The sequence below is a fragment of the Neopsephotus bourkii genome, unplaced genomic scaffold (genome assembly GCF_033783945.1).
Source record: "Neopsephotus bourkii isolate Nb327-2 ecotype Australia unplaced genomic scaffold, CSIRO-AGI_Nbou_v1 NB_1825, whole genome shotgun sequence".
NCBI lineage: Eukaryota > Metazoa > Chordata > Aves > Psittaciformes > Psittacidae > Neopsephotus > Neopsephotus bourkii.
In genome coordinates, this window is record NW_026902298.1 from 5212343 (window position 1) to 5356521 (window position 144179).

A 144179-nucleotide genomic window follows, 5' to 3' on the forward strand; every position below is an offset into this window, starting at 1 on the left:
TATATATAAAATGTCTCAAGGCAGTAATTCAGAGCTTCTAAGTGGTGTGGGCAGGTCAATTAGTTTCAGAGTACTGAACAGCACCAAACTTTTGACAACATTCCCATCTGTTCCCTTCTATTTTATTTTACTTGAATAAGTAGGCCATAAACCTCTGGGATTGATCACATCCCTCTGGAATATTAATTGAGAGATATGCTTGTGCTCAGCACCAAGCCCCATAGTGCTGCATTAACTTAATTTCCAAGTGCTTTAAACAGAAATTAGCTGATCCAGGAGCTCTTCCAAGTTCCTATGCCCAAAGGTGCCCTGGCCATATTAATCTTTTTAGGAATACCAGAAGACATGCCCATTCTTCAGCCCACTTAACCTAAACACCACATTGATTTCAACTTCCATTGAGGAGCAGTGGTGAAGCGGTGAACACAGGCACATTATGCCTCTTTAGGGATAGAACAGGGAAGGAACGTAGACTGCTGGATAAGGGTACAACCTTCTACTGTGCTCATTTCCAAATTTAGGTTCCCTATATACTACAGGGAAGAGCTGGGCATTTCAGAATGGTATTAACAGCACGCAACATGCTGATGGCAACTTGTCAGGCACCTGGGTTTGACTTGACAATGTGGCAGACTACCCCACTCAGAGTATCATTAAGTCATAGAATCATAGAATAGTTAGGGTTGGAAAGGACCTTAAGATCATCAAGTTCCAACCCCCCTTGCCATGGGCAGGGACACCTCACTCTAAACCATATTACCCAAGGCCTCGTCCAACCTGGCCTTGAACACTGCCAGGGATGGAGCATTCACAACCTCCCTGGGCAACCTATTCCAGTGCCTCACCACCCTAACAGGAAAGAATTTCCTCCTTATAGCCAATCTAAACTTCCCCTGTTTAAGTTTTAACCCATTACCCCTTGTCCTACCACTACAGTCCCTAATGAAGAGTCCCTCCCCAGCATCCCTATATGCCCCCTTCAGATACTGGAAGGCTGCTATGAGGTCTTAGGATAGTATAAAGCAGGAGACAGGACTAATATTACAAATACTGCCCTTTCATCTAATATACGTCTGGTCATTTGAAGACTTTTTGTCTCATCGGATTCTAAAGCACACTACTGCTGTGTTACTGGTGCATTGCTCTTTGCACCCAGCAATTCTGCTTTCCATCTAGGGGTCTTGTGCAAGATTTCCTAGTGCAATGGGCTCTGCAGTCAAAGTCTAGTATCTGGAATTATATTAGGTTTTGTCTGCATCAGCAGGAGCAGTCCTGTTGAGAATGGGCTGTCCATGCTAAACGTAGAATGAGCACAACACAAGTAGAGAATTACATCTTAAACATCTCTTAAGCGTCTCCCTAGCCAGCACCTGAGCAAGGGTTCTGAGGGTAAGAACCTGTGCAGAGCTCAGGAGGTGACCTCAGCATTCAAAGTTGCTTTGCACATGTCCCTAAAGGTACATCCTCCATCTAAATGAGATGCCTGAACTGAATGGAGATGCTCTTCCCAAAACCATACGGTGGAGATTTTAAAACGTGAAAAAAGGACTCCATCAAAGACAAGTGTGTACAAAGGCACAGGATTGTCCTCAAACTGCCAGCTGGGGTGACCTGCAGTCTTTGGGGTTGTACCTCCATGAAATGCATAGAAGCACAGAGATGTGTGGCAGTCAACCTGCCTCCACTGGGGTATGTATTTCTAAGTTTTTATAGCCTTTAAGAGTGCTGGGTATTAGTCTGCAACATTACTTTAAATAAATCGCTTAAAATAATGGCTTTTACGTTTTGTTTCCTCCCTTGCGTTTGCCTGGCTGGTGCTGCCCACCATGGCATGCGCACGGTGGAAGGCGGCATGGCACAGCCGCGGCAAACCAGTATTGAAATCATCGCTTTAACGCACTCTGTAGGAAATTAACAGCAACACGGGGTTGCAGGGTACCCAACACAAGCAGGCAGCGAGGGGGAAGGAATTAACACGTGCGTGTGAGGCTCCTGAACTGAGACGGGAGCGTTGAAGGGCCGCGACCAACAGCGGCCGCCTCCGGGGAGGGCCGGGCCAGGCCGCGCTGTGGCGGGACTTCGGCCGGCGGGGCGGGTACTACCGGGAGCGGCGCGTCCGGAGCGGGCCGGCAGCGATGTGGACGTCGCTCAGGACCGACACGGAGCCGGCCGGGCCCAGGGCAGCCGGCGGCCGCTGCAGGGTTGTCGTGCTGAGCGCAGCGGCGGGGCTCTTCCTCATCGGGTTCCTCATCGGTACAGTGCAGACGAACCCTCCTCCGGACCGGGGTCTCACCCGGCCATGGAAGGAGGTGGCGCGGAGCCGGGCAGAGGAAGGGCCGGGTCGGGGGAAGGAGCGGGCGGGTTGCAGCCCTGGGGCTTTGTGCCTGGGGTGCCCGAGGTGAGGCTGTGTTCGGCCGCTGACACCTCCTTTCCCGGCCTCCACACCAGCAATCACCGACCCCTTCTGGGGTTCCAGCTCCTGCGCAGGAGAACGGGTCTGTGCCTGTATGACAGGTAGAAGAGGCGTTATGTAGTAAAGAGGAGACAGAAGACAGGACCCTCAACCCTTCTGCTTGAAACCGCACCAGCCCAAACCAGAAAGGCCCTATGTGGGGCTGGAGGAGTGGGTGAAATAATGTCCCACCTCCTCGTCTGCCCAACAGGCAGATCTATGGGCTGCTGCTACGAGAGATTTTCCCGCCGTGCCTTCCCTTTGGGTCACAGATGGATCAGGTTCAGTTGGGGGAAGAAGGAAAACAAAAGAGCCACTTGTATTTTGAAATGCCCTTTGGTATGTATTTGGGATTCGTGCCATCGGAAGCAGTGACTGAATTCCCTTCTCTTGTGTAAAGAGCCTTTGCTGTGCCAGGGACCAGTGCATCGTTGGGTGCCAGGGGGTTATGTTCTCTGCTCCCCACCAGTTCTCATTCACATTCACAACTGCTGCTGAACGTGTCCAGTCTCTACCTTAAAGATAAAAACAGATGTGAGAAACACTTTCTATCCAGGTGTTCCTCGTGTCACTTACTCTGGTAATGCCTATACAGTAAGGGAACGATTCCAGAATGAGAGCCACACAGACCAGAGAGTGAGAAAGGAGTTACAAGACATCTCTTCCTTAGAAAGGGTGTCTGTGTTTCTGTGCATTTTTTGTAAAACCTTATTACTGCTGTGAATGATACGACTGACAGCATTATGTTCTGGTGCTAAAGGAAGATAGATGTCTCCCTAGCATCTACCATAAAATAACTGATGCATAAATATAATCTAATATTTTATTTCCCTCAATATCTACCTAGGTAAATAAGTTCTCTTACTGTGTGGGAGACTAGCACTGCCATCGGCTGTGCACCAGGCATTAGGTTTTGGCTGTTTGTCTGAGCTAAGATAAAGTCAGTTGTAAAATGCACAGTGAAAATCTTTGGGTGGTACCAAAGAGAAATGGTGTGTGTCATGGGAATATTGCTCTGGTCATTTTACTGTTGTATTTTGGTGTGTTGTACAGGCTGGTTTGCAAAACCTGCGGAAAAGAAGACCCCTGTGAGTCCTCATGAGCACATGAAGGCGGCATTTATGGCTGAAATGAAAGCTGAAAACATCAAGCAGTTTCTTTAGTAAGCAATGTGTGCACTAATCAGTGTGAAGAAGAAAACAAAGTAATTCAACCAGGAGCCAGTCCAATGCTGCCACCAGGCAGAGGATGCTGTGCAGGTTCTCAGCTGTAGGTTTCATGTTATGTGTCCCAGTGAGCTGTGATTGACAAACAGTCCATATTAGCTCCTCTCACACACAGTGTTTTTGTTGGAAACACTTGAGGAGTTGTCAGTAATCTCAGTACTTACAGTAATTAAAAACTGGCCAAGCTCTTGCTCAGCATTTAGTGAATGATTGTACACTTACGCAGAGGTTCAGCCTACAAAAATGTTTATCTTACATTTGTTTTTGTGTGGAAATCACTCACTTCAAATTGGGCTGTAAGAGTGAACTTGAACAGGGAGGGATTAAGTGGAAAATAGTGGACTACACCAGTGTAAAAGAGAAGAAAATCATAGTGTTTGAGCCTTTAGTTCTTCCTACAGCTTAGGCCTTAATACCTTTTTGATACTCTCCCTTCATGCTTTGTCATGCTGTGACCAAATTTATGTGTTGCCTGTCACGATTTCGACCTTATACTCGATTTGTGCTCGCTTTCATGAAGAAAGATATGTTTCCACGCTCTCTCCCTCTGCACGGTGAATAGCTAGAACAGACACAGTTGACACCAGGTAGACATCTGATAGTACAATAGACTGGTCATAATAAATCTAATAGTCTAAAGCTTTAGAGTCTTTTTTAAGACTATGGTTTTCCCAGTATGTTTTTATTTCATCTGCCCTTTAAATTACATAATTTTAAATATATTCTGTTTCTTTTATTGAATCCTAGAAGCAAAGTTGTTAACATTTGTTCCTGAAAAGTCGAACAATTGAAGATGACAGTGTAGATAATGACTCAATTTCTGTAACTTAGAAGCTTTAACTATGAGGAAGCTGATGTACTATTTGCTTATTTTAGGTATCTTTTAAACAGTTGGGATTTTTTCTTGTAGGATAGTGTAATACTTGTTAAAAACACGTATTTATTCTAGTCCGTAATAGACAAGGAATCATAGATTATTGATAGAAATGTACTTTCTGTGTAAAGAAGATGTTACCGTATCAGTTGTTTTAGGAGTAATCGACGGCTTTGGGTTTGCCTTAAATCCCAGACTGATTACTTAGCATAATGTTGTACCTTGCTACAAAAATTACTAAAACCGTTTTGGTTTATAAGATTGTAGCAATCCCACTGATTTCATTTTAAGTGCACTTGCCACAAACTATTGCAGATAAATGAGGTGGAAAGTACGTTCTCTTTACTACATAACAGTCATGCCTTGGACTATATGAAAAATTAAAAGTGAACGCTTGGGATTTATTTTTTTTTACGGTCTTTTAACCTGTGTTTTGGCTTCTAAAAAGTTAAACATCTCTGTCAAAGGCCTGGTTTCTGCCTTCTAAACTCCCTGCCTCTATGCCAGCAGGAAGCATTGCACCTCATTTACTGTCGTGCAGCCAGGTCTGTGGTAAAACGCTGCACATATTTAGTCACTGCTCAGAAATACCAGTACAGGCAGTCAACAGGTTAGAAGAGGAAATGAAGAAAACCAATATTCCGTTAAATGGGAATATAATGCAGGGGTATGTTGTTTCATAAGTCAAATTTTAATGAAAACGTAAGACTTGAACATTCCTAACTCTTACAGAAATTGGCCATTGGCTCTAACAATAACACATAACTCCTCTTAGTTCAGTATGTCTTCAGATGATGGTACTGTCACTGTAACAGGGACTTTTAGTAGTGTTGGTACTAGATTTTGGATTATCAGAAGAACATGGTTTTATCTGGCAGCACTTGGCTGCTAAGGACTTTGGGTTTGGTTTGGAAAGGAAGCTGAGAGGTGACCTCATTGCTCTCTACAGCTTCCTTAGGAGGAAGATGCTGATCTCTTCTTTGTATCCAGTGAGGGGACACATGGGGATGGTTCAAATCTTCACTAGGGGAGGTTCAGACTAGACATTAGGAAGCATTCTTTTCATGAGAGGGTGGTCACACCCTGGAACAGGCTTCCTAAAGAGGTCTTTGATACCCCAGGCCTGTCAGTGTTTAAGAGGCAATAGAACAATGCCCCTACGAATATACTTTAACTTTTGGTCAGTGCTGAATTGCTCAGGCAGTTGAATTAGATGATCATTGTAGGTCCCTTCCAACTGAAATTATTCTATGCTACTCCACTCTACTCCTGTTCTGTTCTGTTCCATCCCATCTCACCCTACTCCAAGCCTAGCCTACCCTATATCCTATCCTAAGTGTATAGTACTTTCCCATTGCTTTGTTTGGTGGCTTTGTTCTCACTCAAACTCGAGAATTAATTTGTTTTCCCAATCTTGTATGCCTTCCTTTTCAAAGATCCAATCACTATCACTAACACCAGCTGGTGTGGCACATGCTTCTGTGGCATGTTGATGGCAGTCATATGACAGGATGAGGACATCATGATAACAGCTTTATTCAGCTGGAATTCCTGCAGCTCACATCAATACTGTGCTTTCTCAATGGTCTAGGCAATCTTTTTTTCAGACAATGGGTTGCTTACTGTTTATGGTGTTTTTCACTGTTTGTTATTCATGCTGCATGACTTTTAAGTCACAAGCTGATGAGTCTTTCTGTTCTATCTTTCTAAGCCACTGTGAACTTTCTCTTATTTGCCAACAAGACACACTCAGAGTGAACTTTTAAATAAATCAGTATTTGTGTCAAGGTTAATTAAAATAGTGGGATCCAAGGAGAATATCCGCTTCATTAAATATCATAGAATAATAGAATACAAGTTGGAAGAGACCTCAAGGATCATCTGGTCCATCCCTTCTTGGCAAAGCATGACCTAGACTAGATGGCCCAGCGCCCTGTCCAACCAAACCTTAGAAGTGTCCGGGGTTGGGGAATTCAGTGATTCTCTGAGGATATTATTGCAACAGCTGGAAGTTCTCATTGGGAAAAAATTTTCTTTTGCATCCAGCCAGAATTTCCCCAGGAGTAACTTGTGCATATTACCCCTCATAAAAAGAGAGTCTCCATCTTCTTTGTAGCCACCCTTTAAATACTGGAACATGGTGATAAGGTCTCCCCTGAGCCTTCTTTTTTTCTAGGCTGAACAAGCCCACCTCTCTCAGCCTTTCCCCATATGGCTTCCCAGTCCTTGAATCATCTTCATGGTCTTTCTCTGGACCCTCTCCAGCCTGTCTACATCGTTTTTGGATTGCAGGGACCAAAACTGAGCACAAAAGTAGGGATCAGAGTAATGATGCACCTTTCTAAATTGAATACAAAATTATACTCAATCCTTTTATCACTTAACAGGGAAGGTCATTCTCATTATGCATTTCAGTGATTGGCCTAAGGTCACTCAGAAGACAAGGAATAAAGCAAGCACAAGACCCCAGCTCTGATGTACTCACTTCGCTCTTGCTAAGCCACACTGCAGGGAAAATACAAACACCTGTGGTAGCTCAGGACAGACTGAAACATTTTACCTCAACTTATGTATGGGACAGGCAGAAGCATTTATGCAGTCCTGGTTTAGCAGAGGCACATCTGGTCATCTCTAGAGGGTTTATTTCCAGCTAGGCTAAGAGGAGTTCTGATTATGAGCTGCAGTGCCTGATCCTGACTCATTGCTTCCTTTTCTCTAGCAATTTTACACAAGTTCCTCACCTAGCAGGAACAAAGGAGAACTTTCATCTGGCACAGCAAATCCAAGCTGAGTGGAAGGAGTTTGGTTTGGATTCTGTTCAGCTCGTACATTATGATGTCTTGCTCTCTTATCCTGATGACACTAAGCCCAACTACATCTCAATAATTGATGAGCATGGAAATGAGGTACAGAAAACAGCAGTATTTGCAAGTAGAGGACAAAATCACCTTCATACATCTGGGAAGACTGGGAGGGAAAGCTATCCACTGCACTCCTGGTGGTGGTGGGCCTAATTTGGAGTGCACAGAAGTCAGGGGCTCCACTTTGCTTTTATATTTTTATCTTTGTTTCATAATGTATGTGCTAGAAATAGTAATAATTGCCCTGATTCATATAGCATACTGACATATTGGGATTAAAGGAGAATTATATAAGAGAATTGCTTTATGTAACTCAGTTGTTTTAAAATTACTCTGTTATTTAATAAGAGGAAAGCAGCCATGGTCACCATCATTATTTTCATTGATTCATTACACAGTATTGGCGATTTTGCTGATTTCAGTTTCTTGGAGATTAGAGTTTAGGCCTTGAGATGTACTACGCCAAGTAACATCAGCTCATTACACAGCAGCTCTCGTGTGTGTAAAAGCTCCAGGGATTAGCAGAATACAAGTGTGTTTTACCGTTATGATCTAACCTGCTCTGTCTGCTGTGCTAAGACCAAATAAGGGACCCTGTGTTTATTTCAGCAGGATTCTATGTGAAAAGTGAGATGGGATTTTCAGGATCACACACTGAACCTGCATACTGAAAAAGATGCCCAGTAAAGTTTTGGCCGCTACTCATTTAAAGTTGTAATGAGTTCTAGAGTCCTTTAAACTGCAAATGCATGTAAAATGTGCCTGAACAGACAGTAGTTCATTTTCCATGTTGCTTGGTTTACTTTGTTTTCTTCTTTTCCACTAGATTTTCAACACATCATTATCTGAGCCTCCCCCTCCAGGATATGAGGATGTTAGAGATGTGGTGCCACCCTACAGTGCATTTTCAGCCCAAGGAATGCCTGAGGTAACATAGTAGAATAGTAATAGAAACAGAAATAGAAATGGACAGAGAAGTAGAAGCACGAACAGAAGCAGAAATAGAAATAGAGACAGAAACAGAAATAATAGAAAAGATGGAATACCATAGTGTAGTGTAGTGTAGTGTAGCACAGCATAGCAGACAGTAGCATGCAGCGACACAGAATGATGTAAAATGCCTGGGCCTGACATACCACCAGTAGGAAAGATGTGCTAGCTCTGATGTTCTTGGGAGTTTTGCAGTGGAGCAGTGTTCAAATTGAGCAGTCATAGATACATGTTTAGTTGTTTTCTCTAGTTTGAGTCAGAACTGGATTTTATTTTTACCTTTTCCTTAAAAAAAATGGCAATAAATCTTTATTGTTGTCAGCTACTATAGTCTTATCCAGGTATTTCTGTGACTATGCACCATTGCTTCCCATCTTAGTGAACAAATACGACTGTTACTTTTACATAATCAAATGAACAGTCTAATTTTCAAAATGCTGCCTGCCCAAAGCTCATGCTGACAGGTGTAAACTGCACAGTGAATAGTATGCTTGAAAATGGCTTTTGCTGGTATTTCTAGCTGCTGGTAAAAGTGTTGCTGTGATGGGAGCTTAACAATAATCCTTTCTATCTTGTACAGATAGTACCACCTATTGGAGTCCTGTATTTACTGGTTTGTTAATAGTCTGTGCAAGTCCAATAAAGGTATTCTATATTCATAGGTATCCTGTATTCGTTTGCCTAGAAACTCGAAGGCAGCTGGAGAACCAGGCAGGTAGTCTGTACCCTATGATATGTGAGCTTTGAGTGTTTTAAGAATTGCAGTGGGAATTTTGGAACATAATAAGTAAGTTCTGACTTTGTATTGTAACATAATATTCCCAAAGAAAGACAGAATAACCTCACTGCTTTATTTGATTTGGGGAGAACTACATAAGTGATGGGATATGGGAAACAATAAGTTTTATGAAGCTGCAGCTTCCTTCTTCAGAAAATTATTTTAATTAAATATAAGAACTTTGTTTCTGAAAACGAAGCCAAACCAACCCCAACACCTAGAAGACAGATTTTCTTTTCAAAATATGATGCTTTTGTTCGTCTACATTATACTTGGACAAAAGCTTCAGGTACCTAGCTAGCGGTTTTAGCAGTGACACTCTTTAGTGTTACCAGAGAGTTGTTACTCACAAACAGTGGGCAGTTGTCTGCACCTGTACTGCAAACAGCATGCAAGCAGCTCAGCAGTGGAAACACTGTGTGTTCAGGGCTCTTTTGAGTTCTTCCAGCCCTGTTTACACGTTTTGTGTTAAAAAACTTTCTATTAAGTACTAGAACTAACCTGTCGAGAGAGATGTCTGGGACTTGCCAAGTGCAATCATCAGTCAGAGGTTCTCTTTCTGCTCTTTTTTTTTTTTTTTTTAACCTATTTCTGTATAAAGCCCCAATTTCAACGAAGAGAAAAGGCTGTAAAGTAGAGAAAGGCTGTAGTCTCACAAGTAGGCCACCTTCCCGGAAAGTGGGAGAAATGGTTAAAGTTCTTCATACTAAGAAAAGCCAGGAAGGCAGCTTGCACGTTTTCTGGGTGAGTGCTACGATCGGGGGGTTGAAATAAAGTTCAGTACTGCTGAACTGTTACATTTTCCTGAAGCTGCTTTTTAGAAACAAGTGAAAGTGTTTTGAAGGTTAAATAATGTCAGAGTGAGATAGCAGCTACTTGCCTGCTAGAGTGAGACCCTGCAGAGATTCAGATGTAGTTCCCACTCATTTCTAGGTTCTCTATATGGAAGATCAAATATATCCTCAGCTGTTATACAGATAGATAGTCAGAAAAAAGTATGTTTCTTCTGTATGGTGTATTTTAACTAAATGCTAATAGAAGATGGATGAAAAAAGTTAAGTTTTGAGAAAAAAACTTCTTTTAACAGAAATACTTAGCAGAAATCCAGAAAAGTAGCAAAGTCGCATTCTGTCAGACAGCAAGTAGTAGTTTGGAACATTAGTGTTATAAATGATGGTAAAATTCTGCTCTTCACATCCTTTTTAATTGACTGCAGAAGCACTCCCATCTAGTTAATGATGGTCACAAGTCAGAGGTGTGCTTGAGACCTCTAACAATGCTAAAAGAGCACAGATGAGACATTTGATGAGTCCACACTACATTCTCAAAGCTTGTATTACGGTAGAAAACTGTTGCAATGTTCTAATGAGAAATTTATCACATTGATGTAGTTCTTAGTCCTGTTAATCAAAGTTGAAGAATTTTCAGAGGCGCTAAAATAATTTAATGAAGTAAGCCTGTTTTACTATGCAATATATCAAGTATTGCCAGAATCTTCAAATAAATACCTTTTAATGTGGTTTCAGAAATCTAAATTATTATGAATTATTCTGCAACACTGGGGAAAAGGCTATGAATGCAGATTATATACTTTATATCAGATTTAGTTATGAGAGGCTTCTGCTAAAGATCACAACAGTTCTTTTCTTAATGTGATGGCATCTACTTAATCAAAGACATCATTTAAAAGCCCTGTGAAGTGTGAACAGGTATTCACCATAAAATGTTACTTTCATGTTAACTTGCTTTGCATGTCATTGTAGAACAAGGGCCCTGAATGTGGAAACCCTGCTGGTTGCTATCAATAGTTATAATTATTGTTCTGCGGTTATAAAAGGCAAACTACTGAAATGGACATTTTTTGTATTTGTCCTAAAAATACAGCAACCTACAAATGTAGGTATTCTGTACAAGGTATTCTAAAGAAATTACGTTAAAATGAAGGATGGAATTCTGCTTTTGCTTAATATAAATAGATTGGAAGAGCTCTTGACTTTGGTCAAGATTTCACTCAGAGTAAAAACTACTCCAAAAATTCAGAAAAGCCTCCCTAAGAATAGTCCTTGTTTATGAATTATTCTCTGAATAGAGAGGAGCTTCTTACTAGGTGTGAAACTGTTTGCCTTATTTAAATATAAACCTCTTTATTTAATGAATTTATCCTGAGTTCTTTTTGCTTAATTTAAAAAGAAATTGCAGCTGAGCAAATTAGTGATGAAACCAGTACAGTCAAAATGATTGTACCACAGTTTTATCAGGACATAGTGCATGCTGTTATGTGAGACCAGCTGAATGTCTAGTAAGCAATTTTTATCAATACGAGAGATCAAACTTTATATTTTTTGAAGTTAAATTTAGGATCTCTCTGGAGGTGTATGGTAATATGGAGAAAGGCACTAAGGAAGAGTTTCCTGCGTCCTAATTTTGGTCTAGATGTCTAGTTTAGGCATCTTCCCTAAATCAGTCTTTGAGGCTTTTTATAAGCATTTACTGTAAAATAGTCTTTTACATATAATCAATGCGAGTTATATCTAGAGGGCCTAAAATAAGTACTTAAAGCAGGTTTTGGATTAATTCCCCTGGAAAGGGTGAGTTCTCAGAGAACTTCCCAGCTCTTCAGTGGCTATGAAGTGCACTACAGTACCTTCTTAGACAATGCACACAACTTTAGGTAGCTGACATGAGGGAAGATGACTCCTGCAGCAAATATTGAATAACATGGTTCAAATACAATAATGAAGATTATTTTATTCATATGCAAGATGTATGTATTTTCACAGTCAACCACCTTTATCTTATGCTGTATTGAGTAAGAATAAAGTCCTAAGAATCTCATAGGATATTCACATCATTCAGTCTACTCATAAAATACAGATGATATTTACTGTGGAGCTAGGGTCCAAAATACCCCCAGCTGTCTGAAACTGACTACAGCTGAAGCAGACTAAGAAAAGTAAATGCCGTATTCTGAGCACTTACTCTAAGTTTCTGATTCAGAAGTCACACTTGACATTCTCCATTGTGGACACAGTTTGGCAGCTTTGGGTGATAGAAGTCTAAATTCGTTAGAAGTCACTTGCCTACCATTGTCACACAATCAAAAAAGTATTCATACTGGAACCAGTCCCAGAGCTCATTGTTCCCAGCTTGTTCTCTTACTAGATCACACGCTGCTTGTGGCAGCTCACTGACATTCTTGTTTCAAATTCTGCCTCTTTTTTCAGGGTGAGTTAGTGTATGTGAATTATGGCCGCACCGAGGACTTCTTTAAGCTAGAGCGTGAGATGGGAATTAACTGTACAGGAAAGATTGTCATTGCCAGATATGGGAAGATCTTCAGAGGAAATAAGGTAATGTGTCTGTACAAAATTGTTACCTGTGCAGTTCTTCAGTCGTTTTCAGGAGACTGAAATACCTGACCTAAACTGTTTTGGAGATTTTTGTGTGAGTCCTCGTAGAGCTGCGTTCAAAGATGTTCTTTAGTAGAAGATATAACATCTATATTTGCTAAGTATATAACACGTTTATAGGAGAAAAGTAAATAAGTTGGAAAACGTATTGTTATATCCATGTTCATACTATAAATTCTTTCAAAATATTACTCATGTTCAGCTGTGCTTTGAGATGCCTGTGCTGTGTTTCTTTGTAATGATTTATGTACACCAGGCAGAGACTATAACTATAGGGACATTATTCTAAATTCTGTATTTTTTTATTAAATGTGCCCATCATATAAATATTTTTAAATAATGGATTTCTGTAGATATCCATGGTCTAACAGGAAAGGACATAATCATGTGCATACTTCAGGCATACACTCAAGTTATTTCTGTAGTAGGGATATAAGGAAACAGTCTATTTTAAGTGTGTTTGACTCTTGTACAAAAATTAGTTTGACCCTAATTTGGGCAGGACTGTAATTTCTACTTGTGAGTTACCAAAGGGTATCAAACACTGAATCTCCTTGCTGGACTGTTATATCATGTCATAGAATCATAGAATGATTAGGGTTGGACAGGACCTTAAGATCATCTAGTTCTATCCTCCCTGCCTTGGGCAGAGATGCCTTACACTAGACCATGTTGCTGGACCACTTCTTTGGGCAAACTGCTCCAGTGCTTCACCACCCTCACAGTAAAGAACTTTCTTATATCCAACCTGAACTTCTGTTTAAAACCATTACTCCTTGTCCTACTGCTATATTCCCCAATGAAGAGTACCTCTCTAGCATCCTTACATGCTGTGACTCATCTGTGAACTATGAAGTGCCTAACTTACTTACTGGTTTACATACATACATTTTCTACCAGTGAAAAGTGACATATAACTCATATTCTAATAATAATATTTTCAGTAAACTATTTACTGCTCTTAAAGATACCATCTAAATGGAAAAGACTTGAAGAAGGTGTTGCTGTCTATGAATCTTTCCTTAAAAGGAAATACAAACACCTCAGAGTTACTAATATCTAAAGGGGCAGTTGTCCTGAATTTTGGAAACCACATGCCCTCTTTGGCACAAGAGGATGACATGTTTATTGTTGTAATAGTATTTCTAATGATTTTTTATATACTGAGGAATTTCGAAGCCTGTATAAAATCTGTAGAACTGTCATTCTCTGACTTCCTAATAGTATGCAAGAATAGGATAGTAGATGAAGGCAAGTACTGTATTTCCTAAAAAAGCTGTGATATTTTTGGATTAAAGTACCCAAATTTAAAACTGTTGAGGATTAGTTGTCAGTCACTATACGTCACCATCACACCTAGTAGCAAAACAGATTGGGATGTCAGAATGTCATATATATGTTCTCTCATTCTCTACCAACTACTGGTTTTAAAGATGAAAACAGTGTGCAGGTCAGGCCTTCTGCCATAATAAGCATAAGATGCACACTCTTTGGAGTTAGTCTTGTTCACAACCAAAGACAGTTTCAATAGTAATAATCTCCCTGTGTACTCTGTACACTGAGATACATTCAGGAGATCATTAAGGTAAATAATGTAAACAACAAGTATGACTAATTTAAAGGTAAGGTTGCACTGATGTGATACAGGTTTTTTTTCCATCCATGATGTGTACATCTCAAAAGCTAGTTGAGTGTATTGATCTGGATGACCTGATACAAACTGAGTTTATATAGTAATAATTCTGAAGAATGTGTTCCTTGCCACTCCAGATATCTCCTAACTAGAAAACCTCTTACTTTCATATGGAACCTGATATCTGCATATATATATTCAGGAAAATTTATGATATGAGACAGTTACGGGCCATTTACTTAGCCTAAGCCCTGTAAAAGCCCCTGAAAAATGATTGTAATTTATAATAATTTCTTTTGCCCTCCCTGAACTCTGGTGTCAAGCTATAAAGGACTGAATAGGGACCGGAGATGTACTTTGCAGGTGAAGAATGCTGAATTGGCAGGTGCCAAGGGAGTTATTCTGTACTCTGACCCTGCTGACTACTGCGCCCCAGGAATAGATCCCTATCCAAATGGCTGGAACCTTCCAGGTGGAGGAGCCCAACGTGGAAATATATTAAACCTGAATGGGGCAGGGGATCCTCTGACACCAGGTTATCCTGCAAAAGGTGAGTGATGCTAGAGAAGTCGTGTTCTTAGGGTCTGGTTTCAGGAAAGGGAGGAGAAAGGTAGTGGGGATTGCAAGTGTTACCCTTGCAACAAAATGCGTATTTTCTTGATCCTTCTGCTGCTCAGAAGAGGCAGATTTGGGCTTCGCATCAGCAGGCCACTTCTGTAAATGATGCAGGAGAGAAAGTGAGGGAGATGTTAAGAGAGCCACAGTGCAGTGCTGGGCTGCTTAACTTCACAAACATATCAAAATTAGCCCAGAGATCATGACACAAGTATTCAACAGCTGAAGTCATAGTCCTTTCCTTCTGCTTTTCATCAGTAAGTCAGCAAGGAGTCAGCTTGCACAGCCCACCAGTTTATTTGCAACACTGAGATCTTTCATGCCAGGACTCATGTCATATGGTTGCTGCTGCGGCCGGTTCTAAATGCATGACTGCAGACAGAATTGGAGAACCTTCGTTAGTGTCTCTCGGAAAACATGGTGCTAAAGCATAAAGAATGAAATAACTGAAGAAATGTCAGCCTGAATTTGGGGGAAGTGAGATGATTATCCCTGACTCCAGTGTTAGGACTGTGCTGTGAACTGTACAGAACCCTTCTGAGAGTTGTAAATATGAAAATATCTGTTTTTTTTGTTTTCAGAATACACCTACCGGTTAGACAAAGCCAGTGGTATAGGTCTCCCAAAAATTCCAGTTCATCCCATTGGCTATGATGATGCTGAGACACTACTGCGGTAAGTGTATGGGAATAAGAGACATGAGGAATTTTAAGGAGCTTTTTGAAAGTTGTGAGAGTACTTGAAAAGAAAGGGGAAAGACTTTGGTGCTGTGCTTCTACTGTAGCTGTTGAAATAGTATTATGTTTGTCATTCGGTTCTCTGTAGGAGGTAAACATGTTGTCTACTACTACATACCAGGCACATGGAGAGTGATCTGGAAGGGGTCATTTGTTATGTCATGACCAGTCAAGTATACTGAAGATATAAAACACCTCTCAGTTTGAATAAAGGCAAAAAATTTTGAGGGTGGTGTGATACCTGTCTTGTGAAAAAGACCACAAATGAAGTGTCAGTCATTTGTCCAGAGAAATACTTGCATGTTTGATGGGACAGTATCTGTACTGTCCTCTGTTAAATGAAGGTGTGTGCTTTCTCTCATCAGGTGTATTACATTGCATAAAAATTAAATGATGCTAGTAAACTAATACAAGGAAACTGAGGAAACTCTGGAGTATTATAGGGGATTTAATAGACATCTGTGTTTAAGTGCAGCTACTAAACTTGCAAGAAGACAGGCTACCAGTTTGCCGGAGGACAGCGTTAAAATTCATAATTACCTTAACAAATAAAATATGTTCTGTGAAAAAACTAAGATTGCCAACTTGAGTTGGCAAGTGTATCTGTCCTGGGTTCGGCTGTAACAGTTATTTTTCTCATTCTTTGTAGCTGGTGCAGTGCTGTGTTTTCCAGTTTAGTCTTGAGAACAATGCTGACAACACACCAATGTTTTAGTTGTTGCTAAGTAGTGCTTACTCTGATCAAGGGCTTTTCAGTCTCATGCTCTGCCAGTGAGGAGTGGTACAAGAAGCTGGAAGGAAGCAGAGACAGGACACCTGCCCCAGACTAGCCAAAGGAGTATTCCATACCACAGCACGTCATGTCCAGTGTATTACCTGGGGAGAGTTACCCAGAAGGAACAGATCAGTGCTTGGGTCGGGATGGGTGTTAGTCAGTGGGTGGGGAGCAGTTTTATTGTGCATCACTTGTCTCTTTTAGGCTTTATTGCTCTCTTTTTCTTATTATTGTTATTTTTGTTGTTATTAGTTCTTATCATTATTGTTGTTACATGCTGAAGTGTTCTGTGGAATAAAGCTTGACCGAAATACTCATTTACAGTAATGGACATGCTTTCATTTATAATAAATATATTTTGCCTAATGAGAAACAGAACACCCAGCATACTTTAAAATATTTTTAAACGTTTCTCACAAGTTCATGTCAAAAATATAAATCCTTTAGAACAGGTGAATAAGTACAGGCGATAGAAAGCCACTGAATTACTGCATTTCCAGTTGTGTTAAATGAGAAAAAAAGTCTCAACTTTGACAATGGAACAAGAAAAGGTGACTTGGACTGATCGTATTTTTCCAGTTTCAGACAACATGTCAGCTTTGTCTATGCTACCAGATTAAACAGTGCTCAGGGACAGGCACTGGCCAACTGCCTGTGTTGTTAAACTGTCAAAATGGTCCAAGTTACTCCCTGCTAATTCATATGCAAATGAAGCTCAAGGCGGTAGAAAGTTCCAGGGACCATTTACAAGTGGCAGTTTGTATGCAAAACTAACACTGTTTTCCAGGGTAGCTCTAGACTATTCCAAGCTGATCTCAGTGCTCAGTACTATTCCTCTATGTTAATTTACTAGTATTGATGTAGCTGAAAACATAGATTATTCTCCTATGGAAGCTTGTAGCATAAGACCATCACCGTGGACTCTGGGTGCGTGGGACCTAATAAAGTGCAGCTGATGGTTCCTCATTTGTCTCTGATGTTATTGTAAGATGTCTGAAACTAATAATGATTTTTTTTTTCGTAATAGTAATATGGGAGGATATGCACCACCACATAGTAGCTGGAAAGGAAATCTGAATGTATCTTACAACGTTGGTCCTGGTTTCACAGCAAATTACTCTACAAGGTCAGTTTTGTTTCCTAAGGAAAGTGTGCTTGGGATCAGGAAAAACAAGTTGAGCAATAGAATCTAACTAAAGGTAGAGCAGTCAGGGTTGTTTTGTCTGATCATGTCTGATTATGACCATTTCCTGGGCTGAAATGCACTCAATGCAAAGCCTCAATAGACTGATGTCTCGATTGGATGGATATGACAGAATTGCTTTAATTTTCAGCTAGGCTTGAACTAGTTGCCGACACTGTGCCCTTGTGGCCAAGAAGGCCAATGGCATCCTGGGGTGTATTAGAAGGGGGGTGGTTAGTAGGTCGAGAGAGGTCCTCCTTCCCCTCTACTCTGCCCTGGTGAGACCGCATCTGGAATATTGTGTCCAGTTCTGGGCCCCTCAGTTCAAGAAGGACAGGGACCTGCTGGAGAGAGTCCAGCGCAGGGCAACTAAGATGATTAAGGGAGTGGAGCATCTCCCTTATGAGGAAAGACTGAGGGAGCTGGGTCTCTATAGTTTGGAGAAGAGGAGATTGAGGGGTGACCTTATTAGTGTATATTAACATATAAAGGGGGAGTGTCACGAGGATGGAGCCAGGCTCTTCTCAGTGGCAAACAATGAAAGGACAAGGGGTAATGGGTACAAATTGGAGCATAAGAGGTTCCACTTAAACCTGAGAAGAAACTTCTTCTCAGTGAGGGTGACGGAACACTGGAACAGGCTGCCCAGGGAGGTTGTGGAATCTCCTTCTTTGGAGACATTCAAAACCCGCCTGGACACGTTCCTGTGTAACCTTATCTAGGTGTTCCTGCTCCGGCAGCGGGATTGGACTAGATGATCTTTTGAGGTCCCTTCCAATCTCTAACATACTGTGATACTGTGATACTGTGAAAAGCCTTTGACAAACCATTTGATGAGACAGATTATTTTTTTGAGAGCTACATTTGTTTGTTGTCCTTTTTAATTCATGTGAATCCAGATTCTGGCCTTACCTATTGCCTTACCTATATATTGCCTTATGTAAAGAGTATTAACCTAGAAGTCAAGTTTTGCAGAAAAAAAAGCTTTACCTACAATGTAATTTTTGTATTGCTTCATATTGTTCTAAAACTGATCCAGTAATTATAGTTTAGGACTAAAGCCATGTGTTTCAATATTGGCTGAGCTATTGTACTGACTTCATATGAATTGTTTGATCTTTTCCCTATGTCTTAGTTATACCACATGAAAAAACCTTTCTGAAAAATACACAAAGACCCTTGAGGATTAATTGTTGCACCTTCAGTCGTGCTGCACATAAGCAAAGTTTCTTGATGCAACTCAGTTTGTCTGATTTTCTGCTGACTAAGGTGCCACATCAGTATTGACTGTGCTGGAGTCAGTTTTGATTTACACCAGCCTCTATACGATTAGAACGATATACCTTTATAACGTTAGGTGGTTTTCATTTCTCATTCACTCTTCCACATTTAAAAACTAGAGGCTAACAAAATATCTTTGCTTTGGAGTTCTGAGCCTGTTACCCATATAAATCTTGGCATGAGTACGTAGCTTGCAAGGGCTAAGTGCTGTTCTGAATTGCACAAGTATAAATCCAGGAAAAAAAAAAATAGGCTGAAATGTTTTCAGATTTACTTTGGCTTAATGGAGGGTAAAATGCTCCCATTACAATTTATATTGTATACTTTTGAAAGATGTTGGGATGTTTTGTGGTCTAATCTGGTGGATTTCCTCTTTGGGATTTTTTTTCCTAATACACTAGAAAGGTGAAAATGCACATTCATAGCAACAGTGAAATAAGAAGGATTTACAATGTGATCGGTATCATCAGAGGCACAGTGGAACCAGGTAAAGTCATTTGTCATCAGTGTAATGTGAGCGTGCGGTGACCTTTACATGCACTTTATAGTTACAAGGGAGAAATGAGGAATATAGTTTTCTCTGAAATATTGCACTACATGATCACTGGTGTTGAAATATTTATTGCACCAGCTTTCATATGGTTCAGGGTGTGTCAGCAGTTTCACTGTAAGTGCTGATTTTAAGGGAGAGTCATAACCAAGACAAGTATTTGTCCTCAGGCAAGTGATTTTGCAATTGAAAGAATATTCCTAAGTGATATTCTTCCCTACTAACAGGGGTTTTGCATTCCATCTGAAGACATCATATCTACCACTATTGGCTTTTTGTCTGTCTTGCTCTCTTGTAACCAGTGGGATTTTACACTCTAAATACAGATATGTAGACATCCTAGGATGATGATAACAGGACTTCCCTGTTGCCTGAAACACAACTGTTAACCATATTATAGTTGCACAGAGATCTAGTCTGATATTAATAATCACATCATTGTCATGATTTGGACCACCCTTTTTATGACTGACTATAGATACATTCAGATAAATTCTGCATTCAGCACACCTAAATGTTGTGAGTTGGCGTGCTGTACAAATAAAATTAGTGGATCAGCTTTAACCATGAAACATGCTGTTGTAAAATATGGACAGATGCTTCTATCTTTAGGGGAAAGTTGCAATATTTCTAATAATGTAAGTAACGTTATGGAATTTAAGAGTGTTTAAGTCTTATGGAATCAAGTTACTGTGACAAATTCTTTAGCACTGGCTGAAAGTGCAGAAAAATATCTTTGGAGATTTAAAAGATTTAACGTTTTTTGCCTTTCTATCGTGTATTTTATAAACTATTATGCTTTGCTGCCTGATACCTACATGGAAAATTAGAAATTACTTCAAATTAACATCTCTATGGCAGGAAAAAAGGTTTTCTAAGTAAACCTCCATAATGAATTTCTCCAGACAGATATGTCATCCTGGGAGGCCACCGTGACTCGTGGGTATTTGGTGGCATTGATCCTCAGAGTGGGGCAGCTGTGGTTCACGAGATTGTGAGGAGCTTTGGAAAACTGAAAAGGAAAGGTAATGTAATGAAAGAGTAAAGCACACCAAAGCCATTACTGTTAGCAGTGCCCGTTGGTTTCTCTGGGATTTAAGCATATGCTTAAAATTAAACACGTGTATCTTACTGATCTCTCAAGTAAGCATGCTGCTCTGCAGCTGTTAACTAGTTCCAGTTACAACCTTAGTATATGTGAGGTACCTCTACTCAAGAGAAAGTACACCTACACTTAAGGGAAAACAAACACAAAATGAAGTTTTTGAAGATACTGAAGTAAATAAGACATTTAGGTACACGTGATTACTTTGTGCTTGAGGCTGGTCAGATTGGATGTTTCAGTGGTCCTGTACAATTGATACCATGGTAGACTAATCAGGGCTGCATCAGGGCAACATTGAGAGCCTTCTCAGTAGTTGACTGTAGTTTGGAGACAGACCCAAGAATAAATAAAGTATCAGTGTAATCGTAGAATCACAGAATCACAGAGGGCTTTGGGTTAGAAGGGACCTTAAATCTCATCTGTTTCCAGCCCTTACACACACACAGGCAGGGACACCTTCCACTGGTCCAGGTTGCTCCAAGCCCCATCCAACCTGGCCTTGAACACTGCCAGGGATGGGGCAGCCACGGCTTCTCTGGGCAACCTGTGCCAGCACCTCAGCACCCTCATTGTGAAGGATTTCTTCCAAACAGCCAATCTAAATCTACTACCTTTCAGTTTAAAGCCATTCCCCTTTGTCCTGTCCATATGTTCCCTTATCAGAAGTCCTTCTCCAAATTTCTTGTCATCCCATTTAGGCACTGGAAGCTGCTCGAAGGCAGCTTTTTCTTCTTCAGGCTGAGCAACCAAAGCTCCCTCAGCCTGTCTTCAGAGCAGAGGTGCTGCAGACCTCTGAGCATCTTCATGGCATCCTCTGGATTCGCTCAAGCAGGTCCATGTACTTCTTTCGTTGGGGGCCTCAGAACTGAAAGCAGGACTGCAGGTGGGGTCTCATTAGAGTGGAGTAGAGGAAATGAATCACCTCCCTCAACCTGCTTCTCATGCTCCTTTTGATGCAGCCCAGAGTATGATTGGCTTTCTGGCATGCAGAGAAAGAGCTATGCATAGTAGGAGGTAATGGTTAAAAATACCTCATGCCTAGTTACATTAGAATAGGAACAAATGTCAACTGTTCCAAGTTTCTTCTGCTGTCAGAGCAAATGCTGTCTCCCTATATGACATCCCATGGAAAGAAACTCTAACATAACTCAATTGCAGTGCTTAGAGGAGCTTTCTTTTCTTACCCATTATACTTAAAACCTACTGAGATTTAGTTTTCGTTCCATTCCCCCCTGATTATTGGGTATCAGGGGTGTCAGGGGAAACTGATAAAGGGGGAGCAAAAGATGAAAGAGTTCCAGTAGCCTCAGAGAAAACTTTGGGCAGAGATATAGAGGTAGGCAGCTCCATTTGACCTGAGTTTAAACCGAATGGAGAACTCAAAGTGAAAGATCTTTGTTTTGAAGCCAAAGTTACAGGGAATTCCTTAGCTTTTGAAATATGGCATTAGGGAGACAGAAATTGAGTAATAGATACAAAGACATGCCAATATACAATGTGTACTAAATTGAAAGGAGCAAAAGGAGTGGAAAATCTTTCTTTCAAGAATTTGTGGACAAGCACAATATTTTTCCTTGTTCAGAGGTTTAAATTTTAGAACATTTTCTTGCAGTTACAACTGAGAGAAGACAAAGAATACATTATTTGGCACAATACTGAAGCAGAAGTAAGGTTGCTAAAAAATTAGAATCATAAGATTAGGTTAGTGAACAAGTTGGTGTTAAAATTCTTTAAACACCCTTCTTTCCCCACAGATCAGGATAAAATATGAGTTCCTCCCCCCCAAATTACCTTTGTTTTCAAGTTAGTTGCCATATAACAAGCAGTCTTTATTTCTGTAATACAGTTTTCATGGTCTTTTATTGCAGGGTGGAGGCCAAGGAGAACAGTGATATTTGCAAGCTGGGATGCAGAGGAATTTGGCTTGTTCGGATCGACAGAATGGGCTGAGGTAAACCAATAGTGTGCAAAGAGGAATGTGCACAGTGTCAGATGTTGGAGAAATCCATACTAGAAGGCAGCACTTCTCCCCTCCCTCCTTTCTTCCTTCCCTCTCTTTTTCTGTCTCTTCCTCTGTCTCCAAGTCTTAAGTTTCCTTTTCAACTAGTATATGAATATATGGCTCTTTTCAGTATATTGTTTCTTTCCCTGAAATAGCTGTTACTTCTGTGGACACGAAAATTGTGCTGAGGAAAAAAAGTTCATCAGCATTTTCTTCTTTTCCTTCCCATAGGAGAATGCCAAAGTATTGCAAGCACGGGGAGTGGCTTATATCAATGCAGATTCCTCCATCGAAGGTACCTAGTTTTTAGTTGTCTTCTGCAGGAATAGTGATGGTATGTACAGATGACTGGGAGGCGTTTTAGCCTGGAGATAGATCCAGAAGAGCTTAAATGTGATAATACTTTTGCACTAGTTTGAGAGTAGATATGGCAGGAAACTGTGACCCAGGACCATAAAGTACCCTTCAGATACTCCTGTCACTTCAGGGAGGAAGTCCATTACAGTAGCTACACTATTTGGGAAGCCATGGGAAGGGACAAGAAGTGTTGTACCCATGCTCAGCAGTTCTATGGCAACTCTTTAAAGTCAGCTTCTTGTCTTATAATGTGTGTAATACACATAGGGACAAAGAAAAGCTCTCAAGGGTTGTTTCAAAAGCTGGGCTGTAATTTGTCCTAACCAATACAAATGCATTGAGAAGATCACAGGAGAACTCTTCTACAGGTAGAATCAGTTTATTCCTTATAGAGAATGTAGCTCTCTAGTCCCTTTCTTATTCACAAATAATGGCATGAGGTTTCAGCTGAGTAAAACTTGCTTCAAACCCCCTGCCATGGGCAGGATCACCTTCCATTAGCCAAATTTCTCAAAGCGCTGTCTAGCCTGGCCTTGAACAGTTCCAGCGAATAAACAAATATATTTGAATATATATACCCCTTTGAATAGAAATATCTTTGAATAAATAGTTTTTCCCTTTTTCAGGAAACTACACACTGCGAGTGGATTGCACACCACTGATGTACAGACTGGTGTACAGTCTGACTAAAGAGGTAATACCACTTGTAAGTTTTAGCCAGCATGGTCTGTGCTCACGTTCTGATGGAGCTCTGTGTATAACATGATGTCAGATGTTTCCTCCTTTTCTGACTGCAGCACCCCTTTTAAGTCAATAACCAAGTAACAGGAGCCTTTTCCCAGGAGTGGCAAAGGGATTTCAAGCTTATACCCTTACATTATTCAGGATTAGGTGATTTTTCCACTCCCCCTGTGAAGGTATTCCTTATAAGAACAAAAGAATAAAAGAAAGTCATGAGCTAGAGGACAGAATCATGGAATCATAGAATAGTTAGGGTTGGAAAGGACCTTAAGATCAGCAAGTTCCAACCACCCTGCCATGGGCAGGGACACCTCGCTCTAAACCATATCACCCAAGGCCTCATCCAACCTGTCCTTGAACACTGCCAGGGATGGAGCATTCACAACCTCCCTGGGCAACCTATTCCAGTGCCTCACCACCCTAACAGGAAAGAATTTCCTCCTTATACCCAATCTAAACTTCCCCTGTGTAAGTTTTAACCCATTACCCCTTGTCCTATCACTACAGTCCCTAATGAAGAGTCCCTCCCCAGCATCCCTATAGGCCCCCTTCAGATACTGGAAGACAAATCTGAACCTGGCTGCCCTGTGATGGTGGGTGGGTGCCCACCCCCTTTAGGCAGGGGAAGATTTAGGCTTGTTCTAGTGTTGTTTTTAGCATGATGTGACAGTTTTGCTCAGTGTGCTCAGCTTCATTGTCCACTGTTCAACATTCACTGACTCTGACCATGATGCTCCCACACATATTTTTGTGGTAAACAAATTTAAAAGGTAGGGACTTTTCTCAGGAAATAGCTTCACCATCTTATATGTCAGATGTTCCTTGCTTTGAGAGTGGTTCTTACAGCACCAAGGCTTTTTATCCTTTTTTTTCCTTCTGTTCATTCTGTATTAAAAAATGAACATTTACTTAGTCTTCTTTGTGTATGTTTTATATACATATGTAATGTACCTTCAACTACTGTGTAAATTATATGAATCTGCTGTATATATTCAGTCATTTGTCTTTTCCAGGATTGATAATTTGTTATCTTCTGGAAGGTGGCATTAGACTGGTACAAAAGTAAAGGAAATGTAGTAATTCAGTATAATCATTTTCTGGCAACTGACAGACAAGAAATAAACTTTAACTCTGTTAAATTTATTAAATACAAAAAATAAAAGAGAAATGTTTCTATCCTGAACTGTAGAAAAGCCGATCGCCTTCAGTTCCCATGCTGAGTGCAGGTGTTCAGAACAGTCACAAAATCAGGTCAGCAGAATCTCAGTTTGACACCAAAAGCCATCCTTAAAATGTTGACCTAAATACTAGTAAACACAGTTGTGTAACCCTTTCTGGAGCTGGGAAGCAGCAACAAGGGCTGATGAATGCATTTTGGTAGCTGATGTCTGAAGAGAATGCTGATCAGGAAGCAGGTCCTGTGTCATCGCATCCAAAATTAATCTGTGGCAAAAAGGCTTAACACTATTAACTCTGTACTATGAACAATTAACTTCATGACCAAAAACCTCAAATGTGTTAGTTTTATTTTGATTTCTATTGTGGAATTCTTAGATAGTAGGTAGAGATATTAATAGTAGAATAAATATTAATAAACTTTAATGGATTATGAATTATAGATAATAGATATTAATAAACTTTAATGGATTGTAGATAATAAAACTTTAGCAGCCCACTTTTATAAATACCCACAGTGTTTAAACTGCTCAGTAATCTGCAAGGTAGTCAGAGTGATAGGAATGAACTTTAGGACAATCATTATTTGTATACCTCTGTAGCAGCTATGATGCCATAAACACCCAGTGCACTTTACCCTTCTAAGATTTCTCCTGCATCCATGAAAATAATTTTTGTGAACCAAATCAAGGAACAGTTTTGGGTTAAGCCAAGACAAAACTGAAATTTCCTGCCACTGTGAACGAAAGTTTTGGCTTTGTGAGGGATTTCTGTGTTGAATATTGAAATTAAATTGCTTAAAGTCTCATAAAGAAATTGTCAGGTTGCAGGTATTGACTAAATGTTTTACTTTCACTGTGGTTTTTTCCATCTAAAATGTCCTATTTTCAGCAAATAAACTATGATATGCATTTGAAATATTAAAGTGCAAGTGCAGAAATGTTAAAGGACTTACGAACATGACTTATTCATTGCCCTAAGCCATAGGCTTTATGTGATGACAGCTTGTATATTTGTTTCTTGGTAACATTTAAAATTGTACCCTTTGTCTTTTTTTACCCCACATTTCTCTAGATACCAAGTCCTGATGAGGGGTTTGAAGGAAAATCTCTTTATGAGAGCTGGTATAAAAAAAATCCATCAAGAGAATATAAGGAGGTCCCCAGGTCAGTGGCAAAAGAATATACCAGAAGTTATAGCTTGCAGAGTTGGGTTTTATAGAAACATCCACTTGAAAGACTGAGCACCTGAAAGAAATGGTGTGATTGTCAGCTGGTATAAATTTCAGAGTTTTATTGATTGTAGCTGGTATACTTGTACAACAGGTTTGTGAACCTTTGTAGCACTACTGTTTTATATAAAAAAAGTGTTCCTGTGGTTTGTAGACTTTTAGACAGATAAGGGTAGTACACAGAAGCCAGCAGCTTCTGCACAAGGTGCTGACACAGCAGCTTTCCATCACACTTAATTCCAGTCTCCTGGAAGGCCGCTGAGTTTGGGTGGCTGGGGACGATGCCAAGCAGGAATTTACAACACTGTCTTTCAGATTTACCAGAGTTTATCTATGGAATCTCAAAGACTGATTGTATTCCGTGGAGCCACGCTGGTGCTGTTGTGAACTGTCTGAGCTGGGAGTTTGGGAAAATAGAAGTCAGCTCAATGATTCAGTGCAGTGAGTTAAACTCTCCTCTTGAGAGTTTAATTTCTCTGCCCCTGAGAGTGATGACTCTGCTTCTCCGAGGATGCAGTTGATGAGGTGCATATAACATAGGGGGTCACAGGCAATTACTGATATATTGACAGAAAGAGTGTACTAGGAAAGACTGCCTAATGACTGCCACTGTAGGATAAATAATTGCCACAGTACTTGGAAGCAAGCTAAAATACTTTAAGTATTGTCACTCAAGGCATTTTCCTCTTTCTCGTTAACAGAATAAATAAACTGGGCTCTGGCAATGACTTTGAAGTCTTCTTTCAACGTCTGGGCATTGCTTCAGGCAGAGCACGTTACAGTAAAAATTGGGTAAGCCCGTGTCTTTGTAATGTTGTCTCCCTGTTACTGCCTGAATAATATCACCTGTAACTGAGCCACTTATACTGTCAGCTTTTTTGAATAGTTCAGTTTAGTGTATGAGAGTGGAGTTCCAGTTCATTACGAGAACTTTATGTGCCTCTGCAATGCAAATATTTGATGAATAGGAACGGTCAGCATGGTGTCAGTCAGAGAGAATGAACTTTCCTCAGGGTAAATGGGTATGCTCAAACTTACCTGATGAAGGCTTAGGAGTGGCTTATGATGACTTTTGACTGATTGGTAATTACTTATGAAGCTTTGAATTCAAAATGATTCATGTTTTATGGAAAAATATGGGTTTAACTCTGGAACATACTGTGAGATTAGACTGAGAAGTGTTCAAGGAGCATTCTGTGCAATGTGGCCTTTTCCTTTGAAAAAACAGGACAATGCCTTTTCAATGCCTTCCAGAGCTGCATAATGGTTTTGTTTGGCTTTGTTTCAGAGTGTAGAAAAATACAGCAGCTACCCAGTTTACCACAGTGTCTATGAAACCTATGAAATTGTGGAAAGGTTTTATGATCCCACTTTCAAGAATCATCTGACAGTTGCACAGGTACGGGGAGGGCTGGTGTTTGAACTGGCCAACTCCGCTATTCTTCCTTTCGACTGCAGAGATTATGCATCAGCTCTGAGCAACTATGCTCACATCATCTATAATTTATCAAGGAATCATGAAGAGGAGCTGGCAACATACAATGTATCCTTTGGTATGTATTGTCTTCACACTCCTCCTCTGTTAATGCTAGCAATGCCTCATGTTAATCTCTATCTTAGTCATGACCTGGTATTTACCTTGTGCTGTATGGACAGTAAATAAAACAAGAACCTCACCCTCCAATAATTTGAAATTTCACTATTTTGCCACTAGTATGCCTGTGTTGAGATCATGCCACTGTCAAGTAGAGCTATCACTTACAGTCTCATGTTCATTGATCTGTGCCTGGTTGATTGGTGTTGGCAACAAGATATGTTTGTCTGTGTCCCTAAAAAAAAATCACACTGCTTTGCAGTTTATGGTGTTGGATAATTGTCTGATACTGATTGTAGGATCATAGGATATTTCATAGAATCATAGAATAGTTAGGGTTGGAAAGGACCTTAAGATCATCCAGTTCCAACCCCCCTGCCATGGCAGGGACACCTGGCACTAAACCATGTCACCCAAGACTCTGTCCAACCTGACCTTGAACACTGCCAGGGATGGAGCATTCACAGCATCCTTGGGCAACCCATTGCAGTGCCTCACCACCCTCACAGTAAAGAACTTCCTTATATCTAACCTAAACTTCCCCTGTTTAAATTAGAAGGAACTTCCCCTGTTTCAGGTTAGACGGAACCTCAGGAGGTCTCTAGGTCAACCTGCCCAAAGCAGGGTCAGCTCCAAGGTCATACCAGTTTGCTTAGAGCTTTATCCCATCTGGTCTTGAAAGCCACCAAGGTCAGACACTACAGAGCCCCACTGAACGACAATGCTTGATTATCTTCAGGGTAAAAGGACTCTCCTTATATCCAGCCAGAACTTGTCTTGTTTCAATTTATAGATATATGACGGCAAGTGTAAGCACCATGAGAAGTTTGCCTCGAGGATTGGTCAAGCAGGAATGGTTCATTTCTATGCCGTAATAGAGATCTTATGCTGGCAGGTGAAATTTTATATTGCAGGCATTCACAAGATGCCTCCTGCCTGAGAAGCCTTTATTTTATTGGCAACATTATATAGCATTCAGTTTAGGACTTGGCTGCTAATGACCAATATCAAGAGCATGTGCACACACACATACATACGCATATACTCTCTGTCTCAAAACTCAGTGTGTGTGGAAAGACACACAAGTAAAACACAGGTTGCTGGGATTTATAAAATCCTGAACCTACCTGAACAACCAGGTTATGGAAATCATGTTACAGTTTTTTGATATTTCTTGCTGTCTTCAAGTAGCAAATAATAATATTCACAAAAATACTGATTTCTATTGTCTCCAAGGCAATTTTTCACACAGAATTATATCATTTTTAATGTAAGAATATAGGGTCATCTGACTTTCATCCAGTAAGAATTGACAGCTCACGATCACAGTGAAAGATAAAGCTTTAATTTGAAAAATGTGATTTGTTTCATGATTCCTTCAGTATTTGAAGTTAAATACTTCCTTCTTGCTCCCTCCAGATGCCCTCTTTTCAGCTGTGAAGAATTTTACAGAAGTTGCTGCTAGCTTTCATGAGAGACTGCAACAAATAGATAGCAATAAGTAAGTTTAACTCTTTTTTTTTAATTCCAGTCACATATTCCACATTGTTTTCTGGTCTCAGAGGACTTAGTCTAAACTTGCATTTAGTGCCCTGAATAACCTTGGTGACAAATAACTGTCAGTCATTTGTTTCATTAGAAGTCCTTATGGACTCTTATCTTTAAGGATGTGATTACTCTAGGAAGCAAAGTGTAGAAAGGTTGAATTTAGTGGACACCAGAGACACTGCAGAGCCTGGGATTCCACCCATGTTAGCTTTGAAAAGTATCCAAGCTAATTAGTGGCAATTCTTGAAAGGTTTGAGTTGAGGAGCAATGCAGGATGATACATGGATGTGACTAGAATGCTGGTTAGCATAAGCAGAGCCAGCTCAAGTGCATCACTCCCTCTAAGCAGAGACATGTCCTAAGATTTTGTCACTGGATTATCATTAAGGAGCACATGTTGACTCATGATCTGTCTTTGCCAGCAGTCTAGTTGTCAAGGTACTGCTACCGCTTAACGAAAGGAAAAAATCAGCTGTACCGTTATTGTATTTGTGCCAAGATTTTGGATAAGCTTTCAAGAAATTCCGTGCACCTCCTATACCAAAAGGCCTAATTTAACTTAATTGTTATTCTTGGTAAGCCGTGCCCAGAATGACAAACCAAACTTCCTTTTGTTTATACATAGGTGTATGGTATCCTGCTTGGGAAGAATCTAACTTAGCCATGTGCTTACCCTTATGGAAGAGTGAGAATAAAAGCCATCCTTTTAAGGGCAGCAATTTTCAGGATGAATAACCAACCAATGATTTCATATGTAAAATATGACATTTATGATATACAACATGTATGTGACATTTTCAGAATGGTTTCATTGATGGATGGCCTAAATTTAAGCTTTAATTCAACCAACCAGTTTTAGTTTCTTTTTACACTAATGTAAACTTGAAACAGTTTCATTGTCAGTAGTTGAATTACTCCTAAGATTACTGTGATATGAATTTTACCTATTCTTTTATTTGTGTATGCCTTTGAAGCTCTACAATAAGTTCCTTTGTATAGAAATTACCAAACTCACATAAATTCAGTATAATCTTAACAGCTCTTTTATTTGTTAAGCATCAGAGCTATTCAAAGCACACAGACACAGACAGTCTCTGCTCTAGGGAATTAAAAATCTGTCATGAGAAAAACAATTCTTGGATGGATCAAAAGATGATTCTAACATGACAAGGTTCCCATTTCTCAGATGTTGTGGCTTTAGATAAAAAAAATGTGATTTCATTGAAGTAATTTGCAGCTGGCTGGCTTTGTGGAAAATAGGGTCTTTAGAAAACTGTTTTACAGAAGAGAATGGTCTGCCTAAGCATCGTTGTGAAAAGAAGATAAGGAATAGATGCAACATGGGAGAAAACACCTGAAAGTGTCTTCTTTGATGTTATTACTTGGTCTCTAAAAACACCTTTAAGAGACTGTTAGGTTGTGAGGCAGATTGTCTTATAGTACAGATCAGCATAATTCTGTTCTGTAAGTTAGCTGATATGGGTTGTCTTTTGTGGGCTACACAACATTTTGGATCTGGTGTCCTTCATAAATCCAGAGCTGTGTGCAGTGGGGCACAGGATGAGAATGAGCCAAACACTCTGTAGGTAACAGAGTCCCATTTTCTTTTTAGCCCACTTGCTGTCAGATCACTGAACGATCAGCTCATGTTTCTAGAAAGGGCTTTCATCGATCCTCTTGGATTACCTGGCAGGCCATTCTATAGGTAAGAAAGGCTTTGTTTTCACTTTCTGCCTGGAGTACTCTGAGAATTCCTTTAAGATTTGCAGGTCTCTAAATGGAATTGTAATGATTCTATTCAACATGGTAAAAGTAAACAGGATAAATAAGATTGAAAAGGGAAGACAACATTAGGGAAAACTTCAGGAAGATACACTATACAGAAGGAGCACAAGTCTTGTTGGAAGCCTATTCAGACCTGTAAATCCCACTCGTATTGATTTCACTGGGCTTATAAGCAGACCTAAAAGTTTGGCCCTTGACTCAGTTCAAGTAATTTCAGTAGTAAATGATCTTAGGAAGTTACTATTTGAAAGTGACATCGGGTATAATTGAAGTATCTACAATTTGATTGGTTGTAACACAGCAATCATGCTAGCAAATACAGTGTAGTGGGCTCTGCTTCAACAGCAATGAACTCAGTAGTCCTCTCATCCAGTTCAAGAAGTAAATCTTGTTGGAGAGGCAGAATAGTAAAGTCTAGCTTTTCAATCCTTCTGCATAATGCAGAACAATAATCTTTTCACTGAAACCTGTTGAAGAAGAGCTTATCTATAAATGTCTCAGTATCTACCTTTCATAACTTGTGATTAAAAATTGGTTGAGAACAGTCTCTTATTAAAGCATCAACTTTCCTGCTTCAAAGTATGCCTGTTTATATTGGAGATTGTGTATATCTGTGAGAAAAAGAAGCTGGCTTTTTATCTCTCATCTAAAATGAGGGACAAGGAAATACTTTGGTCAACTTCATCTTCAGTCATCATAGCTATAAAGTGTAAGAATTCACGTGGAATAATGTAGCTCATGTTGCTTTCTTGCAATGGTTTTATTTACTTACATCTTCAGTGACAAGAATTTAACAGGTTATGTATAAACAGATTTGTTTTATCCGGAAAATAATATGTTTTATTTTCCTAATGCTGAATATTGTTCTTTTTTTCCCCTTGACTTCTCTACAGACATATTATCTTTGCTCCAAGCAGCCATAACAAGTATGCAGGAGAATCATTCCCAGGGATCTATGATGCCATGTTTGATATTGAAAGCAAAGCGGATCAGCATGAGGCCTGGGAAGAAGTTAAGAGGCAGATTTCCATTGCAGCCTTCACTGTGCAGGCAGCAGCAGAAACACTGAAAGAAGTAGGATAAATATCAACAACATTATCATCAGTAAGGACTACATTTGACAGTCTGCAGAAGCCTTAAAAACAGAGCATTTAAAAACACTCGGAGGATTATTACAAAGAACACAAAATCCAAAAAGATCTTGTTCTTTGCACATAATATACCCAAGCGGAATGCATTTAGCAATGCTAACAAGGTAATGTACTCCACTCAGAAAGCTCAGCCTGTAGATATTTCCTGAAGTGAGAGTGAAAAGCTGTGATGTTTTCTCTCAGCTTCATATTTTAAGAATTGCCAACCACTGGATTTATTTTCAGAGCTTCGAATTTGCTAGCTTGATTACTCTAGCAGTCTTCGTAGTGCATCAGGAAGCCAAAAGTCATTTCATGTTTCTATCATTGTCTAGTTTTATTTGTTTTTTTATTATTTACCTTAGGGTTGCATAATTATACTCCAGCATAGCCCTTTAAGCTATCCTTACACACAAAGATTCATGTATGAAGATTAGAAAACTGTCACATACCATGTGCTGAATGTATAATGATTATAACAAGTTTTGGGCAGCCAGCCCAGAATACTCATCCATGATGTTCTTCTCTTCACATGCTGAGTCTCACAGCTTTTTGCAAATAAAATTAAGCAAGAAAGCTTCTAGTCACTGGGGTGAAAACAAGGTAATCCATCTTGTCAGATATATAATCATCTCACAAAGCATGTCTTCTGTGATGAAGACCTACTTTTATTCTTTCATCCAAAATCTACCCCTGCTATGACTTATCCATAACAAGGTATTTTTAATATGAAAAAAAATTGGAGGAAAAAAAGTCCTCAGTCCTTAGTTTCAAATTAACCAAATTATTACCATTTTTGTACAGTCTGTATTTCTGATATTGCTGTGCAGCTTACTCTTATGACAGACAGCTCAAAAGACTACAGTGAGACAACTGAGATCAGACTGAGAAGTCTCAGAAAATCAGATCCCATCATCTGATGCTCCACCACTGGAGGACTACTAACATCTTGGGCAGAAATACTTTCTGTGATTTGATCTGCCATTTTAGCTGAGGCCTCCACCGTGTCTAAGAAGACTGTCTCATGATCTGATGGTTTTCAGTGTCACAGTAGATTCTTTTTCTTTTCCTTAAAACATCATTCATAAGTATTTCAACTCTTCACATTAAAACCCTTTAGGCAAGTTAACTATAAATAATTCATTATTAAATTCTCGTCTTTCTCATAAAATAATCCAGTTTACCACATAATGGGAAATGCTCTTATACCCAAAGTTATTGCCCAGTTATTTTCCCATTTTTATGAAAGTGATTGGAGTAAAACCACAGAGATGTCTCCTCCCAAATCTAGTTGTGCTAATGAGACATTGCTGTTTCTAACTGTTTTAGTGCTGCTGGCTACTCCACTGTTCCTTTTCCCAGTGGAGAATTCAGTATGATGGTCTATAATCCACCTCTTTCAAAATTAGTCAGGTTTAGATCATCAGTTATGTTAACCTAGAGGATTTTGTCTTCAGCAATCAAGGGAGCGACAACACAAACCCACTATATGGAGGGGGGCAGCAATAAACAGCTTCTGTTGTCCAGCTGGATACAAAAGGAACATTTTTCTATTGCTAAGGAGGATGAACTAAAGTACCATCCTCCAGAATTATGGAGATCTTTCTTTAAATGACCTGTAAGCTTCCTCAGCAAGTTTTTCTCTCGGGTGAGAAGACATGAATTTTAATTTCTGTCCTAAGCATTGCATTGTTTCAGTTAAGTTTCATTAGGGCCCTTTTTTCAATAGCTAGCAGATAGCATACAAATACAGATAGTTACACTCTGAAACCACAGCAACATCCAATAAAAAAAATAAATTGTGGATTAAAAGAACCCCAACAGCTAACACTGCAGGGAATAGGATATAGGAACAGAAATTCTGTCTCTCCTGTTGGCTGTTCCCCTGCATACAAAAGATACAAAGCAGAGTGGTCCAGAGAGAGGAAGCACCCATAGGGCTGGTTGTAACACCATGGTTTATGTGATGTTTAGGTAAGGTGGTATTCAAACTGTCCACTGCTTTCCTCTGTATTTGGGTCTGCTATGTGAATCATCTTTGTTCAGTGCAAACCACAACTTGTAGCAGTTGAATTTTTAAAGCAAATGGAGATTTGCTTACTTTTTTAATGGAAGAGTATTTTTAGATGAACTTCAGCCCAGCTATTTCCCAAACCTACTTGTTTCCCCACTCACTTGTCAGCATGAAGCTTTTCCATCATCATCTTCAATGTTCCTAGCCCCACGGCAGAAAACCACCACTATTTACAACTTTGTTATGACAAACCAGCACTTGTTCCACTTTTCCTCAGTATGGGCTGCAACTTCTGCCTGCTCTTCAGGAGTCATCTAAGACATCTTTGCAGTTTTATCTGGGACTTGCAGAGAGGGGAAGACAGACAGCGGGGTGGTAAGCATCATAGGTATTCCATAGTAAGCTGTCTGCATTTTTAAGTATGCTGTTGGAATCCTTTGTTTTTGTGAGGAAGGAGCACCGGTGTCAGCGTTCTGCAAGCCCTAAGTTAGATGTGGCAGCATCTAGCATTTAGACACATTATGGCCCGTTCTGAAGTTCTTGATCAGTTTTTGAATTTAAAATAGAGATGCTTTTTAGTTTTCAAGATGCTTCTAGTCAAGATGCTTTTAATCTTCCCTTCTGCGGAAGTTCTGATAAGAACATTCTTCTTCCTAAATAATTTTTTATTGTCAGTATTCTATGGAATCTAGATATAGTTGCTGCAGCCTTCAGTTCCTCAAAGATTATTCCAGGCAGAAGTGGCTGGTGTCATTACTGGACAGCAAGAGGCAAAGCCTGTGTTGCTGATTTGATCTGTAGTCAGCTGTCCAAGCCATATGTTAAAATATATGCATGGATGCATGTGCAACTGTCCATTTCCTGTATGTGTCACTAGGATTATGAGTTCTAAACATAAAGCAAAAGATGAAAGAGTAGTTGGATATGGTCTGAGAAATGTCATTTCACGTGACTCATTTACTAGGATGATACAAAGAAGCAAGGGTCATATTTCACATTTATGAACAACATCAAGCCAACTGACATGTGCCAGCAGATGAAGACATCTAGTTCCTACCAGACAAATGGAAAACAATGGTTAAACAAATAATATGAGTTAAAAGCACTCTCAATATATTCTGGCAAACTTTATACTGCACTGGGAAACATTTCCAGTCCATTGGTTCTTAGAGCTCAAAAAACTGTCTGAAGCAGCCACATGAGCAAGGAGGTATATGCTGTGAAGCTGTTCACTAAGGAAAGGCAATAAGAAGCCAGATACAGGAATAACTACTTTTTAAGCATCTTTATATTTTGTTAGATTGGCCCGGGTATCTCACAAGCATAGCTGTTACCCAGCTCAAGCTCTGAGTGTGAAATCCTTTTCTATACAATGAGTCAAGATAAGGTTTGTGCGCCAATTCTTCTTCAGTGAAGTAGAATATACAAAGTTGCTTGTTTTTATTTCCTAGACCTCGACAGTAAGGTGAAATCCACTGTAAAAATGCTAAGTGTTATTGACCAAATTAGCTGTTTTGGCTCTCAAGCTTTGACATTATTCCACAGCAACTGGAAAACAAAGACTGTTGAATTAAGTAAAGGAATAAAGTAAGTTGTTAACAGGAACAAAACCTAAAATCAGCTATGTTGTACTAATAGTTTATTGTTCATCTAACGTGAGCCAGTTGTGCATGTAACTATAGATGCTTCCAGCTAGAGATTGCCATTAGCAGAGCTGTTTACTGTAATCAACTTTCAGTTCTTTCATTTTCTAAATATTCTGTAATTAATGATCCTCATACCAGACGGATCCTTGCAAACACTCATTTGGCTTTCACGGTTATTGCAGACAGACTCACCGAGTCATTGATTTATATATGGCAGTAGATGACTTAATTATAAAACAAGAGCTTTTGAAGTATTTAGTAAGCAGAGGAAGGAGCCAAGGAACCTAGCTGGGCATTGCAGCACTGTTGAGAGCATCCTTTGCAATTTGATCAATTACATTAAAGAATCTAGAGGGCAAATGTAAAAGGAACAGTACTGTTTGAAGAAGGGACTTCCTGATATATGATCTCAAATTGGATACTGTCAAAATTTGCCAAAGAACTCCACACAATGACCATCCAATGCACTAAGTCTAAATCAAATAAAATTAAAACAAACATTTCCATGCGTGGAAAAGGTAGAAACTATGCTTCTATTAAAATAAATCCTTGCTTTTGTGAATCCAGCAATGTTGATGTTACTTTGGCTGAATCATCTGTTGATGAGTCCAGAGGCGGGTGACACAGATGCTCAAAGGGCTGGAGCATCTCTCCTATGAAGACAGTCCGAGAGAGTTGGGCTTGTTCAGCCTGGAGAAGAGAAGGCTCCAAGAAGAACTTAGAGCAGCTTCCAGTGCCTAAAGGGGGCTACAGGAAGCTTCAGAAGGGTTTTTTTTACAAGGGCTTGTAGGGATAGGATAAGGAGGAATGGCTTTAGGCTTTAAGATTAGATACTAGGAAGAAATTCTTCACTATGAGGTGGTGAGGCACTGCCACAGGTTGCCCACAGAAGCTGTGGCTGCCTAATGCCTGATATCATTCAAGGCCAGGTTGGAAGGGGCTTTGAGCAACCGGGTCTAGTGGAAGGTGTCCCTGCCCATAGCAGGGGGTTGGAACTGGATGAGCTTTAAGGTCCCTTCCAACCCAAACCATTCTATGATTCTGTGAGCTGGTGGCATAATTTCTAAATCAAGATGCTGTCGACACAGATCTTACTTCAAGTGCTGGTTTAGCTGCCACAGAGCAATCACTGCTAGTCAAGATCTTTGAGATGTTCTCATCTTATGTGAGCAGTTTCAAATGTGCCGCTGGGTAGGCAATACCGGGGTGGAGCAGAACAGCTAACTTTCATAGCTGGAGTCAAAGAAAATTGTATTCTTTCCCTTGACAGACAGCAGCTCCCCTTGGCAGGGATTATAATTAATGGAAGCATATCACACAATTACAGGATCACAGGGTTGGATGAGAATTAGGGAGGTCTTTATTCTAAACTGCCTCTCAAAGCAGGGTGAGCTGCAAGGTCAGAACAGGTTGCACAGAGCTTTATTGAGTACAGTCTTGAAAATCTCCAAGGATGGAGACTGCATAACCTCCCTACAACATATTCTAGTGCTTCTCTGCCCTTCTGATGGAAAAGCTTTTCCTTATATCCAGACAGAACCTTTTTGTTATTTCAGTTTATGGTGGTTGTTTCTCATCCTCCTGTCATGCGCCACTGAAGAGGCTGGCTCTGTCTCCTCAAGAAACTTCTTTGTGTATGCTGGAAGGTATCATTTGGTTTATGTTCCATGGACAGCCCTTTACTCTCTCTGCCTCTGAGTACATTCCTCCTGTAAGAGAAAGGGTCAAAGTCTGTGAGCTGAACTTGTCAGCGGCCAGCAGTGTAAACTTTCTTTTAGCTGGAGTGTGATCATGGACTCCTGAAGTTCAAGGTAACAGAGACACTGCCTCAAAGCGTCAAAATACACTACCCTCTTAATCTGGTAGTCAGCTGCTGAGGCTGTGAGTTCTGAGGGACTGTGCAACTGGCAGAGTCAGGAGGAAACCACTGATTTGCAATTGTGGTTGAGCATTCCCAGTTACCATTTTTCCTCCAAGAGCTGCTTTTCCCACAAACTAGACCCCTCTGAACTCTCCAGCCACAAGTTCAACCTCCAAACAGCAGGTCAAGCAGCACGACAGTGGTATGTCTTTCTTGCAGCAGATACTAACCTTTGGAGAATGGTTGATGAGCAGCTACAACATACAATTTACAAACCCTGGCATTTTTTGTGTATATTGTATATTTTTATATACTGTTGGTATTGCCAATTGGATGCATAGCATAACTATGCATTCAGCACAGAAATGCATGCTTGTTTTGCATTGAGCATATGCATCCTTGCCATTTTTGAAGCTTTTCTAGTCTATGAAGGATATATATAGAAATATATATATGGCAGTTTTTATCTAAGTAGAATATATGTAGCTATCTGCAAGTTCTGCTAGCTTCAGCTGAACTTCACTCTTGTTTTCACTCTCAACACAAGCAATTCTCACCACTCCTGAGCTCAATATGAGGCCTGTGCAGTAACTGTTTTCTTGCTAGTTTTAAAAGTGATACTAATTTGAAGAAGCGCTGTGTATTTAATGGTAATATTAAGTATTATTGAGTAATATTAATTAATATCAATTAGCATTAATATTAAGTAATATTAGTTAAGACGTACTGTGTATTGTATGGTTTGTTTGTGTTTTGGACCTTTTTTGCAGTTTTGTTACCTGGTTAAGAAGTGGCTTTTCCTAGTAGACTTATTATAGGGGTATTTTTTACATTGTTTTCATGACTAAGTATTGGTTTTATCTCTCATCAGCCTCAAGTCTTAACTTTGATTAAACTTAGACTAAAGTGGGGATTTTCAATATTGTATGAAATACCCAGCTATTATCAAAGAAGCAGTCATGGCAGTATCTCACTGGTAATATCTTCGTTCTAGCAGGAAAAGCTCCATGTAAAGCAATAAGGTGACGAATGGATGTTGCTTTGATTTGGCCAGGAAGCAGCTCAAAGAGAGATGAGTCTTATGAGACACTGATTGTCTTAACAGCACTGAGCTCTCTCCATGACTGCTAAGTGAGATGTTCAGTAACAGCTGAGAGTGAGAAGAGGTTTGTCTTAGAGCAGCTTTTTCCACCTCCTCACAGATGTGATTTGCATTCCAGGCATGCTGTACTTCAGATCTCACAGTGTCAGGCTCATTTGTCTCTGGCTCCAGCTATTCCAAGGAGCATTTGTCAGACATGATACTGCAGCTTTGGCTTTCTGATTTAGTAATGTGGCCATGTCCCAGGACTCAGGAAACAGTGAACAAGCATTTCTTATGCTGCATATATTGGAAGCGTTAGAACCAGCAAAGGGCAGAAATAAAGGGGGTACAGAAACAAAAAGAGGGGGGAAAGAAACAAATGTTAAAGAGGACCCCATCTTCCAGCCCAGGCACTGGGGGGAGGCACGGTCACTGTGTCAAAACTTACATTTTGCCTGGGTGAATGGAATTTATATAGCCTTTATATGCTGCTTTTCTCCTTTTTCCCCAAGAACTATGTCGATGAGATCGCTCAGGGATAATCTGGAACATATCAGCAAGGAATTTTAAAAATTTACGTATAAAATAAATACGATCCAACAAAAATTCTTGTGTAGTAATGCCACTCCTTACACTGGCCTCCAGAGAGCAGCAAACTGATTTATAGAACAGAACACAATAATTTGGGTTGAAAGGCACCACCAAAGGTCATATAGTCAAACCTCCCCTGCACTGAGCAGAGACATCTTCAACTAGATCGGGTTGCTCAGAGCAATGCCCAGCCTGGACTTGAGTGTCTCCAGCGATGGGGCATCCACCACCTCCATGGGCAACCTGTGCCAGTGTTTTACCACCCTCGTTATAGAAAATTCCTACCTTGTATCTAGTCTCTATCTACCTTCTTTTAGTTTAAAACCATTACCTCTTGTCCTATTGCAGCAGGGCCTGCTAAAATGTCTACCCCTTTAGGTACTGAAAGCTGCTCTTAAGGTCTCTCCAGAGACCTTCTCTTCCTCTTCCTCTGCCTCTGCCTCTTCTTCTTTCTCTTCTCCAGTCGAACAAGACCAGCTCTCTCAGCCTGTCTTCATAGGAGAAGTGCTGCAGCCCTCTGATCATCTTTGTGGCTTCTTCTGGACTCACTTCAACACATCCATGGAAGAAGCACTAAATAGTCCCTTATTAAGCTAAGAGGGAAGAATAAATGTTTCAAGAATTTAGGGCTGAAAAGAATACAGGAATTCCAATTTATGAAAACACAAGGCTTCACAATGTGGCTTTATTCAGCACTGGAGTAGGACTGCAGCCATGTGTGAGGATCAGTGGCAGAGTTGTTAGGAAATCTGATCAAGCAATACATAGGTGAAGTTCATTACTTTTATATGCTTGATGAAGAGCATGGACTTGAATATGACAGGATGAGCCTGCAGAACTGGTTTATTAAGACTGTCACTTTCTTTCCCAGTGAATAATTCACTTGTTTATAAGCCCCCCAAATCAGCCCAGATCAGCCAATAACTTGAGCAGCTCAACCTAGTCAGAATAAGGGTCTTTTTACAGGGACTTCACTTTCTGACTGAAATGTTTTAACTCTGTGGCTCTTCTGAATAGCAGACTTCTCTGCCATTGATACCAAACTCCCACTCTTGCTCTGGTGAAGCTGCTTCAACATTACCATCAATGCATGGATCAGTCCAGGGCACCCCAGATCTCTGTTCTTTTTCACACACTCAATGCTGCCAGCTCCAAACTTTAGAAAAATGGTAGTTATTGTCATCAGCCTAAGACAGGATCCAAAAGCACAAAATTAAGAATAGGTCTGGCACCAGAGCAGGGCAGGCCTGGTATAAATGCTTTCCTGTGTTGGTTTGCTTTGTCTAGAGGTCTTGGGCACTCCACAAGCTCACAAATGGCACTGGGTATTCATCTGTTAGGAACTGAACACTCTCTGCAGAATAATTCAAGTGTTTAAAGTTAGGTCCTTAGTGCACTTTAGATATCCTATGGTGTCTGTCCTGACCACAGGAGCCCTCCTGTATATTGTACCTCTATGGCAGAAGAGTCAGGAGTGAAGTAAAGTTAAGCTGGAAAAAAAAGGGTGAGGTGTGGGAGAAGGTGTTTTAATTTTTGTCTTTATTTCTCGCTACCTAAGTCTGTTTTAATTTGTAATAAATTATTTTCCCCTAATTAGAGTCTGGTTTGCCTATGATGGTGGTTGGCAAGTGATGTCACTGCCTTTACCTCAGTCCATGAGCTTTTTCATCTTATTTCCTGCCTCTGTCCTGTTGTGGAGTGCATGTGATTCAAGGCATACTGTGTGTTATACTTGGATTTAAATGGGATATAATATACTCCACCAATGGTCCATCCACAGAATGTAAGAACATGCCAGAGCTAATAACTGGTAGTATTAGAACTGTATTTTAAGTGGTAAAAGTCTCTTGGTTGCTTCTGTTGCTCAACCTCAGCACTGTGGATGCCCTTATCACTTTAAAAAAAAACACAGGCACAGAAATAAACCTATTTCATACTTTCTCACTGTTGCTATTCTTACCTTCTTCCTCCACTGATGTTATCATCATGTGAGGTTTAATTTAGATAGTAATCTCCAAAAGACCTGTCACTTTACTGTCTATTATATTCCAGTCCTACACCTGTAGTGCTATATAAATGTTAATAATACATCAATATGCTCATTCTTTAGGAGTTCTGTAGGTGGAATTCCATCTGGTTTGTAGATGTCAAGTGAGATATCGGTCTGAAAGACCTTGCTGTTCAGAATTTGTGATGGCTTATGAGCAGTTGGGAAATGACAGAAACTGGATGTGTTTATCGTGAACGTGGACATCCAGCTGTATGCTTAACACTGTGGCTGTGACTGGTGCTGAACACCCAAGTGGTGTAATTCTTCACTAGCCTCTAAAAAGCCCTTACCGAAGTAATTAGGACACCAGCAGGGAGTGATGTGCAGGGCTGAGCTAAACTTGCACAAAGTACACTGGTTCTATGAATCTATGAAAATATCTTGACTCTTCCCTGGGCTGCAGTTGTGTCCTTCGCTATGAGATACTGATAGATTTAGCTGAATTAGACCAGGAAAACATGATCCTAAGAACCTTGTGATACAAAGCATAAAAGGCTGGAGAATACAGGATAAAATCTTGCAGCTTTTCCCATCTGTAAATTGAATATGTCTGAAAGCATCCTCATTGCCTAATCCAAATTGTATTCCGAGCTGCTCTATGTATTCATGACTTGCCAAGGATTAATGTAACCATGGATTACACAGGGGAGCAATTCAGTGCTTCCTTGGTAAAGAGAAAGAAGTTTTCCATTCCTCCATTTAATTTCCTGGCTGCTTTCACTGGAACAAATGCTGATTGTCATTAAGCCTACAACAGGAACTTTCAAAACCAGAAAATCTCGATAATAGGAATTAGCCTTTAAAATAGTACTTTTGCATCGCTTGCTGCACAGTCTAGATGCATATCAGAGATACACAGACACACACAAGCTGTCTTGTGGGGCAAGACTAAGAAACTCAGGTGTATCTTGCACTCAGAAACATCATAACATCATCATTCAGTGATTAAGGAAGGTTAGGCAGAAAGAGAAACACAGAAGCCTGGGGCAGCCTTGGGGCTGAGGGCGGGAAGAGGAGGAGGAAAAGGAGGAGGAGGAAGGCTGCTGCTTGCCTGCCCTCCTCTCAGCCTGCAAAGCAGCCGTCCACCGGAGCCCATATGCCCAGAAGCAAGGCATGGACCCTATGTACATGGCTTGGCTGCCCCGGGCTGCTGGGCTGTTTCTTGCTGGGCTTTCTTGCAGGTGAGTACAGAGACATAGGGGCTCAGCCCGCAGCCATTGCCCTTTATAGTAGATACTTACATGCAATGTGATTAACTCCTCGTCAGGGAGCTTTTACTGCTTGTTAGGGATGTTGTAAAATACTCATCACACTCTTTCCTAAGAGGTAATTCTCTCGAGCAGTTTGATCTTTAGGGAGTGAGGAATATACTGGCTGTGTGCTTCAGCCCGAGACGAACCCTGGTAAACTGACAACTTCCCTTACCGGGCAGACATTCAAAGAGGAGATTGATGGGAGAATTTGAGTCTTGTGTGACTGCAAAACTTCCAGGGTTTTCTTTTTAAATTTGTATTTCCTGTTTTTCTACTGCAGATCTATTTAAATGCTCTTCTTCTGTTGCTATTTTAGCAATAGAAGAGGAGGAGTTTGACTGACAGCCAAGAGCGGAGTTGCTGTAGCTGTCATCGTGTACAATGAACTTTACTAGCACATTAGACTCTTTTCTGCAGTCACTTGCAGCATCTGATTTTAAGTCTGCATCTTTCCTTTTAAACTTGTGTTGTAGCACACACCTAAGGCTAAAGCATGAAATAAAAATCCATAAGGTCTAATAAGTATAAAAAACATTAGTCTGACTTAGGAGGTCCCTGAGCTGCAAATTTCTGGTGCTTGTGCTATTCTTATACATTTCCCTGAATATCATCTTATAGCCATGCTCCAAAACAGGATACTGGGCAAGATGGAACTTTGGTCTGATCCAGTATCACTGCTATGTTCAGAGTGTTGCTAAAATTGCATTTAAACCTAACAGGTAATACCTGTTGTGTACACTTGGCTTTATGATGATGATTTTTCCAGTTTGGGATTTTCTAGCTATGATAATAACATGATTTGTTGGGGATTTTTAAAAGACAAATTAATAAGTTGAGATACTCTCTCCTTTAAGATTTATGGCTACTGAAAAATCACTAACTTCTTAAAACTGACCTGGGTCACAGTTAACTTTATTCCTCTAATTATTAAATAGACTAACCCCACCTTTCCCCAAATCTGTAACTGTTATAATACTGTCGGATGGCTGTTGAGTGCTAGACCTTCACTTTAAATATGCTTATACATATATTTTTATACATATGTATATATTTAAAGATGGGAATTTCGTTATGATTGCCAGGAGTTCAATCCTCACACTACGAACAGTTAACTGAGAATCTATATAGCTTAAAATTAATGACAGATTAATTTGCCTTAAAAAGGGGACTGCATTTACCAGTTTTAAGTATGTCACTGTTCTTGCAATTCCATCAATGAAGTGTATTTTACTTTTCTGCTTCACTTCTCTGTTTGAGCCAGCAAACACTGGCAGAGGGTGCTCTAAGCCCTGTGCATCCTCACGGCTTTACGGAGACAGCTCAGTCCTTCAGGTAGCACATGGACTCAACTACATAAGGACTGGGGGTTCTTGCTAAGCAGGAAGCTTTTCAAATGTGTTTCAGGATGGTTCACAAAACCGACAGAAAAAAGCCCCAGCTCTTCAGATGCCCATCAAAACATGAGAAAGAAGCTTGTGGCTGAAATGAAAGTAGAAAACATCAAGCAGTTCCTTCGGTAAGCCCTGTGCACCTTGGGTTTTGAACAGCTTTAGCAGTCACAAAAGCCAGAAAGTGATAGTATCAGCTCCAAGGAAGAGCCTCTGAAATCAGAGTGCTTTGGAAGTATTTGGTTTGTACAGAATGTCTGGGGAAAGGAGAAGAGACAGACTTAACAACTCTTTTGCTCCCTCTATTTTTGAAGGTACCATGTTGGAGTGGTTGTACTCATCACTGTGCCCCCCTCGAGCTGCACAACTGCCAGTGCTTATCTTCTGTTTTTACTGGTTTTCCATAGTCTTGATTTAATGCAGTACATGTCTGCTTTCAACTCACAAGTGTCTGTCTGAAGCTTTAACATGAGATAATTGCTTTCTCTCAGACTGAGGTGATTTTACTGTATTTGGGGTACACTGTTTCCTGTTAATATATTTGATTGATAATCTGTCTAGTATCACACTAAATCTTGAGTTTGAGCAGCCAAGTCTAAGTAGAAAACAACTATATTAAAAATGAAGCATAAAAATTGTTTCTAAGTTTGTATGGAGCTGAGTTGCAGATATGCATACATACTAATAATTTCTTTAGTGTGACCATATTGGATGATGTGCTGTAATTGGGTGCTCAAGACCCCCAGTATACCCTATCTTCTACAGGGGGAAAAACATATTCACACAAAAAAGTAAACAAATACAGTCTCTGGTGAGTAATATGTTGGTATGCAGCATGTCAGTCAGCAGCTGCATCATAAACATCACAGAATTTACTGACAAATTTGACTGATGTACATTTATCCTAAACCCTGTAGGTTTCATTTCTAACAGCAATTAACTTTTCAAGCCTATAGGCCTTATCTTATTTTGTATTTGCTGCTCTCAGTAGGTTGGAGAATTACGTTTGAGTGACAGTCTAGGCAACATAGAGATTGATGACAGCATGAAATAGCTCTGCAATTATGCTGAAGTTTCTTGGCCATAGGGTATTAATGCTATCTGTTTTTTCTGCTTGCTTTGACACTGGGCCAAATGCTTCATATTCTGGAATTTTTATCCTAAATTCAAATAAAAAGCAGGGATTGAAGAAAAATTATATTAGCACATTATCAAAAAAGTTCGTTAAAAGCATTAAAAAATGAAGAATTTTGATCCATATTCTTTGTTTTTCAGGCTACTAAATCTGCTTTTATCAAGTGAGGAAAACAAATTATGAGTCTCGGATAATGTTGACACATTGACATTAGCATTGAATCATAGGTTGGGAAAGGATGAAACGGTTTGGAAGTGAAAAATGGAACAAAGGGATCATGTGGTGTTCAGTGTATTTTTCCTGATGTGTATGTATGCAGTAGAGTACTTCAGGAATTAAAAGGTGCTTAAAATACTCTAGTGATTGAAGTGCAAGAAGTAGACAAGCAATGAGCTTTGTTTGTCAAGGACATGCCTGCAGAGATTAGAGAGAAAGACAACAGCAGAGCAGAAGGTTGTGGTCTGCTTAGAGACTCTAGATGCACTCAAATGCAGGGGATGGGTGAAAAGACCTGGGTGTCTGGTCCAAGACTGCAGTCTGTGAGAGGTTCTGGTGATTAAAGGGATCCCTGGTAGCTGAGAAAGGCTCGTGTCGTGCTCCTCTTTAAGCAAGGCAAGAAAGACAACCTGGGGTACTGTTGGCTGGTTAGCTTCTTTTCAGTCCCTGGAGGGGTGACCAAACATCCTTCTGGAATCTGTTTCCAATGCATGAAGGACACAAGGGTAGTTAGGAATAGTGAGCACTTATTTGCTATTTGTTTATGTGATCAGCATAATCATCTGTAAGGAAATGTGTGGCTATATGGTTGAGCGGAGACCAGTGGCTGTGGCATCCTTAACTAGATTAAGGCTTTGGACATTGTCTCTTGCAACATTGTCATTTGGAAGCTGAGGAAGTACAAATTGAAGAACAAGCTGCTACATAGGTTGAAAAGAGATAGGTTGAGGTGGTACTAATCATGGCATAATAATAATTTTAAAGTTAAACTTATTAGTGCATGTTATACCAGCAATGTACAAACCTGTTGTCAGATATCAGACTTATTTGGAAGGCTCCTTTCTGAATATTTAGCTTTCCTGTATCTTTTTCTGCTCCTTGCATACTGTCCATATTCTTTTGCTGTCCTTGACACTGATTTTCAATGCTTGTGTGGATGTGGTTATTTCTGTTATGCAGAGAAGGGTTCATCTGACTTACCTGAAGGCCTCAGGGATAAACCTATGCTCTGACTACATTTTGTGCTGATCTTAATGCAGACTCTGATAAACAAACATGTTCTACAGCTCAGACTTCAACTAGGAGACCTTTACTGTCCATTCATGTGGCTTGAAGATAAGATTTATGAGTGGTGATCCCAGTTCACTATTGTGCCTCTTTGCATTTGCTGCTTACTAGCAATTTTCTGTTTTATTCTAGCTCCTTTACCAAGGTGCCTCACCTCGCAGGAACTGAACAGAATCTTCTTCTTGCCAAACAAATTCAAGGCCAGTGGAAGGAGTTTGGCCTGGATTCAGCAGAACTCGTTCATTATGATGTGCTTCTTTCATACCCAAATGAGAAGCAGCCAAACTACATCTCAGTAATTGATGATCAAGGGAATGAGGTGAACTTTTTAATGATTGAACTATATTTATGTAAGACTTCTTTAAAGAAACAGTGTCCTCTTCTCCCACGTACTCATTCCAGCAAGTGCTTTATAATATGATAATAATATAGTATGACAAAAAATCCAGTGCAAAGGAAACGCATATGTAGAAATGGTTTTCCAGATCGTGCAGCAGGACAGCAGAGTGGCTGAAGTCTCAGTGCTGGAGTTAGAGAGTGGATCTGTGGCAAGGCTGCAATTGACGCCAATAAACCATAAGGTGTAAAAATGGTCACACTGGTTCAGCATAAGCATATTTCTAGGCCAATATCCTGTTTCTATACACAGACTTAAGTGGATGCATAGGCAAGTTTAAGAACAAGAAAATGCATTTAAGGCATGCAATTCTTTCAGCGCTGGGCTGTTTTCTGCTCAGCCTGATGCAATTAGTCTCTCATTAGACCTGTTTTCCAAGTTTAACCAGTTAGTCTCTTGTTAAACCTCTCTTCCAAGTACATATTCAAATCCTGCTTGAACAATTCTTGCTTCCACTGCATGCTGAAGTAAGGAATATTACGTTTTATACACAAAATACATTTTTTTATTTATATTTTTATATTACTTTTTATTTATTACAAAATATACATTTTAGTACAATGTTATAAAGATACTATCCATTGTACAAAGTACTGCCTTGTTCCATTTGCTCTGAACCTGATCCTTCTGGCTTCCTAAGGTATCTCCTAAGTTCATGTTGGAAGCAATAACAAACAGCCAGTCCTATAGTCGCCCTCTCCATTTTGTACACACAAGGAATACAGCAGATGTAAAACCTGACAAGGATCCTGAGCAAGGAGAGGATATGAGACTGCTTGAGAAGCATCATGACACATAGGTAGGGGCGAAGAGCCCTGGCTGTAACTAAGGAATGGCCACATTTGGGTGTGATGTGAATTCAAAGGGTGAAAGAATAGAGAAGTTCTTCCAGAATAACAGTCTCTCAGCTATATCTCACAAGGTTACAAAGACTGGACATGAACCTTGAGGCAGCAAGGCATGTTACAATGAATAGTAAGAAAAGGCAGCATGTTTAACAGATGCGTAACTAGCGAAGAGGTGAATAGTAATAATGATAAGAGTAATCACAAAAAATACCATGAAGGCATGGATGAACTAAGTGTCATTTTCTTGTCACCACCTCTTGGCAGTTTTCAGCTGCCTCTTTGCTTGGGTTCAGGCAGTGACTGCTGGGCATCTTCTGACAAGTTTTCATATTTCCATTCTGTTATGGAAGTTCAGCTATGTATCCCTACCTGGTTTTATGTTTGAACTTATGTGTGCTAGCTGGAATTGTATTTTTTGTGAGCAATTTATGGCAACTAGCATGTCATTTGCAACAACCAAGCTTAGTGTACAAACTTGTGCCTGGAGGTAGAGTGTTTGACCAAAGACTCCCATTCTCTATTGATAGATTTTCAATACATCATTGTTTGAGCCACCTCCACATGAGTATGAAAATGTTACTGATATACTACCACCATATAATGCTTTTTCAGCACAAGGAGTGCCAGAGGTAAGAAAAAAAGCTATGTAAGAGTATTATCAGTTGAAGTATTTTGTGAAAGGCTGGGATGGGTGGCTCCAACTTCTCAAGATGTTTGTTGTAGTAGTTTTAATTAGCCATTAGTATAAGAGAACACTTCAGGACAGCTAGGGCACATATTGTGCTAAGGTTAGAAGTATCCTATTACTAAAAAAAAAAAAGCTTTCTCAAATTGCTAGAACTCTGAGTCACAAAGGTGAAAAGCTTTTATCTTTATAGAAATGTTGGATACATCTCAGATTACTCCACATTACTCAATGATACAGAGAGGACTTGGGCAAGTCTTGCATAACAATAGCAACATATAAATCCTTTTGGAAGATATTTTGGATTAAATGAATGTCTTCAAAGGCTACAAAAGCCCCTCTCTTAATCAAATAATTCATTATGGAGGAACCTGTCAGGGGCAACATTGCATAAATGAATAAAATTATATAATAGTGTTTGTGTATGCAAAGAATGCCACTATTTTTTCACAGCCCAGAAGTCTGTCAGTTTAGCAAAGTACATTGGTTTAGTTTCCAGCCTCATTTTATAGAGCTGCTGTGAAACACAGGTTAATATAGAAAAGTGAGGAGTTTGAGCCAAGGCTTCCTACAGATTACAGGTATCTTTTGCTATCATTTTTATGGGCATTAGATCTCATTTGTAGAAATGCAAAAAACCCACTATATGATACCTAGTGAATAAAAGTGTATTCCTGAAAACAGATATTTTGTCTGTTGAATGACCAGTTGCCATGCAACTGCTTTTCTTTTCTGTGCAGGCAGATCTGGTGTATGTGAATTATGGTCGTACTGAAGACTTCTTTAAGCTGGAGCGTGAAATGGGAATTAACTGTACAGGAAAGATTGTCATTGCCAGATATGGGAAGATCTTCAGGGGGAACAAAGTAAGGGTTGTGCTTTGTTTTTCCCTCTGTGGGTCAGACACTGCTCATGGTAGAGCCAGCGGGAGTTACTGAGAGCTGTAAGTTGGAACACAGGAGCAGAAGGAAGCCTGCAATGCGTCCATCATGGCTGCATTCTAAGAATAACTTCCAACACAATAAAAACAGCTGAATGTATTAATCTCCCGTGACTGAGATGACTGCAAACTCCTTAGGCAGTTCTTGCAAGAGATTAGTTTAGGGAACTAAGTAAGTAAAGTAGTGTACAGAGCCAAGGCTTTGAATACTTTTCATCCATAGAATTCAGCATTTTGAAGAATTGTTTGTCAAGGAGTCAGATGCACAGAGATTAAGTAACGAATTCTTCCAACTTCAGACGACAACTCTGACACAATTGCTGGCAGTGGGACAGTGGGGATAGCGGTCAGGTTTTGTGCCTCAGTTTATGTCCTGTGCTTAATTGGATAGCCTGGAGCTGTGACTAAAGATGTGACACAAATAATGAAATACTGTGTTTTGTTCTTCTGATGGGTCTGTGCTCATTTTCACTCTTCCACATATACAACTTGTAAAGCTACATCCCCATGGGAATAAATTGACACATTCAGATTTATTACTGCATTAAAAGCAAATAATTTCACAGGTTAAAAATGCCATATTAGCAGGAGCCCAAGGAATCATACTTTATTCAGACCCTGCTGACTACTGTGCCCCAGGAGTAGATGCTTATCCAGATGGCTGGAACCTTCCAGGTGGAGGAGCCCAGCGTGGGAATGTGTTAAACCTGAATGGAGCTGGGGACCCTTTAACACCAGGTTATCCTGCAAAAGGTGAGTGCTGAACTGATGCTGAAAGTTATTGTGGCACAAGAAATGCAGCTATTTTCATAACCATGTCATTTCAGCTTGTTGCTTTTGAGTTAGGCAGGAAAAGCAAGTTTTAAAGAAAATCTCTCTGTATGATCCAAGCTTTGTAACTTGTAGAAAAGCAGGACATGTAGGTTTATAGACTGAAGTAACAGAAAATGGCTTTGAATTTATAGCCATTTTTAAATATCTGTATTTCTCAAGAGGATTCGTTTAAACTATATTACAGTCTACCATTAAAGAAGAGTAATAGCTTTGCTTGGAGGTATGTTTCCTTGCTGATCCTAAATTCCAAGCAGGAAAACAGTTTGAAATCTTCTTTACAAGGAGTAATATTTCTGTAGTAAAAATAACAGTAGCCTGGAGTCTTTCAAATCTTGGCACCATATGCTTCTTTTGTCCTTGTAGGCATCCTGAATTCAGGCTGAACTAAGATGCCCCCCAGTCTTGCCTGCTGATGGGATGGGAATACAGGGGTGCTTCTGGAAAGCTCACTGGCTTCTGTGACCATTGTTTAAACCCATACCCCCTTGTCTATTGCTATAGTCCCTGACAAAGAGTCCCTCCTCAGCATCCTCGTAGGCCCCCTTCAGATACGGGAGGTGCTCCAGTCCCTGACCATCCTCATGGCCCTCCTCTAATAATATGTAATAATATGGGTGGACAGCAAATCTAACCTTGCATGAAATGTGGGATTTCTGTTACACAGTTGTGCAGATGCCCTATTGGTTTTGTGGTTTTGTCATTGCATTTTCCTTTCCTAGAGGCAATATCTAAGCAATTATATAGGAATTAACACAAAAATTGGTGTATGCTTGTGGCTACTGTGTGGCTGCACTGTTCAAAAGTATTTCCAGTATAGTGAAAGTTGCTGAGAACGCTGTAAACTTAACATTGTGTTCTGGTTTCTCAGAGTATACTTTCAGGTATGAAGTTAATGAAGGTATAGGGATCCCCAAAATCCCAGTTCATCCCATTGGATATCACGATGCAGAAGTATTATTGCGGTGAGTATACATCAGTCCTCTTCACTAGAAGTCAGTATTCACAAGTGCACAGCAGTTTATTTTCTTTTTTAGTACCAAGACAGTAAAATCTATGCTGTTACTTATATTTCATGTTCTTTTGTAGTAGTGTGTGCTTCAGAGAATGGGGGAAATTCAGAGTAATCTATTTCTGGCATAATGTTTCTAGCAATTTTATAAACATACCTTGGTTTAGGCGCAGTAATCATTAAGGAAATATGAGGTTTTAGCCTCCTGGTCAGCTATATTTCTCTTGTTTTTTCACTTAACAGTGCAATGGGAGGACCTGCAGCTCCTGACAGCAGCTGGAAAGGAAGTCTCAATGTGCCTTATAACATAGGTCCAGGATTTGCAGGCAACTCCTCTACAAGGTCTGGTTTAACACTTGACTATTTATAAAGTATTGCAAGAGGAATCTCAATAGGAAAAAGACTGTGAAATAATACATCTGGAGATATTCTGGAGAAATTTATTTCTTTCTGAGTGTGCAAGACTCGGTGATGATTATTAGAATTTGAAAATAAGTTATCAAAACTACAGTTTTGCTCAGTGTCCACAGTGTCAATGGATAGATTCAGAGTTGTATAGGTCCAACCCAGTCTTTCCAACTTTAATCCTTACATTAAAGGTTCAGGCATTGTTTCACTGGTCCTGTTTGAAATGGCTATATAGCAGTAAGCAGACTTTTTCAGTACTGTTGTATTAACCCAAAACATCCTCCTTACTTCAAGTTTGGGTTTCCTTTTCTGATTCTGGTGCCCAAGGGGACAGTAGGACAGCCAACTTGTACCAGTCCAGCAGGGAAGGACTGACAATTCAGTAATCTACGTATGTTCCCTTGTCCACTGGAAGTCTCCCATGATTTCTGTAAACTTAGAGCTGTGAAGTGTGGCAATGATTTGGGAGTCCATCAACTGTTACCCAAAGCTGATAGGCCCTGTGATTGACAGACCTCAACAATAGCAAGACAGAAGATCCCAAAGTACATATATCCGCCTATTTTGTTTGAGAGGAACTGGCATTTGACCAGCAATAGAATATTTGCAGTTTACATTTTTTTCTGCTTTAACAGAGAAATCGAACTGTCCAGGTCTCCAGTATTAATGGAGTTACTACCTACTGGACCAAACTACCTAACAATTGCATTTGGTGAAGGAAGATTTGACTGGCTACCAGGGACTGTCATAGCATTCTTCCTTGCTTATAACTGATAAGATGTAATAGATAAAGCTGAAGATCACATTTCATAGAATCAAAGAATGGTTTGGGATGGAAGGAATTATCCAGTTCCAGCCCCTCTGCCCATGGGCAGGGACACCTTCTGCTAGACCAGGTTGCTCAAAGCACCGTCCAACCTGGCTTTGACTTTTCTATTAATTTTTCACACAAAAATCCTTCTAATTTATATGAGATAATATTCTATGAGGAGTTATGAGGAGTCATAGTGGACCACAATGAACAGTGTGTAATTATGGTGCATCATTATCACTACTACACCTCCTGTAAAAGAAGACTATGCCTGAATATATTATTTTAATAAGACTTCATTGATCATTATTTTTTTATGCTCTGCTTTAGCACTAAAATGGATAAAGTAGGAATAAAGAAATAAGCATAAGAAAGCTTATTAAACATAATTAAAGTGCTGCTTGAAATAGCTTGAAGAGCAACAGTAAAAAAAAGAAACAATATGATTCATCCACAAAACATAGACATGGGAAACATTTTTGAATGTTCTTTTTATCATCTTTAACTTGGTAGGGTAACAGTTCTTGTAAATATGGGCTAATCCTACATACACTTCTTTCTCAGAGTATCTCCATAACAAAATGAACCTTTTGTGCTTATGTAGAAAGTCAGTTGCACATGGGAAGTGTGCAAGTGTATGCATGCTCAAGGCACTGGTGTCAGTTATTTTCTGGGCAAAAATCCAGTAGCTGTCCTGAAGTAGGGTTTGATTTTGACAGCTATGCAGATTTGCTGTTGAAAAGACAACTTCAAATTTTAAACTCTTGGGGTTTTGCCAGACACAAAACAAGCATTGTTCAATGCTTTGTTTCTAATATAGGTTAAGAGGGGCTGAATACTAGTACTATTATTATTATTAGGTCTCCTAATAACTGAATTTCTTTCCTCTTTATAAAATTTCACAAGTGGATTTTACGGGGGGGAAGGGATGGAGGACTGACTATTTTCACTTAGATCTGCAGTCCTCAACAGACATTTCAATTCATTTCTGGATGAGTGTTTCCAATGACCTTCTTTCAGGGTTCTATCTTATTACAAAGAATTGTGCTAGAAAACCAAAGTGTATTCCTTATAAAAATACGTATCCATAATTATAATTTTAGTAAAAATATACATGTATTTTAAATCATTGTATATGCTTTTCAGTTTACTCCTCTAATACACAATTAGCAATTGAATTCCCTAAACAACAATTCAGTGAATGCTGTAAATACTTGAAAGTTTATAGATTGGCCCACTTCATAAGGTAATTTCTAAGGCATCTTTCTGACAGCAGGTTAACCTGATGTGAAAAATGGGGCACTGATTCAGCCTGACAGGTTAGATTAGTGCTAAACATGCAAAGCAAAACAGAAGCAGAATGTGTCTGGCTTACATGTTATTAATGTTGACTTTTTATTGCCTTCTCAGTCAGAAATGGTTACTCCATCCTGCTTTTCATTTCAGAAAAGTCAGGATGCATGTTCATACAAACAATAAAATAACACGGATTTACAACGTCATTGGCATCCTCAGAGGAGCTGTGGAGCCAGGTGAGTGTTAGGTGCTTGGTGAATTTTACTGCTTCTTTATTTTGTGTTAGGTGAAGTCGTTCCCATGGTGCAAGAAACTTCAAGTGTTTTAGGTAGACAGATAAAATGGAATCTGAAAACCCTTTAAGTTGTCCTGTCCCTCCCATCACACTGTTTTTTATTGGCGTTCCCAAGAATATATTTGAATGGGAATGCTAGAATGATAGATACCAGAATTTTTTATACTGCCTGTCATTTTACATTAGGTTTCCCATTGCAGTAGTCATACATTTTGCCTTTGCAAAAATTAACACAATGTAAAGTACAGAAAACTAGTGATGATTTGGGACCTCAACATAATTGTTGATACCTAATAGTAGTTTATATAGGTGAAAGACTTTTAAGTGGAAACATATGTATAAAATATTTCTTGTCTTCATTTCTGTACTTCAGTAGAGTAAGTGAATGTTTGCAGATTGCCTTTAAAACAGATTTGTAGCACTGGTAGCAGCCTTCCTATTTTGTTTGACAAGTAGGAATGCAATTAAAGAAAATAGGCAGCCTAAATACATTTTTAATGAAGGATCACAGAATCGCAGAATCATTACGGTTGGAAGGGACTTCTGGAGATCATCCAGTCCAATGCCTCTGCCAAGGCAGGGCCACTTAGAGCAGGTTACACAGCAATGTGTCTAGGCAGGTTTGGAATGTGTCCAGAGCGGGAGACTCCACAACCCCCCTGAGGAGCCTGTTCCAGTGCTCTGCCAACCTCAGCATAAAGAAGTTCTTCCTCATGTTGAGGTGAAACTTGTTATGTTTTAGGTTATGGCCATTGCTTCTCATCCTGTTGCTGGGCACCACTGAGAAGAGGCTGGCAACAAGCTCCTGGCACCCACCTTTGAGATATTTATGTGCATTAATGTGATCCCCTCTCTTCTCTAGGCTAAACAGAATTGATATTGTGTGTTTGTTTCCAGACAGATACATTATTTTAGGAGGTCATAGAGACGCCTGGGTGTTTGGTGGTATTGATCCAACCACGGGTGCAGCTGTTCTGCAAGAGGTTGTACGGAGCTTTGGTAAAATGAAGATGGAAGGTAACTTAAAATTACTTAAAATGATGGATATGGAAACCAGCAGCTTTGAGGAACTGTGCTGTATGTTCCCATCAGCAGTTGTGTTGATTTAACTTTTCACCTCCACAGAAAGTTGTATTTCTTATTATAAAAGATGCAAGTTAATTGAAGAAGTGCATAAAATGTTGCTTTCCAGCACTAAAATGTGTTTCTATACTGTATAAATAAGCAAAGTAACACTTATTTCTGAAAAGTTTTGTTAGATTTTACTATTTAAGGACAAGGGGAGTCGTGAATGCTCCATCCCTGGCAGTGTTCAAGGCCAGGTTGGACAGAGCCATGGGTGACATGATTTAGTGTGAGGTGTCCCTGCCCATGGCAGGGAGGCTGGAAGTGGATGATCTTAAGGTCCTTTCCAACCCAGACCCTTCTATGATTCTATATGTAGCTTGGCATCTTAGTTGCCTGAATTTATTTTCTCATGTCTCTCATTGGTGTAACAGTACGCTCTTAGTTGTATGGAATGAAAATATTGTATTAAGAAGAAATGCCTCTGGAGCAATATGCTCCTCTAAGGAGTTCAGAGAGGATTTTTTGCTATATCATTAAGTGCTATTTTGTGAAGTGATTTCTATTACCTGCGGTGATCTTTCAGCAGACTTTCTAACTTCAAATTGAACTCTCATGTTTAATTATGTGGTTGAAGGTTGGCGACCTAAGCGAACCATTATTTTTGCAAGCTGGGATGCAGAAGAATTTGGATTATTGGGATCCACAGAATGGGCTGAGGTAAATGGAAAAAAAGAGTGTAAAGAAAAGTAAAACTTTAAAGTCTGTTGCAGGCAGCTGCAATGCCCAGTGGCATGTATTCCTAGAGTGCAATCAATAGCTTCACAGTAAAGTTGGAGCACAACAGACTCCTTTAGGGGCTGTGAGGCCCTCATGTATTTATACAAATTACCCACTTAATGTCTTACAACATAAGTGGACTAGCTCTTCTAAGGTTTAAAAATCTACTTTGATTCCAAGCTAATGTCCTTCAGTGGTCCCTGTGTGGAAATCTAGCTGTTAGTTTAACAGAACAGTAACATTTTATATAACCTAAATTGTTTTACTTTCTAACTTCTATTTGAGAAATAGCTTAGTTTCTATAAACTAAGGTCCATGTACCTGTGATCCATGAGCACACCAAGACCATTGTGTGGAAATTAATCCTCCCAGGTAAATGAAACAGAAGGTAATCTATGAGTTCCATATTGCTGTGAAACTTCCAGTATCATAGAGTGTCAGGGAAAGGACAATAGATTAATCCTGTAGTGAGATCCCTAACTATATTCCTGCCTGATAGAAGAGTGCTGGAAAATTCAGAAGTAAGGTTCTGAATGTTTTTCTCTTCCTTTCCCTGTTGGGCATGTTCAGTTTTTAACCCTGTGAGTGGATTTGTTTAGCCCAACAGTAAGAAATATAAGTCTTAGAAGTGTTTTCATTGCTTTGTCTGTAAAATCCAAATTAGAAATGCAGCAGGCAGAAAATTGCCTGATGAAACACATTTCTGCTGAACTATGTAGTAGTGCTGGCTGGTTTAACAGAAATGTATCATCTTGATCTTCTGTTAGAATTTTACTTACATGGTTGCATTTAGGTAAGTGGATAGAGATTTCAGAATCTATCAAATAAAGTATTTGTATCTTTTTGCTTTAGTTTATTGTCGTGCATTTCAGTAAAGCACAAAATTACATAGCAAAATCGCAGGTGTCAGAGGAGGGAGCAAAACCAGAAATATGCTTCCAAACACCAATGGGATTCCATCATTCTTCTGTAAACAAAACAGATTTCTCTTGGTTTGGATTTGCACTAATTTTCTCTCTACATTACTTGGCTTCCAGCTGCAATAGACTCTCTGCACCTTACTGGTGGTTTTTGGGACATTAGATGAAGAAAACACAATCTCAATTATCTTTAAAGTCATTTACTGAGAGATTTTAAAGAGTTAACATTAAAGTTTTATCCCATCTGAACTCCACTGGTAACAAAAGGATACCGTATATCAAACTTTATTTGTGCTTTCTTTAACTATGTATCTATGCACATATTTAGATGCTGTCAAGAAAAAAAACACCTATTTGTTTTAACTATGAGGAATGTGAAACAATGATATTTAAAAGATCAATTTTTGTTGAGCAAGTCATGAATAAATTAGGAGTTCTTTTGATGTTTGATTTCTTCACATATTGCTACTGCTGTTCTGTCAAGTCTTTTGTTTAATAATTTAATGTCTAGTAATCTATCATTCATTATTTCATGAAATAGCAGTTGTGCTAGATTAGAAAGCCATAACCACAAATCATATTTGAACCTCAGTGGTTTTATATTGTTGTTTTGTTGCTTTACCTTCCTTCCCTTTTACACCTAGATTAGATTCAGCTTCTCTAGAGACAGTCTTCATGGTTTGCATTCATGTTTTCCTGTAAAGCTGCCAGTAAATCTTGAGGAAAATTAACTCATGAGAATCACCATCTTCTGTGTAAGAAAAAGACTGCAACTGTGGCAACATCCTTTTGTTACATAAGCAATCTCCATTGCTCATAAACAAAGTCATTTCTTTATGTTGCAAATAAGGTTTTGCACATTTGCAAGGCCTTATTTATGCACATAATCATAATCTTTTTGCAGAATCTTCTCTACTATTTATTTTAAATATATTAATTTCACCATGAAGTTATCAATTACCAGTTCAGTTTTTAGTTCACATGACTTACAAATGATTAGTTGGGTTATAAATGGAATGAATCAAGTAACAATTACTAACCTAATTGGAATATCCATCACAAAGCCAAGACCTAGTAAAATACCACTTTCTGATTAGGCTATCAATTGCAAACATAATTACCAGTTTGCAAAAAAATTCAACAAGTGTGTGCATGTATTTAGCATGAAAGCAATGCTTGGTTGACTCAAATCAGTCAAATTCTCTTTAATAGGAAATGTCAGTGCCTTGACTTATCCCTTTTTGAAATGGAAGGGGGTAGAAATGACAGCAACACTCGGTTTATCAGTGTTAAAACTGAGTTCACTGCTGGATGCTCACATGAGTAATTATGGATTCAAAGCATGGAGAAATTCTGGCTGACCTCATGGTCATACATTACATGTTCAAAAAAGCAATGCAGAGATAAAACACATGTATAACCTTAATTTATCCTGTTACAATTCTGTTCAGTAGTTTTCCTGTTCCATCTTGCTCCTGTGTGATGCATCCTACATTTTGTGGGTGTTTTCCACAGCAAATTAAGCAGGAATGAATTTCATATGCCCAGATCACAGACCCATCCTCAAATGTTAATATAATTAGCAAGGTACATAGTGCTTCTTATCCTGATGGGGCTCTTAAAGGTAATGCTGTAAAACCCAGTGTGCTTAACACGCTCTTGACTAAATTTCACTAAATGCAAGTAATAATTACACTTTTATAACCCCAGGAAAATGCCAGAGTCCTCCAAGAACGGGCAGTCGCTTACATCAACTCGGATTCTTCTATAGAAGGTGGGTCTTTCATTTTTAAACTCACTTTACTTCACAGATGCCAAAGTTAATAGTCTGCTGTGTATTATTTATTGCACCCAGAGCTGTCAAATATGACAGATAATGTAATGTTCAGAGTAAGTGCAGCAAATCCAGAGTTAAGTGGAGAAAGAGTAATTTCAATGCTCATGTTGCTTGCTTTTGCGCATAGCATCATCCAAGAGCTGCACCTCAGGTGTCTGGAGTCCAAAATGCTTCATCTGGAGGAGTTTAGCATTCTGTTCTAATGAACTGAGCAGTCTGAATGTTAAACTCTCTCTTAACAGCACTAGCTTTAATTTGCAATTACAGTTTTAATATATGACAGACTGCTCCTTGTTCTGCTTTCAGTTCCAGCTTCTTTCCCTGTGGAATTATATTTGGGGCAATAGTTTATTATGATTTTAGGACAAATTGTTTTGAATTCTTAGAGTTACATTTTGTGGCGTGGGACCCATTTTGGGCCAGTGTGATCACCTTTGGTCATTGTTATGAGGAGGGAGAATATGAAGGGAGTCACATATGTATTATGGCAGGACTCTTCTAGAAAAATAAGTGTTGAAGAGTGTTTCACAAATGACTCTGATCCACCATCATCCAATTTACTATGACCTTCAGATTATGAGATGAATCTGTCATACAGAAACACTGCTTAGAAACCTGACTTTGAATTTTGGGCCCAAAACTAAGACCTAAATCACAAAATCCTTCTTACATTATACTGAGCTTTATTACAGAAGGACTTCATTTACTGCTGTCTGTGCTGAAACAATAGTAGAGGCCTGTGAAGCAGTCCTTCATCATAACCTCAGTTATTTAGGGCATTGCCCTTCCCATGTTAAACCCAACTGATTTTGGGCTCACTGTGTGTAACTGAAATGGGTATCAGGCATATTTAAGAATTCTTTTTATTCTTGTCAGCTGAAAAGTTTATCTCTCACAAAAAGATTGTAAAGAAAGAAAAGCCAAACCCAGTTCCTCAGTTGGAATTGGGATATAGGAAGGGTAAAAGCAGTTCCGTCAATTATGCAGCCTACATGCTGTGTAAAAAGTAGAGCAGAATTTCATGCCTGGAAGATCTTATGAATGAAATAATAGCTTTACACTGCTTCATATTCTCTGCATGGATTGTAACACACATATTTTAGGTGGTTTGCAGCCAACATGCTGCTGTCTTAACAATTTTCTTCTGAATCTTGATTATTCAAACATGTCTCCTGTTTTATGCATTAAAGAAAATGTGAAAGTAAAACCACTGGAAAAGAAATATGTAATAAGGAAAAGAAGACCATACTCAGTGTACTGTTTTAAGTATCTTGCACATCTTTCACCTGATTGGGTGTTAAAATCCTCCGTAGAGCCATAGCACCCATGTACTCTGCTGATTATTTTGTTTATCATCATACATTCTCCACAGTACTTTATATGCCATGTTTTGAACAGCAAATTATTCACTGTCTTTTAGCAATGAAAAACGGAATAGTGCGTCATACTTTTGAGCATTTTTGTGACTCTAATTTCCAGTTTTCAAATATAGACTCTCCTTGGAAACATCATTAACATTATCTGGTATTTTTCCCATCATAATGGGGTTTTCTGTAATTGTCAGTGTAGTCCATTTGTGAGTACACGCTGTGCAGAGGATGACCCAAATGTCTAAACTGTATCAATAACCTAACTATGTCATCTGAGAGCTTATGTTTTATTATGTCCCAGCTCTCTCATCCCTCTCCTTCTCTTTGTTGTTGTCTGTATTTGAGGGCAGAGGTGTTTGCCTGACTGCTGTTTGGTGGTTGTAGTACATAGACAAGATGCTTTACACTCCTGCCTGCCTCAAAAGTGGCCATAGTTTCTTCTGATGGGGCTCTTGTTGCTGTAACTGACAGCTTCCGCATGAGATACGTATGTAGTTCAACATAGCCTGCAGGCAATGTGGAAACCTTATGGGTGTAAAGCATAGCAGCCACATCATGGAGGTAAAAGGGGGGGTTTAGGAGACAGTAGGTGAAAACATTACTCTTCATCTTTTCTGCCTCCTGTTTGGGTGAGACTGAGTTTGAAATATGAAATGCCAAATGTCTTGCAAGTCTCTTGCTCAAAAGACAACCCGTCTTTCAGATACAGGCTGCAAAAACATTGAATGAGTACTCTTCAGGATAAAAGAAGAAGCAGCTGCATTGAAAGACTTCTTAAAGCGTCTTCCAGGGAATGAGCCTTTCCTCCTGCACAGCTGTTGAATGCACTGAGTTTATCTTTAACATCCTACAAAAAGTTACCATTGCCTTCTGCTTAACACAGGCTTCAGGGAGTGTGTGAGTGACAAGGGATTGTAGCTAATGAGGGATAGTTAGGCATAATTTACAACTATGGAAATGATTAGTTTCATTACTGTGTATGTACCGTAACCCGTGCATCGTTGTCACAGGCAGATAGATGGCTACAGGCTCAGATTGTTCTTCAAAAATGTGTCCAAACCATGAAATTTGAACAATACACAAACTTTCAAAACTCTTTTTTTTTTCTTTTTTCAGCCACAAAAGAGCAAAGATCTGTCTGGGAATATTTTGCTCTGTGTTTTAGTTCAACTGCTTGTAGTTAGATCGGTGACTGAATCAAACACTGAACACCTCTAATCTGAATTTTGCTTCAAAATGTGCAGCTGGTCCCTCTTTATCATGAAAGCTATTCAGAAGACCAGGGGGAAAAAAAAGGTGCATTTTTCATTGATAAAAGGCACCCAACTAAAGCTGCAACAGTATAGAGATGCTACTTCATTTTTTCTAATTACTTTGGCTCTTGAAAGTATTGAATGGTCTTTCCAAGGCTCTGTGGAAGCTACTACTATTGGGTTTTATGACACCTGATAATAATACACTAGGTAATAAAATTGCACCTGTAATTCTAATTGAGCTCTCCTGGAAAGATGATGCTCTGCATCTGTCCCCCATAACAAGTTAGGAAGTCAAGAATCCATTAAGAAGATAATGCCTCTGGTATGTGAAGGCGAATTTCCACATCTTTCTTTCATTTTCAGGTAACTACACACTAAGAGTTGACTGCACCCCTCTTCTCTACAGACTGGTGTATAATCTGACAAAAGAGCTACAGAATCAGTGTGTCTAGTATTTGTGATTTTCTAAGAATGTAAAAGTGGGAGTTTACTGGATAAAATTGGCTTATTAAATAATATTGGATTTATCTTATTGCTGAGCTGGATGAATCTTGGTCCCACCAAAATCTATGGCAAAACATTCCCCATCAGTGGTACACAGTCCAGGTTCACAGTTCCTCAGTATTAGAAAGGTTGAATTGTGTCACTGACTTCAGTGGAATATTGTTTGCAATATATAGTAAAAATAATAATAATGAAACCAAGACAATAAAAAGCAAGATCACTTCTCTAAAGTGATAAGCATTCAAGTAAATAAATTACATTTTAATTTTCCCTTTCATGTGCCAAAGAGCATCTATTCATTTTCACAGTGGCTAGCTAGCATTTTTCATCTTGTCTGTTCCCCCTGAGACTCCTTCAGATCTAATTGAGGCCCTGAAACCCTGTGGTAAATACTGAGGGATTGAGTGGGGTTTGCAACAAGCCAGATGTATGGATTTCCATGATTTCATGCAGTCTGATTATGTCTCCTTTGCTTTCACCTCTCTGGACGAATTATCATGAGGCTGAAAGACTGTGATCCATCAAAGCATGACTCTTCATTGGCCATGCGAGGAGTTAACCAGATTAATCACCCAGCATGAGCCTCTGTCACTATCCTCAGATGTGGAATCATCTCAATTAACAGAAGACGTCTCTGTCTGACTTAAAGGCAGCCATAGAAATAAATATCATTAGGATGAGATTTATTTGGCCAAATGTGGTTCTCTACTCTTGTACATAGAATCATAGAATAGTTAGGGTTGGAAAGGACCTTAAGATCATCTAGTTCCAATCCCCCTGCCATGGGCAGGGACACCTTACACTAAACCATCTCACTCAAGGCTTTGTCCAACCTGACCTTGAACACTTCTAGGGATGGAGCATTCACAACTTCCTTGGGCAACCCATTCCGGTGCCTCACCACCCTTACAGGAAAGAACTTCTTCCTTATATCCAATCTAAACTTCCCCTGTTTAAGTTTGAACCCGTTACCCCTTGTCCTGTCACTACAGTCTCTAATGAACATATAGAACTCTCAAACTATTTTCCCCTCATATTAAGGGATCCCAGATGACTTGGTCCCCATGTAGAAGTATGCACTGTAATGGCACTTGGTAGGATGACTACAGCTATTAGTCTCCCATCCCAATAGAAGCATTGATCCTGACCTATATCCCAATACATTGCACTTTATTTTAACACTGGAAATGCCATGGTTTGAATCTAGGGAATTTTATCTATGTTATTCCCATGTTTTTCTTTTCTTTCCCACATTTTTTTTCCTTATTGACTCTATTTTACTCTTTCTTCCCTGTGTGGCTAGAAGCCATGCTTCTTCAAACATCAGCTGTGACACTTGGCACACTGAAGGGCATTGTGTTTCACCTATAAACATTTCCATCTCCCCAGTGATGTAGAGCCCTGGATATAGTAAACTTTTTGTCTGCAACAAGCTAATTACCCATGGATATGCTTTTGTGCAAAAGACAAACAAAGTGAAAAAGTGCTCTGGGCTAAAAATAGCACCTCAGGAAACTATTTAACTATTGCTGGGTTCAAGTAGAAAGCCTCCATTAAAGCACCATTCAAAGTACTTGAGAATGGCTTTTGGGGAACTTTTCCTATTGAGTGCTATTTAAGCTTTTAACAGTAAAAGCATAATATAAACAATAGAAAACCTGACAGCTATTCCATAATTCCATGCTGTCTCCCTGCTGAAAAGCTCCCAGAATTATGTTATATTCATCCATATTCAGAGCTGCTTTTATAAAGGGGATTATTTTATGGCAGTGAGCTGTCAGTGACCATTTCTTAAAGCCATCTGAGTCTTGTCAGTTTGTTACAGACAAAATCCACAACTTCTTTTCTATTATTCTACAAAGCAGGATTCTGCAATAGCATTCTTATTCTCTGCTCTTCTCTACTTTATGTACATAGTCAAATCTTTACAGTGATTCAACACTGTAGTTTTAATTTCTGGGCTATCTTTCATTAACCAATGTTGATGTGCCACCAGGGACCTCCAGTGATCCATAAAACACAGGCTGTGAACCTTTCTCTAGAACTTTTACCCTCTTTTGAGTTTTTCTGTAAGATCATTCACAGAGATCATTGGAATTTTTCTAAGGAAAAAGATGTTTTGAAGGATTCTTAAACAGAAGTCAGGGATACCAAAGGATGTTTGCTGAAGGACCACTTATAGCTGGGACTCCATTTTTGTTGGCATAGAAGCATGCATACAAATGACTGATAGACCCTGGAAAAATGTGACACATCTTCTACTTGGCTCCCTACTTCTAGCATCACAGAATAAAATTCCTTTAAGGGTTTAAACATCTTTATTCTCCAGGTCCCTAAAAATTCCAGTGAATAGGATTAGGAAAAGAGGGAATGAAACTAAAGCTAGAAGAGGGGAGCTCTGTTTTACAGAGGGTTCTGCTTCATTTTTTCTCCTTTTTCCCCCAACCCCTTCACCTGCATTTACGTAACCTCTTACAAAGATAACCAAGGACTATAGTCAGTACCTTTGGTCTTTTCCACTAATCTGGAAAAAGCCCCTAATTTCTTTAAGGGCTAGAAGGACTAAAGCAGAGTGATTATAGTCTTAGTTTTGCTATTTCAGATGCAGTGCATTTGATTTTGGATGACATTGGGAAGCTAGATATACAAGTATCAAAGCCTCAGTTCATTAAGTCTTTGCATATCCTGGTTGTTAGTTCCTTCCGTAGGAATAATGAAAGGTCCTGTGCACCTCACAAGTCATTGTTAATTCTTGGAAGCAGCACAGATAGGACCAAAATGGTCTATGATGTGCTTGGCATAGGACTGAGTTTCATTCATGAAGCCCCCTATGTGAGATGCTTTTCATGGTTGGGATCCCCAAATGTACGTAATAAATGTAAATAGTGGACGTGTACTTCATGCAGCAATGTAAAGGTCTCCTTTAATAATGAGTTGAGTTACAGGTACTTCCAATGAGACTGTATTTTCCTCTCCAGATTTTAAGCCCTGATGAGGGTTATGAAAATAAGTCTCTTTATGAGAGTTGGCTTGAGAAAGATCCTGCAAGTGAGAATAACAGCTATCCCAGGTAAGTTGTTAATCTTTCTTGTCTTTCCCAATATTTTCATTTTATCATAGCATGGCTACTCGCCAGAATTTTTCAAGATGTGCTATTGATGACAGCAATACAAAACCTTTTAGCACAAGGTGACTTTATAGCGGTATCTTTTAAAGTAAAATCAAATCAAATTTTATGACTTTTTTAAAATGAGGCTGACATCTATGCTTGCTGTAAAATAAAACCTCACTCTTTTTAAAGGATTTTTTATTAGCAGAACAGCAATTTGGAAAGCAATCAAAAAAAGAGCAGGGCAAAGAGAGAATTCAAATACAGTTTAGTCACACTATTAGGTGAGATATCAAAATTGTTACGATAAGCAAATGCTCAGCTGAAAGAAACTGCCTAGAGTGGCAATTACTTGTTCTTTGTTTATCCAAGATAAATGTAATACATTACAAATCTATATCCAAGGGTATTAAACTTCATATATGAAGGTATTAAAACTCCAAACCACTCTGAGCCTGTGACTCAGGGCTAAATCCTATTCACAATGTGTCATTACTCATGGAAGGCAAACAGAACTGCCTCATTGTGGGATTTGACCAAAATCTTCTGCATGTATTAGCCCACCCTTCAGATCCTGTTGAGTGTCTAGATTCATTAGACTCACTGAGGTTTCTTCCTTTTGAAAAAGCTACCAGGTCTGATCTTTCTCAGTTGATACAAATAGCTCCTTGCAGAAATTTATACTGACTGAAGAATCCCAGCTGGAATAGAAGAAACTTGTTTCCTTTTTAGCTGAGAAACACCAATTACTCACCAGGCCAGACATCCAAACCTAAAGCTTCATATAAAGCTTAAATAAATATTTGAAAATACTTAGAATATCACATCTGTCTCTCTTTCCCTCTGTTTTGCCTCCCTTACCCACCAGATGGCAATATCTACTTGTAAGTAAGAAATGCTAATTCTCTGCAGTGGAAATTACTTCTCAGGCTTTGACTCTACTGTGGAATATGCTAAGTATATAAACACATCTGTCTTTACAGATATTGTTGCTCAATTCATATTAGTTTGGAAATAGATGATTAGTGTTTTAAGATTGCAGCAACGTGCCTGATACAATTTTGTGTCTCTTGTGCATAATACATACAGGGTTTTTTTAAGTGTGGTCAATGTCATAGAATCATAGAATCATAGAATAGTTAGGGTTGGAAAGTACCTTAAGGTCATCAAGTTCCAACCCCCCTGCCATGGGCAGGGATACCTCGCTCTAAACCATATCACCAAAGGCCTCATCCAACCTGGCCTTGAACACTGCCAGGGATGGAGCATTCACAACCTCCCTGGGCAACCCATTCCAGTGCCTCACCACCCTAACAGGAAAGAATTTCCTCCTTATATCCAATCTGAACTTCCCCTGTTTCAGTTTTAACCCATTACCCCTTGTCCTACCACTACAGTCCCTAATGAAGAGTCCATCCCCAGCATCCCTATAGGCCCCCTTCAGATACTGGAAGGCTGCTATGAGGTCTCCACGCAGCCTTCTCCAGGCTGAACAGACCCAACTTTCTCAGCCCATCTTCATATGGGAGGTGCTCCAGTCCCCTGATCATTCTCCTGGCCCTCCTCTGGACTTGTTCCAACAGTTCCATGTCCTTTTTATGTTGAGGACACCAGCACTGCACACAATTCTCCAAGTGAGGTCTCAGGAGAGCAGAGTAGAGGGGCAGAATCACCTCCTTCAACCTGCTGGTCACACTTCTTTTGATGCAGCCCCGGGTACGGTTGGCTTTCTGGGCTGCAAGCACATAATGAGGATTGCTCCCTTTAAAAGATCTTAGCAATATTGGATACTGAATTAGTGCGGTGGAATAAAATCAGGTAGAGTCATTAAGCATGCTAGTCATCTAGTCTCTTATCTTAGAGTGTCCCTAATGCACCCTCCAGAAGAGCTGACCTCAATTTCTGTCAAAGATCTTCATTTTGCATAAATTGCTACCATAGCAAACAGGAAATGCTCTCAATAAGATGTTGTCTTTTTTATACGTAGAATAAACAAACTGGGATCAGGCAGTGATTTCGAAGCTTACTTTCAGCGACTTGGAATTGCATCAGGCAGAGTCCGTTATACCAAGAACAGGGTAAGCCTTCCAGATTGCCTGAAGTTTGTAGTGCTGAGCAGTCACCTTTTAAAAGCATTTGTTCATGATGAATACAAAAGCTTCAAAGCATCTTAGACTGGTTTGTATATCAGTTTTGTTTCTTAATTTAGCAAGAAACCTAAATGTTTGGAGAATAAAACATGTTACAGTGATGTGTCTACTCTATAGGCTGTCAAGGTCACAGAAGGGTATTTATAGATCTGAGGTGAAGTGTATATTTATTTTCACCTTGCTATTAGTAGGGCCCTTAATATACAAATATGCCCGGACTGTGTTCAGAAATAGCTACACAAGATAAAAAAGGGCCATGATGGAGGATTTCTGCTACCCAAAGCTGTTCTCACTTTTACTGAAAGCAATCTTTGCACAATGGAACTGAAGGCAGGTCTGTGTAGATAGGGAGAAAGTAGCCTGCTCTCTTCACCTTCTGTAACAGTCCATGGATTTGTGTTTAGTTTCTTAAAATGAATGCACCAAAATGGAAGGATACCAAATTGTGGTTTGTAGCAAATAGCTTTTTTTCATTTGGAATCTGTGCAAAACATCATAGTTAAGTGATCAATACGTCCCTTAACTGCAGTTAGAATACAGGGCACTGACAAATTTGCTTGCTCTTTTTCAGAAAGCAGACAAATTCAGCAATTACCCTGTTTATCACACAGTGTACGAGACCTTCGAGTTAGTGGAAAAGTTTTATGACCCCACCTTCAAGAAACACCTAACAATTGCCCAGCTACGAGGCAAACTGGTTTATGAACTGGCAGATTCCCAGGTCATTCCATTTGACTGCAGAGATTATGGGGAAGCCTTAAGAGGATATAGCAATAGAATTCATAAATTGGCCAAGAAACATGAAGAACAGCTGAAGCTTTACAAAGTATCATTTGGTGAGTAATAGCCATAAAGCTATTTCTGAATTGTGTTAATTAAAATCATGTAGGGACACGTTATATCTGTTACAGCTGGGAAACTGAATTCTTTACTTTCCTGTTTTAATTCTGCCATCATATTAAAGAGCCTCTTTTTTCTTTCCTTTTTCCTAAATAAAACACAGGTTTAACGCATTATTATCTAGATGAGAGGTTTATAACAATTTTCATATTATTAATTACGGCCATTACAGTGCTCATGAGAAATCATAGACCTCAAATGCAGAACAAAGATATATCAGCCTGCTTCTCACTTTCTTGCTCAAGAAGACAAAGGTTTATGGCAACTGCCTGGAACTTGAGAGAAACAGGTTCCCATCCCTCCTCAGCCAAAGACTCCATCTGACCCTGGGAAACTTGCTTTCCATCTGTCTCAGTGCCTGCCTACCACTTTCAGGCCACAAAACCACTTCTCTAACTCTTCTGCAGAAATACCTCCATTTGTTGAGCCCTTGAGCACATTGCAATGAAGCATATAAACCAGGTCTGAAGCAGCAGAGTGCTCTGGATCCCAGGCTAGGATAGCCTCCACCACCATCTTCTTCATCTCCCTCTTTCTCTTCTTACCTCATTCACTCTTTGTGCCTCTGTACCAAGGAGAATTTTTCAGGTGGTCCCAACTGACTCGCTATCCAGTGGACCCATGGTCTAGAGGTATAAACTGCCTTTGAGAGACGCAGAACTTCTTTGGGGTTGTGTGAAGCATTAACTCATCATGGATCCTCATTTGGGAAAAATTAATAATTACATTTAAAACTTCATATAATGGCTTAGGGGAAAAAATCTGACTAATTTGAAAAGACACCCATTTTTGTATGAAGGCCACTTGAGACAGAAGAAGCCTTGTGAGATGGATCATCTGCTCTGAGGCATCGGATAACACAGATTTATTTCAATACATTCTTTTATTTACCGCAGCACACCTTGTAAGGAAATATCAAAATTGGAATTAATTTTTGCAGCAGTAGAATATCTACCAAAATTGTTGTTAAATCATTTATTTTCATTGAGTTTCTTTCTTGTTTTGGATTAGAAGTTGCTCAAACTACCTTCTGACCAACACAACAATATTTGTTCCTAGATTCTAGAAGCAATCATCTTCTTTCGAATCACTTAAACCTCTCCTTAATAACTTTATACTTGTGTCATTTTGACCAGGTTTCTTGCAAGTCGTGTTTTTCAATCTTTTCATTATTTTCAGTATTTTCTCTAATGCCTGATCAGTTTTAAATTATTTCTTGAATTAAACTATAATTTATAATTCTTGCTTATTCTATCAATCACACCAGGGTATATTCAAATACATTGGCAGTTTTTGCAATACTGTGTAAATTAAAACTAATTTAACTCAGCAGTTTCATAGTTGCCTTGTGACAACACTGAAGGTCAGAAAATTGTTAATTAAGCTGAATAAATCACATAATTGCCCTTCATAATAATAGATTAAGGTTCTGTTCGCTTTTGGGTTCCCATTTCAGCTGTTCCTTTGCAAAACTGAAGGTTGGAAACCTTTTCATGAAATATGCACTTGCAGTCATATGCTATGGCATATTTTCTAACATAACCAACACTGACAACACTGAATAGTGATCATGAGCACAAGTTCTCTTACATATTTTCAGATGATCTTTCTTTTTTTCCTCTTAAATCCCCTCCTACTGCTTCTGAAATATAATCTACTGCCATGATATAGCCATGATGTCAGCAGGGTAGAACTCTGTCCTCTGGCACACTGGAAACTATTGCCTTGGCTGTGGGCAAGTGGAAATTCTCACCCTCACAAGGTGACATAGGTCTGTCTATACTGCAGTCCATAAAGACGTCGGATACATAAAATCTGTGCCTATAATTGTGTAAACTAAACAAAAATGTTAATACAAGAACAAACAAGTGTAGGCTGGTAATGAATAAATAGGTTTCCTAGAAATAGAAGAGCAAATGAGACTGCAGAGCAGCTTTCAAGAGGAGTCCTGGGAACAGAAAGCCTATCACACCAAACAGTGTGATAAATCTGGCTACAGAAGGCCTGTCACACTAAAATAGTGTGATAAATTTATAAACATTAAAGGGCCAGACTTGTCAACAGGGGACTGGATTTAGGAGATGACCTAATCTTACGCCCCATATTCCAGTATAATCAAAGAGAGGATACTGAAACTTGTGGTACAAGTTGTAAAGCTTGCTTCTTTGTAATTGAGTTGACTTTTGGTAAGGCCAGAAGTTGTCCTCATAATACACACCTTACTACTTATTCTACAGAAAGTAGCTATATAAATTGGTAGTTTTGCCAGGTTTGTATCAAACAGACCCTTTCACAACTGTTGTTGTCATTAAAAGAAAGGCCCACTCCTACTTTGGTGAGGTTATTCCACATGGGTTGAATGTACTGCCAGGGACAGAGCTGGAAAAGGCACTGACTTACCTGCACATAACCAGGCATAACATGCAAAATTCCAGGGTCTGAGCAGCAGCACTGTGGAATGGCCATGGGGGATCATGGCAGAGACACCTCTGGTGCTGTAACTCTAGTGCTCACATGCAGCAATCACGGGCCTTGGCTACTTTCATCTATGCTGTATATTGCTGCATTCCACGAGTTGTGTCTTTTACACTTCACCCAATTCTATTCAATATCCATAGAATCATAGAATAGTTAGGGTTGGAAAGGACCTTAAGATCCTCAAGTTCCAACCCCCGTGCCATATCACACTCTTCTGTTATGATATGAATAGGACATAATGTTCCAAGAGGGAAATCCTGCCATTCCTCCACAGCCTGCTAGGAGACGGTATTTTTGATGTAAGTCAGGCTATTTATACCTGAATGCTGCAGTGCATCCCTTTGTTAAAATGGAAACTGCAGAGTTCTCCATTTGCAACGCCAGCCCACTGTCTCCTTGCTAGGCAGAGGGAAGATGTGTACTTTTGAAAGCTTTATCAAGCACTGTGCTTTGTAGTTGGCCTTGTTGCGCAAGGTCTTAGTCTATTACTGCAAGTAGTGCAGCTCTTTAAAGTCTTCACTAGTGAAACGAATGAATGATGGAAAGACAACAAAATTAGTGCAATTGTATCAGCAAAACAAATGTATTTTTTCTCCCACTGGGTAAATGAAAGGTGTATTGGGCTCAGTAGACACTCTGAAGTTGTTCACAAAGTCCTTCCTTTTCTAGATCCTCTTTTTTCTGCTGTGGTCAACTTCTCAAAGGCTGCTGACGAATTTCACAGGAGACTTGAACAAGCTGACAAGAAAGAGTAAGTTTGAAAAGAAACGTGGTTTATATATAAATATATAAAATGTTTTATATATAAATATATAAAATGTTTTATATATAAATATTTCAATATAGAGATATCTGCCTTAGGTACCCAGGGTGGCAGTTCTTTCCTTCCAATAACTATAAAAGGAATCTCTCTGATTAGTGTAAAATGGAGCTCTTCAACTCCAAGAAAGGCAGTATGTGCTAAGATGAATTCTGCTTGCTGTGATGAATAGTATCAGCCATAGAGCTTATTCCTAGCATCACCGCGACATGAAAATGATTGCAGCACATGGAAAGGCGGGTAGCAGTGAAAGGTAAAAGTTGGACTTTCCACCTCATGTTCAGCGAAAATGAAGTCACATTTCCTCCCTGTGTGAAATCTCTGTCTCCACTTCCTGCAGCCCAGTCACAGTGCGAATCATGAATGACCAGCTGATGTTTATAGAGAGAGCTTTCATCGATCCTCTTGGATTACCAGGAAGGAAGTTTTACAGGTAAGGAATGAGGCTTCTTGCCCAGCTGCCTAGGGCTCTGTGGTTTTGAAGGTGAACCCCACACTAACTGACTGATCAGAAAGGCTTCATATAGGAATACAGCTCAACAGATTGTTTAAGGTAATATCCAGTGAGTATCAGACTCTATAACCCCTGAGGAGAACTCCTTGGCTGCACCAGTCTTGTGGTGCCCAATTCCTCTCCTGGGGTCTGGCACTAAGTTTTTATTCACCATCATACTCTGTGACTTTTTCTTGCAGGTGTGTAGCACTACTTCTGTGTATAGCACTACTTCTGTTACCACTTGCTCTTTTAAAGCTGTACTAAGTGAGGATTGAGTGGAGAATCAACTGTACTGAAAAGAAAGGAGAAAAGAGGGTGGAGTAAAAGAGAGAAGAGGATGAGAACAGATGTGTAATGAGGATCAGAGGAAATCCAGAAGAGAGGGTTCAGAGGGAGACCTTTGAACACAGAATAAAGTCCCATGAGCTGTGCTGTAGAGTCCCAGCTGTCCCAGCTTTGGCTGCTTCTGTAGAAGCTATAAGTAGCTATTAGCTATTAGCTTAAATAATTATTAGTTATTCTTGAAGTTTTCTCTCCACAAGCACATGGGCCCAGAGAAAAACGTTTAGTGCACCACAATACATTTTATAGTGCATTTATCAATAAATAATACTTGACAACAAGCTAACTGCCAGTGTCAAGTGCGTGACTGCCTCACTTTACTCTCAGCATCCCCATTTACTAATGACTGGATATATCTAACTCACTGATTGATGGCTTTCACACCAAGCCAGAAGTCCCTCAGGCAGGTAGAATTTGAGAATCACTCTTCCATCCTCTTAGAATAAACTGTCATCCACACTTCTGGAAGAATGAAATGGCTGTTTCCTACAGTTCCTCTTGTTGGGTATTAGGTATCACTTAGAGCTGTTGGGATTTTTTAACTTTATTTTTACTTACTTGCATTTATTAATGTAGTTTTAGTGTTTATTTTGATTTGGGAAGCCTCTCACATGCTACAGATGTGCTTTGATACTTCATATGAACAAAATCCATTTAACAGCAGATCAACAACTATTCATTATTTAAGGAAAAAATCCCCCCAACAAATGAATTTGATTCTTTTGCTCAGTTCTGCTCCAATACAATCACTTCTCCTCTGAGGAATTCATGCTTTTGTCAAGAATTATCCAGTAGAAGTTTTCCCTTCTTTTTACATTCCTTTCCCAGACCTTCTGCTTCCACCTGTCCTTTTATACACAGCAAGATGTCCTGTGTATTTGGTAAGTTCTGATTTTCACGAGGTTCACAGCTGCTTTATGTAGCATACAACAGTTCCCTACAACGAACACACACACCATTAACGATTACTTTAATTATTTAGTATAGTTCTATTTTCCTCTCTCCCCTCCCCAGGCATGTCATCTTTGCTCCAAGCAGCCACAACAAGTATGCTGGAGAGTCCTTCCCGGGGATCTACGATGCCCTCTTTGATATTGAAAGCAAAGCGGAGCAGCGTGAAGCCTGGGAAGAAGTTAAGAGGCAGATTTCCATTGCAGCCTTCACTGTGCAGGCAGCAGCAGGGACACTGAAAGAAGTAGCATAGGATGATGGCTTCGATAAGCTCAAACAGCCAAATCACAAGTGCAGCTTATTGAGACTGCTGCAGTGACCCAGTCTCTCCTGACTGCCTGCTGTACTGGAGTTCCCAACCTTCAGAATGTGTGTGAGTGTACTGGTGGGGTGAGCAGGAGCTTTGCATATCAAAGAACTCCTGAGTTAGAAGATTCTGCTTCTCTGATACTGACAATGCTCTTACTTCAAGAACAGTCCTAGATCGAGGCAAACTTGGGGGTAGGGAGAAGGAAGAATTAGTTCCCAATTAGAGTTTTATGAAAGATCTGCCAATTTTGAGGACCCTTTAGTTTAGATGTACAATTAGAAACCCCATTATTTGCCAAGCTGCCTGTAAATTTTGCCCGTAGCAGTGATCAACAGCACACATATAGAATTCTATGATTCTATATCAAGAGCAAAAATACAATACTGCTCTGCACCTGCGTTTTTCTTGTTGGGGTAATTCCTTTTATAACACAGGACACCAAAGGCACCTCTGTATTTCAGAATCTATTCTGCAGGGCTGGTGAACGCTCATTTCACTGATTGCTTTCTTTTCCTGCAAAAGCAGTACAAGCCATTCTTGATAATGAGAGAAAACAGCAGCTTAGATGCAGAAATCCAACAGCAATTCCTCAGGGAGCCAGTGTCCATCCCTCTCAAAGTCACTGTGCCTCCCTTCTCTACTGGCACTTTGGAAAATAATGATTTTGTGGGATAACCAGACATTGACCTCCCAGCTCCTTTTGGCACTTTCATTAGTCCCAAACCCATTATGGCAGCTTTTGTTCCTATGTTTTCCTGGAAAATCATCTTTCATTCAGATGTCTTCTTCCAGTTGAGGGAGCTGGAGGGCATTGGCACTATTGGCAAGGGGCTTGAGGTTACTCTGCTTTTAAATAAGACCTGAAGGAAGTTTCGCATCAGAAGCTGCTTTTGCGTTCAAAGAGAAACTGAAATGCATGGAAAGGTAACTGTACAAAACTGTTTAATTTGTAGAAAAAACAATTCTTTCTTCATTTGCCCTTTAAATGTTCTTCTTGTCTGTATGCTTTATGAGTAATAAAAGCGCTAGAATTTTATTGCATCACGTTCCAGTTTGTGGGAGCTGATGATAGCCCATTTCTTCTCATATGTAAAATATTCCACAGCTTTTCTCACAACCATAAATTGAACCAGGTTTGGGAATAAAATCCTTTTTGCTTTATGGGGAACAGAAGTGGTACTAAAGAAAAGACAGAATTAGATAAACAGGACAATTAGTAGGCTACAGAAGGACTTGTTCTCATCTCAGGTATCTTGAATTCAGGCATTACTGTAGTTCAGTCCTTCAGGAAGTCATTTTGGGGTATATGCCATCAAGAGGCTTTCATTAACATCACTTTTGTTAAGCCTCCTGAAAGATGAAGGACTTGTGTACCTGTGGATGTTCTGCTCTTAACTTATTGTTGAATTGCTTTTCACAAATCAAGACTTAGGCACGTGAGGAGGAAATTACACTGCCACTGTCCATGCTTTACTCTCCTGTTAGAGAAACAAGTGCCTGACCGACCTCATCAGCATGCACAAGACACAAGTAGTCAGTGCTAAGGACACCAGAACAGTGACTACATAGAATCATAGAATCACAGAATAGTTTGGGTTGGAAGGGACCTTCAAAGCACATCAAGTCCAACTCCCTGCAATGAGCAGGGACATCTTCAACTAGATCAGGTTGCCCAGCCTGGCCCTGAATGCCTCCAGGAATGGTGCCTCCACCACCTCTCTGGGCAACCTGTGCCAGTGTTTTACCACCCTCATTGTAAAGAATTTGTTCTTTATGGCTGTTATTTTCTTGACTTCTACCTGATGAGGCCACTCGCCGTTATTGAGTCGTTCATCTCCACGTCTGTAGCTTAAGGTGTTGCTGAAGGATGTGATACCTTGTGAACAGTGACTGGTACATAACTGTGCTGTTTCTCCTTCCCTTCTGAATCACCCATTTTTCCTGCTCCATTGTAGCTTTATGTTAACTGCAATGGGCAGTAACTGAATGTGCCTCCAAGGGAGGACTGGGATATCACCATGGTGGAAAAAAGCCACTAGTGCCTCTTCCTTACGAACAGCAGCTAGCTTTGGATCTGTCTGTGGTTGCTGCCATTGGACCACCAGACAGCAAGGCAAAAAGGGGTTTCCATATAAAAAGGAAGCATCTGTTGAAGAGTGATTCCTGCTTAATTTACAGAAATCTCTTTTAATACCATAAACCAGTTAATAAATATTTCACCAGTAAACATACCTTTTCAGTGGTAGCTAACCTTTGAAGTTCTGTGCCATGCAAAAGAACATATTCTCTCTTCTTGTTTCCAGGTTAAGTTCAAAGGTGTAAGAATAAATTACAGTTCACATCAGGCTTGAATGCACAGCTGGCAGTGATTGCTTTGATCCTTTTCTCAACTTAATTGATAGCTCTGTATGAATGTAGGATCCATCATGACCTGATAGGCCCTGGGAAGTATACAGAACAGCTTAAATCTATTTCCATTCCTGTCTATAAAGTTCTACTGCAGGAAAGTGATAATCCAAACTCATATGAATAGGAAAACAAAACCACTTATAAAGGTTTTATACAAATTGAATTCCATAAAGTCCCACATTCTTGGTATGGAAAGGATTGGTTACTCAGAGCTGAGATTACCTCCCCTGCTTCAGCCAACAGTGTCTCTCTTTCTGTAGGTGGGCAACCAGGCAACTGCTACCATCCCACAGCCCAAAGGCTGCTTTATTTGTGTAGCAAATAATTTCAAAGAGTGGGGGGATTTTTCAGGCTCTCCTTAAGCTTGTTTGTCCCCAGTTCCATCTGCACAGTTCACTCAGCCTGGCTGAAGCAATCTGTGAATCGTAGAGCAGTGAGAAAGAGACCCTTCATAGAATCATAGAATGGTTTGGCTTGGAAAGGACCTTAAGATCACCCACCTCCCATGGGCAGGGACACCTTCCACTAGAGCAGGTTGCTCCAAGCCCCGTCCAACCTGGCCCTGAACAATTCCAGGGATTGGGCATATTTAAGGCCAGTCTAGCTGGAAAACTCTTTGGCAAAATTAAACTGAATAAAGTTAAACATCACTTGGATATTTGCTGATTGTCTCTTTAGAAAATCAGTTTCAAAGGAACAGTGCCAGAAGGTTGTTTTGGATTATATATGTATGGTTGAAATAACTTTGGTTTGCTTTTGGAAAGGAAGCCAAAACACTTGGTCAATTTAGTGATGGGTGGAATGTGGGGATAACCTACACATTCCATTCTACACTAAGTGATTAGCACAATCCAGTTACAACACTCATTTGTTTGCACAAAATTAGCAGTAATTTAGAACAGTAATTCTGCTGTGGTTTTCAATGAATGAATGAATGGATCAATCAATCAATCAATCAAACAATCAAAATAGAACCACCTCAAAATTGCTCTGCAGATCTTAAGCTTAATAAAAACTCTAAATCAAAACCTTTGAAGATTAAATGTTTGGGATTAAGTGATGCCAGTGTTTCTCTCATCACCCTGTAATTTAACAGCCCTTCTCAAAGTTGACTCATGCATCAAGGGACTGCCTTTGAGCAGTGATGGAATTAAAACCTCCTTATCCCTGTATCCTGATGACTGAAGTACAAGTAACCAGCTGAAGAAGCTTCATAAATCTCCTCAGTAACTACAGTTCAGGTGTGAGAACAGGGCATTTAGATTTGCCTGGTGTTATGATTCGGCCACAGCAAATTGTGTATAGGTTCAGCTGATCTAAACCTGCATTCATTTACAACAGTGAGAAAACACAGTGTGTAACTCAGTGTATCTATTAAGGAAAAGACATTGCAAGAGAAAGGTCCTAAAGTCAATCAGCCCATTAAGCAGATGATCACAGTCAGCACTGGTGCTATATTATGACTTTTCCACAGACCCAGTTTCTATTGTTCTGTCCTTCTTCTATAGCTAACCTATAAAATAATCTCTACATGCTCATAAGGGTCAAGAGAATGTGAACTCTATGGGCTGCATAGTATTTTGCAACAGAAGAGGACCTGACAACCTGGTTATCAGCCCCCCTGACCCCAAACCAAATGGAGGAGCTATTGCTGTCCCTGGCCGTGCTGCTTAACAAAATATCAGGCAGCAGGTTTAAAACAAAGGGATTACTCACTCTGCATGTCATTATATGGTGAAGCTCATTGCTACAGGAGATTGTGGAAGGTGCAGCAGGTCAAAAAAGGATCAGATGCACGCAAGGGGTGCTCATGCCTCATGATGCAACTTTTCATTCAGAAGGCTCTAAAGCACTTGGAAATTAAAGTATATGGAGGCATGAAGGGATTAAAACAAACCTGCTTCATTCCTTGCTGTAAGCACTTCTCATGGAGAGATTATTGGGAAAGACAATACTTTGCACTCATTGTGTTGCATCCACTGAATAAACTGCCTCCTAAGTGCTGGTCCTCTATTCACATGCACTGCCTTGAAACCCAGGAAAATTAATAAATATACCTTGAAAAGGTTCCCCTCTTCAAACCAAAATAATGATTAAATACATCGATCATGGCTCTTATTTAATGAAACAAAGCAAACAACAACATAACTTGAAAGCAGTAGTTTGTCCTCCAGTGCTGTGATTCAGAAGGTAAGAGGTGCTGTGCAGCGTGTGCACAGAAAGAACTATTGCAGTGACCCCAAATAACTCCTAAGGAAAACAGCAAAGGCAATGCTGTAGAGACTGTCATGGTGGCAGAGCTGGAATCTACAGGAGACGTGGCATCAAAAGCAGCTGGGGACCTCCCTTCTGCAGCTGGTAGGAAGAGCGTATACTCCTCACGGCCTGTTCTTTCTCTTCCTTACTCTAAATTCCTCTGTTTTCATTCATGGCATTTTAGCATACAGTTACGAGTGCCATTAAGAGAGCTGAATGATGGTGAACATCATGGACTTCCCTATGGCAAAGTAGAGAAGACAACACTAATTATATGAAATATAGAAATCTTGCTTTCTGCTCTGCTGCTCTCTTCTGAGCCGAAGCAAAGAGCTCTTCTGTTCCTCACTGAGCAACACCTGCTACACAGAAACTGTCCCTAGGGAAACCAGCAGGAGCTGAATTTAGTGAGCAGCCTTTTCTAAGGCAAAAGACTCTTTCCATTACACCACTGAGACTAAAAGTAGCTCTGGTAAAGCAATAGTGGCTACTGCTTAACCCTGTAGTTCAACTGCAGGTCTATGGTGTATCAGTTGATCTCTCAGTCAGATCCTGCAGTTACTTCTCAATTGTTAATTCTCTCATTCAGTGTCAGCAGGAGAACTTAGAAAGCCCCAATGGTTTGGGAACTGTCTGTCCCACGGCTTGCTTCTGTACTTGCTTGTGCCTGTCATCATCTGTGAAGTCAAGCCAGCTTTGGTTGGTGTCAGCAGTTTTTGTCCTGATGGATCCTGCACCATTAAGCATCTTCATCATCCAAGAAAATCTATGGGCTATTCCGCAACCCAACCCATGAGGCATATCCATCTTCTGGATGAGCTTGGGGAGCTCAAAGAACAGAGGAGAAGGAGCAGGACTGGTTTGTGAGGCACCTCATGGATGTGGGGCTGGACTGGTTCAAGTAAGCTGCAAACACAGCCTTCCATGAAGGGAAAGAACAGGAGAGTCGATAATGGGAAAAGCATGTCACAGGGGAGTATCAATCAGGTAAGAATAGACTTGCTGTGTTTACATGGCACCTTCCCCAGATGTGCTTTGCTATCTTGCTGACAGTAACTGCTGACGCATTCCCGATGCTGCCATCCACACTACATCTAACCTTGGCTCTAGTTTCAGAAGGAAACCCAAGCCAGTTGCTGGACACAGCGACTGTTGTGACAACACACCCATACTTAACCCATAGGCAGCAGGATACCACAGCTGGGGAAGCACAGATTGCTGTGAACACCGAGCACTGAACATTCAGTTCCCTCTGAGATCACCCATCCGTGTTTCCTTACTCTTTCCACCTAAACCTGCCCTGGTACCTTCTGCCATCATAAGCCCCATCTTCATCCCATAGCACATATCATCTTGGAACCTTGCCCTGCAGAACTGTGGGCACTTACTTAGTGTTGCCCGTTGCCACAGCAGAGAGTAAAGCACAGACATCCCGCCTGCCTTATTGCAGGCACAAATAAACACACTTGGTAAGCAAAGGCGAGTTCATTGTTGGTATACTTGAAGTCTTACGTGTGTGATCAAAGAATGTTTAGTCTCTATTTGTTACAGGAAAAGAAGAAAACTGTTGTTACATTATTATATAAAACTACACAGAAACAAAGGGAGAACAAGTGAGGCAACAGCCATCTGGTCATGAGAGAACTTGCAACAGCCAAACAAGCTAAAACAAAGCTCCAGGCAGGCAAAGAGAAGTTCAGACACCACCAGCCTGGCACATCCTGAGGCCCTGCAGGGCTGCAGCAAAGCTGGTGCCCGGCTACCTGCTGTGGCAATGCTGCACTTATTGAGCTACCAGCAGAGATTGACGGTCGGGATAACCCCAGTGGTTATGGACATACTTACATATAGCTGGATGCATACTTAGCATGCATTGTGTAGGACTTAGCATGCAGTCCTAGCAAAGCAGAGACTGATGAAACAGACCTGGGTTTTCTTTCATTCCCAAACCATCCCAGATCACATAATTCAGCCTTACTGGACCTGGGTTTTGCAAATATCAATCATTCCTGTCATCTGCAGTCTGATATATAACCTGCCTGAGGACTAGATACTGATGCAGGGTTCAGCATGTAACTGCAGAACTCAGCATTTCCTTGCGGGCAGTATTACACTGTGGTTTGTACTCAAATGTAATCACCAGAATATGGAGATGATCTGGCAAAATCTGTCAGCTCTTTGAGGGCCACTGCTCGTTCTGCAGACAAATGCACTTACAATTTCAGTGAGGAATACTTACAGTGTGTGTGGGACATGGCAATGTTCAACACCACAGATTGCAATTATACCCTTGACAAGTTAGGTTTACTCAAGTACCCTTATGGTACCGTTTAAGATTAAGCATACGTGCACTATATGATAAAACTGTGAGATGCAAAAGCTCATTAGCTTTATAAGGGGCTGGAGCACCTCTCCTATGAAGATGGGCTGAGAGAGTTGGGATTGTTCAGCCTGGAGATGATGGGGAGACCTCTGAGCAGCTTCCAGTGTATAAAAGAGCTAACAAGAAAGCTATAGAGGGGCTTTCACGAGGTCATGTAGGCATAAGACAAGGGGAAATGGCTTTAAGCTGAAAGAGGGGAGATTTAGATATTAGATATAGGGTGCCCATAGAAGCTGTGGCTGCCCCATCCCTGGCAGTGTTCACGGCCAGGTTGAACGAGGCTTGGAGCAACCTGCTCTAGTGGAAAGTGTTGCAAGGGTTTGGAACTGGATGAGCTTTAAGGTCCTTCCAACAGAAAACATTCTGTGATTCCATGATTGAGGTTTTTGGCCACTTTTCAGTGGACCAGTCTCAAACATGCTGCAGTCTTTAGGGAACATGCATCAATATAATTGTTCAAGAATAAATGTAGTAAACTTGTCTGTGTTCTAAAGTAAAACGTTGAGGAGAAGTAACAACAGAAATGCTGAACAGTGCCCATGTTCACACAGCAACAAGGTGACCCTTCATACAGGTAAGGGAGAAAATGATCAATGACTGTGACTTGAAGTTTTCATTCTTTGGCTCATGGATGCTGTTAGAGCTGTTGCTTTGTGTCAACCTTCACTCTTAGCAGGTTTTCTATTAACCATTCATTTCTTCTATACCCACAGGAAAATCCTTCTCTTATAAATTTATTTGCAACTACATTTTAATATCCTCCACTCATTTTACTACCTTTACCTTCTTCACCGCTGTTCTTTATGTACTTGGAAAGCGTAAGGATCCCAGCTGGGTTATAAATCCATGTAAGTAAAAACTTACTGGAACAGCAGTGCTGCCAGGCTTCCAGTTTGCAGAGCTACAATGGAAGAGTAATTGTGAACTGGATGCTATAGCTGTAGGTTTTCTTTGTGAGCAGACACTCCAGATGTTAACTGCTTTCACAGATGAAGGCAGAACATTTAAAGTTTGGGTTAATGTTTATGTACACAACAATACAGCTTGATTACAAAGCGTTCCCTTGAAAACAATGAAGTCCCTTAGGGTTTAGAAGCGCACAGCATCAACTCTGCCTCGTGTACATGAGTTTGATTTTCAATTAAGGAAGAACAAATTAGGTTAAGTGCATTAAGCCAGAAGCACATGAGGTTAGTTTTCTCCCAAGCACTGAATACAGCAGCAGTATCTCAGCATCAGTATTTATCATGAATTTAAAACACATTTCAGAGAACAAGGTTTCTGGACTGGTTCATTGCTGGTTGTATGCTCTGCCTCCAGCTAGCTCTGAATGACTTCTGTTGCAGTGCAGCTTTTATTAAACGTTTAACAAGGGATTCCTTTTTTCAAACACTTGTTTCCTGAAGGTAAAAACTGTATCTGATTCAAGAGGATGCTTCCTAATCACACAGAGGACAGACCAGCTGCAGGGAGACCAGCATATGCCTTCTGGACAGCCAGGATCAGTCACCATACAGACTGCTCAATTTAAACATGTTGGTGCATTTCATGTTATCTCCAGGTTAGGGGTACCTGATCCTGCAGCCCCTTTCCTTCTGGGCTCACAGGACTACCAATGCATTACCAAACACTGGTCATGTAGAGTGATGCGTTCCTGTTTATACCAACATTGTGTCAGGAAAACAAAAGTTCAGAAGTTGGGCAGGAACACACTGACTTTATGAACGTGGGTTTAGATCTGTGTGCCTTAAGTGCAAACTCTTAAGGACCATACTCTCAAGGCCACCCACCTTCCTGACTGCGAACCTCCTACCTACCCAACCTTCGTTCTTCTGCAGACAACCCTTCCTTCTGCAGACTCAGAGAAACTGAATTTGCTTGGTTAACAAACATTTCGCACTGTAATTAGATTAATCTGTAACACAACAGTAATCTTGGTTATGTTTGGCTAAAACACACTACCTGAACTTTGAGAAAACACAAAGTTTTTATTATTACAGAGAACTCTTCCCTTTGAAGGTGCTGAGGTGCTGGCACAGGGTGCAGAGAAAAGGTGTGGCTGCTCCATCCCTGGCAGTGCTCAAGGCCAGGTTGGACACAGGGGCTTGGAGTAAGCTGCTCCAGTGGAAGGTGCCCCTGCCTGTGGCAGGGGGTTGGAACTGAGCAAACTTTTAGGTTCCTTCCAACCCAAGCCACTCTATTATTAAGTGATTCTATGGATGTCAACCACCAAAATGCAAATCCTTTTTCTCAGAGAAGGCCAGAGGCTTGACAGGGAAATTCTTCCTTTTTCCAAGAAAATACAAAACAGGCAGCAGCACCATAGTACCGTCAGCAATTTTAAAAGCAGCCCAAACATTGTACTTGGAATTATTCCAGTTCCACTAAGTTTGTGAAAGCTAAAAATTCTTGGACAGACCAATTCTGGGGAATGAGACAGGGACCCTCTTGAGCAGCCACACTTACTCAAATTGCTGCATGTAAGTATCTTGACTGGGCTGTGGTGTGAGGAGGTAACAGATAAAGAAAACGACTAAGGGGTGAAGAAATCCTGGGCCACAGTCTCCTAAGACACAAGCTGACCTGTTGAAAACACCCACTTAACATTTCATTTCACCAACGATGCTGTAAACCCAAAAGGAACCTCTCTCCCATAACAAAAGGAGTCACCCCCCCCAATGCAACCAGTATGTAATAAGGATTTTATTGAATACATTTAAAAAACAAACTAGAGCATGAAGACATGAGATTAATTTCTGCAGGTAAGTTTTCTGAATGTGCAGAATCAAACAACCATGCAAACAGACATCTCCCCCCTTCCAACTGTAATTCAAGACTCTTGTAATGGCAATATTATTACCACCTTAAAACAGTGTTCCAGACACATAATTCATAGCTTTAAAAAGGATCTTGTTCCTGAACACAGATGAAAAAAAATTTAGTAGCAATTGGGCAAGGCCAGTGATTAACAAGTATTTAGCCAATACTCATGCTATGTGTAAAGAGTGCAAGCAAAAAATGCATCATTAAGTAGAATAAGTAATTCTTCTGTTCAAGGCAAAATTCCTAGTAAAACTAATCCCTAAACTACTGAAATGGTGACTTGATAATGTACATGTTCCAGAAGATCATCCCATGGAAGATCTGTTTTCTCAAGTTACATCAGTGCCATGTAAAATATAAGAGTCAGAGTAGCTGGACAGCAAAGTGCTTAATGGTATATTAACATTAAATTCCAGCTCCTCCAAGAAACGTTTCAGGTATCAGATGTAATGCTAGGTAGGAACATGGGCTTATACATGAGGGAAAAGATTAAGATTTCTGTCACAAATTTGCATACTCATGCAATTTTTCATGTTAAAAAGGGATTCTGGAGGAAAGGTTTTATCTGCCATCTGAACAGTCAGTTCTGAGACTCGCAATACACTGTCTACGTGTGTAACACGTAAACCCACACTGAAACGCACCACAGCCTTTAAAGACTCATTTGTTATAAAAGTATACTATACCACATGAAGTTAACCAACTTGTTAAATACAGAACAACTTCTGAAAACTCGAATAGAAGGGTACATTTAACAGCAAGTATTCCAGTACATACCTGTTTGCAATTTCATTTCACTATTATTAGACAGGTGAAAGCCTGTACTGTCAAAGATCAGTTTTTAAGCCTTGCTTCTGGGACAGTCCTGTGATTTATTTTGGTTTCACCTTCTCTCCACATTTACTACTAAAAGCTACAGCCAAAGCAATATTCCATTGAAGTTTCAGCTACCCCTAACTCTTTTGAGGTGCTATTACATGAAATACTGAGATCAAACACCGTATGTTGAAACCTGCTCTGAGCACTGCTCAGAACATTCAACTTGGGTAACTGATGCAGCTTTTGCAGCTTGATGATGAAGACATAGTTATAAGCTGCTAAGAATTAATGCAGTTAAAAGACTTGTGGCAGTCTACACCATCTGAGAGTTTATCCTTTTAGTCTGGAAAACATCACAGGCCACTGAAAACTAGACTGTTACTTGTAAAACCTGTACCTTCCTGCCTCATTGAAGCTGTGGACCTTTTGTATGCTTGCTTACATTTTGAACATGTGAAACTTAAAAGGGGATTTATTGGTACTGATACAAGAAGTCATTATGGAACTCTGAAAGCACCTTTAAGTTTGAGCTGAGAGTATGAACAACAGGAAAAGAGGAGGAGGAATGAATAAAAAGCAAAAGCGAAGACCATGATTACAGCAGCATTCTACTTATGGCCAAGCTGTCTCAGCTATCACCAGTTTGAAAGAGCCTATCAAACTTAGGGGATCCCAAAGTCTCAGCAGAAGGGGCCACTCACCAACATTGCTCTCTGTTTAGCATTTGGTCTACTAAGGGAGCACACAGCTTGCTAGAAATACCATTTTTCCCCCAAATCCCATTTCCATTGTAGCTCTTTAAAATGTATTTTACATAATGTAAACCTACTGCATGTGTGGATGCAAATATATTGAAAATATGTTAAAAATGTAGAAAACATTTATATAGGATATTTATATATCCATATGGCTAGACACACATTTGAACTTGCTTGTTAAGTAAGATCTTTATCCTGGCATTTGAACACTGCTCATTTTGCTGTCCAAGTTCAGAGTTCTGCATACAAAACCACAGATGGCATGCTAGTAGCTACAGCTATCTAGAACTTTTCATTGAATAGCACTGAAGTGACTATTCTCACTATCACACCAATGTAAGCTCTGCTTGTCAGTTCAGAACACATCAGGGAACAGCTGTTCAATTTTTAGAGGACCTTTTTCAGGCATACAGTTTTTTGTGAGCTTGCACTCCATCACTTCACAGCATTGATTTGACATTGACAAATTTATATATGGGGGGGGGAGGGAGAAGAGAAACCAGAAGGCATTATTAGAGGTTAATAGAACCTTTTAAACAGAACTTAGAGCTAAAACTTTTAATAGGGGCCCAAGGAAATAAGTAACCACAGTCTGTTCAAGACTGTGAGGAAACAGGATCTTGAAATGAAGGTAAAGAAGCACCAACGCAAATTCCATACATGTAGCACCAGCCTGACTTTCTTGGTGCTTGGGGATGGTTTCTTTGGTAATGCATTTCCTACTACTTTAAGCATGAAGTAGGATTTCAAGTACTGCTAAAGAGCTCTGAGCTCATGTCAAATTATACTTGTTACAGAACAGTTAAGGTTCTTAGAAATCCATATTTAACTTCAGAATGACTTTACTATGTCCTGCGCCCCTCTTGTAATTACCTAGGTCCACCAAGGTAGGCAGATGACCATCTGCACATTTCTAAGTCCACAGGACAGCTTGTTTATAAATACAAGTTTTGGCACAATAAATAATGATGTACAAGCTTCCACTTGCATTAATCTGCCTCACTCCTGGAAGTGCTCAAGACCAGGTTAGATGGGGCTTTCAGCAACTTGGTCTAGTGGAAGGTGTCACTGCCTATGGCAGAGGGGTTGACACTGGATGAGCTTTAAGGTCCATTCTAACCCAAACCATTGTATGATATGATTCTATGATTTTGCATGACCTTATACACAAAATGCTGGGTTTTGTTCAGTTGCAACCCAGAATTAAGAAACTATTTGAAGCAAAAAGAGAAAGCAAGGTCACTGCATGTGTTGCTGCTTGGGCAAAAGTCTCATCTTTAAAACTATTCTGTTTTCAGCCACAAAATGTTACTGATGCAGAACTCCAAATAAATATAAGGTCTTAATATCATATTCCAGTGCTTTGCTTATGCTGCTTGTAAGAAATAATATTTAACATATTTCAATTCAGAAGTGCAATTATGATTTGAGACAGACATTTTAAAGCTTGCGTTTTGTTTCTCCTAAGATTTATCCTGTAGATAGCTTTTTAGATTACCATCTTCAGAAACAAGAGCTATGCGTATCTTCATGGAAAAAAACTTCCTGGAACACCTACAGCATGTACTGGCTTCTACTACACATATCCACCTACTTTGAGAAAAAGACTCAATTTCAAGTATTGCAGAATTGGACAGAATATACCCTGTCAAATATATACAGCATCCTGGTAATTTCACAATAGTCTGCTGTTTGTATAGTCTCCACAGATGAGATGCTAAGTTATTCAGCCATTTCACTGTCCACTTACTTTTTTTATTTCAATCTGACCTCCTGCTTTTATACATGAAAGACTGCAAGAGTCAGCAGTACTGAAATCCTTAGCAAAATACTGTTTATTCCATCCCTCCACAGCCAACTGGAACTGAAACAAACCTTAGTTTCAGAAGACAGAAACGTAAGCCTGTGTTTTTTGATATTTATATGTCTTTTTATTCTAGATGTAGAACTGCATGCTAACCATTTCATGAACTCAGATTTTTGTATCTGTATTACTGTATGCTTCATACTGAACGGAACAGTACTGAATCTAACATGTGCCACCCAGCAGATCCAGTCTAAACTGAATACTTGAAAATTCAGCACTCACAGTGGACAGAAATCACATCTATTTAGATAGTCAGTACATGGTAGGTAAGGTTATAAGCAAAGGGCAACAGCTCTTTTTACTCTAGATCTCCATGGAGACACTTCAACTAGCATAAATACACTCACTGGAGCAAGAGCAGAAATAGCTATTACCCTTCCAGCTTACACCCCCATTTACCATACATCAAATTTCTTTGTATAATGGAACATACGATCAAGTATAAAAAAAATGACTCTATATAAAAGTTAAAATATTTGATTACAGTAGCAAGTCACCACTTCATAATGGAAATAACTTGTCTCTTGGAATCATTATTGATCTGAACTCTCTTTTTGTTGTTGTGTGTTGGATACTGGTAATTCAAGACTTGCCCATAACAGGGGCTCTGCTTTCCTCATAGTGAGCTCGATCTTTGTAGCCGTCATGTTCACATAACTTCTCTTTACGTCGATTACCTAGAACAGAAAACATATTTCACTCTTCAATTTAAGAAAACAGGCTGCTAGATACTCAGGAATTAAGTTCTTGGGAATTTATCGCTAAATTTCAGTTGATGTTTAGGTAGAAGGAGTTCCCTTTTGTTATTTAGAGAAGTCATCCCTCTCCCATTCCCAAGCTATGAACATACATATGGCGACAGGTATGAAACATATGCAGTGGTCTAACACATACATAAGCATACAGCTATATAGTGCCAAAGGTTTTTTGCACCACCACTCTAATGGAAGTTGTGATCAAGGAAAGACCTCCGGGGGTCACTTTCTGCTCAAAGCAGTGTCAACTACGTTGTCACACCTGATCACCTGGGGCATTAGACTCAGATTTAAATGTAATTAATGAATGCAAGTAACTGAATTTCTTTCAATAAGTAGAGTAACCAAGCAAATCAAACTGTTGTGAAAGAGAGCAAACTGAGGTTTGTGTTTTGCTGGGTTTTTTTAAGAATAGAAAAATTATCCTTATACTTACTCCCCATAGTTTCACACTGCGATGAAATTCCTTATCTCCTTCAAATACAATATGGATATTTAACTTAACAGGAAAACAAGAGAAAATTTTGTCAGGCTAATAAAACGTCTGACACATCAAATATGTTTAAGCAAAATATATTACATTAGCACACAGACCCTACAATAAGCAAAGTGATCAAACTGTGCCTCAGAAGTGAAAACCCATTCTAACAGTTTCTGGTACAGTACTGTAGCCAATAGTGGCCATATATACATCCTAGAAGCTGTGTCATTTTCTTCAAATGCACGATTAATAAATCAGTGAAGCATTTTAACAGCTGCTTAATACTAGCAACTGAGAAGCTGCATATCGTGAAGAACACTATTAAATTACAATAAGCCAAATACAATTTAATTATGAATCTATTTACACATATGGTAATGCAAATCCATCACACGTGCGTTTCAATTGCAGAAGTCAAATTAAAGAGTTTTTGTTTTTACATATTATATTGCATGTTAAACAAAGACCATTAAAGCACAGATGTCCAAACAGAAGGGAAAACTCCAAGCTATACATACTTGAACAAAAACAAATGCCAAGAAAAAGCCGTTACTCAAGTAATATTCTTATGCTCCTTCTGCCTTGTACATAAAGTAGAAGCCAGATTTTCCTAACTTCAAGCTGCTATAAGAATTTAAAAAGAGTTACTTCTTAAGGTAAATGCTCACCATTGTGCTATTTGCTTCTACGTAGCTCAGATCAGGAACAGAGTTTTTAGCATACACAGAAATAGTCACTTCTCCTCCAGTCTGGTGCCAGTCATGCCTGCATGGAACTACTTTCTTACCCTATGTAACAGAACAGGTACAGAAAGAAAAAACTTGAAACTACATTCAGGAGTATTTTTACAAGGTTAATTCAGGGTAAAAGCCCAGGACTATCTGAATAGCCAGTAAGCACAGCTAATAAAGAGCTGTATTTCATGTTCACAGAAGACTGCAAGACTCCACTTACATCTCTTTTCACTAAATATTTTAGCTATTGGTTCCTGACAAACCTTAGAAGTGAGAAAACCAATGCTCATGACAGAGACAACAATAAGAAACTAGAACATTCTGACAGGGAAACAAAAAAACCCCGAACAACAAAACTGTTGTTATTTGTTGGATTAACTTCCTTCCCAAGACTACAGCTATCCAGCAGGTTGCAGAAAGAAACTGAACAAAGAAACAAGAAACCCAGCCATGACTTCAAGAAACTTCCAAATTACTGCAAAAAAATATTGAATATTACCTTCTGTTCTCTGATGCAGGAAAAATAAATGGTGACAAAAAACCCAAAATGACAAAAAAATGTAAAGTACACCTCCCTCCATTAGCCAGAAGACCATTATCTCAATATGCACATATTTAATATACAGTTTCTTAAAATTTGGGTAAAATCTTTACAAGAACACTCTTCTGCTTCAGGCTCACAATTTCAGCTTTGTTCATAATCCCTCCTTTCTGTATTAGAAAATAATTCTTAACCAGAAACATAAAACTTGAAAGGAAGCAGCGGTTCCATGACTTAAAGGAAATAAAGGATCTGTGAAGTAATTACTGCAGAATGAAGTAGCAGAATTACCACTTTCTATCATACATCTTTATTTTCTTCTGTTAAATCACAGAACCATAGTACGCTAGCAATATCTAACCCATTTTGTCTTTGAATCAGACAATATATTTATATGAAGAATTCTGGCTCACCTGCATCCAATATGTGACCAGTGTTCATTCCATTATTACATTCTATAACATTATCTGAGAATCTTTTTAAACCTTGAATGGAAATATTTTCACCCTGTTATTCTGCAGTTTGCTCCCAACATTGCATTGAAATACCTAGTAACTAAAAAGATGCTCTCTGTATTTGTTAAACTGGTAGCCAAATCAAAATGCTTAACTAGACCACAAAAAAAAATATTCAGATGTGTAAACAAAGTTGAAACTAGACAGAAGGAGACCCTTCCATTTCTCTGTTATCATGCTGTGCATATCATCCTCAGTGTTATTTTAGAGGTAGTGATCTGTAACAGCTTAACTACAGTAACAATTCAAGGTACTAACCACATTCCAGTATTCAAACTTCAGAATGGTCAGCTACAGGCAATGCTAATGCTACTCACCTCATCCTTTTTAGTCCATACATGTGTTCCTGTTGTGCAGCCTTCTTGAGCTAAAAATGTATTGAAGTCAGATGTTTTTCTTTTACAGCAGCTCCAATACTTCATCCTTGAAAATGTGCAAAGTAATTAACAAACAGTATTTAGGACACTATTTACTGTGAATACTTAGGATCTTTCCTTTGTGCATTATTACTGTTAATATACCTTCCTCAAGCATTGCCATTTTTGACTGAAGAAGCAATACAAAATGAAAACAAGGCAACATCTACAAAAAAAGAAGTACAAAATAACAAACTAATTAAAAAAATTAGAGTTAACTGAATACTAACCCTTCATGGAATATAGGTACACCAGAATGGTATATACATACTTCTTCTGTGCTCTCTGGTCCTTGGTACGTCTAGCAAAAGAAAGCATTTGAAATATATTATTGTTACAGGATATGGACCAAAGGCAAAACCAAAACACAACTCAAACAGAGACACTGAACAAAGGACTACAAAGCTTTTGAATAAGTAATCTAGAACTAACGGCTTGCCCTAGCTTTTCAAAGTAACCATTCAAACTTCATTCACAGAAGGTTCCCTGGCACTCCTAACAAGCTATACTTTGCAGTTCAATGGTGACATCGTCTATGCTCCTAAAGGTCACTTGAGATCCTCAGAGATATCCATCTTTAATACTCTGAACAGTCAGAGAAAACAAGTATTTAAAAGGAAAAGAACTTAAATTTATCATTCTTAAAACACATGTAAAGTAAACGATATACAACTCTGCCACTGAGTATCAGACCAGTTCCGCCTGAAACAAAAAACCAGATTTTCAGTACAAAACCAAAATCTGTCACATACCCAGTGAAATACCTATTTAAATTCTACTGTCCCATTCCGTACAACACAAGGCCGTTACTGTAAAAAAATTCAGTTTAAATGACTGTTTAATATAAAGACTAGTTTTTGTGTCAAAATGTTTTCTTTGTGGATTCTTCTTGCTGGAGGCATTAATTAATAAGATCTGCAGATGCTTCTGGAATACAGAGGTTACAGAATCATAGAATAGTTAGGGTAGGAAAGGACCTTAAGATCATCAAGTTCCAACCCCCCTGCCATGGGCAGGGACACCTCACACTAAACCATGTCACCCAACGCTCTGTCCAACCTGGCCTTGAACACCACCAGGGATAGAGCATTCAAAAATCCCTGGGCAACCCATTCCAGTGCCTCACCACCCTCACAGTAAAGAATTTCCTCCTTATATCCAATCTAAACTTACCCTGGTTAAGTTTTAACCCCTTACCCCTTGTCCTATCACTACAGTCCCTAATGAAGAGTCCCTCCCCAGCATCCCTATAGCTCCCCTTCAGATACTGGAAGGTTGCTATGAGGTCTCCACACAGCCTTCTCTTCTCCAGGCTGAGCAGCCCCAGCTTTCTCAGCCTAACTTCATACAGGAGGTGCTCCAGTCCCCTGGTCATCCTTATGACTCTTCTTTGGACTTGTTCCAACAGTTCCATGTCCTTTTTATGTTGAGGACACCAGAACTGCACACTATACTCCAAGTGAGGTCTCACGAGAGCAGAATAAAGGGGCAGGATCACCTCCTTCGACCTGCTGGTCACACTCCTTTTGATGCAGGATACGGTTGGCTTTCTGGGCTGCATGCACACACTGCCAGCTCATATTCATTTTCTCATCGACCAACACCCCTAAGTCCTTCTCTGCAGGGCTGCTCTGAATCTCTTCTCTGCCCAACCTGTAGCTGTGCCTGGGATTGCTCCAACCCAGGTGCAGGAGCTTGGCATGGTTAAACTTCATGAGGTTGGCATCAGCCCACCTCACAAGCGTGTCAAGGTCCCTCTGGATGGCATTCCTTCCCTCCAGCGGATCAACCGAACCACACAGCTTGGTGTCACCAGCAAACTTGCTGAAGGCGCACTCAATCCCACTGCCCATGTCAGCTATGAACATGTTAAACAAGACAGCTCCCAACACTGATCCCTGAGGGACACCACTCATTACAGGTCTCCAGCCGGACATTGAGCCATTGACCACAACTCTTTGTGTGCGGCCATCCAGCCAGTTCTTTATCCACCGAGTGGTCTATTCATCAAAGTGATGTCTCTCCAATTTAGAGACAAGGATGTCATGTGGGACAGTGTCGAGCACTTTGCACAAATCCAGGTAGATGACATCAGCTGCTCTACCCCTGTCCATCAGTTCTGTAGCCCCATCACAGAAGGCCACCAAATTGGTCAGGCAGGATTTCCCCTTAGTGAAGCCATGCTGGCTGTCATCAAGCACCTTGTTGATTTTCATGTGCCTCGGCATGCCTTCCAGGAGAATCTGCTGCAAGATTTTGCCAGGCACAGAGGTGAGACTGACTGGTCTGTAATTCCCCGGGTCATCCATTTTCCCCCTCTTGAAAATGGGGGTTATATTTCCCTTTTTCCAGTCATCGGGAACTTCACCTGACTGCCATGATTTTTCAAATATGATGACCAGCGGCTTAGCAATTTCACTTGCCAGCTCCTTCAGGACCTGCGGATGGATTTCATCAGCTCCCATGGACCTGTGCACGTTCAGGTTCTTAAGATAGTCTCGAACCTGATCCTCTACTACAGTGGGCCTAGGGTCTTCATTCTCACGGTCCCTGCATCTGCCTTCCAAGACTTGAGTGGTCAGACCATTTGCCAGTGAAGACCGAGGCAAAGAAGTCATTAAGAACCTCAGCCTTCTCCAAATCCTGTGTAGCTAGCTCCCCTGATAGCTTCCAGAAGGGGCCTACGCTGTCCCCTAGTCTGTCTTTTATTCGCTACGTACCTATAGAATCCCCATAGAATACCTACAGAATATCAAGAGCAATTCACATACTACAAGGTATCTCTCATCAATATTAAACATTTAAAGCTGAAAAAGGTCAGCATCATGGGAAGGGAAAGCTCACTCATTAAGATGTTCAGGTCAGGCTTCAAAGTCATTTTAAGTAATCTCTCAGAGCAATTTCAGTACAAAGCAGCCCACATCCATACATACTAAAGCATGTTATCGAATGTGCATTTGTTAAGCCTGATGGACTTTGTGCCTTTTCCAAATCAATTTGTAGCACACAGGAAAAAACACACCCAAGAAAGAAAACTAAAACTTCATACTCAGTAGTTTAGCAGCTGGGTTTAAGAGTGGAACTGGACCACTTACTTTTGAACAGCCTGCGTTTTTACATGCCGTCCCAATCTTGACTTCATCACTGTCTTCCTCTGTAAACAGAGCAGTATTATAGAAAATAGCAACTGACTTGTATAATGTACTGAATATTTTGCACTGTTAAGAATTAAAACCAGCTAAGGAGTAAATGAGAAAAAAAAATCCCTTCTTAACCTGTCTATTTTCTGCCTGGCACTGAAGTCTGCCAGAAAGATAAAAAGAAAGAGAAATTCCAGAAGCATTCTAAAACCTGTACTACCTGTGCAAAAAGAAACGGGAAACAGATGAGGAAGAACCAACTAGCCTTCACAGGAATTTCACCAGTTTATGAAAGGCTTTATATGACATCGTGTTTGCAGTAACACGGATTAAAGTTCATTTCCTGGGAACGTTTTCAGTCATATATTCAGAAATAGATGCCATCAGGTCCATTTAACCCAGAAACCTTCCAAAACAGGTAGTTCAGATAATTTTAAAGGCAACATATTGCTCCTAACACTCAAGTCTCCACACTGTTCACGTTTACACTTTTATCATCATTCCCTGGGCTGGAAGGTATTTCCCAGATTAAGGACACAATTACATAAAATTATCACTTGAGGAACAACAACAACAACAAAAAAAAAGCATTTACTGGTGTAACCATCAGCATCACATACCAACTTAACCTCACTATATCCTTACCTTTTTTCTCTTCGTTTTCTGATGACAGCTTCAGTTTATCTAGTGCTTGCTTCAAGGAAGCTGACACTTTCAGCTGTAAATTTGTCATTGGCTCATCTGGGCTAAAAAAAGTCCATGTACTTATGTCAGCTTCATACAAAGTCATTTACAAAACACAACAAAGTAGTACATTTTCATCTTGCTGTAAGGCTCCTCCTTTCTAACCACAAAGAAACAATCTAGCTTTACAAATGTCAACTCTTACTGCTTATAGAAAAACACAGTAGAAATTTAGAAGGGAGTCTTGTCATTCAATAGGAAATTCTATATAATCTACAGCAATAAAAACAAATCCAGGAAATTAAAGAATCTAAATACAAGAACCTTGAAGTTATGTTTGTAACTGTTTTATTTCCTGTGAAGCTAAATGCTGAGAGATCCAGTACTACCTTGTCCTAACCTGAATTCTTTTATTTCATTTTGAAGCTTAAGGCAACATCATCATTGCTACCAAACACAAATATTTGGAGGTTTTGTACTAGATAAAATGTGAGATACTATAGGAATAACCAAACAAGCTTTAACTTGGCTGACCACAAATTCGGCAAAACTTAGTTTCGTATACTCCACCTTGGCCTTTTAATTGTTTCCAATGGTTTTGGTGCCTGAATTATGTGTTCTTGAAATCTGGGTTTCAGTTCAGCTAGTTCCTTTCGTTCAGAGGTAGTTTTGACTTCTGGTTTAACAGGCTCAGGAGGCTTCTCACTGTTATGGAGACCCTTTGTACAGCCCTATGGAGGAAAGCATATGTTTATATATACACACAGCGTAGTTTGTGTGCAGAAATCAAAGCTACCAAAAACTGCAGCAGGTTTTCTTGATTTATTTTTTCAGCTCCATCGTTAACTCACCATCCTTTAACCTACTCGAAACATTGGCTACAAAAGAAATCCTATAGCTCAAGTGGAAAATATCTTCATTTGGGCATGCATTAAAGAAAAATGCATGTTTTCCATAATCAAGCAAAGGAATAAAAAATATTGACCTTCTTTCATTATTAACATGCATCTATATAGGTTCTAATAAAACTAATTACCTGTAAATGAGACCCAGATTCAACACTATATCAAGAAAAATAGTGCATGCAAGATTTCAGAGTTTTAACAAAATTATGCCATCTCTCATCAATATTATGTCATTTAACAAGTATAAAAATGGTAAACAACCAGGAGTACATACCACAATGCTTAGGAAGTCAGAAAAGTCTGTTGTTCTTCTCTTGCAACATGACCAACCCTATAAACATTTTGGTACGAAAACAAAACAAGCATGACTACCTTACTTGGCAACAGCTTATAAAAAGCAAAAGACTAACTGTATTCCTTTACAAGATGTCACACATCATGATTAGAGATTTTCTTTTTCCTTTCTTTGGACAATATTATCATCATCTGCATTTTTTAAAGCCAGAGAAAAGTGTTACAGCTGCCATTTCTAGTTTTCCTCAGAAAATTTGGTAAATATGAGACGGTATTTCCATGACAAGCTTGGTGCCAACTCTGTATGGCAGAAAAATAAATTTTACTTTATCTTGTAAGGTAACATGTAAGTGAAACAAAGAAATATTACACCCACGACTAGGCTCACCTGTGGCAGAGCATACATGCCCCCATCCTAAACCAGTAAGAATATTTTTCCTTCCTTGAGCACTACTCAAGTCTTCCAACTGCTCACTTCTTCATCACAAAGCTGGATATCTGCATTGCATAGCCATCTATTCAACCACATCAACCAAGAATATTTTATTATATAAACCGAAATCCAGTTTTAGAGAAAATTATCTTGCCACTCCGAATAATATACCTTGGAGGTCAAGGAACCTTACTAGAGACAACAGTTTGACTAATAAATGCACCACTGCTTGGAGAGCTTAACGGACACAATGGAGTTTGGCAGGTGGTTCTACAACATCTTCAAAATATATCAACCACTTCCACAAGTGAGGAGACAAAAGGTTCACCCTGCCTTTTTAGACTGTCTACGATTTATAGCATGAAGAAAAGCACTCAAAATATGATAATTTTATGATCAGGGCAAGACACAGGATAAAGAGAGGGCTAAAAGTAGTATTTGTTTTAAAAATGGCATGTGTAAGTGGAGTAAAGATGAGCTCTTGAAGCAACTGTGTAATTTCTGTCATTATTAGGTAGAAGTTTGATGTACTATTTTATGAGTACAACTGTGTTTTTGTCCAGAACAAACTCCATAGTCTAAGTAACTGTTTCATATTTGATCTAACAGCATCTTTTCCAATTTGCCAGTGGCACACAACCGCCTATTCCAGAGTTACGTATTGCAGAAAGAGCAGAGCTTACAGGAAACAAGCTTCCCAGCACAGATGCACAAGCTTCCATGAGCCCCAAAGACATCACATTATAAGAAAGGGATGAAGTGCACTGCCAGCAGAAAGAGTTCCTAAGTACCAAGAAAAAATGCTGGCCCCACAGCTCAGATTAACAGCAGCTTGGTTTCCTAAAATAGGTTGGTTAGGCTGCAGCTGTATTAATACAGTAAACAGTGCCAGGCTCCATTTCTGGGCACCAGATTTCTGACCATACAATACTGAAGTGTTAGAATGATTTCCAGTACTGTTTTGGCAGTTGTGTCTAAATAATTCCATGTAGGCACTTGGGATGCATTCAGCAGATCTTGCAGGAAAACAGTTTAATGCAATGAACACAGGCTCTGCAGCTGGCCTAAGCACTAGAGACCAGTCACAGGTACATTTAATTCACTACTAAAGACATGGCCCAAGAATCCTGGACAGCTGCATCAGAGCCATGGGCAATCAGTCCCAACCTAACATTCTTACTCAGCCGATTAAGAGAACACAAATGTTCTTCGCAGTAGCAAATGTCACATACACCTTAACTGAAAGAGGGCAGATTTAGATCAGATACAAGTAAGAAGGTCTTTACTGTGAGGGTGGTGAGACATTGGCACAGGTTGCCCAGAATATCTGTAGATGCCACGTCCCTGGCAGTGTTCAAGGCCAGGTGAGACGGGCCTTTCAGCAAACTGGCCTACTGGAAAGTGCCACTGCCCATGGCAGGAAGTTGGAACCAGAGGAGCTTTAAGGTCCCTTCCAAAACAAACCATTCTGTGATTCTATGATTAGTGCTCCAGCCACATAAGACCACAAGCCGCTGGTCTGAACTCCAAACAGGTTAATTAACTGAAAGAGTATGACACCTCTGAATGCTTCCAAAGACCTGTTCAGAGAATCTACCTAAACTATTAAGACACCTGATGTCAATCAACAGAAAACATGTGTCATACAGACTTGCATGGCATTTAGAGCATGAGTACAGCTTCTCATGTCTTCTTCAGGGCTGTGTAAGTGTGCTTTTCTAACTTCATGGGGTTGCTCAAACATGATAGGATGAACATCAGTTCCTCACTTCATGGTCATCTAACATGAATATCAGTTTCTGAAACACTGGAATACTTGGAATTGAAAAGGAAACAAGCATACTGTTTTACACATATATGACAAAAAAAGATTTAGACAAATACTTGCATGCTTACTTTGAGAGCATCATGAAAGACTGGCACACCTGGATGGTATGTGCAGGATCCTAGAAGGAAATTGCTATTATTAATACTCAGGCATACCATAAATCTTTATTCATCCCATCACAAACCCAGCAAAAATTTCACACTGCAATTCCCATATGCCACGAGCTGTCCCACTCCCCAAACTGCACATAATTATTAAAGAATACATGGACTCCACAGAACAAGCTCTCTGAGTATGTTAAACCTAAATAATCAAGATTTTTTTCTTCTGTACTATACAACACAAAACAGAAAGCATGCATCCAAGACAAATTTCTATTTCCACATGGAGCAACTAAACTTTCTGTGGACCATCTCTTGCCTCCATCAACTATCAGTCCTTACTGGCAATTCAGTGGAAGTAAAATTGGCCCTGTGGCCAACTGAAAGACATAAAACACTGGTTTACACACCAAATACATCTATTTGCACCTGATCAAGGGTTTCTATCCAGAAGCACTGTTAAAAACAGCTCTCAACACAAATCCATCATTTTACCCATGATAATGAGCTTGTTCTTTTTTCAGTGTCTGTAGCATCCTAGGTCACTTCAGGACATGAAATTGATCTTCCACATACACAATTTAGACATGTCAGTGATTAGTAGGTTCTGTAGAAACACCACATTGAAACATAACTTCCATTGATGGAACTGCTTATTTTCATAGATGTTTATCAACATACAGCTTTTTATGTTGCAACTGTTCTTTTTTTACTTAAGGTGTTTTTTCAAAGGTAATATAACTGCTGCAACGTAACTTCTCTTTGACATATACTGCACAGATAATATTTTAATGACCCCACTCTAAAAGTGATGGGAAATACTTGTTGTCTTTTTAAGCAGCAAAGCAAAATTTTTCTTGTTAGAAACAGTTAAAAGCAACATAAATAGTAACAGTTTTTATAATAAGCCTCCATAAACCGGATGAGTGAAAAATACCATAATACACATAATAGGAAGCAAAAGATTAAAGTGTTAAGCAACTTTAGTAGTAATCTGCCTACAGATATTAAATAGGAAAAACAACCAAGCTTCTTCTTTTCATAAACACATTTTTAAGAAATCTTGCTTACTATAATTTTTTTTGATTTTATATTCACCGCTTAAGCATAAGGTACTACCACATCTGACAGGCATCAGTTCGCACCTTAACTCAAAAGGTGGGTATTTTGAGACATCCATGAACTTCTACCAATTCCTTTAGCTTCAGAATACAAAGCTAATGTTGGTAAACCTCACAGGAATATAAAAAAAGAATGTGGCTATTTTGTAAAAAGAGCCCAGGACTTCACTTCTAAACCAAATAAAAAAAAAAAAAATAGAGGTTATTTTGCAAAATATAAAACCATGTTATCACAAGCATCATGGTAGTAGAACATCCCATCGACCCTGAAGTTTAGAGATGCTGAAAGTTATAATCACTCTTCTTCTGTAGGAAATTTAAACTTGGTTCTCGGAAGTGGTCTGTGAGTAACTACATGTACCTTTAGACCTGGTTAGGCTAGGAAACAGTTAATTCCAGTAAGTGTCCAGTTACTCACCAAAATAAACTTCTCAAGAAGCTGTTTCTTACAAGCCAAGCAACATAGCACAGGGCCAGGCCAACCACATCAGTCTACTACAACTTGGTCACAAACATAGGAAAACAGGGTAAAGCACTGTTGTTTTAATAACACTGGTCATGAAGCCCCAGTGAGATTTTTTAATGCAAAACCCCCTATCTGCTTTGTCTTTTGGAGCAAAGGGACCCAGGTCATAGAAGTGATCGCTAAATGGAATCACTCCACAACTGTGATTTTCAACTGCCTGCTTTTCAAGTTACTAACATTACTGAATCTTATTCAAACTGCTGCCCCTCTCTTTGGCAATACTTAGCTCAGAAAAATAAATACACTTTATGCCATGTTTCTTAATCACAGAACTCACATACATGCTAGAACAGGTTAGCCTACTTCTAATCTTGTGGGTCTCTACAAATAAGGCTAATGCAAAGAGGACATTCTAGCAACTCAGCCAAAAGAGTTGCTTTACTAATCACTTGAGAGCAAGCCTACTGAAAACTCAGATCACCCCTTCTGCAGCCTCTGTGGAATTATGAAAACTAAAATGACAGCACTGTGAAAACTGCACAAGCTTTTGGGAGACACGCTTATAATGCTGTCTCTGCATTAAGGTCACTGCATGCAAATGGGAATAACAATAAAAAGGAGGAAAAAAATTGTTTGATCTTCTTTTGCCCCCCTTCCTCTCACCCCCTTATTAAATATAAGGAAGAAATTCTTCCCTGTGAGGGTGCTGAGGCGCTAGCACAGGTTACCCAGAGAAGCTGTGGCTGCCCCATCCATGGCAGTGTTCAAGGCCAAGCTGGACAGGGCTTGGAACAACCTGGTCTAGTGGAAGGTGTCCCTGCCGGTGGCAGGGGGGTGGAACTGGATGAGCTTTAAGGTTCATTCCAACCCAAACCATTCCAAACCAAACCAGGTGCTACATTCACAGTATACACAGGGGAAGCACTGCAAGAACTCATAGCACTTGGAAAAGCAGACACACATATATCGTTAAACACATTTAATTACCAGCTCCTAGTCCACATACTACAACTAAAACAACAGGCACTGGTAACTGCTATGTATGCAACACCCACAGATGCCCTAAGAAGAAACACGTCTGTTCCTCAGGGCATCCAGTTTCTACCTTTAAAACAGATGACAGTAACATACGGAGCAGATCCTTATTACCTCCTTCCTCTCATTCTGCTGTGAAGAGTTTTGTTATTACACAAGAACCCCGCAGTCAGGCCGACCGCCAGCTCCGCGTTTCCGCACCGACGGAAGACCTTCGTGCCCGGGTGGGATCCGCTGTGCAGGGGCCGCGGAGCCTGTAACGGAGCAGCCTCGCAGCACTGCTTCACCACACCGGACCGCTCCTCCACCCCTAAAGACACTGAAACCACCACACAAAACCACGAGCTCCTCGGGGAGAACCGAGCCGAGGCCAGACCGGTGCAGTGACAGACGGGCACGGCGGGAGGGACACGGACACACCACACAGCCCGCAGACCAGGGCTGTCCTGGCTCTTGGTACTGCTGTCCGTCCCTCAGAAACCTCAATGACAGCCCCCAACACCGCACCGCGCCGCGCTCCACCGGCCGGGGAGAACACCGGGCGCGGGTGCCTCAGCTCGCCCCTCACACGTCCCCTGCAGAGCCCTCTGAGATGTCGCCCCTCACACCCCCAGGCCGAAAGCTGTTTGCGGAGCGCTTAAGGATGCACGCCGCGCTCCCCTTCCCCTCCGCCGCCGCTCTCACCCTCCGTGTTGGTTTCGGGGTCGAAGCGCTGGCCGCAGCCCCGGTTGTAGCACAGCAACGACATGGCGGCGGAGCGGAGCGGCCGGCAAACCACCCGTGACAACGGGCACCAGGGAGACTACAGGAGGGCAGCACCAGGGGGCGGGCGGGCCGGCCCCTCAGCGGAAAGAGTCGGCCGGAGCCTTCCGGAAGCTTCACGAAGCTTCGGGCGAAGGGGAAAGCAGGCAGCCGCGGCTGCGCGGGCGGCTGGAGCGAGAGGAGGAGGGGGATGAGGAGCCGCGGCACGGAGCGCATGCGCGGGAGGGAAGGGGGTGGGGCGCATGCGCGGTGGGCGAGGAGTAAGCGGGGGCGAAGGGGTAGGGGTGGCGGTGGGGGGTGTTTTGTGCTGCGTTAGGTCGACTGTATGGCCCCAGTGCCCACGGCAAAGCAGGCTCAGGGCTCAGAGGAGCTCCATGGGGAGCCTTTCAGCTGCAGCAGAAGGGGGCTGATCACCAGCGGTGATCCCCGGATACAGGTGCCTGTTGTGCCGGGCCGGGCCGGGCCGGGCCGGCCTCCTCAGGGTCTCATCCGGTGACTGGGCCAGGGAGGAGCTGAGGGAGGTTGGGCTCTGTTGGTCACAGGTTGGTTGGTTGTGGGAGCGCTGTGCTCTTCAGTCTGGGATCATCAGGAGCCGGCCGGTGCTGGGCTGGTGCTGGGGTGCTTAGCCTTTGGCCGGTTTGAAACTTTTTGTGGGGTATGTAGGTTGTCTGAATCAATTAAAGAAATACTTGGCTATATAAGAAGAGTATAATTAGGAAACTTGGTGCTTACATTCTAAATATCAATCGTACATGTGAGTAATTTAAAGCCCCCTTTTGTATATGTATTAAAAGAGTTGTCTCGTTCTTACAGAAGCAAAGTTACTAACGTCAGAAATGACTGGAAAAGATCATGTTTTAATGTTCACACAGTTTCCTTGAGGTTGCCCTGTGTGCTCCTGTCTGTCAGCTGACCAGCTTACGTGTCCTCTATAGTGTGCCAGCTTCTTTGATGTCTCATAATAGGTTGTACGTAATAATTACAGTGATCTATGTTTCTGCAGGCAAATACAAATTGATTATAGCTAATTAAGTGTCTACCGCACAATTTTTAAACTAGGAGTGCTGAAATGTTCATGTGACATGACAAATCCTGAAGCACTTGTCCCTAGAATGAGAAGGTTAGCTGATCTCTAGAAGTGCTTCTTAGAGGAAATTTAAGGATGCAAAAAGAGTAATTGCAGACTGTTTCCAACAGTCTTATGCAGACTTACAAGTTTATGTGAGATGTGCTCCGCTTGTTTCATTATCTATATACCTTACGTAAAGACAGGTTTGCTTGAGCTGTCATACTAAGTTCTTGCTTCTCATCTGAAGCTCCCTCTGGGGCTTGTGGTAAGACTGGGAGAATAAGCTGCTCAGTTTCAAGTAAAAAAAACCACGTTGTTTTGCTGCTTGCCAGGAGTGGTTTAATGTATAAATGCATGTTGTGATAACAGGAAAGGAAGGGAAGAAGTAAGAGTATAATTGTTATCCTTTTTATTTAGAAAACATTTATTTCTGTTTGTGGATGTCTTACGAAGCAAGAGGATTAATGGAAATATTGCATAATTAAAAGTAAGTGTATTTACATTGTTATCATAGTGTGAAGACTTGTTGCTAAAACAAGAAGTTCACTTATTTGCTGTCAAGTGAAAATGACAGATAGGAATAAAAGTCTGATTTGTAGCTATAAAATAAGTTTTGTGCTATTCCTGGCACTGTGGTTGCATTTCATCTGTAGTGAGCAAGCATACTTCCATTTTAGAAGGATCCAGCAATTTTTGGCTTTGTGGAATGCAAATAAGTTGCACTTCTGCAGAAGCAGCATCAATTTCTGTTTTGGTAATATTATATATAAAATTAAAACCTCTTATTTTACCAGCATGATACTTACGGGCTTAAAAAGCAGCATTCCTATGACCCTAGTGATGGACAATTGGTTCAAACACAGAGAAAACTTTTGGGGAGAAAATATTTAAAACCATATAGTTTCCCAAAAGTGTCATGTGTTGCTGTTCCATACCTAGTTGCTATCTCACTTGTACAGAGACATGCCTTTAGATCTTCCAGAAAGCAATCCATCATGCAGGTATTTGTTTCATAGTTCAAAATTATGTAGTTTATCACATTAAAGAAAACCTGAAAACTCAATTTGTTATTAATTTTAACATACACACAATCAGTTCTCTGAAGTGTACCAAGCTGTATCTGTCATCTTTGTAGGTGATGTTAAGTGGAATGAGGATTTTGTTTTGCAGAACAGTGTACAAGCACAGTAGTTTGTAATTGAGGCTTTTGAAATCACATCTATTCTGCATGCACAAAGCACTACAGTACACAAGAGTCATCTCACAGCAGTCTGCAGAGCTTCAAAAGGCAGTTCCTGTGCTTGATAGGGAGGTGTAAGAGATTTCCAACTGAGTTTTGAAAATGTGGGGAGTGCCTTGTTCAAATAAGAGTTAGGTAATCAGCTTCTTGTGTGCATAATAGGTATTTAAGCCTCATATTCCTGTATGTTTTGTGTAGAGAGTTTTTAACTGGGATTCACAATGATAAGGAACAACTATCTAATGGTTGATCACTGGATGTTGGGTTCCAGGAACCTGTAGTGAAAACTACTTACTTAATTTTGGATGAGTTTTGTTGTTCGATTTTTAAAGTCTTAAAGAATGTTAGACAAACTTTTATGATGTCTTTTAAGAACTGGATCTTGTATTTGGTGTTCTGAGATAATATTATCTGAGAACTAATAAAAGATTTTTGTATAATTTTTTTATTATTATTATTTTTATGGAAGCATAGAATGGTTTGGGTTGGAAGGGACCTGAAGGTCATCCACTTCAAATCCCCTGCCACAGGCGGAGACACCTTCCAGTAGACCAGTTTGTTCCAAGCTCTATCCAACCCGGCCTTGAACACTGCCAGGGATGGGGCAGCCACAGCTTCTGTGGGCAACTGTGCCAGTGCCTCACCACCTTCTTAATAAATAATCTTATTTACACATGTTCTATTTTTCTCACATTAGAAATTCTGCACTTTAAAAAGGAATAGAAGCAGTGTTCTACAACAGACATAAACAGGAGCATGTATTGCTGCTCTGGACATGTATGTCTGCTTTTGGATAGACTGAAAGAGTTTGTGGGAAATAATCTGACAGTGCCAGTCATATTGATGGTAAGAACAGGGTTTTTTTCCTGATCATAGGTGATTACAAAATGTCAGAAATGTTCTGATCAAGGGAATTTTGAAGTAATTCTAGAGAAGTTTAAGCCTTGATCATGGTTTGTATAATTCCATGGGAAACTGCTATTTTTAATACAAGGTCACTGAGCCTAGCAGAAATGCATAGGGGAAATCACTGGCTGGAAAGGGAAGCTGCACATCTGCAGTCCAGAAATCAAAGAATCATACAATAGTTAGGGTTGGAAAGGACCTTAAGATCATCCAGTTCCAACCACCCTGCCCTGGGCAGGGGCACCTCCCACTAAATCATGCCACCCAAGGCTCTGTCCAGCCTGGCCTTGAACACTGCCAGGGATGGAGCATTCACAGGTTCCCTGGGCAACCCATTCCAGTGCCTCACCACCCTAACAGTAAAGAATTTCCTTATATCCAATCTAAACTTCCCCTGTTTAAGTTTGAACCCGTTACCCCTTGTCCTATCACTACAGTCCCTAACGAATACTCCCTCCCCAGCATCCTTATAGCCCCCCTTCAGATACTGGAAGGCTGCTATGAGGTCTCCACTCAGCCTTTTCTTCTCCAGGCTGAACAGCCCCACCTTTCTCAGCCTATCTTCATACAGGAGGTGCTCCAGTCCTCTGATCATCCTCATGGCCTCCTCTGGACTTGTTCCAACAGTTCCATGTCCTTTTTATGCTGAGGACACCAGAACTGCATACAGTACTCCAAGTGAGGCCAGATCTACTTTCCTAATAGTAGTCATGATTTATGGGATTATTATTTCATTGCTGGAAGCTTTAAAATGATGATTGGCTTTGTATGGCATCTGTTGGTCGCGTTCATTTGTGTATACATGTGTACATATGTGTATATATATATAGATGTATATAAAACATTTCTTTCAAGCACAGACAATATATCTGAAGCAGGAATCACACCAGGAAAGTCCTGCATCTTGTTATTCAGGGAGTCAAATTAGATGATCAGGCAGTGAAAATGAGTTTCTCTTGTGGTGAAGGAGTTCAATTTCTTTTCTCAAGGAAAATCCTTTTTAATTTGAGATTCATTACCCTCAATCTGGACCAGAAGATTGAGGTGTCACAGCAACACATTCACTGTGACAGTATTTTTGTTCTCTTTCTAAATCCTTCTGCTTCCCTCAGAGTGCTAGTTGGACAGATTGAGCTAATACATCCAGGAATGTGTGTTGCCTTCTAATGCGCAGAGCTACTGCCAATCCTGTGGGCTTGAGAACTCATGGAAAATGTTTGCTTATTATGCCTGGAGATGATCACTATCATCTGAAGCTGTCTCATCCTCTACAGCTGCATACCATGAAGTTTTATGCATTGTATTAACATTTATGTACCTAAAAAACAATAGGTCAATACTTGAAAGACTTGTTATGGAGGTTTTCAGTTCAGGGCACTCTGTACTATGTAGGAAGCCTTTACCCAGAACTGTATTTGCTGCTTTGGACCAAATAGGTAGGTGAAATATACAGATTGTGATGTTGAAGTGTGACAAAGGATAAATTGCATGGCAATTCTTTGTCACAAACAGCTTTAGGCAGGCAGAAGCGATGTCTTTATTGTGTTTTAAGCTTGAAAATATGTTATCAGATTTGGAATGTCTAAGTAATGATATTTTCTATTGGCTCTCACAGCTGAGTAGCGTGTCAGTGCACCCTTCAGTGCTTTCTGTGTGAGCCATCCTAGATTTCTACCAGTCAGAAGTCATCCCATCTTCTGCATGGTTCATGGAACTTAGACACGAGAGAGTCACAAATTTCTGAGCATTTGAAACAGTAAGGTTTCATTGTAAAAGATGAATCTGTAAAGAAGCAGCATGTTTCAGTTTGCTTCTCAAACTGCAGGATCTGCTGATTTGCTTAGCAGTTGGTTTGGTGAGGAGCCTTTCATCCCCATGTCTGCAAACCAGGACATTGTTCATGCAGAGCTGCCAGTCCTGGGGATTGCAAGAAGATCCCCAAACTAAACCAGTTTTGAATCAAATTGTCAGAGGGTGGAGAGAAGTCAAGACTGTAGCTCCAGACTAGGGCTGTGGTGCCTATTGCACTGGAATGTGATGGCTTCTCATCAGTGGCAAAGGAGATTCTGGACTCCCTCAACTTGCTTGAAACAGGCAGGGAGTCTTGAAATGTAAAGGAATTCTGGAAACTCATTGAGAGTCAGGGCAGGTGGCTCTGTTAGAGATGTGAAAATATCTTAATGTGAATTAAACAAATCCTTCCTTTAGGAAGCTTAGTGGAGGTTTAAAATATAAATGTAAATCTCTGTAAAGCAAAGACAGTACAAAGCCTGCAGAGTTCACAAGAACCTGTGCAGTTCAATGGAATATGCCTGGATTTGATGGGCAGAACATCTTAAAACCTTCACGTCTCATGGTGAAGCAAACAAAACTGGCTTTTGAGGAGAGAATTTTCTCTCCCCCTCTTGCAATTGCTATTCCTAATGTTTTTCAAATGCCGCTTTTTCCCAGGAGGTAAGAGATTAAACAGCACCCGCTTCTGATAATCCACCTGAGTGCTTGCTGCTCAAACGTGGCCTGAATTTGAATAGATGCTTCATTATGGCTTTCCACCTGCCTTTGATATCTGGCTTGCTGTGTGATGGTAAGAATTCATTTAAAGCAGAATTTCCAAATGTGTCATCTAAGTAACCTAGGTGCCTGCATTTCATTTTGGGAGAGGCTTGGTCACTTATGGCTGGATTCTCAAGGGGCCTTTGAAACATAGAAAACTTTGTAAGTTTTTAAGCAGTTTCCAGAAGTCTGCTTTCAGGTCCTACTTAAGGAGACTGGAAATGTCATTATTGAGTTCAATTGAATATGGGTTAAGTCCAAATAATATGCTGATGCATCCGCATTTAACTTTTCTATGCCTTTGACCTAGCTGCTGAGAGTAAAACCTCTTTGATGCAATCTGTACAGCCATTCTGCTGTGGTATTTTGTAATAACTTGCAGTGATGCATGTATTATAACTATCTTTTTCATCCTTCCTGCAGCTCCACAGAATCTGTGAATAACTAAATAAATAATAGATAAAACTGAATAAATAATAAATGCTATGATGAAGTTAAAAAAATTCAGCTCCTTAGATGAGAGAAAATAGTCAGATAATTCATGTAGGTACATAAAGTGCACTAATTCTGTGACCCAAAGCAATTTGAAAATAAATTTGGTGGATTGCATGAATACTAGTGAGAGCAGAAGAAACACAGGGTATAGTGAGTACTTGAAAGTTACATGCAGTAACACGTTCACTTTAATTTGATGGATATTTTCATGGAGTGTTTGAGCTTCCATTTGCCCCATCTTCAGGTTTTTGCTCTTTTTGTTTTATCCTGGAGGGGACTAACACAACAAAATCTGGTTTTGTGCATGGTGAGGGGGACTTCTCACCACTTGTTTCAGCAGCAGAAGGGACTTGTATTAGAAGAAATGACCTGGCCTTACTTATGGAAAATAATGATGACCTTTATTTTACTCCTGTTCTCTTTGTTCATATGATTACTCCCATTTGCTCCATATTGCCAAACTCATTCAAGGTGCTCTTCTGAACAATTCCCCACATCAGACCTTGTGTTAAAAATAAGGATATTTAAAATGTTTAAATACAAAGTTCTTTTTGTTTATCATCATGTTTCTGAACCTTTAATCCTACAGCTTCAGGTTTTTCTTGAGCTGAAGTCTGGGTAGTTACTTAAGAGATAGAGAAAGAAATGCTGATTTTGTAATGTAACTGTAGAAGTTTTAAGAATTATTTGTGGCAACAGAAGAAGAGGGCAAACCAGAGCTAACAAGGCTGTGATCTGGTTATGCTCTTTTTTTAGTCAATTTACTGCAAGCAATTATGTAGAAGTAAAAGCATCAATTCAGTGTGGAGATTGTCTTTGCTTCTGGCACTGTGAAGCTAGTGGACTAAATCACGCATGCAGTGAGAGAAGCATGTAAAAGACTTTACAAGGCTGCACCTTTTGTGAGTTATAGTGGTGTAAACAATGGATTTCTCTGTTCATTGATAACTAAATGAAATAAGTTGGATTGAACCATGACACTTTTTTTTTGAGGGGGACGGATAAGAAGTGGAAAAATAAAACTTAGTTTTATGTCAAGGAGTTTATTTTTGATTATGATAAATTTAAAAATTACAAAAGAACGATTTTCAAATCCTTAAAGAACAAAAATCAAATATTTAGGTTTGGAATTTGTTTATTTTTATGATGAAGGTTTTCAAAATGAAGGTATCACTTTTTTGTCTGTTTTACTTATTTCTGCATTGAACAAAATGGGGCAGCATCTTGTGACGAGTGCAGACTGAAAGAGCAGCAAACACGTTATGGAATCGGTGTACACTGGTGAAGTAAGTGCTGTGTATTTCTGTCAGCCAGAAGGTGGTAGCAGAATTCTCCTGTAACAGCTCTGAATTGTGTTCCAGCAGGCATTCTCAATACAAAGTGATACTGAAATGCAGTTCAGAAAACATATTTTTTTGAGTAGCAAGAACAAATAGCATTGACATTTCTTTTTATTTGGCAGCGTCTTTGAGTAGAAAAGTGTCTGCACTTATGCCTGAGATGTCATGCGTTGGGAATGCATGTGGGATCTGTTACTTGGGTTTTGTCTCTGGTTTTTTGCAATTGTAATTATGGTTTTTACAGACTTTTTAATGCCAAAGGGAGCCATTTATGGGCTGAAATGACAAGAGATTTGTTTTTCTCATAGCATCGCAAGACTGGAAGATGTCAGTACCATGAGAAGACCAGATAACACATTATTTCCATCCAGAGGAATTCTGTCATTTTTCACAGATATGAACACAAATGCAGAAAACATTACCCTTCGTCTGGGTCTGGTGCAGCACCCCAGTTGTACTCTTAACAAGTGTAACAACTTGAAGATGCGAGGGGATAAGGTTTATTACTCTGTTTTATTGTTTTGTGATGGACTTGTAATGCTCATGTGACCCACTGATAAGTCAGTTCATTCTGCAAATAGCTGTTCCTGTTTCAGCAGAGTCACTCTTCATTGCTGCAAGAAATGTGTGATAAACTCAGGCTCTGGAGCACAGCCCATCCCTCATTTTCTGTGAACCATTGTATCACAGTACTCTGATGGTACTAGGTACTCCTCTGCAGACTTTTAAGAAATTGTTCTGTATCTTAGAGATAGTTTCTATGGTAACTGTGATTGTGTGGGTTTTTTTTTTTTTAACTTCTTGGATAGTTTGGAAATAAAGGGAGAAGAGTTTTAATGTGACTTTAGGAAGAGTCAACACAACAAAATAAGCTAGAAAAACAAAGCATTCTGTGCGTGATCTATTTACCAGTAAACTGAAACAGCAGTTCAAGAGAGCATCAGTCTCACTGCCTGGCTTATAAGGTGAGCAGGCTGGAGGTGCTGGAACTACACTGGAAAGCAATAATAAAAAAAGGAAGAGCCACATCACAGCAAAAGATAGCAGGAAATATAAATAATGGGTAGATATAGATATCAGTACAAATATATAGATGTTAGAATACAGATGTTGAAAGCATGGTTGAGAGACCTCATAGCAGCCTTCCAGTATCTGAAGGGGGCCTATAGGGATGCTGGGAAGGGACTCTTTCTTTAGGGACTGTAGTGACAGGACAAGGGGTAATGGGTTAAAACTTAAACAAGGGAAGTTTAGATTGGATATAAGGAGCAAATTCTTTCCTGTTAGGGTGGTGAGGCACTGGAATAGGTTGCGCAGGGAGGTTGTGAATGCTCCATCCCTGGCAGTGTTCAAGGCCAGGTTGGATGAGGCCTTGGGTGACATGGTTTAGTGTGAGGTGTCCCTGCCCATGGCAGGGGGCTGGAACTTGATGACCTTAAGGTCCTTTCCGACCGTAACTATTCTATGATTCTATGTACTATATGGAAAACATGCCAAGATGTTGAGATAAATGCAAGTTCAGATGTGGAGAAGATTCAGGCTGGAGAGGGTTCAGTGAAGAGGCACAACGATAATCCAGGGACTGGAAAGCCATGTGAGGAAAGGCTGAGAGAGCTGGGCTTGTTCAGCCTAGAGAAAAGAAGTGTCAGGGGAGACCTTATGACATGTTCCATTATTTAAAGGGTGTCTACAAAGAAGATGAAGACTCCCTTTTTGAAAGAGTCACATGGAAAACACGAGGGGTGATGGACACAAGTTACTCCTGGTGATTCTGACTGGACACAAGAGGAAAAATTTTCCAAATGAGAACAATCAGGCATTGAAATAATCTCCCCAGGAAAGTGGTGCATTCCCCAACGTTGGACACTATTAAGATTCGACTGGACAGGGTGCTGGAACATCTAGTCTAGGTCATGCTTTGCCTAGAAAGGATGGACCAGATGATCCTTGAGGTCCCTTCAAACCTAATACTCTGTTTTGCACGTATGCAGGGAAATCATATTCACAGTTAACGTGTCTTTTAAGTATAAGTATAGGTGTTGCAAAGATGCCAGAGGTAAAATTGATAATGAATTACACTGTAAAACCTGGGCATTTGAAAAGCCCCAGAGAAGTTTTGCCAACAGCCCTGTTTTCTGTTGAGGCAGAAGCTAGGAGACAGTTAACCAAAAATGAACTTAGTTAACGAAGATACAAATGTTTACGCAATAAGTGACTGTATTTAGGGGTAAAAATGCTTACCAGTTCTCTGTTTTTAACTGTTTTATCTCAAAAGAAGCAGTCAAAATATTTATGTTGGGGAACAAAAACAAAGATATAAAATGAAAGAGAGCTGAGGAAGTAAAAGTTAGTGGAGTGGTCTGGTATTTTGTCAGTACTGTTACAAAAAATACATTAACCGTCTGTTCCATTGCAATATAGGGGCGAAAAAGACTGCATTGTTCAAAAATGCTCTGTAAATATGGAGTTCATTTCAGCATAGTACTGAAGTCCATTGACTACACTTGCAAATGCACAGGGTACAAAAGAATAATTTCTAGATAAGCACAAGTGAATATTTAGAAATAATATCTAATTCCTTTATCTCCAGTCTATGAGAAGATGTAATGAAATCCAAAGATGTTCCCATCTGCTTTAAATTGATATTGGCATCTCCTTTGAGATTACTGGATGTTATTTTATCTTCATATAACAATGAATTACCATTTGCTGAAAAATGGAGGTTCTTTTAAGATGCCTTATGCTGGGCACGAAATTAATTGGGGTATCTGAACTCTATTAGTCATCTGAAACAACTTGGTCTCTATTTCCTGCTCTTACTGACTTATTAGTGTGGTTGTGGCAGGAGAGTAAGAGGGCAGAGAAGAAAATGTCAGTGTAGTTATTTGTGGGTAACGCTTCCATTTGGAGAGAAATGAGCACCAGTCTTTGTGAAGAGGCTGGAGCATGCAAACCTTCTGAAGAGCCACTTTAATAGAATTGAAGAGAAAACCCTGTTGCAGTAAGGAGCATTCTGGAGAGTGTCCTGTGCTGACCCCTTCGAAGTTTTCCATTGCTGGCAGCAAGAGACCAAGTAAGGAATGAGGAGGTCTAACTGCTGCTTATCCTCCACACTGCTGTTACTCCTTTATCTTGTTGCACTGGTGGAAGTGAAATCTCTAGCCTGTGCCTGTTTAACTGTAAATAAATGGATGTGTCAGTCAGTGAGAAGCTTTAAAAAGGAGGAAAGCTGTGCAATTGATCATATGTAACCAGTGTGAGAAACTAAGCACTGAAACGACTGACACTGATCTTGTTGTCAGGCATGAGTAATTAGAAGTAGGACCAGCAAAACCAGGGCACTTGTAATATAAGCTGCCTGCCTGGACTCAGAATTCTCCAAAGCAGGATGTAAACAGACCTGTGACCAGATGTTTAAGCCTAAAGCTATAATAAAAACAGTGAGTTATTGCATAAAGTATAGGAGCAGGCCATCAGTTATTAGAGGTCTAAAACCAAAGTATTAGTATATTATTGTGTAATAGAAGCTGGAGATCCTTCTCTTTAGGCACTTGTGTTTGGAGAATAGGTCCTGGTGGGTGCAAGTGCATTACACACTGAACTTGTGCTGGCTGTAGAAGACAACAGAGGCTTTGGAACAGCTCTTCTGAGTGGGTGTTCAGCTGCAGAATAAGTGATTTGATGTCCAGGTCTGCCTTAGAATGGTTTCAGCACCATAGATCAAGCCCTAAACAAGAACAGTGCCCTATAGGAATATGTAGTGTCAGATATGTTTGTGAGCAGTCGGCACGTGTAAGGTACATAGCGCAGTCCGAGCACATAGCACCTGCCTGAGGATGGGTCTAGAAGGGCTGACACGCTGAATGTAAAAGGTGAAGACATTACACAAGATTAGGTTGACAATAGATTTTCTTAAATTTGAGTTTAGTGAAATTGCCTGTTTTTTTCCCCCATATTGTTGCTGAGATATCTACAGTTGATGGCAGTTTCCTTTCCATGTCATTTGCTTTTATTGCAGTGTGCCATAATATGTTTAACATCCCCATAGAAAACTACAGCAGTGAGCAAAATATTTATCTGAACACTACAGCCTGTTTCTGAGCTTAAGGTGATGAGATGTGTATTTTCCTTACAACCTTCTAGGAATTTGAGTTACTATTCCACACTGGAAAAACAATCTCATCAGTAAGAGCTGTGAGATTGCCCTGTTTTCACAGTTATGTGAATGCCACTCTTCCTGAAGTAATAATCACTTGTTAACCTTACATTTGCTGCTCTTTCAGATTTCACAGCCAGAACTGACACTGCTGACAGCTTGATAAACTGTTTGCCACTTAGGATGGCTTTGCCTCTTCCAGGAACACTCTTTTCTGTGTATACTCACTTTGAAGAACCACTCTGACTTTAAGCTGAAGGTTCTGTGCAAACCAGGCAGCCTTTGCTGCTGCAAAATTACCAAGGGGAAAAAAATGTGAGATTTTGGCTCAAGAGAATGCTCCCTGCAGTAAAGGTCTGTGTGGAAGGAGAGGTCTGCAGCACTGATACTATGGGTGCCTCTTGCTGTGGATCCTAAATTCACTATGGGTTTTGGCAGTAAGGTGAGACAGTTGAAGATGTATTTTGCAGGCTGTATCTTAGCGTTTCATTTCGTGCTCTGCTTTGAAAATTTTCCGTTTGCTTTTCAGGTAACAAATTTACCAACAGGTGGTGCTGCTGCTGCACTGAATCCCATGTGTTAGTCTTGATTTGGGAAAGAAATGCCGGTGCTTGTATTTCAACATCCCAGCGATTCCTTGGGCTCCAAAGAAAAATATTATGAAATATTACTCGGGTATAATTTTTTCCATGTATTCCTGGTAAGCTATTTACAATAATGAATCAGGATCTTTTATTATAATGATGTTACTGTGCTTGTACATAGCACCTCTCAAAACAATTGGACTCGTCCCACATGGGGCTATCTGCCTTTTCTTGCCATAGCCTCTTGTAATATGTAAGGAACATTTTCTTAATACTCACTGAAGTAAATAACTATTTCCATACATAATGCTTGGAACAGAGAGACGGAAAAATGGGTTGTCTGAGTCATGTGGGAAGTCTCCATCAAGGCAAGGAATTAAATCCAGGTAACCTGTGTCATACCTAATTTACTTGCTGTTGGTCAGGCACTTCTTCCTTAGAGAATAATTTGGGAAAGGATGCCTGTCCTGTCTGGCAGTGACAGATATATCAGCATACATCAGAGTGAGCAGGAATGTGGTTATGCTGCCTCTGTCCTCTTTTCCAGGAGCAATGAGGCATAGCTATTTTATTACGTTTGTTGTCATTAGTCAGGGCTACTGCTTGTTTGTCTGAGGCTACCAACAAACACAATGTGATTCATGCAGAACTGCTCGAGGGATGGCTTGATTCCAAAGGCACAGTTTAGCCTTTATCTGGCAGTTGTTTGCTTAATGCAGAAAAATGTGTATGAAAGCTATGAAAAATGAATCTGTGCTGTAACACACAGCTTGTAAAATCCACTTGATTTATCCCACAGAAGATATTACAGTACAAAGAAATAATGAAGACAATGCCTGCCTTCATTTGCTTTTATTTTTTGGTTATGCTGTCATCTTCCATATTATTGCAACGGATTCTGGCCTACATGGAGTCATCATAACTAATAAAATGTCTTTGTAATGAAAGATCATCTGTGATGCTGAGCTTTGAAAAGGACTTTTTTTTTTTAATCTAATGGTAGCATATGTGGAATTTGCATTCCCTTGTATGATTACTCTGATTTAATCCTGAACTTTATGGGAGAGATGCAGTGGCATGGGGTAGTAGAGCATTTGAAGAGGCACTGTTACCACCCCATAAGTAGGGCATCGACCGTAAGTACTGTTATAGGCTGATAATTGTCTCTGTCCTTTGTTCTGTGGGTAATCTAAAGTAATGGTTTCCTTCTCAGTGCCTCTGAATCTCTGGAGATCTTTGGGCCATTTCTTTGGGGTTCTTGGCTTTGAATAAGGTTATCAGAAAGGCAAGCTGGTTGTTTAAATGTGATATACATGGACTGGCACTTCCAATAAATATATATATATATATTAGGGTTTTAAAATGTAGGAAAGTTTGAAAATCCTTGATCTGAATGGTGCGCCCTGCAGAAACTGGAAGTGCAAGGGTGAGTAACACAAATGTGAGAGTACAGAAACAAAAGAGCTTCATGCTGGGAAGGAAGCCCAGATTCTCTGACCCAGCTGAAGAGGGCTAAGAAGACAATTGCCTGGAAACAATTGGATTCATCTCCATTAGCATTTTAATTTGTATTGAGAGTACACTTTTGAAGAGAATCTCCTACCTATACCCAGTTTCTCTGCTTTGGTGCTGCAGAGTGGTCTCAGAGCACCTGAACTAGAGCCATCTCAACAGAAACCAGGCTGGAAGAGGCACTCCATCAGCACCCATTTTAGTTCACAGGGAGCATGTAGGAGACAGAGCTGGATTAGAGGTAGTCTGAAGGGAACCTCCTGAAATGCCTGAAATGCATCAGGTTCTCAGTGACAGGGCTTTTGGTCTGTGGATCCATTCCTCGTGGTCACCACTACTTGCTCATAGGTGCAGCTTAGTGTGCAATGGGGTTCCACTGCTGACCGTGTTACAGCTGTGGACCAGTCTTCATGTGGAGATGTGTGACAGCCTACATGCTTTCGAAGTAACTTTCTCTGAAACAGGTTGGCTCTCAGAGGTGTTTCTGTTATAGGTAAGACCTGGGTAGGCACTAATTAATCCTATTATTGCTGGAGATAGAAGAGCACTGTGCTAAACTGAGCTCCAGCCAACCACGGTGGCCAACGTAGTGAATGGGCCCTGCCATTGACAACAAGGATGGCTGAAGGACCAGGGCCCAACTGACCAGCAAGAGAGCAAAGGTCTCAAGGAACCTGGGGAGTATGGCCTTCTCTCTGCTGCAGCCCCAGTTATGCATTATTGTTCTCTTAAAACGTGCATACTGTCTTGCCCAAATGTTTTATTTGTTAAAATGTGCAGGTCCTGGTAAACTCAAGTTGGTTTAGCTCTCCTCCATAGTGTGAATAATTGTCTTCATTCCTTGCTATTGCTTTCTTCAAGGGTATTTAAACTGTTTTATAATCTCCCTTCAGGCTCCTTTTATCTGACAGTATATATTAGACTTCTGTTTTCTCTATTTTTATGTCACAGTCTCCAATCTTGCTTTGTTTTATGTGCCTCTGTCTTTAAATATGTGGGATAAGCTAGCATGAAGAATAGAAAATTTCATATAATTCTTGGTAGATCATTACTGAATCATATGAAGTTCCTCAGCATTCAGCTTGGTCTGTTTTAAAGACACCTGCTGTTCCAGTTTCTTTTGCAGCCTCAGCTTTGTTAAATTATATATCTAACAAGCAGAGGGTTTTTTCATGGGCTTTTTTGTTTGTTTTTATTTCAAGCTAGATGTGCAGAAAATGTGTTCATTTAAATAACAAGTTGAAATTGTCTCAAATGTTTTGTTTTGGTTTGCTTTAACTTGGTATTTGTTCTCTTTTGCTTACAAGGAAAGTCTGCAAAGTCTGCAAGTCCTGTAGCAGTACTGGTATGGATGCCTTTGCACTTGGGCATAATCTCATTAGTACCATCAGGACATTTTACAGGCATTAAGGTGCAGCAGTATAAATCCAATTTAGGGATTAAGATGTGAGTATGACAACACATGAACCAAAAGAAAATCCTTAGCTAAGGAAGGGATGCATAGTTGAAGGATGAGAGGCAGAAGGCAGACATGGAAATGAGGCATTCACAGGATTTGGAGAGGTTGTGAAGCCTCTCTGCCCAGAGGTTCCAAGACCAGACTGGCCTTGCACAACCTGGTGTAACCTCATAGTTGACCCTGCTTTGGGCAGAAGGTTGGACTAGAGACCTCCTGAGGTCCCTTCCAACCTGAATTTCCCTATGATCCTATGAAAAAGAATAGCTACAGATCTGCATGGTGATGTATGGGAAAATATTAATAGCCCACAGGAGTAAATCAATGTTTACTGAGCTTCCTTCATAGTCAACATTACATTACAAGACCAGCATTCGTGAAGTTTGTACAACCTCATGAAAGAACAGATTTTCATTTCTTTTAACAGGATCAACCAATTGCTCCCATATATTTTGCTTCACATCTTCAAATGAAGAATCAAATTTACAAATGTCTATAGATGTTTATGGTTGAAAATAGAGCCTGATTTTGGAACCATAGCACATTTTATAGGTAGCTTGCTGAAGCAAATATTCTTTTATGTGACAATTTGTATCAGTCAGGATTCCTCATTGTGAAGGGGCTGGAGACATAAAACATAACAGGGCATAGACTCCCTACTAAAGAATCTTCTAGTCTGCTTTAAAATTGTATAGCATTATATAATCCTGTAGCAAATTCTATAGCACCTTTCTGTAACGGTGTGGATTGCTTACTCACAGAGAATAACCTTATGTCCTGAACCATCAAAACTACTGGGTTTTTTGGACATCTCCCATCTAAGTGTTAATTTAGTCCAAGCCTGCTTGGCATGTAAAGTTGGAAGAGATGGTGACACTAGACAGCACAGAACAGACTCATGAGATAATTCTTGCTTTATATCAAGGAGGGGGATAAATATACCATGGTAGAATGAGCTGAAGGATGTTGATGTATTTGGGTTGAAGCCACTGGAAAAATAAACTTAAGTAAGCAGAAATAAGGCACAGATTTATCATAGAGAAAAATTTTGCATGTAAACATGTGTGGTATCCACAAGGGTTTCTGTAGATGAAAACTGGCTGAAAAAATCACGTCTTGTGTTTGATCTGCAGTTCACTCAGCTCCATTTTGCAGTGCAGTCAGATGTGTTGATTCTTCTGGCCGTTTCCTCTAGCCCATGGGTTGATTCCTGTAGCCACAGGGTAGCTGCCCATTTTCCTTCTTTTCTCCTTCCCTCTTCCCCTTCTCCCACTCAGTTTTATTTTCCTTCCTTCCTGTCTTTCTGCCTTTTTCTCTCCCTTCACCTTCCCCTTCCCCTCTGTCTCATGTATCTGTAGAATAATAACCTACAGACATGACTTTCCCAAACATCCAGTATATTACTGCTATGTTAATACAGAAGGAAAGGGAACAAGCCATAAAATCATTGACAGATCAAGAAAAAAACCTGTTATGTATCACATGGGAGCACAGTACTCAGAATAACATGGGGGTTTTATTTCTAAGGAAGAATTGTAATCGTGTGTAAATTAAAGACAGGAGTAACAGAAGAGTGGAGGCCCAGGCTGCCATATGAATAATACTTCTGTAGCTCTGAGCAATGAATGCAAGAGTTTGTCAGATGGCTCATGCAGCCACTCCTGTACCAGTCATCTAGGAAACCATATCCAGTTCCAGACATTCAAAATGTCCATTTGGGGCTTTTGGTTCAGGAAATGCTCCTGACGACCTGACACACTGGTGAAAGGTACGTCAGAAAATTGAACACAGACAACATTGTTGAGTCCACCTGGATGAGTGTAGGAGATGTGGTTCCTCACCTTTCACAGACGAGTCAACTGAGAATATAATGTCTCATATTCTTCAAATTATGTGAAGAATTAGTAATTGTCTTATGGCTAGAGACCATGGCAGGGCTTTCTGTTTTCTTTTCATGTATGGTGCTGAAAGTAATTGAGCAATGAAAAATCCTGTTTAGGACTGCAATAACAATCAAAATTGAGCATGCTATAAAATATGGCTTGGATGCTCATCTGATGCAAATCAGCTTTTGTTTGAAATCAATAGAGCTGTGGCAATTTATGGCAGCAAAGGGCTTGGCTCTTTTTCTTTTGAATGAATAATATACCCACGTATTCATTTTTCTTTCTTACACTAAGTGCCAGATTTCAACCTGCTCATTCATATAAAGCTGTGGAACACAGTTGTAATCCACCCAGTCTACCATAATTCAGTGCTTTCTAGAACAGGGTTTATCATTGTCCATTTTTCTTTTCACTGTCACTCAGGTGAAGTAATGTAATTGTGCATTTAGTCACGCTGCTAGCCTGAAATTAAAAGTTAAACAAGACTGCAATCTTTTCTTATCTATGCCTCCAAAGTCTGGCGTAATGTAAAGTCTTGTGTGTTACAGTAGTGTGAAATAATTCCTGCCCTTGGATACTTACTGACGTGAAAGAAAACAGTGGATGAAGAGCTGTTTTTTGACAGAGGTGGAGAGGTACTTTGCCAGAAATAATACTGCAGCACTGTAGCCGCAGCATAGCAGATCTCAGTCAGACACCTTAGAGGGGAGAAGATTATATTTTAAAGCAAAGCTGATTTCATTCATTCATCCGCACATCCCCACAAGCGCATACACTACCAAAACGTGTACATCCAAACTGTCTGTCTGCCCTTGGAGCACCAAGATGCTGGTGTGCAGGCAGGCAGACTGACATTCTTTGGGGTGACACAGAAAACGAAGGAGGCCAGTTTCTCTTCACATGTTCTGTGTTCATCTTAGGTTGGTGATTTTGGATGTATCTTTTGTTGTTCACCTTATAAACTAACAAGGGATTACCCACATGAGTCATCAGGATTAACTCACTATGTTTGTTTCCCGGTCTGGGTATCCTGAGAAGAAACACAAGAGATGTGCTGGGATCTTGATGACCTCCTCATCTAAGTGACATCAACACATGTTCTTCCAGCCCTCCTCCTGCTGTATGATCCTTGTGATGCTCCCATACCCATACAGTTTTATTCATACCAGTGTAAATATCTCTACTGCAGTTCTCTACAAGAGAAGACAGATGCTGTTCTAATGCTTAATGTAGACTTTTATGATGAACTGTGATGTTGAAAAATAATAGGGACGTTATAGAACTCATTTCCAACTTTTGTCATAAATTGTCATATTTAAATATCTGTATATCGTCACTGGTGTATTACTTCCCGCTTGAAGGAATGTTGCAATAGCAGGACTGTTACAGCCTTGAAGACAAAAGTACATTAAGCTTGTTTCTCACTTAATCCATGGTTGAGTATACCTCATAACATGGGTAATTGCTGTTAAGAAGCATTAACATAATCTGCATCTTTTATGTTTGGGACTGAATTAATCTCATCTATAGACATCTGCAGTACTGACATTACTTTTGAGCTAACCAAAGTTCTGTGTTACTGGTGAAGAGAAGTGGGTACCTCTAAGGTGCAGTTCTTTTGACTTTAGCATGAGAAAAATAACAACTAAAAATGTTTATTTTCCCCCAATGACTAAAGGCTTCTAAAAGAAGCCAATAGAGAGTAGTTGAAATACAGAAATCTACATTTAGTTAGTAAATATCATCCCAGATATCTGCTTTGTGTCATCATGGCCCCACAACTATTATTGTGACCAGGTGTGGACCAAATAAAATTTGCCTGTTACCCCCAGAAGAGTCACATTAGCAATGGAAATATTTCTGGAATATAAAGAATTTGAATTAAAGTGTCTTTTCCATATGTATAGGATGGAGAGACTGACTTCCTTTGGGGTATAATTAAATGTATTTCCATTTAATGTGGGGAGACAAAATATATTTATGCAATGGGGAGGATTTGATCTAGAATCTCAGGTTTTTATCTGGCACATGATAAAAGTCAATGAAATGTCTCTTGCACATGAGAGTATTTTATATTCAATTTGGTTCTTAATGTTCACTAAATTGATAACCTGTTTAGCTCCTCTTGCAGGTGGACATCAGCACCCATCACAACGATCAATGGCAACTGCATTGTAGCTGCTGTGTCTTTAATACTTTGGTTTTCAGTGGCGACTACCATAGTTTTGAACTACTGTTGCTCTGCTAGTTTAAAGGGTGAGATTTTAGTTATTTCCATATGATGGATGTCTATCATTGTCATCACTGCTGCTAAATTGCAACGGCTGTGCAACTCCTGTTCAGGCATCCTGGCCAAAAATTGCAAATGTGGCTACTAATTTCCAGTGCTCACTGTGAAATACTTGTGTCCAGCCAGAATGGTGTGGGTCTTCCTGATGACATGGCTGACAGTTCCATACTGATGTTTGAATATCCTAGTGGGACCAAAGTAGTGCTGTATGCCAGAGTGTAGGCAATTGAATCCTGCTCCAGCTGCTATTGAAATTCTTGGACAAAAATACCAGACAGGGATTGTTTTGATCCCTGTTTCAGTAAGGTAAAGCAGAAAGTAAGTAATTTGTCATGAGTGGGATTCCCTTTGAATGACTCAAGGCTCATTCCTCTACTGAAAGCCACCTTTCCCACCCTCTCAAAAGCCCAAATCTCAAGCTCTTTTCAACGTGTGTAATTACTACTAAATCTGATCCAGATGTTAAGAAATAGCAAACTGGTCTTAAAAGCTCAGTGGAAACATTTCAGCAAAATGCAGTGAAGAAGATCACAAATGTCTATTGTCCAGTACTACACTGCAAGTGCTGGTTCAGTTTTTGACTGTAGCACACACGTTAACAAGCCAAGCCTGATTCTTTCTCTTTTTCTCTCTCTTTTCATCTTCTATTTTGTTTAATGTTAATTTCTTTGTACAAAAGACCTTAGCAAGTCATCCGCTTGTGATGTTCAAAGAGCTTGCCTACAGGAAAGACTGAGCTCTTTGAAAAACCATGTAGGATTGGGAACACTGGTTAATATTTACTGGCTTACAAGAGCAGATGCTAAATAATAATTGGTTGTGCAGCAATGTAAAAGTTATGATATTGCACAAAACTACCATTAGTCCTTGAGACATTCCTCTGTTCCTAACATGTTTTGCCAAAGTAGATAAAGAAGAGAGGGGATCAGAGACAAGTGCTCCTTCAAAATAAGAGTTGACAGCCAAAGGAGTGATTGTACCATGTGCTATTTGAAATGGAGAGAGATTGTGTGAGCAGAGTTAAACTTACCCATAGAACATAGCTCCTGGAAACATGCTCAATACCAGAACTCTGCTGCAGAATGGACTCCTAGAAAGTGAAAATGGTCAGCAGTACAGTCATTCAAGGGCAGTGCCCTGTGTTGGTAGCAGTGTAAACAGTGTATTTGATAGACAAGCCTAGAAAGACTGCTCCGTTTCTGGGGGGCAAGCTCTTTTTGTCTAGAAGAGGTACTAATATCACTGCATGAAATAGGTTTGATGACTCTTATACAGCATTTGTGTAAAGGAATGAGAATATGCTATGTCTTTGCTCCTTGTGTATCCCATCATCCCAAGTCAGTATCGTGTAAAGACGCAGCATGTAGATGAAAAAACATGGTTTAACTTCCTTGTCAGGAAGATCCACTGGATTTTTTCATTCTTCTCTTCATCCTTCTCTCTTTAAAGAAGACCTTAGCATGTCTGCTGAGTGGTAGTCTTGACAAAAAAAAAGAACCAATTTTTATGTTCTCAGTTTTTGGGAACCCAAAGGAAGTCCTGGAAGTAACATTCTCAGTAATGCTTCCCATCATATTGAATCTGTTCTTCTAATTTACACCAAAATTGACAACACATTTTTTGTGTGCTGTCTTAGGCTCCTGTTCAGCGTTATTGCACGTTTGAATACTCTGTTTTTAGCTGTATTGGAGAATGCTGATTGCAGGTTCTGTTACATTACGTCAATACTCTTGTGTCATTAGTGCTGCACCTTTATATTGCTTATCGTAATTTCTCTCTCCTACTGTAGTTCATGCTGAAACTTTGGACATCAATGAGCAGGTCTTGCTCTCCTTAAGTACACAGTGCATTAAAGCCAATGGCTCAATAGCAACTGGTTGCAGTATCAAACCCTGAAATTTGAAATAACCTTTGCCAAATCTGTAGCCAGTGAAATCAAGATCATTAAGCCTATAGTTTCTTCTATCTATAATTGGAACTCTGAAGAGCACATTTGGATTAGTACACTACTTTATGAAATCCGAATGTTATATGTGCTGTATACTGCTTCAAAAGGAATAAGGCAGAACATATTCAGTATTCCTGGGCAGAACATGTGATTGATGCTAAGGACAAACCTTGCTTGACTTCAAGACATCTTTTTTAGAAGCTGTGTCACAACCTCCCTTCCAAACTCCTATCATTCTTAATTAGATTACAGTGAATATCGATAGAGAACAGAATAGATAGAGACATGGTGATGCTTTATCAGGACCTCTCTGGATCTGTGCCTTCTTCACGTTCTTATGTTTTCATGATCCAGTGTGTAGAATGAAAATGCCTAGATGCTGTTGTGCTGTGTATTTCATGTCAGAAATACTGGAAAAATACGCAGGGGTGGAGGGGGAACTTTTTCTGCAGAAGGCCAACATAAGCTGCATACATCACGTCATCTCTATCCCATGCTACCAGCATGACTTAAATAGCTGAAGGTCCTCTGCTGGCTGTCTTCATAGAATAACAAATTTTACCTGCCCTAACTCAAGCAGCTACAAATTTGAAGACCAAATCTCAGTGAATCAACACAGGCTCCTTCTGTAGTTGGGGTGTGATGCCGTGATTCATCTTGTGCTAGCACAGAAACTTTTAAACTAGCTCCCAGGACTCCAATAGGTTCAGAAGTCACCTATTTGCAGTCGTCTGCACTGTATTGCCAGGACCCTGTTATTACACCCATTAATGGTTTTATAAGAATTTATTTCAAGTGCTCAAATATAGTATTCCATAATATTAATGATCAGACTTTCACTGCTGACAGGTGTGGTGGTGATTCAAAGTTATTGCCAAGACTTCTGAATGCTCAAGAAGGTGGAGACTCCAAAGATAAGGTGTTTCCACATGTGAATAGGCACTAGAGTGATTTAGAAAGAGGCATTAGGTGATGGAAGAATGAGGCAATCTAAGTCCAGTACATGAATGTGGTTCTCATTCACTGAACAGAGTCATTTTGCACCTATAAGTTGATGTCAATAGCAGGAGCCAGCACCCATGTTTACCACCCATCACACCTTCTACAGGGATGTTCACATTAATGATTGCAATGATTTATTGTTGCCAAACATCAGCAAAGTGTCTTGGGGGGCTGTATTTTGACTGTTCCTAAGCTGCCTAAGCAGTCCATTGCAAGATAGCTCTTGCATTGGGTGCTTTGGCTCAGAGGTGCTGGGACTACTTTTCTGTCTTCATTGTATATGAAGCCAAGACCTGGAAATTATGGACAATAACATAGGTTAGCCACCTGCCAGGGTGCTACTCACTGCAGTAGTTATGATGCCAAAGTCTAGTACCTCTATTAGGTGGTTTAAATGTGGCCTGGAGTGGCTTTTCACTTGAAAATCAGTTGCTAATAACAAGATCCCTAGGTTGGCTTTTCTTGCCCTGAGTATTAAACCCTCTTACTTTAGCAAACTGGTTTCATGATTTAGTTAGTAATTATTACTATTATTCTTAATAATGTGGTTTAGATCAACATTTCATTTCGCAGTACCAAAGTAAGCAAATGCTGTTGTGCAACTCAGCCTTCCCATAGAATAACAGTACCACAGACTGCCTTCTTTGGGCTGAGTAGCTGAGACATGTTTATACTACAAATGAACATCAGAGCTATATATTTTTTCCTAGTAAACATAGGCATAGCAACCTCACAACTATAATTTGATTTCTTAATAGTAAATAAACCAATCTCTCACTTTGTCAGTCAGCAGGGGAATCTGATATTCCCTGGACTCCAACTCTGATAACACTTTATTATATACCCCCAGAGGCTGTTCCTATGCTGACCTAACAGACATTAACATCAACCAGTCTACTTGGTAAATAGCTCTAGGATGCTCTATTGCCCAGCTCCGTGGTACTCTACTGGCATACTAACACCAACCACTTTTAACCTTCTACTGACAGAGGGAATAAGTCATGGGATGTCTCTTTCCTAAAACAAGGAAGTACTGTTTCCATTTAACTTCTTTTGGAGTGTAGTTTGGTCCTCAGAAGTGCTGGTGGTGTTGGAAGCTAAGAGCTGGTACTTGAATATATCTAAACTATGACATGCAGATGCAGAGGAGCTATACTGACTTACACCAGCCAATGTAATAGCCCAGAGCTTAGGGAAGAGATATTTGCTGGGCTGTAGCACTCCAGCCTTTTTCCATCTGATCAGTGCAGTGCTGGTGGCAGCCACTCTCAGGAAGACAAAACAGCTTCCTCTGGTCTTCTCATTTCATGCTCTCTTTGCTGAGATCACACACAGAAAAGAGGTTTGGCAGGCTTTAGAATGAATAATAGGGTTTGCAGTGTGAATCCTTGTTCCAGAGGATTCCCAAGGCATTAGGGAAGTGCAGCCTTCCAGCTCCCACACAGCAGTGCTGGGTGAATAAATGCTCTGCTTCATAAGAAAAAGGGAATATTATGCGAAGGTGTCATTGCTGTTTAAGAGGAGGACAGAAACCTAATCTAAAGGCAGATGGAGGCTTATGGATAGAAGATTTCCGTATAAGACTCAGTGTCTACACCAATGAAAATGCATCCCTTTTATGAGTGAGGCAAGGAGACAAAGTAAGACCTCTTTGGGCTGTTGTAAAAGGAATGTTTGGAGCAAGAAAAAAGGGAACAGTGGCCTCACTGAAACCTGAACTGTGAACTCCAGTCTGTGCTAAGAAACATTTATGTGGGGGCACAGATGGGAAGAGCCTTTGCCGTTAATGCCAGAGCACGTGTCCTGTTCAAGACCCAGCTATGATGGGAGATTTACCAACACCATCGTTCCTCTTGCTCGTGATTATTGTTCCTGTAGTTCTGCTTTTGTGACATAATTGCCTTTAAGCAAAAGTAGTGGGATTAGACCAGCAGTGTTATACCCATAATCAGTGCTGCCATGAAGCAAATTGAAAAATGCCATTTAAACTGCTCAAGTGGTGGATGGAGAGAGTAACATCCAGCAGAGGTAGCATCATCTATGGGGCAGCTTGTCTGCTCTTGTCTTTGAGAGTAAGTGAGCGGCAAGATTAGCTGGGAAATGCTCCATGGTGGTAAGGCTAGTAGAGTGGACAGCTGGTTAAAAGCCTGGGATATCCCTGTTGTTTGGTCTCCTTACCTCTTCTCCCATGTTCCCTTTGTGCTTGCTTCCCTGCCCATCTCTGTGATACAACCTCTCCTCTTCCTGCTTATCAATAAATGCCTCTATGCCTTGAAATCCCTAAGTTAGTTTTCTTTTTCCACTCCTTCCTTTATCTCAGTTTTTGTGCAAAGAAGGTAATCCCTTGTGTCTTCTTGAAGATACCTAAATTTCTTCTGCTAAAAGGAGCAATTACGGGCAAGACCTTTGGTTTTTTTAATTATTTCTAATTTGTTTTGCAAAGCCAGGGTGTAGCTTGAAATGCCTTTATAAATCACAGCGGAGTACAAAGACAATCTCCAATACCTGTTAACTGCATTCAAAACTAACCTGACTGGACAATCCAGGTACATTGCTTGAAGAAAAAAGAGGGAAACTTGTTTTTGTCTAAACATGCCTTTAATTAAATTAGGTTGTAGGCATAGTGTAGGCAGCATCTAATGTGCTTAAGCCAGAGCTACATATGTGGACTTCGTACCTCTATATTTTTGGAAATCAGGTACTTGGGTTTCATTTGACCAGGATATTTTCAGGCATGGAATTGCTTACTCACACCAATAGATGGCAATCCGTCTTCACGTCCCTTTGCTTCTTCAAAAGTGAACTAAAAGGTGAGGCGGAAAGGGAGAAAATAGTTTTTCTCAAAAGCTTTCTCCCTTTTATGTGTCAGAGTTTCAAAGCTAAATGTTCAAATGCCCTGGAAATGAGAAATTATCTGAAAACTGGTACACTGCATGCTACCACAGCACAAATTACCCCATGCTGTCCTGTCAGATTTAATCTGCCTGAATCGGTTTTGGAAGGGATGATATGGGATTTAGTTACCATGTGCGCTAGTAAACTGAGATTAGCTGTGTTCTTGATATCATTGCGTATTTTAATCTATGATTCAGTTTATTGCCTGAGTTCTACATTGTGAAATCTTCAACAGATATCAAAAAGATTAGCAAAAAAAAAGAAAAGAAATCTCAAGTCATATAAAGGATCCCTGATCTTCCCATCCGATTCTGTGCTACAGTACAGTAATTCAGCAGTAACAGCAAAGAAAATATCTCAGTGTCAGATTAGCAGATGTGATGGTAAAATTAAACCCTGGCTGTACAGCTTGGTCGCTCCTCTGCAGTTGTGGAGTTTGGAGCTAGTTTGTCTGTTTCTGATGGCCTCAGTTTTGCTTTGAGCATCTGATTACATTAATCTCATATTTTTACTCCCTTTATTTACTCACACACTACTACTCTATCCACAGAGCCATGGTGGGCATATGAGTTTTGTTTTAGGAGAAATTTCCTACAAGAACTGATTTCATTGCTGCTGATTTGGTTAAAGAGTGAAAAATAAAACAAAATGGATGTGTTTGCCCTGACTGTGCAGTTCTGTCCCCCCAGGAGTGAGCTGAGGACAGGAAGTTCATAGAATCATAGAATGGTTTGGGTTGGAAGGGACCTTAAAGCTCATCCAGTTCCAACCCCCCTGCCACAGTCTGGGACACCTTCCACTAGACCAAATTGCTCAAAGCCTGACCTTGAACAGCATTGTCCTGTTGATCCAGGATGTTCCTCTTGCTGCCCCACACAAAAGGTAAGACTTTATGTGTAAAACCACTAAATGGGCATAGCAGTTTCTCCCTTTGGTTTGATGGCTGTTTCTGGGACAGAGCTGCATGGATGCCAGGAAGCATGATCCTTGCTGGAAAAGCGGAGGCATGTCACAGAGGCTGCAGCAACACTCAGCATCCACTTGATGCTGCTGCCTCTTCAGCTTTTATGACGGTATCAGCTATGGGCTGTTCACCCACTGCCCTCCGGTTCATCCACAGCCCTTCTCATCTTCCCTTACAGAACACGTCTTCACACAACCTACTTCCTCCTGCAGTGTTTGCACCAGGTTGTGCATTTCTGAGGATGGGGGGTGTCTCTCATTCAGTCTGGCACCATCCTGAAGCCCCAGGCTATTTGGAAAGAAATTGAGAAATTGTGCACTTTGACACTACATAGAGTCATAGAATAGTTAAGAGCTGGAAAGGGCCTTAAGATCATCCAATTACAAGCCCCTTGCCATGGGCAGGGACACCACACACTAAATTGTGTCACCAAAGACCCTATCCAACCTGATGTTGAACACAGCATACATGCTTTTTCTTGTTGTTAAATTCTTGGCATCCTCTAGTTCATTCTGTCCTTCCTTTCACCAGCAACAGCAATATTCTAAATCAGTAAACAGGCTTTAACCTAGAGCCATCGTTAACTGGAGAATGCAGGTAGTGCTGAAAATAAATTGCATCTACTAGCAGTGCACAGCATGAAACCAGAGGTTTCTTCTGTGACCCTCCTCTTTATGAAAAATAGTGCCTCATGTATAAAGAAGAGCTGTCTTCTTTAAGTTGCAGGTATTTGTTTTTGTGGAGTGTTCATAGCCGGTGACTAGAGCTGGGGCTGGAGAGGATACTGCAGATGCCAATGGCAGCAATAGGGCAGGTACAGAAACTGGCATAAAGAGCTTTGCACTGTTCTTTACCTTTCACAGCATTTCTGCTCTGAACATATGGTGTCATTTTATGTAGACATTTTATATATGGCATGCATACCAGGGGTTAGGTGTTTTTCTATAGTAGGACATCCATTTACTGCCAGAAGAAATATTATTCTGCTTCTTTGCATTTTATGAAGCTTTTCCCTTTAAGAAAAAAACCCAAATTCCCCCCCCCCAAAAGCCCCAACCACAGTCAAGGATTATGTGAAGTGGGGAGAGAACACAGAAAGCCTGGCCTTCAGCTTCCAAGATGAATCACCATAATGTGAAGCCAATACCAGATGAACTGCTGAAGGGTTGCTGCTTCAGCCTTGATACCATTACCTCTCATCTTTGACCTGAAGGGATTGTTGAATTCCCTCTGGAGTATTAATGAACATGCTGAGCTTCTCTGCAGCGAAACTGTAGACATGAACTTCCTCCTGTCTGAAGGAACGGAGGAGAAATCTCAGAGCTTCTTTTCATGGCTCCAGTTTAATTGATGATACAGGAGATTTCATCATCTTTGCGATGAACTGCAGCAGAATCTACCAGTACAACACAATGCAGGGCAGGAGAAAAAGCAAGGAGGGAATGGGAAAAAGGGGAAAACACACTAACATTTTTTTTCCTGCTTTCAGAAACACATTTGCTAACACAACTAATAAATACTAACAAGGCACAAGGCTCCATGTGACCCCCAGCCAGTGCCCCAGTAGATCCACAGCACTGTGATCCAAGTGAAAGGGTGTCAGCTTCATAAATGGCAGCATTTTCCAGGTGCACACCAATTAATCAAGCATGCTATGAAAAGTTAATGGGTGTAAACTTAACAGGGTGCTTTCACTAGCTTTTGTAGATATTTCTGAATAAACCAGAGTGCTTATTCCTGGAGCTGGAGAGCAAACTCCAAAACCCAATGTAGTCAATAGTTGTCTTTTTATTTGTTTTCAGTGGACTTTTGAGCATGATCTAATAGTATAAACAAAGCTTATACTTGTGCAAAGCTTAGCCCTGGGTACAGCACCAAGCTTAAAGTTACAAGACTCATCTTTAAAGTCAGACTGCTCATGTGCTGCACCTTTACAGGTCACTTCACCCACAGTGCCTCGGTTTCCCCCAACTCCTTCTTTCTTCAATGTAGGATTGATTCTGCTTAGTGGGGATTTGCTGAACGCCAGTTGTGAGTGGGATGTGAATTTTCTGGGAGACTTGTAATGCAGAATGCCAGGCTCTGACTTCAAGTTGGGAGATTCCTGGGCAGCGACCAAAGCCTAGCATGCATTAGTGACATCTGCACACTCTGTTCTGTCTCACTGCAGGCCTTTGGCATTTCCCATTCTGCATTCTTTCGGTGCAGAGATTGTCAATCCCACCAAATAAGGGCAAAGAACTAAATACAAGCAGTTTTGAAAGCAAATGCAGAAAACAGTTCATGCAGCATTGACTGTATGAATGCTCTCTCAGTGTTGCTTGCTCAGCCACACTGCATGTTCTGTGTATTTCATAGCGTGCTTCCACATTTAATGTATGGGTTTGAAAAGGAAAAAATATCCTAAGGAATGTAACTTCACCTGTCATCGGGGGAAAGTTACCTTGTTAGTTTTTTATTGTTCAGCTTCCCAAGCTCTGGGGGAAAAGCATCAGGAGATTTATCCCTGCCAAAGAATATGACCTTTGATGAACTGAGAAACAGCATGCACTTTCTGTCTTAAAGTGACTGTTGCATTGCTTGACATCTTAATGCAAATGTCCTCTGGCATAGTCCAAGAAACCAGAGGATTATGTTGGTTCATTCCCTAAAGAAAGACATACTTCCACACAAGCACAGCTTTTCCTATAATGGAGGAATAGGAAGGATCCTTGTATTGGAATGAATGCTGTCAAATGGAAGCTACATCTTCCATTGGCAGGGGCAATGGGGCTATGACTGGTCCCACAAGTGGAAACTGGAGTTAATGAGTCATCAGTCCTGTTTAAGAGTCTCTGTTTAGCCAACGATTTGTATAAGGGCACAGGAACAACAGATAGATAGATGGATAGATAGATGGATGGATAGATAGATAGATAGATAGATAGATAGATAGATAGATAGATAGACAAACACATTAATTCTATCCTTACTCTAAGCTCAGACCACCAACATCAAAATGTTTCTCTGTAGCATCTTCCAAGCAGAGCTAAGTTTCTGTGCACCCCCTGAACGTAGTTTTACATAGTACAGCACATAATGAGCTCTAGCATGTTGCCTTGACCCTGATTTTTCTGGGTATATAGTATTTTTGGGCTTAGGGGAAAAGTCCCTTTAAGGAAGAAAGCTCTATAAAGAAGAAATAAAATAATGATCTCTTAAGAACCAGAAAGGAGATACAAGATCCACTGCAGCCCTAAGAAGAGATTATGTAAATCAGCCTTTTTTTTCCTGGGAAGGAGAAAGGGAGCATTGCAAGGGAGCTGGTAAAATAGCTTCTGAGAAAGGAAGAAGCCTTCTGTCATGCCAAGGGCAAGCACCTTTTATTTCATTCTATCTCTTCAATGCTTTTCCCAACTTCCTTCCTGATATGTCATCAGTAGATTAAAATTTATTGAGGGTTAGGACACAGTGAGTCCTTTCATTTCCCCCAGTGTTTTCATGGCTCAGTATAGTACATTTTTCCTCTTCAGCCTTTAAATCCACTTCTGTTCCCCTTCAGGAAAACCTCTAGTACTTTCAGGGAATCTCTGGTGGATTTTCCCAATCTACTTTGGCTATTTTTCTTGAGAAGACTGTCTCTGGCATTAATAGCTCTGTCTTCAGGCTACAGTGAGTAAACTTCAGGTGGCAGTTTATGTCCAGATAGTTTTGCCAAAGGGGCTTATTTATGTGAACCTCTTCTGCCTAAGCAGCAGGACTCTAAAGCATCCAACAAGTACCGAAGTATTCTGGTAATGGAGATGGGATGCACAATTTATTGTTGTTTCATGTTTTTATTTTACTCAGACTATCTAATACTTCCTGAAGTAAGACTTTGCCTGCTAAGTGTAGCCCTGGCTGCTTGGGGAGAGGGTGCACAGTGTGTCAGACATGAAAATAATGTGTGTCCTTCCTGTACTCTTCCTAATGCTCTTTGTGCCATAGCGGCCCTCAGAACAGCAGCTTCCATCAGAACTGGACTGTGATATGGAGAGTGGATACAGAGGGGACACAATTACTGTGCCTGGGCAAGGAAATGGTAGAGAATGAATGAAAACACAATCTGAAGGGTATGGATTGGAATCTGAGGGCAAGGAACAGGTCTGTGATGCGCTGGATGTGAGATGGGGATATCATGGACAAGGATCCAAGTTGGGATCTGGGACTTACTGAGCAACGAGCCTGGAACAGAAGGAGCAGGGAGTTGAGAACTGGATGTGGCTGATGACTGGTGGCTGAGAAGCCTGAATGGAAACTGGTGTGACACGGATGAGGAAAAGGGATGAGGATGAACCGTGTGGAGTGGGATGGAGAGTAAGAGGATACTGTGGGCCAGAGTAATGTGAGTCAGGCTGCGGTGGATGAAGGGAAGGGAAAACATTTCTGCTTTAACTTACGGCTTGCCTTCCTGTGCCAGGCAGTAGCACAGGCTGGGGTTTCCAGCCCATGTTTCCTTGCTCTCTGCAGATGTAAAGGCTTCCAGCAAAGCATCTTTCCTATCCACACTGATTCACATCAACGATGATGATCAGCTGTTGGTATCACTTAATCCATTAGTTTGAATTGGTTGAAAGCTATTTTGATATACTTGCAGGATCTAGCATGGCTTGGGCTCTGTGATTGACAGCACATGATAGCAAAGCTTCTGGCTTTTTCGATTGTGCAGTTTGCCTGCACGTTGCAGCAGGAAATGCTTTCATCAGATTCCATTCCTTCATTTGCACATTTCAAATTAATCTCTTGGCTATTCTTACAAGCTGAATCTAGTCTGTTTATTTAGCTGGATAAATGTCTGGTACAAAATCTCATTAGCCCAACAATTACCTTTGACACCACAGATGAGCAACATCTCTTTGCCATGTAAATTAGGAAATCACACCAAGTCCCTTCCAGTTTCAAGAGGGCAGAGTTTTGAAAGACTTTCAAAATGCAAAGCATAAAGTCATTAATATTTCTGTGGTGGGTACAGCCTGGATACCAGCAGACATTGGATTTTATTATAATTCCTCATGATAAAGCTGTCCCTATGAATCATATGCAGACCAAAAGCCCAGTCACAATATTAATCATTCCACTTGATGATTCTTTCAGCTCTCCCATATGGCATTTCTTTGGAAAACAGCAAAAAAAGAAAAAGAAAAAAAAGAAAAAAGAAAAAAGAAGAGAAGAGCAAGGATTGATCTTCAGAGGAATAGAAAATAGGAAGGCAAGTCCATTTTTTGCAGTACTTTTATTATCAGTCCCCATTATTAGCCAGTATTAAGCACTGTTGATGCAAAAAATAATTTACTGCTCCAGAGACTTAGATTCGGGTCTTGATTCTTTCTTCCACTTATCCTGTATTCTCTCTGATGTGGTGAAAAGATTCTCTGTTTAGTGCGTGTGCGTGAAGCTCAAGATGAGGGAGCTGGTGGAGGTGCTCACCCAGTGGCTTCCCATTCCTGGCTAACCAAGGAGCTTCCCAGTTGACTGGAGGTTGGCAAATGTGATACCCACCTACAGGAAGAGCTGGAAGGATGACTTGGGGAACTACATGCCTGTAAGCCTGACCTCAGTGCTGGGAAAGGTTATGGAGCAGATCATGAGTGTCAACCAAGTCATCAGATCTAGTCAGCATGGGTTTATGAAAGGCAGGTCCTGCTTGACTGACCTGATCTTCTATGACAAGAAGCACTGGAATAGGTTGTCCAGGGAGGTTGTGAATGCTTCATCCCTGCCAGTGTTCCAGGCCAGGTTAGATGGGGCCTTGGGTAATATGGTTTACAGCGAGGTGTCCCTGCCCATGGCAGGGGGGTTGGAGCTTGATGATCTTGAGGTCCTTTCCAACCCTAACTATTCTATGATTCTATGATTCTATGACAAAGTGACCCGCTTGGTGGCTGAGGGACAGGATGTGGTGAATGGAGTTACGTCCAGTTGGTGGCTGGTGACAACTGGTGTTCCCTAGGCCTTAGTACTGGGGCCAGTTCTGTTTACTATCAATGGTCTGGGTGAGGGCATCAAGTGCACCCTCAGTAAGTTTGCAGTGACATCAAGCTGGGTAGGAGTGTTGATCTCCTGGAGGTAGGAAGGGTCTGAAGAGGAATCTGGACAGGGTGGATCAATGGGCTGTGGCCAGTGGGATGAGGTTCAACAAGCAAAGTGCCAGCTCCTGAATTTGTGCCACAACCACCCCATGAAATGCTACTGGCTTGGGGTCGAGTGGCTAGAAATCTGCTCATGGAAAAGGACCTGGGGGTGCTGACTGATGGAGCTGAACATGAGCCTGCAATGTGCCCAGGCAGCCAAGAAGGCAACAACATCCTGGCCTATACCAGCACCAGTGTGCCCAGCAGGGCCAGGGCAGTGATCATCCCCCTGTAAACTGGGCACTGGTGAGGTTACACCTCGAATCCTGTGTCCAGGTTTGGGCCCCTCACTACAACAGAGACACTAAGGTGCTGGAGCAGGTCCAGAGAAGGGCAACTGAGCTGGTGCAGGGCCTGGAGCACAAATGTGATGAGGAATGGCTGAGGGACCTGGGGGGATTTAGTGTGGAGAAAACTTGGTGCAGGGGGACCTTGTCACCCTCTACAAGTACCTGAAAGGAGGTTGGATTGAGGTGGGGTCAGTCTCTGCTCCCAAGTAGCAAGTGATAACATACAGGAAATGGCCTCAAGTTGCACCAGGGAAGGTTTGGATGGAGATTAGAAAAGATTTCTTCACCGAAAAGGGTTGTTCAGCATTGGAAAAGGCTGCCCAGGGAAGTACGGAGTTACCTTTGCTGGAGGTGTTTAAAAGACATGTAGATGTGGTGTACAGGGACATGTGTTAGTGATGGACTTAGCAGTGTTAGGTTTACAGATGAACTCAATGATCTTATGGTCTTTTCCAACTTAAACAGGTCTATGATCTATGATTCTATGATTTCAAAGACGCCCAAGTCCCGTTCATAGCCAGCATTGTTCTGGCTATGGCACTTGGTGGCTCTGACACTTTGCTGTTTTGAAAATGTAGTTGGAATCTCTGCAGTGACAGGCACTGGCATCTTCAGTGTTTGGTTTCCCAGTCCCTCAGCTTCTTTTACAAATATTATCCAAACGGAGTGCTTCTTGGAAGTGGGAGCTTTTTTAATGGGCTGTGTTTGCTCAGAGAACCTGTATAAGCTAACATGAAAGTGTGTGTGCATAGAAGAAAAAAAGCTTCATTCATGTAGCATTTTGCTGCATTCTTTCTTTGTAAGTGAAGCTACGTAGTTCTTCCCACACAGTAGGAAAATAATTGCATTCCAGATTGACATGCCACAGCTTTGTTTATCCAGATGTTGCTCCTTTATGGCACAGCGTCTCCTCTAATTCTGTGGGGCTGTCCTGGGCATCTGGATCACCAGCAGCCTCATTGAAGTAGACTTGCTACAGGTACTGTACGCCCAGAGTGAAAACTGTGACTGATAAAAAGAACACACTGTAATTAACTGTACAATGGATCAATGGATATCAATCTGGGTTGATGGTTTTTAATATTTAAATTACATTTAAACACTCTGGTCGAGAAGAGCAGGAGAAATAGAAGCAAAATAATGATGTGATTAATATTCACGCTGTAATGAATTCACTCTTCCCATCTGTCAGAGATTGCTGTATATTCCATACCTATCTATCCATAAATCAGAAGCAGACTAGCAATGTGTAAAAAAAATTAATAATTTATCCAGAGAACTGCATCCTCTTCATGTTTTAGCTTCTTTTCTGTTATCTTCATTTTACAAACGTGGTGAATTATCCACAACTCTTTCCCCACTCTTTTGTGCAAATTTACTTTAAGCCTTGGTTGGAAAGTGTTTGGGCAAGATTGACCTATTAAGGGTAGCAGATCTTGACTGTTAAGCGCAACTCTAATTTCTGCTGAAAGCAGTGGGATTTACAGCAATGAGGTATAAAGATGTTTTTTTTTGCTAGGCCTGGATCACTTACTTCATCTCTACAATCTATATGGCTTTTGTCCGAGTAATTTCTTTGATCACTACATAAATCCTTTCGATTAAACAAAGGTGGTCTGAAGTCCTTTACTGTGAACATTTATACTGTTGTCACCATGACCTGAACAGTTAGTGTTTGGGGCCTGGCCAGGATGTTTCCATTAGCGGAGAAATTGATGACAGGAATGAGACAGTTTTTTTGGTGCTGTCCTCCTCATTTACAATGAATATCCACAAAGTTATACTTCCTTGAACGTGGCAGAAACCACGAGAGGCAGCTTTTGAGTTCAGTTTAAAAATCCAATACTCAAGTGCCTTTAACTTTGTCTGTCAGGGCAATGGGCACAAAAGCATTTCATTTGTTCACATTGACATTTCTCTTGTCTCTTTTGTCACCAAGATGTGTGTCCTTGCAAACACTGTCCTGCTGCCTTTGGTGTTGGACTCAGCCTACACGTATTGGTCGTGGTAAGGTTCACTCTTCCTTCTCTTGACGGTCAGATACTGCTGCCAGTAGGTACCTTCTTCTGTAAAGGAATGCAATTTCCTCCCCTGTAGGTGGAAGAACAACATTTAACTGATGCCATGGTAAATGGCAGCTGCTGCTATCTTTTCATGGCATAAATTCACTATCAGTCATGCAAAGTTATTGCAAGCATAAAAACTGGTGGCAAAAGAAAAAGCTGTGAATCAAGACTGGCACTCTCTGTTCCTGTTTGAATTCGCAGGTAGAGGTGATGGCAATTATTTTAGATGAAAATGTCTGTTTATACAATGTCAAAATGCCATGCTTTTAAAAAAAAACCCTGTCTGTTTTAGAAAACAAGCTCTCTTTCCCTGGCTAGAGTCTAGCAGGATTATTTTAGTTTAGGTTGGTTCAGCTCAGGTAAAAGTGTTTTACTCCGTTGAGCTGCCTCAAAAGATTTAGCTTGCTCTGTTTAGCAAATTGTTATACTGCATTCCCACTTTGTGCATTGGTCCATGAGATGGCAGTTTGAGTTTGTATCACCACTGATGATCTAGAGGTCTCCAAAGGATGGTTTCCTTCTTTCACAAGACAAAATGGATTTCGTTCTGAGAATGCTCTGTGTTTCAAGGTAGAAAGCATCTGACTTCCATGCATCAGAAAAGAAGATAACACAATCCAACTTGTGAAAGGGAACGTGGGCATCACTCTCCTGAGAGATAATGCCTGTGCAGTGAGGTGTTATAATGAAAAAGCCCCACGGGTGTATTAAACTAGTTCCAAACAAAGCATGTGAGATCATATCAGTAATCAACAGTGAAGCTGTTCAACTGAACTTCAGTCAAAATATTTTATTCCACATCACAAAAGAAAAATCTGTGGGTTTTTTTTGTGTAAAAATGCTCTTAATTCAATTTTTTTGTCAGCATGTGGCAAAAATAAATGCTGGCATAACTGTTCTGCCTTCAAAATGAATTCCAAATTGTGTTCATCCGAGTGTAATCCCTTATTTGAAAATATAGGCCCCTTGACTGTCTATATTGTAGCTTATTGCTATTTTGAGTATTGACATAAATTGACAGGAAAATAAGGTTTCAGATGAATCTATGGGTTGTTACCCCATTTTATTTGTAGCCTGTGAGTTCTCAAATTGGAAGCCATCTTTCAGGAAGTGTATAAGGAATATGGATAGTAGTTTCTCTTTAGAGACTTCTGAATACTATCAATTCTATAACATTATCATGCATTCTCTCTCTCTCTTTCATGGGTCTCTCCATTCTTGTGGCTTTAAACTGCTTCTGTTTTGAACTCATAAGATATTTTCTGTGGAAGTATAGACCTTTGTATACCATATGCTAGCCCACTGACAAAAGCCTTTTATTTCTTAGTTACCCTCGGCAGATCCCTTAGAAATGACTAAGACTGAAAAAACAGTGATCTGCCCTCAGACTCCTCACATCCATTGGACTGTTCTTTCCTTTATTCCTACTGCATACACACGCTTTTACTTATAGCATATAGTCTTGACAAATGCAAAGTTCATCTCTGGCCAAGGGATTCCACAAGGAAAGCCTTTTCAGCTTTTATTGACTTTGAGTCTTGAGCTATTTCCTGCTAAAGACTATTGAGGTCCTGTGCTAGTTAGTTTAGGGTTTTGTTTTTTTTTTTTTTTTTTTTTAATCAAAAGAAAAAGCAAAGTTGAAGCAAACATCAGTTTCCAAGGCAGTCTGAACACCAGGAGATTCGACATTGCTCAGAACTAGGATGCTCAGTTTCAGTTCTCCTTTACACTACTGTCTTCAGTCCAAACACTCTTCCAGTACCAGGTTTGTGTTCTACTTTGCTATAAGGTCTTTTATACTTTAATTTATATTAACTGGGGTTCTCAAACTCTTAAATACTATGTCTTATTGTGAGGACTCTGCTGAGACACCTGTCTGAATCAAGACCAAACTGAAGAAATACTGACCTCTCTTTTTGTGTCCATGTCAGGTATCTCAGCAGTAGAACTTCAAAGTGCTTGTGAGACTGGTGCACATGGTGCTATATATTAGAGAAATAACCAGAAATCAGACAAGAGAGGCTTTAAAAATATATAGTTAGGAATAGTACATTTGTGTATTTGTTGTAATAAGTTATATGAGCTGTGACTGTGCCCTTGTGTGTCCTTTGCCTTGATTTTTTACTGTGGAAACAGCAAAAGACCCAAAAGACCACAAATAACCTGCCTTTTGTGCACCTGTTTTAGGAAGAATCCTTTGAAATTATGCAGTATGTGGTGTGCAGGCTGCTTTTGTGGGGTTGTAAGGACTTCTATGATTCTATTATCTCCTTTGGGTCTCTCCTCACAGAAAGGTACTACTATACTGGCTGACAAGGAAAGCACTTGAAGCAAACTCCGTATACCTATTTTAGTATAGCAGAGGGGATTCTTCCAGCTGAAATTCCAGGCTCTGCCTGAACTCTCTGTATCCCTCATTCAGTCTCTATTGATGTCCTCCATAGCATGAGCTTATTGGTGATCTCAGTGCTCTTTCTTTCTGAATATAAGAAAGTTACTACCTGAACTGTCAAACAATATCAAGAAGCTTCAAAGCAATGGGTGCAATCCATTGATGGTGTTTGGAGCATTTTAATGAGCAGGAGGAATCATAGTTCATATAGATATGGAACAGGGTGCCCAAAGAAGCATTAAATGCTCCATCCCTGGGAGTATTCAAGGCCAGGTTGCACAGATCCTTGACAACCTGTCCTAGCGTGAGGCGTCCCTTCCAGTGGAAGGAGGGTTCGAACTAGATGACCTTAAGGTCTTTTACAATCCAAACCATTCTGTGATTCTATGGTGGCTGTGACTCGTCATAATTCTTTGAATCAAGGATGTTGCATGGAGTAGTCATCAGTCCCTAAGGACAGTGGCCACAAGGCAAATTCGAGGAGAGTACAGACTCTGCTTTTGTGTTTGGACCAGGAATCTTCAATTTTGCAAAAGAGAAATATGAAAAATTGAATGGGAATAAATCCAGTTTTGAAGCTCTCTGGAGGGAATTGCAAAAGAACTGATCTGTTTTTAAAAGCCTTAAATCCCCTGAAGCTTCTGATTAATTTATTAAAAAAAAAGTGTTCATAAAATATGTAACCAAACCCAAATCTGGTGCCTCCATGAAGAACGCACTCAGGATAAAAAGCCCAGGGCTCTGCCCTGCCAGCAGGGAGTGTTTCAGCTGTCATCTGAGTAGGCATCTGTCACTCCCATCAGAGCAGGGACTGATCTGTTTTCTGGCCTTATTTCTAGAACATCAGTGATATTGAATGGAGAGCTGGATGCTCAGATTCTAAGCAAACCAGTATCCCAAAACTACAAGCACTGCTTCTTATTCTCTATCCCTATGAAAGCCTCAAGGAATATAAAGTCATCTTTATTTCTGTTCCCCAGGCTTTTTTTTTCCACAGTGATGGGCTGATTCTCATATATTTGCATGATGGGCTGACCCACTTTGAACAAAGTTATATGCTGATCAGTGAAAAACAGAATACTCTTTCCCTGCTTTTTTATTATTATTCAGCACAGTATGCTATGTTCACTGCTGCATTACAACACTTCTGAATAGCCAAAGCTGAAGTAAAGCAGACACATGGAGAAACAGGAGTCTGCCGTATGGTACAGAAACTTTCTCCAGGCATCCAGCTTAGTGCTGTCCAGAGCACCACTGTGACAGGAACTGTGGGATGTGAGTTCTATGTGTGAAAATGAAGTTTGCTCTTTAGTTGTAATTGTGGTTTAGCTGGGTGTCAGGGCCATGCAAACCCAATGCACGTAAGACATTAATTCCTTGGGTTCTCCAGCATCTCCTCCTGACTTTGTCACCTTCAGAGACAAGACTGTGGACTGGTTTGAGATAACAAACAATTTGGTGTAACAGCTTCAAGCTTCATAATCAACATAGGCACCTTTTCTGCCTAGTGACTTATTTCGCACTTTGGTTAAGTATAGGAACTGCTAGAAGTCTGAGAACCTAAAACTTCACCTGGTAATTTGCTGAGACAATGCAACTGGGAAATCAGTGCCAGGAAATCAGTTTGCTTCAGCACTAAGTTTAGGGCTTGGGGCAGTAGTGATGTGCATGGAGGTGAGAGCAGGTTTGGCTCCTTCTTCTCATGGTAGTCAGTAAATTCACCTGGAAGTGTAGTGGTAGGACAAGGGGCAATGGGTTCAAACTTAAACACGGGAGATTTAGGTTGGATATAAGGAAGAAGTTCTTTCCTATGAGGGTGGTGAGGCACTAGAACAGGGTGCCCAGAGAAGCTCCCTAGCAGTGTTCAAGGCCAGGCTGGCCAGGCCTGGAGCAGCCTGATCTAGTGGAAGGTGTCCCTGCCCATGACAGGGGTTGAAACCAGAGGATCTTTAGGTGCTTTCCAACCCAAACCATTCTCTGATTTTATGATACCTAAATAACAGAGTTAGAGGAAAATGTTTCTGTCTTTTCATATAAAACAGAGATGAAATATTTGTGGGAAGCTTTAGGCATCTCATAATAAGTATAACTGAATACTGAGAACCTGAATGCATGGATGATTTGGGAGTTTTGATTTTTCTACTCCCACATAAAATGAAGATTTTCTTATTAGGGAAAGCAGAGGCATATCACAAAATAGTTCATTCAATAAACCCCCTAGTTTCCTACTAAAAAAAAATCTGTTTTGATGGAGATATTTTTGCCATCATTTCTAAGTATGCATGTGAGGGTTTAATGCTAGGTGAGCAAATGAAATAACTATAGAAAAACGTAAGGTTTTTATCCTCTGTGTTCCCACTCTTTCACATTCCAGTTCCATTTAATCGAAGGTCATTGCACCTTATCACCCGGGTGATGAAAGGAACAGCTGTACCAAGAAATAACACAATATGATTAGCAGTATTGCTGTGAACCACCATACACTGTGTTCAGTTAATCCCTGCTACCAGTTACAGCATTGCTCTACACTAAAAATCTCTTCTAGTGACCAAGTCCGAACCTGCTGCTTGCCCTCTTGAGTCTTGCTGTCATGCACTGTTCTTTGTCCATACTTAGAATTCTATTCAGGGATTTGATATCTGTTTTCTCTATCAAGTCCCGAAAAACTAAAGTACAATTTAATTGATAAGTGTTTTATCTTACCCTAAATTTAATGTAACTGGAAGGCAAATAGGGCTCAGTAAATGTTTGTTGCGTGTTTTTTTTTCTCTGAACAGTGCTTAATATAGATTTAAAAGCAATACCTATAAATTCATAGAATCATAGAATAGTTTGGGTTGGAAAGGACTAGTCTCTTTTATGTTTCATGCAGATGATTTTGTGTTATGTTTATGTCACTGCTCTTACGGCTGTGCATATTTGCAGGCACTATGCAACATCTAATGCTGCACCAATAGATGTCATGGATTTGCAGTTCACGAGATCCAGTGCAAAAGCTGAAAGACTTCCTCTGATTGCTCTTATTTAAAAGCAAAAATAGAGGTATTGCATAGTGTACAGAAAAAGGAGAAGATAGCTTTATCTGGAAATCCCAGTCCTTTGAGGGTTTGCCTCACTTTGCCTCCCAAGGACTCTCTGTGTTAAAGGCTCCCATATTTCCCGGCGTTCAGAGGTCTTTGGAGACACAGATACTTGCTGCCTTTATGGGACTTAGTCATTAAAATGATCATAAAACCATGTTGTTTTGACAATTGCAATGTGCCAAATATTTGGCAAATCTTTCATAAAGCTGTCTCTATTTTTGCCCTAAATAAACCTCAGTGACGACAGAAAACCCCAGCAAAGATGACAGTAAGTAAAATTTAGTTTGAGATTCTCCCAAATTGTATGACTTGCTACAGGATCCTTACTTTTTGGGAACATCCCTCTGTAGGTTACAGCTTCTGTTAATGAAGAATATCACAAAGGATTGCCAGGACCAGGCCAAATACTTCTATCAGTCAAGTAAAAAGAAACGGACTCACAGAAGCTGTGATACCATTCTGAGTGAACATAAATGCTTGCAGCCAGATAGTGAAGCAGGGAAGATAGGCACAAGTAACTTCTTTGATCCTTTCTCTTTCTGATAAGTACAGTCTTAGCGTTTACAATCTCTAAATCTTACTGCTCATTTTGTACCTAAATTTGGCAGGTCTTAAGATGCTTAGAGCTAAATATCTTGGAATAGCACTTCCTCTTCTGGCTGTGTTTTTGAGCTAAAATGTGATGGCTACCATGCTTCATGCTCAAGTGAAGGCTGCCAGCATGGGTGTGCAGTCTGAGCACACCCCCCAGATCAGATCTCTTACATTATTTACACAAAAAGCCACCAAGATTTTGAATCCCAAATGGCCCTAAGCAAGAGACGTGCTTGAATCTGAGCTGGGATGCAGGGGTCCAAGGCATACAGCTTGAAACACTTGACTATAAGAGGGCAAGGCAGGGCTGGGGGCTTGCTCAGCCGAAATAACATGTCAACAGCTGGACTCTGTCTTGGGCTTTTGCTCCACATACCCAGAAACAAGGAGTTGTTGATGGTTTTGCAAGAGGGTGGCAATGTTTCCTGGCCAAGCTGTGGGTACTGGCATACATCAGTGATCACAGCTCCTTGTCATCGCTATGCAGGTAATGTCTTGTAAGTTCAGAACGTCGCAGCTGTGCACATCCTGTATGTTTGAACTTAAACATATCAAAATTAACTCATTCTCCATGACAGGTCACTTAAAAGGATCACTAAGATTAAAAATACAGGTGACTAAGCAATGTTTTTGATAGTAGCTAATTCATATTAATTGCATTAATAAATAACATGGCAAAAATATGGTAACAGTAAATTGATTTTTTTTTTTTTTGCAGTTTGTGCAAAGAATGAGTATTCAGTTCTCAACATAGGCAAATATTTATAGACTCATTTATAATGTGCAATGTATAGTGCAGAGATGGTATGTTCTTTACCAAGGTCAAGCAATCGGTAGGTAAGGAGGAAGTTGCATATAGAGCCAGACATCCTGACACCCGTTTGTGAGCACTTGTGACTTCCTTCTGATTTGATCTGTGCCTCTGTTAAGTGATTTAAGAATGAGATTTTCAAGCCTCTTGAAGACATTAGATGGGATTAGAGCTATGCCTCCCAGTTCCTTTTGTCCGCATAGGAAACCTAAAGCATTTTATTTTTATTGGCATTGCAGTATCTCCATTTATAAACTGGGGGAAAATCTATAAAAGACAACACAAACCACCAAAAACAAACAGAAAAAAGGACAATTCCTGCTTCCATCAGCAGCACAGAGCTAATCCCTGCAGTGTGCATTTGTCCAGGCTAGCTTTTAATAGCCAAAACAGCGAGGACTTCCACATCTTTTAACAGTATTTCACAACCTTTCCTGATTCCTAATGAGGCTGAATTAGCACTTGCTTTGTTTTTTAGGGGCTCCATCTTAGGAGTTGGCGAGTAGGTGAGAATGAAATCATGTAGCTGTACATGGGGAGAGGAGCAGCCTTTGGAGCTGCGCATGCCTGGCTGGAGCTCCCCGACCATAAGCCAGATTTTGCGCCCACAGAGCAGTTCATTTCTTGGCAGCTGAATCAGAATAAAGCTCCAAGGCTATAGCATCCCACAGCATGCTGTGACTCGGTGACCACAGAACCTAATTTGTGCTGGCTAAAGCCCTAAAGAGATTAACTGACTCATAACATATGCTACTCTACCTTCTACAAATGAACCTCAGATACTCTGCCATGTTTCTGATCCCTCTCTAAATTTTGCTAATACTTAGTCACAGGTACGGGGGAACCTGAAGAAGAAAATAACCCACCCCCTCTAGTTTAGCATTCATACATTTTTTTGCAAGCACTTCAAAAGACTGTGTGCTTTTTCTGCCAGAAATGTGACATTTCATATTAAGGAATCTATAAAGAATGCATGCATTCATTTTAGGGAAACTCAGAAACAACAGTGCAGGTGTGTTCCCTGCAGCACAGCCACGCAGGAGAGGTAGGGACATCCCCAGTATGGAGTTTAGTGTAGGATGGGCTACATGTGAGTCTATAAAAGTGATTGAATGTCTTCAGTCTCCCCAGGGCCATTGGAGGTAGTCAACAGCATAAAAGAAGGACCATTAGGAGCCAACAGATTTGAGGTGTTTCTAAACCAGCCTGATGAGTGTCTGAGCTATGAACCCCTACCTTCCCAAAGGATTTGAGGAAAGTTATCCAGTATGATTACATGTACAGGTCATCATCCCCAAAAGCAATGACCTGGCATCACCAATCTTATGTTTCATAAATCCTTTTGAAAATGCAGCCCTGTTCTGCACTGTTGAAACAAAAGGCATTTATTATCAGTGATTTCAAACACAACTCACTTGATTAAATTCAAGGTGTTACATCTTATCAAAATAAAAACAAATATCAGCACAAGCAGCCATTATAAATGAGCTAATAAATACTGAATCAGGTGAATGTTGCTGATTAGCAGCATTACATTTTTAGCCTGTTTTACTCTCCTAGCTTAAAGCCAAATATATCTGCAGACTTCAGGAGCAGCATCCAGATGAGGCTTAAGTAGGAGCGGTTCTGTATTAAATGACATATTGGAAACAGATTTGGCTTTTCTAAGGTATTTGAGACCTCCTACTCTAAACTCATTGTGTGTCTACTCAGAACTGGAAGCTTCATGGGTTTAGAGTTACCATTGGAGATCCTTCCTGGTGTCCTTTTTTTTCCTGAGATTTTTCCAAAGGCTCTTAAAAATCTGGACATCGAAACCCA

General features: G+C 40.2%; 2 protein-coding genes across 5 annotated transcripts; one reads left to right on the forward strand and one right to left on the reverse strand.

Annotated features, from left to right (window-relative positions):
* The first annotated feature begins 2027 nt into the window (after positions 1–2027).
* On the forward strand, positions 2028–74192 carry NAALAD2 (N-acetylated alpha-linked acidic dipeptidase 2). Of its 4 annotated transcripts, XM_061343763.1 has the most exons (20): positions 42253–42461; positions 43938–44049; positions 46473–46659; positions 48113–48214; positions 49011–49136; positions 49777–49963; positions 50913–51006; positions 51297–51395; positions 53719–53804; positions 54761–54880; positions 55566–55648; positions 58339–58402; positions 61455–61520; positions 64572–64665; positions 66692–66782; positions 67426–67690; positions 70902–70983; positions 71393–71485; positions 72719–72771; positions 72905–74192. In XM_061343763.1, exons 1-20 carry the CDS (start codon positions 42377–42379, stop codon positions 73078–73080), a joined length of 2265 nt encoding a protein of 754 aa, XP_061199747.1. In that variant the 5' UTR covers positions 42253–42376; the 3' UTR covers positions 73081–74192. The 4 variants fall into 4 exon arrangements, with proteins under 4 accessions (XP_061199749.1, XP_061199748.1, XP_061199747.1 ...); XM_061343765.1 differs by lacking the exons at positions 42253–42461; positions 43938–44049; positions 46473–46659; ... (1 more) ...; positions 49011–49136; positions 72719–72771 and adding exons at positions 2028–2253; positions 3506–3614; positions 7272–7458; positions 8240–8341; positions 12406–12531; XM_061343764.1 differs by lacking the exons at positions 42253–42461; positions 43938–44049; positions 46473–46659; ... (15 more) ...; positions 72719–72771; positions 72905–74192 and adding exons at positions 2033–2253; positions 3506–3614; positions 7272–7458; ... (14 more) ...; positions 30732–30824; positions 31798–33571.
* An 8686-nt stretch (positions 74193–82878) lies between these two features.
* Positions 82879–100670, reverse strand: CHORDC1 (cysteine and histidine rich domain containing 1). Its single transcript, XM_061343772.1, has 11 exons — positions 100600–100670; positions 97261–97310; positions 94912–94968; positions 94303–94463; positions 93694–93794; positions 93004–93062; positions 90139–90209; positions 89810–89915; positions 88371–88490; positions 87658–87720; positions 82879–87143 (listed from the first exon to the last, which is right to left on the reverse strand). The coding sequence occupies exons 1-11, from the start codon at positions 100661–100663 to the stop codon at positions 87000–87002; spliced, it is 996 nt and encodes a 331-aa protein (XP_061199756.1). The 5' UTR covers positions 100664–100670; the 3' UTR covers positions 82879–86999.
* Between the last annotated feature and the right edge of the window lie 43509 nt (positions 100671–144179).

Coding starts and splice junctions, on each gene's coding strand:
- NAALAD2 (XM_061343763.1), top strand. CDS start 42,377: ATGCCCAGAAGCAAGGCATGGACCCTATGTACATGGCTTGGCTGCCCC. Junction 55,649..58,338: donor GATCCACAGAATGGGCTGAG/GTAAATGGAAAA, acceptor TTATAACCCCAG/GAAAATGCCAGAGTCCTCCA. Junction 66,783..67,425: donor TCCGTTATACCAAGAACAGG/GTAAGCCTTCCA, acceptor GCTCTTTTTCAG/AAAGCAGACAAATTCAGCAA.
- CHORDC1 (XM_061343772.1), bottom strand. CDS start 100,663: ATGTCGTTGCTGTGCTACAACCGGGGCTGCGGCCAGCGCTTCGACCCC. Junction 97,311..100,599: donor CCCCGAAACCAACACGGAGG/GTGAGAGCGGCG, acceptor ATTTCCTTCTAG/GATCCTGCACATACCATCCA. Junction 88,491..89,809: donor TATGGACTAAAAAGGATGAG/GTGAGTAGCATT, acceptor TCTGTTACATAG/GGTAAGAAAGTAGTTCCATG.